The sequence below is a fragment of the Chiloscyllium punctatum genome, chromosome 18 (assembly GCF_047496795.1).
Source record: "Chiloscyllium punctatum isolate Juve2018m chromosome 18, sChiPun1.3, whole genome shotgun sequence".
In the NCBI taxonomy this organism is placed as follows: Eukaryota; Metazoa; Chordata; class Chondrichthyes; order Orectolobiformes; family Hemiscylliidae; genus Chiloscyllium; species Chiloscyllium punctatum.
Window position 1 is genome coordinate 95,302,494 of NC_092756.1, and position 127,627 is coordinate 95,430,120.

Here is a 127,627-nt window from a genome sequence, read left to right on the forward strand (position 1 = left end):
CCAACTTGGAAAACATATAGCAGTCAAGTATTACAAAAGTTATACCTTTGAGCACAATATTTAACATTTTTTCTTGCAAAGGGATAGCTTTAGAATCTGATTTTTTTTTAGTTGATAATCTAAGCATTAAAACAAATTGCTGGAAAATGCAGGTCTGACAACTTCCGTTACAGGAAAGTATTACAGGTCCAGTGACTGTTCTTAACTGACTACACAATCGCCAAACCAAGTTTTAGCGGTTGTGTTTCTTCCTGATTTCTAGTAGCCAGTAGTTTTTGCTTCAATTTTAAAAACCTAAGCATCATTTGGAGTGTGTTTTGGTTGTGTCAAGCATTTAGATTGAGAAAGTTTCAAGCTATCGACTAGAAGCTGTTGCTGCAAAACTGAGTATAGACGGAGTGAGTATTGCTTACAAGCCAAAACACTAAGCAGTTGTGGAATTTCCAATTAATGAGAGTTGCTCACTCACTCCAAGTCTCTCCACACAGCAGAATAAAACATTGAGCAAATTATTGGGACAAGCACTGAAACAAGGTTGAGTGAAAAGGATTTAGTAATCAGATGGTTAACAGCAGAAATCCAAGAAACAAATGAAGTTAGGAAGTGACAAAGTACTCTGTTCCACAATGAACACTATTTTAATTTTTTGTGTTGAGCACAACCAAAGTCACCATGTCCAACAAATGGAGTCCTTGAAACCCACTCAGCTCAGGGTGAGCCTGTCAAACAGGTACTCTCCCAGGCCATTCTCAGGGGCTCCCAGTCTCTTCAGGTTGGTGATGTGATCTCCCAGCTTCTTGATCATCTTCACTTGCTCATCCAAGTAGTGCCTCTCCAGGAAGTCACACAGCTGGAAGAGGAGACAAAGATTAGCCTCAAGGTACAAACCATGCACCTGAATGTGACATCCCATTACAGATGTGACCATGACCACCACATGGTGATGCCTGTTGAAATGTTAATGTTTTCAGGAGGCAGGAAGATAATTGATCCCCCAGGAGTACACAAACTGATCATTTCCTTCCAAGTTTTTGAAAAGAAAAAAAGGAAGAACTCACATGAGGGTCAGTGTGGCCAGAGGAGAGTTTGTGCAGATCCAGCAGACTCTGGTTCACATCCTTCTCCATCTGCAGAGCTCTCTGCATTGCCTCCAGACCATTGCCCCACTCATCCTGCTCTGGCTTCTGGAGGGAGGGAAGTCAGGAGAGAAAAAAACAGCTCATCTCAGACAGGTGGATCACAGTCCACATCTGATCAGTTCATTATTCCCAAAACATTGCCTGAAATCTAACTCCTGCAATTGTGTTACTGACACCTTTGGATTTCAGTGTTCTTAGAGCTTAAGAAATTTTAGAAACATATACTGAAAAGGGCATTTTAAAAGAGATACTATAATCCAAATGTATCTAAAAATATGCACCAATGGTGGTAATTCCTTGTTTCATTGTTCTATCCCTTTGGATCCTTTTGATCAGCCCATTAGAAACATCTTGGAGATGCTGCTACCTCACACCCCTGTGGATTCTCATTCTTGCCTCAGATTACTATGTCTGTTGGAATTGACATCTGGAGGTTATATAGTTGATCATTCTTACATGGGAATGTTGCTCTTCATCCAGTATTCTGGATCATCCCAATTGCCTATTGCTGTTTCACATGTGTAAACAAGTTGCTTTATTTCAATTCATTGAATTGGAGGTTGCTCACCAAGACAAACAGCATTTAATTGAGACTAAAACAGGTTGGGTGATACTAATCAGTTGACACTCAACTGAAATCTTCAAAGTTTACAGAAGCTAACCTTGACATCCTGCAGGAGGACTCGGCCTCCACGTTTATTCTGGAATTCCATCAGTTTCTCAGCGTGTTCCCGTTCCTCATGGGACTGCTCCTTGAAGAACTCAGCTAAGTGACGCAGGGCAACATCATCCCGGTCGAAGTAAGAGGACTGCAATCAAGGACAAAGAAATCATTGCTGACAACATGAAGTCTCCCAATTCAGAGGAGGAAACACCTCCCTTGTTTAAAAAAAAAACACTGACTCTAATCAGGTGAATTATTTGCAAAGTGACATTATAGCACAAACAGTGATCCAATTGTCCATGCCAGCCAGTTTTACCCAAGCTAAAACTAGTCCCACTTGCCTGGGTTTGGACCCTATCCCTCTAAACTTTTATTCATGTCCAAAGGTGTTAGATGTTGTAACTGTACCTGCAGCTACAATTTCCTCTGGTTGAGGAACCTGCACAAAAACTCCCACTGAAAGTTATCCTCCAGCCTTTTCAAATCTTTCCCAACTCACCTTAAGCATATGCCTCCTAGTTTTGGTAACACTGACAAAATATTTTGCATGTTCACCCTATCCATGCTGTTCGTGATGAGCCTCTACAAGGCCATCCTCCACCTTTTCTTTAGGAAGGCAAACCCTCCAATCCTGTGCATTCCCTTCAATTTAAAACTGCTCCAATTTAATATCATTCTTATAGATGTGTAGCCAGAACTGGAATTGCTCAAGGAGGGGCTTCAACATCCTATTGGAATCTCAACAGGACATTCTGACTCTATACTCAGTAAAGACAAACAATGCTAAATTGCTCCTTAACCACCTTTATAGACCTGTGACAAAACCTTCCAAAAGGAATTATGTACCTGAATCCTTAGGTCTCAATTCTACAATACTACCCAGCATCCTACCATTATTCATACAAGTCCCACCCTGGTTTAAAGGACAAGGTGTCACTTATCCAAATTAAACTCCATCTACCACTTCACCCCAACTGAGAAAACTGATCCAGATATTTGTAATCCAAGATATAGTCTTCAAAAATCCACCAAAATCACCAATTGTATGGCATCCACAAACTTAGTAAACATGCCTCAAATCATTTAGGAACAACAAGATTAGGCCCAGAACCATTCCCTCCACAACATCACTGGCCACAGGCCTGCAGTGCCAAAAGTAACTGAATACAAGATTGGCTTGATTGGAGCCAGTTAGCAAGCTTCCTGAATGCCACATGATCTACTTCACTAATTAGTCTACATTCAGAACCTCTGGGTTGAAATTCTTTCCTTGCAAATGAAGGAAGGAAAAGGGATACTTAAATTCAAACTTAAACATTCAGGAAACTTCTTGTCACTTATGGCCATTTGGAAACAAAACCCAACCTCAGTAAGGGAATCTTTCAACCCAAAAACAGGTTTCTCAGCTCAGTTCAATTTGCAACAAGTTAACTGGTTCAGCACAGTCAGGTATTAGGGCTCATAGTATTACTATGAGGGGCCCAGGTTAGTGTTCCATATGCTCTAGAGATAGATCAAGATATCTGGAGATATTGATTAGGTTATTTATTTAAGATAGCAAATCCAATTAAATTGAGCACAAACTATTTTCAGGTCATATCAATGATGAGACAGCAGCTGATTAGCAAGACCTTCTTTAAGATAAAAAAACACTCCCTTCTATCATCATAAATTGACTGCAGAGAAATACTATATCTTCAATATAATGTAGCCACAGCTTTAATTCCAAAATAAACACAACCCTCACCATGGAGAGGTAAACATAGGAGGAATAGAGCTCCAGGTTAATCTGCTTGTTAACAGCATCCTCGCAATCCTTGTGGTAGTTCTGACACACTTGGGAGGCCATCTTCACTATTACCTAGACAATTCTAGAACTAAGTCTCTCTCCCACAAGCTCTTATATTTATCCTCCTTGGACATCCTGCACTCAACCAGGGAGTGGCATCACCAATGATGATTGACAATCCCGAACAGCCAATCAGGAATCTCCATGAATCCAGGCACTAAAGAACAGAGAGCAGAGACTAAGACCAAGAGCCAATCAGAGATTTGGAACACAGACAGGTTTAGATGATGATTCTGTCATAAGGAGACCATGCAGCCTCTCAGGTCTGCCCCACCCCCCATTCCATTATATCAGCACAAGTCTGTCTCTTCATTTCACATCTTTGCCTTGGTTCTATATCGCATCATATTCTCAACTAATAAAACTCAACAAAACTGTTTTGAACTGTTCTATTAACTTTCAGAATGTTGTGGGAGATAATGTAATTTGTGTGACGAAATCATCATCATGATTAACAGAGCTCTGATTTGAAATTATTCTCCCTTTTCCAGGATTATTTTACCACAGGAAATATTTTTTCTCTAACAGTACAATTAGATCTATCCAAAGTGCCTGAATAATATTCATCCTTGAGTCTTCCACGCTCTTGCAAGGACAAGACTAGTCGATGGAAACTGCACTCATAATGTAACCCCCAGTTTGGAGCTGAGGTAATGCTGGTGAATCTCTGCTAATCTCCTTCAGAAACCCTATCAGAACTGAACACTGTCTTCCAAATGTAGTCTAATGAGAATTCTACACCATTGGAATATAACATGTCTGTGACAAAACCTAACATGCTCTGGTCTTTTTAATTAGGCTTTCATATCCAAGCACTGTCACAGAGTTATGACAGTACCGAGGGTGGCCATTCAGCCCATTGTATCAGTAGCAGCTCACTGAGCATTTCACCAATTGTCATTCTCCTGCATTGTCCCTGTAACCTCCATGTTCTTCTCTTTCAGATCTCAGTCTAATTCCCTTTTGAATGCTTTGATTGAACCTGCCTCCAACACACTCTCAGGCCATACATTTCAGACCCTCACCAATCGATGTGTTAAGGTTTTTTTTCTCACATCACTTCAGCTTCTTTTGCCAATTACTTTAAACCCGCACTGTCTTATTCCTGATCCTTTCCCAAACAGGAACATTGTCCTCTATTTGTTTTGTCTGGATCCCCTGTGAAATTGAAAAGCTCTTAGCCCTTTGTGCTCCAGGGAGAACAACGCCAGCTTCTCCTGTCTATCTTCACAACTGAAATTCCTCAAACCTGGAAGCATTCCAGTAAACCCCTTCCGCTCTCTCTCCAATACATTCACCTCTTTCCTCAAGTCTGATGTCCAGAACTGGACACAATACTCCTTTTGAGGTCAAACTTAAGCAAGTTCAGCACAACCCCCTTGCTCTGGTGCTCTATGCCCCTATTAATAAAGCTCAAGCACCGTGTCCTTCATTTACCACTCTCTCAACCGGTCTTTGCACCATTAATGACCTATGCACAGATGCACCATCCAAGTTCACCCAATCCTGTGCCCACTTTAGAGCTGCACCTTTTATTTTGTATTGGCTCTTCAGGTGCTTCCTGCCATTATTTTCTGCATTGAACTTCATCTGCTATTCCCTTACTCATTCCACCAACTTGTCGATGTCCTTTTGAAAGTCCACACTATGCTGCTCACACTAAGTGTCTTATCACGTACAAATTCTGAAATTGTGCCCTTTATATCAAGGTCTAACTCATTAATTTGGACTGGAAAAAACATGGCTCCCACCCTGGAAGCTGTGGAGCTCCATTACAAACCTTCCCCCCAAGTCCAAAGAACATCCATTAGCCATTACATTCCGTTTCCAGTGACTCAGCCAACTCCACATCCATGTCACTGTGCTGCCTTTTATTCCAAGAGCTTTAACATTGTTCACAAGAGTATCATGTGGCATGCTATCAAATGTCTTTTGGAGGTCCACGTAGACCACATTGACAGCAACCCTCTTGGTTAGCTCTTCAAAAAACTCCTGCAAATTAGTGAAATGTGCTGTTCCTTTATGAGATCCATGCTAGATCTCCTCAAATGATCTTCATTTGTCCATGTGACTATTATGCAATTTTCTACTCCCATCTACAGTACTTACTGTCACTCACCCCACAGCATCACTCTCAAAAGGGGATAGGGACTCTACTCCTTCATCGATCCCATTTAGTAATGGAATGAGAAACCTGATGCTGTAGGACAGTACAGCTAGAAGTTGTAGCCTGGTTTCAGAGTTCATAACTCACTGCCCCATTACTCCCCAAACTCAAAACTATTTCTCAAACAGATTTAAAAGCTCTTCCCCGCCCTCTCCAAATAAAACTTGTGGATTATGCTGATGTTGGGTTTCTAGTTGAGCAAAGCCAATGCTTTGCTTTCAGACCTTCACAATATTGGAGCTGAACAAGTTTGTAACTAGGACCTTGCCTTCGGAGCGTAATCCATTCCACATTCCCATGGTGTGGTCCCTGGCTGAGAGCACAGCTTTAAAACTAAATTGGAAAAGTCACCTGCATGGGAGCCAGAAGGAAGTAGGAAACAGAACAAGAGGGTGAAATGCTTTGAGCCTAACTTCACTTCCTTGGTTGTTCGCATGCTAAGTCTTATTCCCAAGAAATCCTCAGATTACAGATAGGACCTAGTTTGAGTTCCCTCTGCAAACTGAGTCTGAAAGCAAAACCTTTAGTCTGATGCCGTAAGTGTTTTCACTGCTATTTCACAGATGTTGCCCTAGAAGGTGTAATGGTGGATGGAAGGAGATCTGAACAATTGATGGCTTGTCATTGTCAACTAAAAGACAAGAGCACACGTCAGTATTTGGTTGTAAGGTCAGAAAAGGAAAACAAAATGTAGCTAAGTGTCTAAATTCTTCTGGAAAAGAAAGTGGATAACATGCCACAGAATACAAAAGGTAAAGAACTAGAGGACAAACATAACACAAAGCTTTTATTAATATAACCAACACTTCACTGAGAAATCCCTTTGCAGGAACAAATGATGCAACTCTTCCCGTGGAACTGTATCAATGCACACAGAAACCATTTCAACAACTCGCCTGGGCAGGTGTTGAAGTGAGTAGAATTTATACTGTAGATATTTTCCAGTTATGTTTCCCTGGTTGGCCAATACTCAAACCATACAAAAAAAGAGATTAAAGCCAGTTCCACACATTTTATTTCCATGTAGAATGACAGTATAAATCAAAGCATTCACCAGAATTGGGTCATTATATGAAACAGTTTGTTCAATAACCGTAGTCAGCTCAGGGTGAGCCTGTCAAACAGGTACTCTCCCAGGCCATTCTCAGGGGCTCCCAGTCTCTTCAGGTTGGTGATGTGATCTCCCAGCTTCTTGATCAGCTTCACTTGCTCATCCAAGTAGTGCCTCTTCAGGAAGTCACACAGCTGGAATATGAAAGTGAGGAGCTTGTTAATGTGAAGGAGAATCTGCATTCAGTAGAATTTAAAAGAGAGACTTCCCTCAACTGTGATTCTGGGAAGCAATGACAGGGATTGATATTTGAAGCCTCACAGCACTGGAATTTACTAAACGACAAGTCACTAATTTCCCAATTAAGATTTACAAAGCACAAGAAAACAAACTGTTCTGAGGCTGCCTATTGTATATTGAAAGCCACTTGCAGGTTTGTATTTGTTACAAGCCTGCAGTGGTGTCCACTGCCACCTCAACATCCCCCAATTGACCTCATCTACATCGTAGCATCAATCAATTGCCCTTGGGAAGAGAGGGCAAGACCTGATGGAGGCCAAATTAATGTGTCCTAAAGCCACAGGTTTGCCACCATTGATGCTGGCCTTGGTTTCAGAATGTGCAAGAGGAGCAGGTAGATTCTCAAATCAAAGTGTTGGCACAGCTGGAAAAATGGGGCTTCGAGTTGATTTTGTTCAGGATCAGCAGAAAGAACCGAGCTAAAAGCAACACAAACATTCACCTCACAGCTCAGCAAGTTGGCATTTCCTAATCAACAAGGGTCAAGCCCTGAAAAGTTGCTTTCAATAGGATCTAAAGTCTAGAGAGATTGTACATTCAGACAAGATAGAGAGCCCATGGTGTTGGGGTAGTACATTAACAGAGAGAAGATAGTCATCTATTATTTCGCCAGGATGCAGATAAGGGGAACATTCAGGGCATCGTCACTGGCATGTGACCCTGGGGATAGGTGAATAGTGTGAAGGGAAGAGGTCAAGCCTGTACTCGGCATACAAGAAAGGCGACCTCACTAAATGACCCAGGATTCTTTTGGGGATATCACAGGGTATATGTGATATTGGGATTTCTTCTTGAAAGTGAGTGAGTGAGCGTCCAGGACCTGAAGGCATGATCTCAGGTCAGAGGTGAGACAGGAAACCCTTGGGAGTGAATCTATGGAATTCTTGGCTTCAGAGGGTTGTTGTGGTTGGGTCATTAATATTAAAAAAACACAAAGGGAATCAAGATTTAGGAGGACAGAGGCTGGAAAATAAAGTTGAGGTTTCAGATTGGCCATGATTGGCAAAGTCAGACTAGATTTGATGGGTTGAGTGGCCTACTTCTTTCTTAGAGAAAGTATCGAGAAGGTGAAGCACTATTCTCAGGTAAAAGATATTGGCCTAAAGGTTGAAATGCTCAGTTGGAGATACAATTCTTGTTATAAAGATTCAAACTGAGTAATTTTCATACAACTTCAATCACATGGATAAAGCCAGCAGGAGGAACTCACATGAGGGTCCATGTGGTCAGAGGGGAGTTTGTGCAGATCCAGCAGACTCTGGTTCACATCCTTCTCCATCTGCAGAGCTCTCTGCATTGCCTCCAGACCATTGCCCCACTCATCCTGCTCTGGCTTCTGGAGGGAAAAACAGGGTGGGTTACTTTCTTACAAGTGGTGTCCAATCCAGTAAAATTGGTCACAAGAAAGAGGGGCTAACAAGTATAAATTTGCCATAAACCAACAGGGTTAAATTACTTCAAATCCATATGGATGGAAGTTGATTTTAAATGAATTAGATGAGACACTAAATTAATCCAACCTTGACATCCTGCAGGAGGACTCGGCCTCCACGTTTATTCTGGAATTCCATCAGTTTCTCAGCGTGTTCCCGTTCCTCATGGGACTGCTCCTTGAAGAACTCAGCGAAGTGACGCAGGGCAACATCATCCCGGTCAAAGTAAGAGGACTGTGGGAGGAGAGCATCAAAGAATTCACATCACATTTAAAATCATAATATGCAATTCTGTTTCAGAAGTTAAAAAAAAGTTAAAGACTCTTATTTTAAAGTTTGATGGGCAGGTCGCACTTAGACAAGCAAGAGTGTTTACTTTAAGAGGTAATTTTAAACTGAAATTATTGTCAGAGTATGCCACCCCTTGTCCTCAGGATGAGGAATTTCCTGCAGCTTCATTGCTGTTCACAGTGGAACTCACTCCAAGAGAACAGACATCGAGGAGACAGTTTACTGTCAGAAACTGACCAGTCTTTCCTTCAGTAGTGGCAGTTGTTACTGATTACTCACATTCTAGTATCATAACTAGAACACGAGAATTACATCAGTCCCTCACATTGCTAATCAATGTGATATCTTCCTGGAGCAAGGCTCTTCAGAAATCTCAAAACTACAGCTAAGGGTGAAGAATATTAATGAGTACATGTGCAACATTGCACCAGCTATAGCCACCCCATTAGGGACTATTACTTAGATCACGAGCCAGTCAACCTGGCTGTGTTGTTGATTACTTACATAGGAAGGAGCTGAGCTAGTCCAGCATTAAACCCCCACAGAAAACAGCTGCTACAAGGAGCAAGCATCGACTCAGTGTTAACTTCAACAAGAAATCCATCACTACTCAAGTGTTGCTCTCCCAGTAATAGAGTAGAGCTTAAATCCATTCTATTAAACTGGTGAAAATCCAATTTTTCCAAATAGTGATAAGAAATACAACCCTCACCATGGAGAGGTAAACATAGGAGGAATAGAGCTCCAGGTTGATCTGCTTATTAACAGCAGCCTCACAGTCCTTGTGGTAGTTCTGACGCACTTGGGAGGCCATCTTCACTATTCCTGCTTACTATCACCCAGACAACTCTAGAACTGAGCCTCTATCCCACAAGCTTTTGTATTTATCCTCCTGGAACACCCTGCATCCAACCAGGGAGAGGCATCACTGCTCATTGGCTATCGCCCATTGTCAATCAAGACTCACCCATGCATCCAGGCACCCAATGAACAACAGAGAAGGAGCTTAGGGAATGCCAATAACCCAGAGTCTTAGAATTAATCTTGAGGAGGTCATTGTTGTTAGACTAATAGATTCTGACCTAACCCTCAACTTACTGCTGGTTTATGGCTGGATAAGGATGAAGTGATTTAAAAATTAAATCATCTGACCTAAACTGGCCACACAAACAGAAATGTTTTTGGGTGTTGACACTGTTCTAGTCAATGAGGATTTGAGATAAAGGGAATGTCCAGTGGCCACAAGAAGCTTTGTTCAAACTGCTGGACATCACATGGCCACCCAGGTAGACAGTACAGAATGATTATAGGCTGTATCCAACGACAGCAAGTAATAGGCAAGGCAGATGGACTGTTGGCAAGTCTCCCACAGGGAATGGAGTATACAGATAGGTAGGCCTTGCTATAACTATTACAATAAGGCTGCTTCCAATTGTCTGCTTGAACTACTTGCAAGTAGTATGTTCACCCAAACTAAGAAACAGTGGGACAACACTACTATTATAGGACAAGCCAAACAGAGAACAGCCAGGGAATTCCTCGAGGCATGGCACTCATCCACAGATTCAATCAATAAGCACATCGACCTGGAATCAATATACCGACCACTGCAGCGGACAGCTGGAACTGACAACCGGAAGCGGCAGATTCAAACCACTATAAATGCTGGAGGAAAGATCACAGAAGCGCTTCACAGGAGGCTCCCAAGCACTGAGGATGTCACCTAGACAGGGGACGAAATGTCTGCAACACAAATTCCCAGCTCGGCAAACAGAACCACAACAACGAGCACCCGAGCTACAAATCTTCTCACAAACTTTGATATTGAGCAGTTTATTTACAGTTATTATATTTCATAGAAGAGATCAGGTATGGTCTGTTTTTACATGCAGAACATAGAGTCAGTACAGGTCTCCCATTAATACAAACATGATCAAGCTTGCTCCATCCAGTCAGTCACTCTCCCCCAGGGTGAGCCTGTCAAACAGGTACTCTCCCAGGCCATTCTCAGGGGCTCCCAGTCTCTTCAGGTTGGTGATGTGATCTCCCAGCTTCTTGATCATCTTCACTTGCTCATCCAAGTAGTGCCTCTCCAGGAAGTCACACAGCTGGGGAAAAAAGTATGAGGGAAACAGTAGTTCACTCAAAATTTCACGCATCTTTGTACTTCAATGGTATCAGTGCTGATATACTGACAGTTTCATTTAACCTCAGACAACACCATGATCACCTCCAGCTGAAAATTTATTCCTTGAGGAACTCACATGAGGGTCAGTGTGGCCAGAGGAGAGTTTGTGCAGATCCAGCAGACTCTGGTTCACATCCTTCTCCATCTGCAGAGCTCTCTGCATTGCCTCCAGACCATTGCCCCACTCATCCTGCTCTGGCTTCTGGAGGAGAGAAACAGGTGGTATTTCACTCAATATATTAAATAGTACACAAGGATGAATAGATAACTCTTTCCACAAGCTTAATACACATCTCAGTTCCAGTCTAGGAGGATTAAAATACTAAATAAAAACCTAACCTTGACATCCTGCAGGAGGACTCGGCCTCCACGTTTATTCTGGAATGCCATCAGTTTCTCAGCGTGTTCCCATTCCTCATGGGACTGCTCCTTGAAGAACTCAGCAAAGTGACGCAGGGCAACATCATCCCGGTCAAAGTAAGAGGACTGCAAGTGGAGATAAAGTGGGAAGCAAATCTCAATCAGGACCTAACCCACTCACCATCTTGATTTCACTTCCAAGAAATGGAAATTGACAGAGGGATGACAGCAGAAAGTTGTGGATTATGGCCCAAATAGCAGGCTGTTTTTAAAAGCAACTTACTGCAGGTGCTGGAATCTGCAAACAAAAAGAGAAAGTGCTGGAAAATTTGACAAAGGGTCAGTTAAACTCAAAACGTCAGCTCTTTTCTCTCCTTACAGATGCTGCCAGACCTGCTGAAATTTTCCAGCAGGCTGTTTTTGCTCTCCCAGAAATTAAGATAAAAAACTAACTGCAATCCCTGGCCTATATCTTAGGGAGACAGTGTGCTAGTGTGACATGGAGTAGTGAAGGTCCCAGTTGAGGACAGCCATTAGACATCCCTGCACTGCAGGTTAGAAACACTTGTTCAGTGCCGGAAGCTAGTCAGGTCATTGCTCAACTAAAATCGAGGACATGAACGTGTTGACTAACAGGAGGCAGAAATCTCAGTCAGCTACTTCATTACCAACCTCACCCACCTGAATAGCCACACTGTCCTACCATACTCTGCACACAATTGACTGGGCAGTTAAGATAATTCACACTTCAAGTGTGAAAATACAACACCTTTCCTCACATTCAGTAGCTAATACACTCACTCCTCAGGAAGGATCACTGAGTCCAGAATGTGAAATGGTTTCTCTGCATAGACACTGCCAGACCAGTGGAACTTTCACAGCTTCTCATTTCCAGCATCTAGGTCTTTTATCCCCCAATTTGTTTTCTAAATACTCACTTGTTCTGATCAGAGGACAACCTGGTTGATTGGGAAACTTATGTATTAAAAAAAAAGGGACACCTGGATTGGGGAATGTTTCATCATGCAACAGATTTAAAAACCTCAAGACTACCAGTAATAAAACAAAAAGGAGCTGAATTAAGCTCACTCCCTGCAGTCAGTTCAGTCACTCTCCCCCAGGGTGAGCCTGTCAAACAGGTACTCTCCCAGGCCATTCTCAGGGGCTCCCAGTCTCTTCAGGTTGGTGATGTGATCTCCCAGCTTCTTGATCATCTTCACTTGCTCATCCAAGTAGTGCTTCTCCAGGAAGTCACACAGCTGGAAAGCAAGGAGGGGAACTGATTATATCCAACATCAAATGCAGTTTCCTCAGGCACTTGAATTCCCATCAGTATGTGGAGTGGACAGTTAGGTGATGTCATTGACATTACTAAAAACCCTCCAGAAAGTGCTCAGACCTTGGGAACACCAGGATCTTGGCCCACCCCAATTTGACACTCTCCACAATTTAGAAACAGATCTTGAGGCTAAAGGGCCAGATGTCTTAACCTTTTCTTTTAAGCCAAAACCCAGATTTAAATACACCAAGAACTGACATGAGGGTTTGTGTGGTCAGAGGAGTTACAACCATGTTATTTCCTTTTGCACATTGAGTGAATTCAATGCCCCTGTCTACAGGAATTAGTGGGGCACAGTTCCACAGAGATGCCAATCCAGTCACTTTCTTAACTTCGTTCATCTTGGAATGTTGCTGAGAAATTTAGAACCTGCGTTGACTTGTTTCAAATAGTGAAAGCTATAATCAGAGTTTAAAATTGAACCCGTGGAACTTCCAATACTGGTCCTCACTGACTGTGTGCAAGGTTAGACATCCTAATGCAGTAGTTGTGGAATGGAGAGAGGACCTAGGTCTATCAGCTGTTACAGGGACTGTGACACATTATGTGGATTCTTCAAGCTCTCAGACTGGCACTTTCCTGTAGTTATTGAATTAAATCATGTGTAAGGCTATAAAATGGCACCAGAAATGTCCAACCTTTTAGGTTGGATCCTGATATGACAAGGTTGGATCCTGACATCCTCAACCCTTCAGGCACAGTTTAATGAGTGTGTGTAGATAAGCCTTGATCTTTGCATTCAAAAAGAAAAGCCAGTCAGAGTTTAATACTATCTCTAATCAAACTATGGTTCTCCAAATCCTGTCTCTCAGAATCCTCTCCAATAATTTGCCCACCACAGACGTAAGACTGACTGGTCTGTAATTCCCAGGATTATCCCTATCCCCTTTCTTGAACAAGGGAATAACATTTGCCACCCTCCAATCATATGGTAAAACTCCACTGGACAGTGGGGACCCAAAGCTAATCACCAAGGGTGCATTAATCTCTTTCCTCACTTCCTCTAGCAACCTTGGGTATATCCTGTTTTGTGCAGGGGACTTATCTATCCTTATGTTTTTCAAACTTTTCAGCACATCTGCCTTCGCAACATCAACCTGTTCTCGCATATCAGTCTGATTCCCACTCAGTTTTAAAGTATTCATTAAGGACATCCCCTACTTCCACTGACTCCAAGTGCAAGTTCCCTCTGCTATCTGATCAGCCTTACCCTCACACTGGCCATCCTCTTGTTCCTCAAGTGTAGAATGCCTTAGGGCTTTTCCTTAATCCTACCCACTAAAGCTTTCTCATTGCCCCTCCTAGCTCTTCCAAGTCTTCCTTCAGCTCTTTCCTGGCATCCTTGTAGCCCACTAAAACCCTGTCTGATCCTTGCCTCCTCAAACATAAGCTTCCTTCTTCCTCATGATAAGATGGGGTGGCCCAATGGCTGAGTGGTTAGCACTGCTACCGCACAGCACCAGGGTTTGATTCCTGCATGGAGTTTGCACATTCCCTCAGTGTCTGCGGTGGTTTCCTCCCACAGTCCAAAGATGTGCAGGTAGGTGAATTGGTTATGCTAAATTAGCCATGGAATTATGTGCATTAGTCAGGAGTAAATTGGGGGAATAGGCCTGGGTTACTCTTTAGAAGGTTGGTGTGGACTAATTGGGCCGAAGGGCCTGTTTCCACACTGTAGGGAATTTAGTCCAATCTATTGTCACCAGAGTTTCATTCAATCTACTAAGTATGAAGTGATTCACTCTGGAAGGTCAAAATTGAATGCAGAATACAGGGTTAAATGCAGAATTCTTGGCAATGGGGAGGGACACAGGGATCATCAGGTTCATGTCCAAAGATCCCTCAAATTTGCAACCCAAGTCAATAGGGTTATTAAGGCAGCATATGGTATATTGGCTTTCATGAACAGAGGATTGAGTTTAAGAACTGAGGTTATGCTGCAACTCCATAGAGCACTGGTTAGGTCACACTTGGAATATTGTGTTCAGTTCTAGTCACCTCATTAGCAGAAGGCTGTAGAAGCTTTAGAGAGCATACAGTGGGGATTTACCAAGATACTGCCTGTACTCCCTCCCTCAGAGCAGAAAATTCCTGTGAAGGCTTGCTCTCATTTAGTGATGCAGTGAGTTGAGAAGCTAGTGCTGAATTTGAAAAGCCACACCAGCTGATGTTTGATCAGTGAGAGCTGGACTTGGAGGAAAGCTATTAGAGAACAATGCCACTGTTATGTCCACCTAGGACTACATTTAATCTTTCCCTTGAAGGAAAAGCTTTCAGTAGCTAAGTGTTCAGGTTGTCCAAATGCCTGTCTTGCATTATACTGGAGAAAGTTTACTTCATAAGCCGAGGTCAGTGTACATAGCATGTGATGTAGGCATAAGACAAGTTGCTGCCAGGGGGAAGTAATGTGACCAGATTTAACTAGCGATGTAGACCAATGACAGGCATTTCACAGCCCAGACTAACTCAATCCAACAGTAGTTTATTTACAGTTGGTAAACTTTATGATCAACCCAGAACAATTAACTGATTCCACAGCAACAGTGTTTCACTCTAGATCATATACAAAAAAACAATTTCATCCCTGCAGTCAGTTCAGTCACTCTCCCCCAGGGTGAGCCTGTCAAACAGGTACTCTCCCAGGCCATTCTCAGGGGCTCCCAGTCTCTTCAGGTTGGTGATGTGATCTCCCAGCTTCTTGATCATCTTCACTTGCTCATCCAAGTAGTGCCTCTCCAGGAAGTCACACAGCTGGAAGAGAAAAGATAAAAACAGGGTATTGAGGAACATGTGCACTCCATTTGAAATAAAGTTGGTGCCATCATGTAAAGTTTCTACATGAATTGCAGCTTCATGTGCTTCCTAATACATGGATCCATAGTCTGACCTCCACCCTCTTTACACAGAAGTTAGTTGTCCACTTAATTAGATTTGAGCCAGTTTTCCAAAGTATTATTGAAATCAGAGAAACTCACATGAGGGTCAGTGTGGTCAGAGGAGAGTTTGTGCAGATCCAGCAGACTCTGGTTCACATCCTTCTCCATCTGCAGAGCTCTCTGCATTGCCTCCAGACCATTGCCCCACTCATCCTGCTCTGGCTTCTGGAGGAGTGGAAGAGACAGATACTTCTATGAACTAGCAGGTCAATAGTTACAGCATTGAACCCATGGAATCAATGGTTTCAAACATTTGTTGCCACAAGATCCAGTGAAGCTGGTTAGAGTATAATTAAACCCAACCTTGACATCCTGCAGGAGGACTCGGCCTCCACGTTTATTCTGGAATTCCATCAGTTTCTCAGCGTGTTCCCGTTCCTCATGGGTCTGCTCCTTGAAGAACTCAGCAAAGTGACGCAGGGCAACATCATCCCGGTCAAAGTAAGACGACTGGGGGAAGGGACAAAACAGGATTTGTTATTTCAAATCTCTAGATAGAGAAAAGATTCAACAGTGGAGACTTTTCCAGAACCCCAAATATATTTGCTTGAACAGGGATCAGCACCAATTGTTAGGTTCAGCCAGCAAGTTCATTAACGTGAAATTTCACATCAGAAATAAAATTTGTAAGCAAAGTCTAAGCATATCCTTAATCCACATGCTCCTATCCATTTCTCAGTATTATTTTCAAAAGGTAGGTTCCACTATTTTAGTTCCAGGTTCTCTACAGTACAGCCCTAAATATTGATATTGCAGTGAACAAGACCTCAAGCAACAGATCAAACCTTCACCTGCAGTGAGAAGTTACAAGTTAGAACCCTGACTTTTCTTCCTGGAATTTTAGAAAAGGGTTATGAACTAGAGGTTACTTTTTAGTCTGTCAGGCAACAACTGAAGGTAAACAGATCAGACAAGTTTATTCAGGAAGCCAGACTTGAATGTTTAGGGATAGGTGGCTCTGGTCAGAGTCCTGTAGATATGTACAAGGTGATCACATTGTTTACAACAGGTAGCAGGAGTGAACTAATGACACCAGTACCTAGAAATTGGTTCCAGCAAGTCTGGAAAGACCTGTGGTCAAATAAATGCTCATCTTGGCAACTAGAATCTCATGGAGAAGAGTCTGTCAAGGAGGGGCCAGAGTCAGAATTGGTTTGATAGAAAGTTTCCTTGAAAAAAGGTTGCAAAGATTTGAAAACTCCCTATCTAACCTCCCATGAGCAGTTTTCAGGACACTCAGTATAGAGCAACCAAAATTACAAGTATTATTGCTTTCAAGTGAATGGAAGGTGATCAAGAAACTATTTATGCCTGTAGGACAAAACAAGTAATCTGGTCAGTTTTGTTACTTTTGTTTTCCTTGTATTATAAAGTGGTAATTAGGTCTAGAATCAAAAAAAGTTTTTGGGTTTGTGATATAGGTTAATTTAAATACATTAGTTTTTACCCTACTAAAGTTACCTATACTGTTAGGTCAACTAAGTATTGAGACTAGACTGTCTGGGAATTGCTATTCAAAAAGTCTGGCTACAAACCACTAGTCAATTGAGGGTCTTGCTATGTTACAAATTCCAAGGCAGAAAAGCTGATAAATGAACTTAGTCTCCAAATCATTACAACACCAACATTGTCAGAAGCAAAGCTCAGACACAACCAGGTTGGGCTTCATCAGCTGAAGATACTTTTAGTTCAGAGGTACTTAAATCCAACCAGCCAGCCATTCAGAAATGTTATCACATCTCCAGAGCAGATAAGCTTTATACCCTTGAACCAGAAGGTTTGTGTATAGATATTAATACCCCTTAACAGCCCTTGTTATTTTAAGCAACCACACGTCCTGGCAGAGTGTGGTATTTCAATTAAGAAATTCTATTACAGAGGAACAAGCACAACCACTACATCACAAGACCTCCTGCCCAGCTGGTTTGAGATCTCCTAATCAGCTAGTTCATAGATGACAACAACAAATCCTCCAAAGGATATGGGACATGAACAATTTGAAGCCTCCAGTCAGCTGTTACAACATATGCCACTCACTCAACAGTTAAGTAGAACTAGAACTGACTAACACTCCATAGGAAAGCCACATATTCCCAGAATAGAAAACCAATCTAATTTCAGGCCACATCATTAAACTCACAAAGTCCTAACTTTTTCAAAATCAATTCTCAGGAACACTAAACTCACCATGGAGAGATAAACATAGGAGGAATAGAGCTCCAGGTTGATCTGCTTGTTAACAGCAGCCTCACAGTCCTTGTGGTAATTCTGACATACTTGGGAGGCCATCTTCACTATTCCTGCTTACTATCACCTAGACAACTCTAGAACTAAGCCCCTCTCCCACAAGCTCTTACATTTATCCTTCTAGGTCACCCTTCACCCAACCAGAGAATGACATCACCAATTATGATTGACATTCTCTGATAGCCAATTGGAAATCACTTTTCAATCTAGGCACCAATGACAAGGGAGATGAGGCTATGGAATCGGTGAAGAGACCCAGGGCCAATCAAAGATTGGAATACAGAGAGGTTTGGGAAATTAGACTTGATGATGCAATTGCTTTTGGAGTGATAAATCCTCAACACACTGCAAACTAAGTAGCTATTTGGAGTTGGATATGTGGTGTAGTGGCACTATTTATGCCTATAAGATTAGAAAATGTTGTGTTCGAGTCTTAATGTTCCTAGAACTGGCTGCTTAGTGATATCTATAGTGGGACAAGAATTGATTGATTTAAAAATGATAACTTTAGTGAAGCACTTTTTCAGCACCTGACACAATCTGGTTCTTTTTGCCTCTGCTGTTTCTCTAATATCCCAAGTGTTCACAACTAGTTTCATTATAGAAGATTTAAAAGGGACCTAAAGGACAGTTTTTTCACACAGAGGTGCTGCGCGCATGGAATGAGCTGCCAGAGGAAGTGGTAGAGGTGGGTATAATTACAGCATTTAAAAGACATTTGGAGAGGTACATGAATATGAAACGTTTACACGGTGTGACAATACTATGGCTTTAAAAGGTGTATTTTGGCCTTTTTTTTTAAGTGAAGAAAGGTTGAGAGAGAGGTGCCAAGCAGTCTACCAGAACCATTAAAATAAGCAGCTTTTTTTTGATGTTGGAACAATAGAAGCAGCCTGAACGAGTTGGGTCAAGCACTCACAGAATCAGAATTTTTAGATTTAATTTTCAGCGGCTGCTGTGGTCTTGAAGCTGAAGGTGGAAACCCGTTTCTTCTCTCTCTGTTACAGTTAAAAGCTACGGTTCTCTTTCTGCTGCTAAAATTGTGTATGAGGCAATCTATTTTACTGAACTTGCCTTTGCTTATTTTGTTTATATTTTAATTGTTGTGTAAAAATCAAGTGTGTTTTACTTAAATGCGGTCATTTGAACTGCATCTAAAATGCAATGCCTTACACTTACACTTAAAATTAACAAAAAATAGGGTCCAGATTACCTCATTAATATATAATATGGTCCATGACAAGGGTTATGGGCCAAATGCAGGCAAATGGGACTAGTTCAGTTTGAGATACCTTGTTGGCATGGATGAGTTGGACTGAAGCATCTGTTTCCGTGCTGTATGACTTTATGTGGTTCAGTCCTGGATTAGGTGATGAGATGTGTTCCCCTGGATTAAACTCTGGGTTAGTTGGGCCAGATTTGGGGGGGTGGGGGTAAGCCTATGATTGGCAGCAGGAACAATCAATCACCATCTAGGCACACCTCCTGGGACACGAATGGGCACAGCTGACCTGCACAAACAGAAAATGTATCAGAGATTGACATGTCCTTGTCAAAATGGATCTGAGATACAGGGAATATCGCAATGGACTTTATCCAAACTGATGGACATCACGCGGTCGCTGAATGCACACCAGAGACATTGATGAATGACTGTGGTGACTGGCTCTGTGGGAATAGGTGCTGTTCCTGGTTTACTCTGTAGCTGTCCATCTAACACAAACCATAGAGAGTCCTCTGTTATTCTTGAGTCAGATATCTGAAGTTTATTTACAACACTAAACATTTATAACAATACACTGCTATAATATCATGATACAACATTGAAGGCGAGGTTGAAATAATCTTTTTGCCATGTGTCTCTGCGGATAACTCTTGATTGGTGGCAAATATCAGAACATATGGGCAGAAAAAGGTAAAGAAACCGCGAAACCTTTGTTAGTCATTTCTATCTTGTGATTTAGGCATCTTTTGTACATCTTTTATTTTAGCAGGATGAGGTCTAATACCAGCTCAGTAGATTCAACCAACTAAATTGATTTGACAGTTTGTCAAGGCCATAATTCCTTGCTACTGTCGTGAGTTGAAGGTTTGTGTTTTGCTAAAGTCTAGTTCTTTCAAGAATAGTATCTACAAGACATATATCATGACAGGTTCTAAATGATGCGGTCCTTCTATTGGCTATCCTGGCTGACAAACTGTTCCAGACTTCATTAGCATGGTTTCTTGCTTTGCCCTTCACACACAGTTGGGTTACAACTTGGACTTCTGACAGATTTGAGCTCAATCTGCTCACGTAGAACACAACTTGCACATTTCTTTTAAAGGATGGGCACTGCTTTGGTAGGTGAGACAAGCCACATCTGATTCAATGTTTGGTGGAGTTGTTCTACTAGCAGATGTTACTGGCTTGTCAGAATAGCTTTGAACTTGCTACCTTCACTTAGCTGTGCATTAATGGTACATTCTTAATGTTCACCTAGAAGTGTTTGAAAAGGAGTTGATAGATGTATGGATAATGGCAAATTCCAAAACTCTTGCAATCAGCTTCACTGAAGTCATTTTTCATCTCTCCTTCAAGCTCTAACTACAAACTGGCCCATCATTGCCCCTGGCCAGTGGCAGTATATATCAGAAATGCCAGATGATGTTATCCTTCCCAACCCTGCAGTACCCAAAGCCAGAACAGGTTTTACTGCATACCATTGTCAGTTAACTACTGATCCAAAATGTAAGATTGATTCTTTCTTATTCCAACTGAAGCGCTGACAGAACATCAATGGTGTGCTAATCCTTAGTTTATAAAGGTTTCTTTCCATCCTTTTGATCTTTAAATGGCAGCGTATTTTGCTTTCCTGTATTTTTGTTGGGTAGATGTCCCAGCCCTTTCTAATAGCAGGTTTTGCTGCTGATGGCATCTATACCAAAAGTGTGATTATATGGTAACAGTTCCTGTTCACTGTCTCTTCCTTTGTTCTTAGACTTAAAGAGTGACTATTCTAAAGTGTTTAACTCCACCACAAGCTTGTTTGAATAAGTCTCCTGCTGCTCTGAGTTCCCTCTAAGGCAGAGGAGGGGTAGTATATAGCAGAGACAGACCCTCTGCTCTAACTCATCCATGCTGAGCAGATGTCCTAAATTAACCTAGTCCCATTTGCCATTTTTTTTTGGCCCATATTCCTTTGGACAATTCCTACTCATACCAACCCAGCTGCCTTTTAAATGTTTGATTAACCCAACCTCCACTACTTCCTCTGGCAGCTCATTCCATCCTCTGACAAAGCCCCTCTTTCCCCCTCAAACTGATGCTCTCTAGTTTTGGGCTCTACTACCCTGGGAATAAGTGACTTCTGTTCATCTTATCCATGCCCTTCATGATTTTAAAACCTTCCATAAGATGGTCACCCCACAGCCTCTGCTCTGGGACATAGCTTCAGCCTATTCAGGCTCTCCCTACCATTCAAAACCCTGACAACATTTGTAAAATCTTCTGAACTTTTAAAGTTTAAAAACACAGTATCTTTCCTACAGCAGGGAGACTAGAATTAAATTATACCACTTTTGGAATACTGCCGTGTCATGTACAACTGCACAGCCCAACTCCTCTGCCCAATGCACTGAGCAATGAAAGAAGGCAGGCAATCTTCACTGTCTGACTCTTTCAAGGAAGAGCAACTTGCACCCTCTAGGTCTGACTAGATTCTCCAGGGCCCTACCATTAGATGATACAACTATTGGATTTGTCCAATTTAAATCTCACCCAGATTTGAGATTTGCTCTTACCTAAAATGCACACCAATAGCTGGCCTACTTGAATAGGCTTTGTAACACACAGTCATAACAATCCTATCTCTGGGATGGGTTCAAGTTCCACCTGCTCCAAAGGTGTAATAATATCCACACAAGCTGGTTTGGAAATCAAAAAGTGAAAAGCAAAATTTCCAATCCAAAATTCATTCAATTCATACTCCAATTCCTGGAATTGGGGACCCAGTTGAATTTTTCCAGCTTTCCCAATACCCCTCAGGTTTCACTGACTTACGATTTCCACCCCCCCCCCAAACTCAGTTGGTCCTTTTGATGAGAACATTTGGTCCACAAGCCATTCCTAACCCTTCACTGAAAAATGTTCCTTCCTTCAGGGCATTGTGGGTCTATCCAAGATGGATGGTCGAATCCAGCAGCTCACCACCTTCCCAAGGGCAACCAGGGACCAGCAATTGTCAGGATGAACAGTGAAACCCACATCCCAGTGTGGCAATGTCTTAGAACAGAATGATCATAAGCTGCTGCACAGCTTCGAGCTAGTGCTAATCCAGAAAAGACAACAAAACCTAGTCCAATATAGAGCAGTTTATTCACACTTAGTTCAGGACAGTGAGTTGCTTCTACAGAGTCTCTACAGGTCTCCCATTTTATACATATCACAAGCAGCTCACTCCCTGCAGTCAGTTTAGTCACTCTTCCCCCAGGCTGAGCCTGTCAAACAGGTACTCTCCCAGGCCATTCTCAGGGGCTCCCAGTCTCTTCAGGTTGGTGATGTGATCTCCCAGCTTCTTGATCATCTTCACTTGCTCATCCAAGTAGTGCCTCTCCAGGAAGTCACACAGCTGGGGAAAAAGGGAAAGGAGGTTTTAGATAACAGTTTGAGTTATCACTCACTTTGAAGAGAACAGCTGATATGGATGCTGGTCTAGTGCAGGTGTTATACAATCAGACTGACAATCCCAACAGGAATAATTAATTGTGTTTAGTCAGCCACAACAGCCCTCAAGGGAATGGCTGTCAGATCAAAGCAAGACCTTTCAAAAGGCTATTGATGAGCCTCAAGCTGCCACACCAACTTCACCAAAAGCCCACTGTCAACTCACATGAGGGTCCATGTGGCCAGAAGAGAGTTTGTGCAGATCCAGCAGACTCTGGTTCACATCCTTCTCCATCTGCAGAGCTCTCTGCATTGCCTCCAGACAATTGCCCCACTCATCCTGCTCTGGCTTCTGGAGGGAAAGAGGCAGAAGCTTCAATGGATTGAAAAAACATTGAAAGAAACAGGCACAAGGCAACAAAGCCATGTCATCAGGAACCATACAGATTTTAGAAGCAAGAACAGACCAATCAGCCCATTGACCTGGCTGCAGTGGATAGCAGAGCAATCAAGTGGAGCTTAATTCAATTATAGAACATCCAATAAATAATGGTTCATTGCTTAGTTTCTGAAAAGTAGTAGTCTACACAATATTAAATCTGGTGCTGTTTGAGAGGACTGTCACAGGATCCTGGCCCTCATGTCTGCCTCAGTTCAGTCGGAGGAAAGGTTTTGGAAAAAGCATCTATTTTTAGTCCCTCCCATCAGGAGGGACACCCTTTCAAATTTTAATCCAGTTAGTGCACTCATGAACTGAGTAAATACAGTTAACTCTTAGGTGCTTAGAAAAGACTTGACTCAAGCCACACATTCCATCAAACCCTAACCTTGACATCCTGCAGGAGGACTCGGCCTCCACGTTTATTCTGGAATTCCATCAGTTTCTCAGCATGTTCCCATTCCTCATGGGACTGCTCCTTGAAGAACTCAGCAAAGTGACGCAGGGCAACATCATCCCGGTCAAAGTAACAGAACTACAGATGGGTGAAAAAGGAATAAAAGTGAGGTCAGTCATCATCTATTTAGAATTTGACAACAATACTAGTGGGTAACTTAACTATAAATATAGCTTGTTTCCAATTAAGAATGTGTTTTTGCCAAGTAACTGATTCTGTCTCATGTTGGCAATTGTAAAGTACTCAAACAACATACAGGATTCAGCTAGGTGGTGAAATGGTAGCCATACTTTAAGTTCAAATGTTTGAAGATTGAGAACATCACTTCAACAGGGAGGCTTTTGTTCTATGGTGAGGTTGGGGCCTCTCTCCAATTGGAGTGAAAGGAGGTGGGGTGACAGTGCTGGGTGACCTTAGAGGACAATCAACTCAGTTTCGATAATGGGAATAATGGCTGTCTTTTCTCATGCCAGTGGAGTCTAAAACACTGGGCACAAGTTCAAGGTGAGGGGAATGATTTACTAGGGACCTGAGAAGGTGGTGTGTATGTAGAATGAGCTGCCAGACGAAGTGATGGCTGCAGATACAGCTACATTTTAGGTAGTTAGATGACTAGGAAAGGTTTACAGGGAAATGGGCAAAATGCAGGCAAATGGGGCTAGTTCAGTTTGGGAAACTGTTGGCATAAACAATTTGGCTTAAGTCTGTTTGAGCTGCATGATCATGGTTTAGATAGAATCTTGTAAAAAAAAGCCAAGAACAATCTAATGCTCAACATTAACTGGTTAGCTCATAGCAAGAGCAACAAGACAGAACTTTAAGCATTATTCAGTTAGAAGTGATAAAACTGATCAGAACCAATATCAGTTACGACATTAAAATTGGATTCCTTTCCAGTTGGCTAAGTTTATGACTTCTACTACTTCAATTATTGGAAGTGCGCTTAGGTCAGTTCCTGGGAATTTCTATAAACACCAAGCAGGAATAATATTTAATAATTCCCTGAAAAGTTATAGCAATATCCTGAAACCAATTCCTTGACCTAGAGAAATCCTATTATTTCAACATGGTGTTGCCCAGTTATACATTGAAGTATTGGGACTGTTCTTCATGGAGAAGAGGTAGATTGTCAAAACAATCTAGTATGGGCTGGATAGATTAATGTAGGAGAAGCTGCTCCACTCAAGTGGGCATTAGTTTAAAGTAATATTCAAAAGAAATAAGGGTTAAGTACAGAAAGCCTTCGGTTGGTATGAAATGTACTACCTGCAAGGGTTGGGGGCACATTCAGGAGAGCATCAGATTATTATTTGGATTAAAAAAGATCTTGTGCAAGGGTGGGTAGGAGGAAGCAAGAGATTGAGCTAGGAAATGCTGCTCTGTACTGTTACAGTACAAAAAGGTTCATCAGCCCATGATATTGTGCTCTGAGAGATTCAACTTCAATGACCTTTGCAATTTCCTGTTTCTAGGTACATTTAGTGTCAGGAAGCAGGGATATGGTTCTATTCTTTCAGAAGAAGAATAGACAAGTGGAAGACTGATAGCCCTGCACAGATCCGGAGGGTGGGAAATTAAAAAAAAAGGGAAAGACATGGGACAAACTTTCTGCCAGGTAAGAGTGTACACATTCTTAGATAGGAAGCAAATCTTAATCTGGAGGAACCTCTGGTGTTGTTGGAATCAGATGATCCACTACATTATGAAAGCTTCATGATGGGCTAGGAGCTTACAAATGAAAGCAACAAGGGTCAGGTTTAAGTCTGTCACCCAATGATAAAAAGCCACACAGAGTTGAGAGATTGAAGTGGAAAGGTTTTACACCTTCACTGTAAGCAAACAGTAGAAAAACAGAACAGAATTCAAAATTGGCAGCTCGCTATACAATCCAACATCCTGGCTTTAAAAGATAATTGATTAGTCTAATGAAGGTTGAGTGCACCAAAAATCTCCTTCAACACTTTAGCAGGTGAGTGAGTGGCAGAAGGAGAAAACAATGATTCTTGTACTAACAACTCATTCAGCATTAAAATTTACAACTAACTATCTTTTCCTTAGAGCTAAAAAGTGGCAGATGAAGAGTCTCCCAAGTAGCTTGGAGTTATCACATCATATGAAGGCATTCTATCAGAAAATTTCAGTAGATTTACTACTAGAATAGGGAATGTGGGAAAGGAACATGACAGGAAGTGCATTAAGCTTAAGAAAAACAAAAGCAAAATGGGATCATTCACACTGAAGGCATTGAACTCAACAAGGCCAATGTTCAGTGCCTAGTCTGGAGGTGAGATCTTGTCCCTCCAAATTGGAGGGTGATTCACTGGAGCAATGCAGGACACTGGTGTTAAAGTGGTCAACTACAGGGAGGTCAAGGGGTTATGCTTGCACACAGACTAAAGAGTCATTGAGTTTCAAAATGAGAGTTTACTCCCCCTCCACAGATACTGCCTGACCCACTGATTTCCAGTACTGATTCTAACATTTGCAATAGTTTGCCCCCTCCTTCCAGGGAATGGTTGAACAGGTTTATACATTTAAAGATAACTAGGATGTTAAAAACCTCAACCTAGTTTGAAACTTAAACACTTGAAAACATAGCAATTACAGAGTAGGGCTCTGACTTATCATTTTCACTGTACAGGTTATTCTGCAACAACATGCATTTTATCAAGTTCACTAACAATTCAATTGAGGACACTTTCTAAAAAAGAAAGAGCATTTCAAACAAAAGTGGCATTTGCATAAGTTACATCATAAACACTAAGCACTGTTTCTCAAAAGCTAGTTTTTATAGAACAGGGTTACACAAGAATACAACCATCATAGGGGAATAACTTGCACCTAGTCACTACCAAAGGCCACAGAAGTGCACCCTCAATCAAACCATTGGTATAAAGACACTATCTACTCAGATTTAGGAGTAATCTTCATTTGAAAGTAAAATCCAAACATGCAAGCCTCACCATGGAGAGGTAACCATAGGAGGAATAGAGCTCCAGGTTGATCTGCTTGTTAACAGCATCCTCACAGTCCTTGTGGTAGTTCTGACACACTTGGGAGGCCATCTTCACTATTCCTGCTCACTATCACCTAGATAACTCTAGAACTGAGCCTCTCCCTCACAAGCTCTTGTGTTTATCCTCCTGGGACACCCTGCACCCAACCAGGGAGAGATATCACCAATGATTGATAATCCCTGATAGCCAATCAGGAATCTCCCATCAATCCAGGCACTAATTTAAGATAGGGAGTACGTGACAGCCTGAGCCAATCAAAGCAGTGAAAAACAAGTTGCCTCCCATAATTTGGACCACAGACACAGGAAGAGGGCATTCAACCCCTCAAGTCTATTTCACCATTCAATTCGATCTTGGTTGGTTTGTATTTTAATTCTGTGTAACCAATCTTTCTTCCAAATCCCGTTACTCCCTTACTTAACAAATGGTCACCAATGTCAGTTTGAAATGTTCAATCGACTCCATGTTCATTTAAGGTTTTGAGAGAGTGATGTCCAGATTCACGGTATTCTGTGTGTGAAGAAGGGAAGGAAACCCCTGTGCTCTATTCCTTCACTAACGTCATTTCTAAACATGACCGTCAGGTCCTTGGACAGATCCCAGGAAATATTGATATAGTTTTGCTATTTGAAGTAGACAGCCATTAGCTCTCCTCTATCTCCCACACCCTGACCAATTCCAAACCATTTCTGAAGGTTTCCTCCAATCCCACATGCTTCACTTTCTTAGAAAGAAGTTATGGACTCTTGTCTGCAATGGCATTTAATTGTTGTGACTTTCCCCAAGTGGAAACTGATAGAATTCTCTAAATCAGAGTTTCCCAATATATCTCAGGAAATTCAATCGTGGAGACAATGTGGAGTACAATTGCATTAGTGTTCTCCCATCTCTAGATGAGCTGATACATCTCTCATCAGATCCAGAAGAGGTCAGTGCAAATGTTGAGTTTATTTTGAAAGGTATTTGAAGACAAGATTTAACACTTGAAAGTTGGAGAGTCTCAGGATGTAACCTGACTCTTTCTGCATTTATTCATCCTGGCCCTTGGAGAGAACAGGTGCAGGTAATAGTGCTCCACATTTGGTAACTCTTGTGAGGGGCATCTTAACGTGATCAATGCTTGGCCACCTAAACAGATCAAAACAAAACCTCATTTTGTGAGCAACAGATGAAAGAACAGGAGACTGTCAGCCATTTGACCACTGCAACTGGCTTTACTGTGCAACAAGACCACATCTAATGTGGTCACAACTACGATAGTATTTGTAAATAACTGAGAGGGGGAAAGGTAGAGATCGCAAGTGGGGCCATGAGCTGAAATTGAGGGAATTGCAAGTTCCAAAGCAGCAGTGGCCACAGTGGAATTGGTGGTGTAACAACTGTACCCCTGCTCTGAGACAATTTAAACCTCAAAACAAAGATGACAGGGAAGAGCATGAGAAGCATTGGAGGAAGGAAATAACTGGATTTCCATCCAGCACCTATATTCAACTCCTGCACAGGAGTTGATCAGCCCACCAAGCAGATGGAGAACTGCATTTTCAATAATCCAGTAGAATTATGGAATGATTGTTAAGTTGAGCTCACAGGAACCAGAAAAATGCTGACCTCAGCCCACCTACTTCTGTTGACCTTTCACCTCTGCTCTGAAGAGTCTACCTCAAATCATTTGACACTTTCAATTCCTCAAGCTGCCAAAAAAGGTTTGATGAGGATACCATAGAGGGATCATTACATTTTATCGCCCCCTGTTGTGGGAGGCGCTGATAGGGATAGAACAAAGTGTTTTCTTAAAAAGAAAAAGGTAAAGCAGAGTACAAGTGACTTTCACTTCAATAAAGGCAACTCTACTTTTATCCAGCAGTATGCTGGACTTGTCCTGGGAATGTTTGGTAGAAAGTGTCCCAGAAGCTTTTTCTTAGAGGATGGAGCTCCCTCTACTCCTGCTATCTAACCCCATACTTAGCTCACTGATGTGTTTCATAACATTGTATGTTAACCTAGGTCAATTTAGACCATGGTCCTAAAAACATCCATTGCAATATATAAAAAAAAAACACACTTTGATGCTACAAAATTTGAGATCAACAAATGCAGAATTGGTAATTTTTCCTTAAACCCCCCCCAAACTTGAGTTTAGTTCAGAACAGCTACTAACACGATCACAGGAAACAAAAAATGTTAGGTTAGGAAGGCCAAAAGCTGTTAAAGATTCCATGAATGAAATTTATACAGCTAGCAATCCTGGATCTGGATACATTGCCAGGTACTGAACTACACAGCCATAAGTGTTTCAGATATTTATTTCCATATCCAGCAAGACAAAGCAGAACAGTTTACACTTCAACTTTATATTCAGTACTAGGTGTTCCAAATCCCACTCAGCTCAGGGTGAGCCTGTCAAACAGGTACTCTCCCAGGCCATTCTCAGGGGCTCCCAGTCTCTTCAGGTTGGTGATGTGATCTCCCAGCTTCTTGATCATCTTCACTTGCTCATCCAAGTAGTGCCTCTCCAGGAAGTCACACAGCTGGAAGGAGGGGGAAAGAGTTATTTATTTCAGACAGACTTGATTGAATTCTTTTTAATTTTAGTTTCTGCTGGCTATCTACAACAGGCTAAAACTGCCTCCCTAGCTATGCTAAAGGCAGAGCAAACTAAACTTGCATGCAAGTGTCAAACTAATTCTATTTAACTAGGAATAAATCCCATAGTTATTTACAACACAAACTCAAACACCAACATGAATCAGATGATTGTTAACAGTAACGAATTGCATTTACTCCAAAACAGTCTACACAACGCTAGACCAAGATGGAGTGCAGGGCAGATTCCAATATCACCTTCACCCCCACTGAAAAATTCAGCCATCAGGAACTCACATGAGGGTCAGTGTGGCCAGAGGAGAGTTTGTGCAGATCCAGCAGACTCTGGTTCACATCCTTCTCCATCTGCAGAGCTCTCTGCATTGCCTCCAGACCATTGCCCCACTCATCCTGCTCTGGCTTCTGGAGGGGGGAAAATAAACAGGCTAGTGTTTCACTCAATGTGAAAAGGGAACTGAAGTGCAATGGAAATAAGTGAAAGGTAATGAGTGTGCCATATAGCATTACGCCAAAGGAATTTATGCTACAAACATGTTAGTACTGTTTGTAGTGATGCAAGATGATAGACCAACCTTGACATCCTGCAGGAGGACTCGGCCTCCACGTTTATTCTGGAATTCCATCAGTTTCTCAGCGTGTTCCCGTTCCTCATGGGACTGCTCCTTGAAGAACTCAGCAAAGTGACGCAGGGCAACATCATCCCGGTCAAAGTAAAAGGACTGCAAGTGGAGATAAAGTGGGAAGAAAGCATTACTTTCATCCTTGGCACAATCAGAAAGTGACCCATCCACCATTTTAATTCCCTTCCAATTAATTGAAGTGAGTGACAAAAGCAGAATGTCATCTGTCAATTGTGATCTGAATAGCAGACATTTTGACCTCCCAGACAATCAGAAAAAAAAACACCACTAACTGCAACCCCTGGCCTGTATCTTAGGGAGGCAGTGTGCTAGTGTGGCAGAATACCGAGATGGTCCTTATTGGAGACAACCATTAGACATCCCTGCACTGCAGGTTAGAAACATTCCCGCTCAGTACTGGATGCTAGAGATCATTGACCAACTGAAACAGGACATGAATATGTCTAACAGGCAGAAATCTCAGTCAGCTACCCGATTACCAACCTCACCCACCTGAATAACCACACTGTCCTGCTATCTAGTTTGCAGAGAATCTGGACTGTGCTTTTTTCACATTTACATTTCAATTGAAAAAAGTGCCATTTAACCACCTTTCCTTACAATAAGTAAACTCACTTCATCTTCAACAAAAGACAACAGCTTCATTATTTGGGCAGCTTTTAAATTCAATAAATTTGGTTTAGAGAAATGTTTTTGAAAAAGAGATTAGTTATGGAGTCAGATGTACAGCACGTAAACAAACTTCGGTCCAACTCATTACACCATCCAGATATCCCAACCCAATCTAGTCCCACCTGCCCATATGCCTCCAAACCCTTCCTATTCATATCCCATCCATATGGCTGTTAAATGTTGCCATTGTACAAGCCTCCACCACTTGCTCTGGCAACTCATTCCATACACATACTACCCAGAGTGGAAAAATTGCCCCTTGGGTCTCACGTCATTCCCCTCTCACCCTAAACCTATGCCCTCTAGTTCTGGACTTCCATACCACAGTGAAATGGCTTTGTCAACCCTATCCATGCCCCACATGATTCTATCAAGTTCTGATGTCACCCCTCAGCCTCCAACACTCCAGGTAAGAAGAGTCCCAGCCTGTTCAGCCTCTCCCAATAGCTCAAATCCTCCATCCCAGACAGACAACATCTTTGTAAATCTTTTCTGAACCCTTTCAAATATTTTTCAACATCTTTCCAATAGGAGGGAGACCAGCATTGAACAAAATTCAAACAGTGGCCAAACCAACATCCCACACAGACTATAAACTAAAAGAGTATTAAGACAACACCAGCCTCTGCAGTCAGGAGGGTAATTGCCAGTGGTTACACTGTGCAGAGTTACAATAAAACTAGGGACCCTCACTCAAAAGGCAAGTTATAATTTAAGAGCATTCTAAAATTACAACAGGGCTTCAGGGTTAAGTGCATCCAGGGGGAAAAAAAACCAACAACAATCTCAATATATTGAATTTGCTCAAGCATGTGACCAAGAAAATTCCTAGATGCTCCAGACAGTTATATCACAGTCACAACTTTAAAATAGAACCTTCAAGACCACAAGCCTCACCATGGAGAGGTAAACATAGGAGGAATAGAGCTCCAGGTTGATCTGCTTGTTAACAGCATCCTCACAGTCCTTGTGGTAGTTCTGACACACTTGGGAGGCCATCTTCACTATTCCTACTCACTATCACCCAGACAACTACAGACCCATACCTCACTCCTGCAGGCATTTGAATTTATCCTCCAGGCAGAGGGATCACCAATGATGATTGACAATTCCTGACAGCCAATCAGGAATCACCCTTGAACATAGGCCCCCAATGAGAGAGAGGGGGTGGGTGTGTGAACCAGAGCTGATCAGAGGTGTAGATTAGAGTCAGGTCTGGATGATTTTCTGTGATTGGAACCACAGGAGGTCACTCAGCAGAATCTCAATCAGGTTACGGTGAGTTTGTGTCCTTTTGAAAGAAATAGATTTGGATGATGAAAGGTTTTCAAGTATTCTTTTAAAATAAAGTTTGTTGTGACCAATTACAATAGGGGCTCAAGGAAGAAGGGTCATTTGAGTGGGAGCAGCGGCCGAGTAAAAGCGAACCCAGGAGACTACAGCTAAGGTAAGATAGTTTGTTTTAAAATTACTTACCTGTAGCGGGCAGCGGTGTTTTTTTTTCTCTCTCTCTTCACGGAAAGAGCGGGAGCAGGAGAGGAAGTGACAGCAAGCAGAGGGGCAGCCGGGAAGGAGAACAGTGAGTATAAATACTCACCCTTTAACACCAACGGTCATTTGAGTGGGAGCAGCGGCCGAGTAAAAGCGAACCCGGGAGACCTTTCACCGCAGAGAGCGGCGCGAGCTGGGCGGAAGTGAGGTTGGAGCGCAGAGCTGGTCGGGAAGGTAAGTGATTAGTATTTGAGTGGGTGCGACCACCGATACTCCTGCCGACTTCATCTGCAGGAAATGCAGTCAGATCCTGATCCTCACCGAACGAGTTAGGGAACTGGAACTGGAGCTGGATGAGCTGAGGATTATTCGAGAGGCTGAGAGTGTGATTGATAGAAGCTACAGGGACATAGTTACACCAGAGAACAGAGGTAGCTGGGTAACAGCTAGAGGTGGGAAGGGGAAGAAGCAGGCAGTGCAGGGTTCCCCTGTGGTCGTTCCCCTAAATAATAAGGATACAGCTTTGGAAACTGTTGGGGGGGACAGCCTTGCAGGTGTAAGCTGCAGTGAAGGGGTCTGGGGCTCTGAGACTCAGAAGGGAAAGGGGGAGAGGAGGAGAGCGCTAGTTATAGGAGACTCTCTAGTTAGAGGGACGGACAGGCGGTTCTGTGGACATGGGCGAGACTCTCGGATGGTTTGTTGCCTCCCGGGTGCCAGGGTCCGAGACGTCTCGGACCGTGTCTTCAGAATCCTTAAGGGGGAGGGTGTGTAGCCAGAAGTCGTGGTACACATTGGCACCAACGACATAGGTAGGAAGAGGGGTGGGGAGGTCATTCAGGAGCTCAGGGAGTTAGGCTGGAAGCTAAAAGCTAGGACGGACAGAGTTGTCATCTCTGGGTTGTTGCCAGTGCCACGTGACAGTGAGGCAAGGAATAGGGAGAGAGTGCAGTTGAACACGTGGCTGCAAGGATGGTGTAGGAGGGAGGGCTTCTGGTATTTGGACAATTGGACTGCATTCTGGGGAAGGTAGGACCTGTACAAACAGGATGGGTTGCACCTGAACCAGAAGGGCACCAATATCCTGGGGGGTAGGTTTGCTAGCACTCTTCGGGGGGGTTTAAACTAATTTGGCAGGGGGATGGGATCCAGACTTGTAGTCCAGCAAGTAAGTTAGTTGTTTTTCAGGATGTCCAAGAATGTCGTGAGGCTGTGGAGAAGGTAGCACTGACAGGGAATACTTGCGGACACAGAGATGGGCTCAAGTGCGTATACTTCAACGCAAGGAGTATCAGAAATAAGGTGGGTGAACTTAAGGCGTGGATCGGTACCTGGTACTACGATGTTGTGGCCATCACGGAAACGTGGATAGATGAGGGACAGGAATGGCTGTTGGAGGTTCCTGGGTACAGATGTTTCAGTAAGATTAGGGAGGGTGGTAAAAAAGGAGGGGGGGTGGCATTGCTAATTAGAAATGGTATAACGGCTGCAGAAAGACAGATCGAGGGGGATCTGCCTCTGGAGGTAGTATGGGCTGAAGTCAGAAATAGGAAAGGTGCAGTCACCTTGTTGGGTGTTTACTATAGGCCCCCCAATAGCAGCAGAGATGTGGAGAAACAGATTGGGAAACTGATTTTGGAAAGGTGCAGAAGCCACAGGGTCGTAGTCATGGGCGATTTCAACTTCCCAAATATTGATTGGAAGCTCTTTAGATCAAGTAGATTGGATGGGGCGGTGTTTGTGCAGTGTGTCCGGGAAGCTTTTCTAACGCAGTATGTAGATTGTCCAACCAGAGGGGAGGCCATATTGGATTTGGTACTCGGTAATGAACCGGGACAAGTGATGGGCTTGTTAGTGGGTGAACATTTCGGTGATGGTGACCACAATTCTGTGACTTTCACCTTGGTTATGGAGAGAGATAGGTGTGCACAACAAGGTAGATTTTACAATTGGGGGAAGGGAAATTACGATTCTGTAAGACAGGATTTGAGGAGCATACGTTGGGAGCATAGGCTGTCAGGGAAGGATGTGGTGGAAATGTGGAACTTTTTCAAAGAGCAGATACGACGTGTCCTTGATATGTATGTACCTATCAGGCAGGGAAGAGATGGTCATGTGAGGGAGCTTTGGTTGACGAGGGAGGTTGAATGTCTAGTAAAGAGGAAGAAGGGGGCTTACATAAGGTTGAGGAAACAGGGTTCAGACAGAGCAGTGGAGGGATACAGGATAGCCAGAAGGGACCTGAAGAAAGGGATTAGGAGAGCTAAGAGAGGGCATGAAAAATCCTTGGCAGATAGGATCAAGGATAACCCCAAGGCATTTTATGCGTATGGGAGAAACCTGAGAATGACGAGAACGAGGGTAGGTCCGATCAAGGACAGTAGTGGGAGATTGTGTATTGATTCGGAAGAGATAGGAGAAGTCTTGAACAAGTGCTTCTCTTCAGTATTTACGAACGAGAGGGACCGTATTGTTGAAGAGGAGAGTGTGAAACGGACTGGTAAGCTAGAAGAGATACTTGTTAGGAAGGAAGATGTGTTGGACATTTTGAACAACTTGAGGATAGACAAGTCACCCAGGCCTGACGGGATATATCCTAGGATTATGTGGGAAGCAAGAGAGGAAATTGCAGTACCGTAGGCAATGATCTTCTCGTCTTCAGTGTCAACAGGGGTGGTCCCAGGGGACTGGAGAGTAGCGAATGTTGTGCCCCTGTTCAAAAAAGGGAATCGGGATTACCCCGGGAATTTCAGGCCAGTTAGTCTTACTTCTGTGGTAGGCAAAGTAATGGAAAGGGTACTGAGGGATAGGATTCATGAGTATCTGGAAAGACACTGCTTGATTAGGGACAGCCAGCACGGATTTGTGAAGTTCTTGCCTAACAAGTCTTATTGAATTCTTCGAGGAGGTGACCAAGCATGTGGATGAGGGTAGAGCAGTGGATGTAGTGTACATGGATTTTAGTAAGGCATTTGATAAGGTTCCCCATGGTAGGCTTATGCGGAAAGTCAGGAGGCATGGGATAGAGGGAAATTTGGTCAATTGGATAGAAAACTGGCTAACCGGTCGAAGTCAGAGAGTGGTGGTAGATGGTAAATATTCTGCCTGGAGCCCAGTTAAAAGTGGAGTTCCGCAGGGATCAGTTCTGGGTCCTCTGCTGTTTGTAATTTTTATGAATGACTTGGATGAGGGAGTCGAAGGGTGGGTCAGTAAATTTGCAGATGATACGAAGATAGGTGGAGTTGTGGACAGTGAGGAGGGCATTTGTCGTTTGCAAAGGGACTTAGATATGATGCAGAGCTGGGTTGAGGAGTGGCAGATGGAGTTCAACCCTGCCAAGTGTGAGGTTGTCCATTTTGGATGAACAAATAAGAATGCGGAATACAGGGTTAATGGTAGGGTTCTTACTCAGGTGGAGGAACAGAGGGATCTTGGGGTCTATGTACATAGATCTTTGAAAGTTGCCACTCAGGTGGATAGAGTTTGTAAGAAGGCCTATGGAGTATTATCGTTCATTAGCAGAGGGATTGAATTCAAGAGTCGTGAAGTGATGTTGCAGCTGTACAGGACCTTGGTTAGGCCACATTTGGAGTACTGTGTGCAGTTCTGGTCGCCTCACTTTAGGAAAGATGTGGAAGCTTTGGAGAGGGTGCAGAGAAGATTTACCAGGATGTTGCCTGGAATGGAGAATAGGTTGTACGAGGATAGGTTGAGAGTTCTCGGCCTTTTCTCGTTGGAACGGCGAAGGATGAGGGGTGACTTGATAGAGGTTTATAAGATGATCAGAGGAATAGATAGAGTAGACAGTCAGAAACTTTTTCCCCGGGTACAACAGAGTGTTACAAGGGGACATAAATTTAAGGTGAAGGGTGGAAGGTATAGGGGAAATGTCAGGGGTGGGTTCTTTACCCAGAGAGTGGTGGGGGCATGGAATGTGCTGCCCGTGGGAGTGGTAGAGTCAGAATCATTGGCGACCTTTAAGCGGCATTTGGATAGGTACATGGATGGGTGCCTAATCTAGGATAGAAGTTCGGCACAACATCGTGGGCCGAAGGGCCTGTTCTGCGCTGTATTGTTCTATGTTCTATCTTCTATCTTCTAAGGGGAGTCAGTTTCTCAGCTTGTTCTGTTGGAAATGGGTGAGAAAGATGTGCAGTTTTCAATGGCGGGGAGTTCAGAGTCGGTGGTGGTGGGTGTGGGGTGACATGGGATAAGCTGTTTAGACCTGAGATGAGGAGAAATGTCTTCACCCAGAGAGTGGGGAGGCTGTGGAATTCTCTGCCACAGAAAACATTGAGACGAAAAGATTGAATGTTTCCAAGAAGGAGTTAGGTACAGCTCTTAGGGCGAAAGGGAACAAAATGTTGGATGGAGAATGGGAAGATGATCTGCATCTGAACAGTGTTTCCGTGCCTCTATCTCCTGACTGACCTTTCTGTGGATTGTCACCTCGCTGTGATGGAGAGCCTCGTGTGTCCCGTTGAGTCTGAGAGCGATACGTCAAGAGTTTCCACCTCCTGGCAGGGCCACCCAGGATGGTAAGGTCAGAGGGGAGGATCAGATAAAGATGAATGCAAATCAAATCCTCAACGGCCATCCATCCAGGCAGAAGATATTTGTCTGCTAACCACGGGGGTGGGTAAAGGCTACAGCAGGAGGGAGATCACAAATCGACATTTCCTTGCCACTTGAGCTGGCTCTACATTCTGTGAAGTGTCAGTGTTGTGAGCTGTAATTTTGTGTGCTTGTGCATGTGTGTGTGCATTCACTATCCTTCGTGTGAAGAAGCCATTCTGAACATTATCCTGGACAGTTTAGTTCTAATGTGAAGATTCTAATCCCATTCCACATCCTCAGTTCTATTTGACCCATTGTGAAGAAACAGTTCCCCTCTGTCTACTCTGTCAAATCCATTTATCACCATAAACATTTCAATTACACACATCCCTTAACTTTCTACCCTGAGGAATGTGGACAAACTGTTGATGTCATTTAACCAGCTCTTTATCTCTGAGTTCATTCAGAAATTCAGGGCTGCACCATTAATAAAAGAACTGAGCACTCCAGATGTGGTTGAACCAGAATTTGACACTTTTACAAAGAACCTCCATCTATAGGGATTTCAACCTCTTTCAGATCAGGACTAATATTAAATTAGTTCCTTTGTTTTGTGTTTTTACGTCTGTTCACCACATTTCTATCCAATTGTCTGAATAATTTCATTTTGATCATTAGTTTTGATAACAAGCAGAAGATGTCACCTTTTGTAAAACAGTGTGAATTATCTTTCTTGGTCAGAAGTGAATCACTTTACACTTCCCCTCAGTGTCCTGGATCTGACAGTCTCGTCCACTCCATTAAACTTTGAACATTCTGCTCTCATGGTCATGTGTCACCTGATGTAGAGTCATCATTTTATTGATGGCCCTTCATTGATAACATTTACGAATCTCATGAAACGTTATGGCTCCCAGTGCCTCTCCTTGGGGAAAGTAATCAGATCTTGCTAGTTTTAATTCACTCCCTGGCTGAGGGTGCTGTTGGCTAGGCCAGTATTTATTGCCCATCCTTAATTACCCTTGTCAAGGTGGTGGTGATTTATCTTCTTGAATTGCTGCTGTTGGCCATTTGGTAGATGAAGACCCACAATCGTGTTCGGTAGGAATCCAGGATTTTGACTCAGTAACAGAGGAAGAACAACAATATATTTTCCGAGTCAAAATGGTGAGTGGCTCAGAGACAAACATGCAAGGATAGAGTTGCTATGTATCTTTGCCCTCTTCCTTCTAGATGGGAGTGGTCATGGGTTTGGAACATGTTGGCAAATTCCTACAGCATTTGGTAGATGGTACACCTTGCAGTAGTTAAGTGTCAGTGGGTGGAAGGAATGAATGTTGGTGGCTATTGTGCCAATGAAGTGAGTTGCTTTGAAGTGGAGGGTGTCAAGATTGTGGAGTGGTGTTTTTACACTCCCCATTATAAAGACTGACAGTCCCTCTCCCAAGCCAATTCCCCAGCAATGATCATGAAATTCCATGTCAATGAAATCATTAAAGGTGGCTGCTTTAAATTAAAAGATTCAAGCCCAAAATCAAAATGCACACAGGGAACCACCACCACCTGAGAACTGATGAACATAACCAAATCCATAGATAGCCTTATCACTTGGAGCATCATTTCTAATATCAACATTCAGAGCCTGCTCAAGCCTGCAAAATGGACTCTCAGTTTGCACACTGGGAGATTGGAAAAGAACATTTGACCGAGCGGTGTGTGCAAATTTAAAGCACATTATGCATTTTCAATCCCAATAGTATTGACATGTAAAGCATCAGAGCTTACATTTGTAGCGGACATTTATAGAATACCAATGTAAATGGGAAATACTGTCTCCCCAGTCCCCAAAGACAAGCACCTGCCCCATATATCTCAGTTCAATCTGAGAAAAATGAACAGTGTAGCCTTATGATGATTGAGCAGTCATAACCGAGTTATTTAGTGACCCCCTTATTCTATCATGGGCTGTGATTATGATACACCCGATCAGTACTAGTCACCTAGTCACCTGTTAGACTCCACACTCCATGCAGAGTACAATCGAAGGAGAGCTGATTTCATGTAAATTAAAGGAAAAATAATTGGAACAAAATCCTGCAAATACTACTCTGGTCCTCGAGCTGCCTTCAGTATTTGACACCCCTGCATTGCAAGAGCTGTAAAAATGGAATTGCTATATTTGTCCCATGTGGGACAATGTTGGCACTGCTGCATTTCCTCACGTAGAGGATAGTTATTAACCAAGTAGACTAGAGACACTGATGCCAATCAAAAGCAGAATCTTCATTCTCCACAATAGAACGTGGATAAAGGAGAAATCATTTCCCAGCTTGGGAAAGCCACCATATAAATAATCAAGTATAGCTTATCCAAGAACAGTCAAAAGGTAGTGTACCTCCAAGCAAGATATTCAACCTTATATTCTTGTAAAAAAGGAGTAATTTTAGATGATTGGTTAAATCAGAATCTAAAAATTAAACCAAATAGCTGGAATACAGAAGAAAAAAAAAATCAATATTTCAGGTCTAGCAACTGTTCTCAACTGATTTCACTCCATCCATACTGCCAAAGCCAAGATTTCCCAGCAGGTCTTCGTCCTGAGTTGTAGCAGCCAGTTTTTTGCTTCAGTCTCAAAAAAGTTGAAAGAATAGCTCAGAGTCTAGCAGTTGTATCAAACATTTAGACTGGGATTAGATTTCGAACTGTTGACTAGAGGCTGTTGCTGTAACCTTGTTCTAGTGAGTACAGGCAGATAGTGAGTATTCCTTACAAGTCAAAAAGCTTAAGCTGTTGTGGAATTTCCAATGATGAGAATTGCTCACTTTGTCCAAAAATCCCTCTACACAGAAATAAAACAGAACAAATTATTGGGACAATCATCGAAACAAGGTTGAGAGAAAAGGATTTAATAATCAGCTGTTAAACATCAAAACCCCAAGAACCCAATGAAACGAAGTAGTTACACACAGTACTCCGTTCCATGGTGAACACTATTTTAATTTTGTACAGAGCACAACCAAAGTCATCCACTAGAATGAAGTCACCATGTCCAACAAATGGGGTCCTTGAATCCCACTCAGCTCAGGGTGAGCCTGTCAAACAGGTACTCTCCCAGGCCATTCTCAGGGGCTCCCAGTCTCTTCAGGTTGGTGATGTGATCTCCCAGCTTCTTGATCATCTTCACTTGCTCATCCAAGTAGTGTCTCTCCAGGAAGTCACACAGCTGGAAGAGGAGACAAAGATTAGCCTCAAGGAATAAACCATGCACCTGAATGTGACATCCCATTACAGACGTGACCATCAGCACCACATTGTGGGGAGGGAGGGGGACAATCAGGGATGGCTTCTGAAAAACTTCTGGATTTCAGCCGCAGGAGGCAGGGAGATTCGAATTGGAATTGCCCCCCCAGGGAGTAAACAAACAGATTTCCTTCCAAACTTTTGGAGAGAAAAATATGAAACTCACATGAGGGTCAGTGTGGCCAGAGGAGAGTTTGTGCAGATCCAGCAGACTCTGGTTCACATCCTTCTCCATCTGCAGAGCTCTCTGCATTGCCTCCAGACCATTGCCCCACTCATCCTGCTCTGGCTTCTGGAACAAGGGAAGTCAGGAGAGAAAATAAACAGCTCATCTCAGACAGATGGATCACAGGCTACATCTGATCAGTTCAGTATTCCACCAAACATTGCAAGAGTTGGATTTCAGGCCAATTGTTTTACTGACCCCTTTAGTTTTCACTGTTCCTTGAGCTGAAGACATTTTAGAAGATCCTACTGTAAAACTGTTAAGATACTATAATCCAAATGTATCTAAAAATATGCACCAATGGTGGTAATTCCTTGCTGTACTGTTCTATCCCTTTCGATCCTTTTGACCAGCCCATTAGAAACATCTTGGAGATGCAGCTACCTTCCACCCCTATGGATTCTCCCATTCTTACCTTAGATTACTAGGGGTGTTGGAATTGACATCTGAGGTTATATAGTGGATCATTCTTACATGGGAATGTTGCTCTCCTTCCAGTATTCTGGATCATCCCAATTGTCTATTGCTGTTTCACAAGTGTTAACTAGTTGTTTTTTTTAATTCAATGCATGGTTTTGGTGAAGAATTTATTCAAATCTGGAGACAATAAACAGTTTGCATGATACCAATCAATTTGCATTCACACAAAATAAACCTTCAAAAGGTTTACAGAAGCCAACCTTGACATCCTGCAGGAGGACTCGGCCTCCACGTTTATTCTGGAATTCCATCAGTTTCTCAGCGTGTTCCTGTTCCTCATGGGACTGCTCCTTGAAGAACTCAGCAAAGTGACGCAGGGCAACATCATCCCGGTCAAAGTAAGAGGACTGCAAGTGGAGATAAAGTGGGAAACAAGTCTCAATCTCATCCACGGTTCAATCAGAAAGTGACCCATCCCACCATTTCAATTCCCTTCCAATTAATTGAAGTTAGTGACAAAAGCAGAAAGTCATCTCCTGTGACTTTTGGCCCAAATAACAGACATTGGGATCTCCCTGAACTGAAGATCAAAAAAACCCAACTGCAACCCCTAGCCTGTATCTTAAGGAGGCAGTGTGCTAGTGTGGCACAGGACTGTGAAGGTCCCAGTTGAGGACAGCCATTAGACATCCCTGCACTGCAGTTTAGAAACATTCATGCTCAATGCTGGAAGCTGGTGAGGTCATTCACCAACTGAAACTCAGGACATGAACATATTGATTAACATGTGAAGTCTCAGTCAGCTCTCTCATTACCAAGCTCACCCATCTGAATGAGTATCCACTCTGCACAGAATTTTGACTGTGCTATTTTGTAAATCATTCACATTTCAATGTGTGAAAGTGTGCCATTTAACCACCTTTCCTCATTCAAAGTTATGAAACTTCAACAGAAATAGCTTTATTAGGACAACTTTTAAAATTAATACATTTTGTTAAGAGAAAGTTTTTCAATAAAGTTGTCATAACCAGCTAAAGAGAATTAAGACATCACCAGCCTCTGCAGTCAGGAGGGTAATTGCCAGTGGTTACACTGTGCAGAGTTACAATAAACTGGGGACCCTCACCCAAAGGAGGGTTATATTTTTAGGGCCATCCTAAACAGGGTTTCAGGGTCAAGTATGTCCAGGGAAGGGGACAAGGACAACTGTCTCAACATACAATTTGCTCAGACATATGACCAAGGAAATTCTTAGATACTCCATATAGTTACATCACAGTCTTAACTTTAAAACAGAACCTTGAAGCCCACAAGCCTCACCATGGAGAGATAAACATAGGAGGAATAGAGCTCCAGGTTGATCTGCTTGTTAACAGCATCCTCACAGTCCTTGTGGTAGTTCTGACACACTTGGGCGGCCATCTTCACTATTCCTGCTCACTATCACTGAGATAACTACAGACCTGAATCTCACTCCCATAAACTCTTGTATTCATCCCCCAGGGAACATCCAGGGAGCAGTATCACCAATGATGATTGACAATTCCTGACACCCAATCAGGAATCCCCCATGAACATAGGCCCCAATGAGAGAGTAGGGATGTGTTAACCAGAGCTGATCAGAGGTGTAGATTAGAATCAGGTCTGGATGATTATTCTGTGATTGGAACAGCAGGAGGTCACTCAGCAGAATCTCAATCAGGTCACTGTGAGATTGTGTCCTTTTGAAAGAAATAAGTTTGGATTAGGAAAGGTTTTCAAGTTTTCTTTTAAAATAAGTTGTGACCAACTGAAAGAGGGGCTCAATGAAGAAGGGGAGTCAGTTTCTCAGCCTTTTGTGTTGGAAATGGGAGATTGGTGCTAGGACAAGGCAATTGTAGCAGGAGAAGTTGGGGCAGAGACTATGTTCTCAATGGTGGGGAGTCCAGAATCCCGGGGGTGGGCACAGTCTCGTGACATGGGGTAAACTGTTTAGGACTAAGATGAGGAGAAATGTCTTGACCCAGAGAGTGGGGAGGCTGTGGGATTCTTTGCCACAGAAAACATTGAGACTATGGATGGAGTTCGGTCCAGCTCTTAGGGCTAAAGGGATCAAGGTTTATGGGGATGGAGTGGGAGATGGTACTGAGTTAGATGATCAGCTTCAATCACATGGAATGGTGGAGCAGGCCTGAAGGGCTGAATGGCCGACTCCCATTCATTTTTTTCTCTCATTCTATGTTTCAATAACCTGTTTAGTGAGAGTCTTGTGGCACAGGGGTAGTGTCCCTTTGTCTGGGCCAGGAGGTCTCTGTACAAGACCCTACCTGCTCCAGAGGTGTCCGATAACATCTCTGGACAGGTTCATAAGGAAACAACCAAAGCTGTTGCAGGTCCAATGGACCAAATGGCCTCCTCCTGTGCCAAAACAGTTCTGTGATTCTGTGGATGATCTGCATCTGAACAGCGTTTCCCTGCCTCTGTCTCCTGACTGACCTTTCTGTGGATTGTCACCTCGCTGTGATGGTGAGCCTCGAGTGTCCCATTGAGTCTGAGAGCGATACATCAAAAGGTTTTCACCTCCCGGCAGGACCACCCAGGATGGTAAGGTCAGAGGGGAGGATCCCGATAAAGTGCGATGCAAACCAAGTCCTCAACGGCCATCCATCCAGGCTGAAGGTATTTGTCTGCTATCCACAGGGGTGGGTAAAGGCTGCAGCAGGAGGAAAATCCCCAGTCAACATTTCCTTGCCACTTGAGCTGTACCTACCTTCTGTCAAGTACCGTGTCTGTGCTGTGAACAGTATTTTTGTGTGTTTGTGCCTGTGTGTGCGCACATCCACTATCCTTCCTGTGAAGCATCCATTCCTAACGTTATCCCGGACAGTTCAGATCTAATTTGAAGACTATAATCCTATTCCACATCCTCAGTTTTAGTTGATCCATTGTGAAGAAACAGTTCCCCTGTATCTTCTCTGTCAAATCCATTCATCCTCATTAAAATTTCAATTGCACTCCTTCCTTAACCTTGTACCCTGAGGGATGTGGGCAAACTGTTGATGTCATTTAACCAGCTCTTTATCTTGGAGTTCATTCAGAAATTCAGGGCTGCACCATTAATACCTGAACTGAGCACTCCAGATGTGGTTGAACCAGAGTTTGACAATTTTACAAAGAACCTCCATCCAGAAGGATTCAAAAGAACAAAGAGAACAAAGAAAATTTGCAGCCCAGGAACAGGCCCTCCAAGCCTGAGCCGATCCAAATCTACTGTCTAAACCTGTCGCCTGGTTCCTAAGCATCTGTATCCCTCTGATCCCCACTTAATTGTGCAACTGTCCAGACGCATCTTAAATGAATCTACGGTGCCTGCCTCTACCCCCTCTGCTGGCAACGCGCTCCAGACACCCACCACCCTCTGTATAAAGTACTTGCCGCATTTATCCCCCTTAAACCTTTCACCCCTCACCTTGAAAGCGTGACCTCTCGTTATTGAATCCTTCACCCTCAGAAAAAAACTTAACTCTATCTACCCTGATATTACCCTTCATCGTTTCAAAAATTATGAGGGGCATGGATAGGATAAATAGACAAAGTCTTTTCCCTGTTGTCAGGGAATTCAGAACTAGAGAGCATAGGTTTAGGGTGAGAGGGGAAAGATATAAAAGCAACCTAAGGGGCAATGTTTTCACATAGAGGGTGGTACGTGTATGGAATGATCTGCCAGAGGATGTGGTGGAGGCTGGTACAATTGCAACATTTAAGAGGTATTTGGATGGGTATATGAATAGGAAGGGTTTGGAGGGATATGGGCCAGGTGCTGGCAGGTGGAACTAGATTGAGTTGGGATACCTGGTCTGCCTGCACGGGTTGGACAGAAGGGCCTGTTTCCATGCTGTACATCTCTATGACACTACTCAACCTCTCTTCGTAGCTCGCACCTTCCATACCAGGCAACCTCCTCGTAAACCTTCTCTGCACCCTCTCCGAAGCGTCCACATCCTTTTGGTAACGTGGCTACTAGTACTGTACACAGTATTCTAAATGTGGCTGAACCAATGTCGTGTACAATTTTAACATGACCTGCCAGCTCTTATAAAAGAACAAAGAACCTCTTTGAGATCAGGACTAAAATTAAATTAATTCCTTTGCTTTGTGTTTTTACATCTGTTACCACATTTCTATCCACTTGTCTGAATACTTTCATTTTGATCATTAGTTTTGATGACACAGCAGGGAGATGTCACCTTTTATAAAACACTGTGAATTATCTTTCTTGGTCAGAAGTGGATCACTTTACACTTCCCCTCAGTGTCCTGTATCTGACAGTCTCGTCCACTCCATTAAACTTTGAACATTCTGCTCTCATGGTCATGTGTCACCTGATGTCGAGTCATCATTTTATTGATGGCCCTTCATTCCTTCATCTATAACATTGATAAATCTCATGAAAAGCTGTTTCCAAGAGCCTCTCCTTGGGAAAAGTAATCAGATCTTGCTAATTTTTAATTCACTCACAGGATGAGGGTGCTGATGGTTAGGTCAGTATTTATTGCCCACAGCACAGCGACTAGCACTGCTGCCTCATAGTGCCGGGAACACCGGTTCGATTCCAGCCTTGGGTGACTGTCTGTGCGGGTTTCCTCCCACATTACAAAAACGTGCAGGCCAGCTGAATTGGCTATGCTAACTTGTCCATAGTTGTTAGGTGCATTAGTCAGAGGAGGGTGGGTTACTCTTCAGAGAGTTAGTGTGGATTTGTTGGGCTCAAGGGCCTGTTTCCATACTGTAGATAATCTAATCTTAACGCCCCTTGTCAAGGTGGTGGTGATGATTTGCCGCCTTGAATTGCTGCTGTTGTCTATGTGGTGGAGGTAGACCCACAATCCTGTTTGGGAGGGAATCCAGGATTTTGACTCAGCAACAGGGGAAGAACGGTGACATAGTTCCAAGTCAAAACAGCAAGTGGCTCAGAGGGGAACTTGTAAGGGGTGGAGTTACAATGTATTTCTGCCCTTGTCCTTCTAGATGGGAGTGGTCATAGGTTTGGAATATTTTGTCTGAGGAGCTTTGGTGAATTCCTACAGTATTTGATCGATGGTAGACCTTGCAGTTGCTAAGTATCAGTGAATGGAAGGAATGAATCAAGGGGGCTGCTTTGAACCGGAGGGTCTCAAGTTCCTTGAGTGCTGTTGGCACACTCCCCACTATCCTGACTTTGACACCCCCTCCCCAAGCCAATTCCCCACCTCTCCCCTGTGATCATGTGATTCCCTGTCAACACCATAATTCAGGTGGCAGCTTTAGCTTTTCACAAACTGACGCAACAGCTGCTCTCAGTATTTGACAGCACTGGATTGTTAGAGCAGTAAAAAAAAAATTGTTACAATTGTCCCACATGGGACATGGTAGGCACTGTTGCATTTCCTCACATAGAGGATAGTTATTAGCCAAGTAGACTAGAGACACTGATGACAATCAGAAGCAGAATCTTCATTCCTCCAGCATGGAACGTGGATAAGAGAGAAACCATTTCCCAGCTTGAGAAAATCACCATATAGCAATCAAGTATCCACAAACTGAAGCTGATAACATCCATCCTCCAAATGAAAAGATTCAAGCCCAAAATCAAAATGCACACAGGGAACCACCACCACCTGAGAACTGATGAACATAACCAAATCCATAGATAGCCTTATCACTTGGAGCATCATTTCTAATATCAACATTCAGAGCCTGCTCAAGCCTGTAAAATGGACTCTCTCAGTTTGCACACTGGGGGAATTGGAAAAGAACATTTGACCGAGTGGTGCGTGCAAACTTAAAGCACATTATGCATTTTCAATCCCAATAGTATTGACGTGGAAAGCACCAAAGCTTACATTTGTAGCAGACATTTATAGGCTACCACTGTAAATGGGAAATACTGTCTCCCCAGTCCCCAAAGACACACACCTGCCCCATTTATCTCAGTTCAATCTGAGAAAGATGAACAGTGTAGCCTTATGATGATTGAGCAGTCATTACCGAGTTGTTTAGTGACCTCCTTATTCGATCATAGGCTGTGAATATGCCATGCCCGATCAGTACTAGTCACCTGTTAGACTTCCCTAGAAACAGGTCAATGCCACAGTGACCTACATGTGACTCCACACTCCATGCAGAGTATACTTAAAGGAGAGCTGATTTCATGTAAGTTAAAAAGGAAAAATAATCGGAACAATAGCCTGCAAATGCTACCTCGGGTCCTATAGCTTTCTTTGCTCCAGCTGCCTTCAGTATTTGACACTCCTGGATTGCAAGAGCAGTAAAAAGGGAATTGCTATATTTGGCCCACCTTGGTTAAGGTAGGCAACTGTTGCCTTTCCTCATGTAGAGGATAGTTATTAGTCAAGTAGACAAGAGACACTGATGCCAATCAAAAGCAGAATCTTCATTCTCCAGCCTGGAGCGTGGAAAAGAGAGAAACCATTTCCCAGCTTGGGAAACCACCATATAAGTAATCAAGTATAGCTTATCCAAGAACAGTGAAAAGGTAGTGTACCTCCAAGCAAGATATTCAACCTGTAAAAGGAGTAATTTTAGATGATTACATTTTGATTTCGCCAAACATTAAACCAAAGTGCTGGAAAACAGTAGCTATTGCAAGAAAAAAAACCCAATATTTCAGGTCTAGCAACTGTTCTCAGCGGATTTCACATCACACATACTGCCAAACCCAAGTTTTCCCAGCAGGTCTTCGTCCTGAGTTGCAGCAGCCAGTTTTTTTGCTCCAGTTTTAAAAAAGTTGAAAGAATTGCTCAGAGTATAGCAGTTGTATCAAACATTTGGACTGGGATTAGATTTCAAACTATTGACTAGAGGCTGTTGCTGTAACCTTGTTCCAGTGAGCACAGGCAATTAGTGAGTATTCCTTACAAGTCAAAAAGCTAAAGCTGTTGTGGAATTTCAAATGATGAGAATTGCTCACTTAGTCCAAAAATCCCTCTACACAGCCGAATAAAACAGAACAAATTATTGGGACAAGCATCAAAACAAGGTTGAGAAAAAAGGATTTAATAATCAGCTGTTAAACATCAAAACCCCAAGAACCCAATGAAACGAAGTAGTTACACATAGTGCTCAGTTCCATGGTGAACACAATTTTAATTTTGTGCAAAGCACAACCAAAGTCATCCACTAGAATGAAGTCACCATGTCCAACAAATGGAGTCCTTGAATCCCACTCAGCTCAGGGTGAGCCTGTCAAACAGGTACTCTCCCAGGCCATTCTCAGGGGCTCCCAGTCTCTTCAGGTTGGTGATGTGATCTCCCAGCTTCTTGATCATCTTCACTTGCTCATCCAAGTAGTGCCTCTCCAGGAAGTCACACAGCTGGAAGAGGAGACAAAGATTAGCCTCAAGGAACAAACCATGCACCTGAAAAAAGTGATGTCCCAATACAGATGTGGGAAATTTCCACCACATTGTGAAGGGGGAGAGTTGCACTCTGGGATGCCTGTTGAAAAGCTTATGATTTCAGCCTGCTGGAGGTAGGCAGATTAGAATTGGAACCCACCCACCACCCAACCAATGAGTAAACAAAGATCATTTCCTGCCAAATGTTGAGAGAAAAAAAAAAGTGAAGAACTCACATGAGGGTCTGTGTGGCCAGAGGAGAGTTTGTGCAGATCCAGCAGACTCTGGTTCACATCCTTCTCCATCTGCAGAGCTCTCTGCATTGCCTCCAGACCATTGCCCCACTCAACCTGCTCTGGAACAAGGAAAGTCAGGAGAGAAAATAAACAGCTCATCTCAGACAGGTGGATCACAGGCTACATCAGATCAGTCCATTATTCCAAAGAGTTAGATTTTACTGACTCCTTGAGATGTCACTGTTCCCAGAGCTTAAAATTTAGAAACATACCATACTGTGAAAGCACATTTTGAAAAGGTATAATCCAAATGTAATTCCTTGCTTTACTGTTCTATCCCTTTTGGTCAGCCCATTAGAAACATCTTGGAGATGCAGAAAGGAGATGCTGCTACCTTCCACCCCTATGGATTCTCTCATTCTTACCTCAGTAGAGGGGCATTGGAATTGATAGCTGGAGGTTATATAGTTTATCATTCTTACATGAGAATGATTCTCTCCATCCAGTATTCTGGATCATCCCAATTGCCTATTGCTGTTTCACAAGTGCAAAATAGTCTCCAATTCAGTGCATTTCTCTCCAATACAATCTCCAATTCATATTGCATTTATTCAGTCTTGAGGCTCAACAGATTGGAGTGATACCAGTCAATTGGAGTTCACACAAAACACAAATCTCCAAAGTTTACAGAAGCTAACCTTGACATCCTGCAGGAGGACTCGGCCTCCACGTTTATTCTGGAATTCCATCAGTTTCTCAGCGTGTTCCCGTTCCTCATGGGACTGCTCCTTGAAGAACTCAGCAAAGTGACGCAGGGCAACATCATCCCGGTCAAAGTAAGAGGACTGCAAGTGGGAAGAAAGCATTACTTTCATCCTTGGCACAATCAGAAAGTGACCCATCCACCATTTTAATTCCCTTCCAATTAATTGAAGTGAGTGACAAAAGCAGAATGTCATCTGTCAATTGTGATCAGAATAGCAGACATTTTGACCTCCCAGAAATGAGGATCTAAAAAAAAAACTGACTGCAACCCCTGGCATGTATCTTAGGGAGGCAGTGTGCTGGTGTGCCAGATTACCGAGAAGATCCTTATTGGAGACAACCATTAGACATCCCTGCACTGCAGGTTAGAAACATTCCCGCTCAGTACTGGATGCTAGAGATCATTGACCAACAAACACAGGACATGAACATGACTAACAGGCAGAGATCTAAGTCAGCTACCCGATTACCAACCTCACCCACCTGAATAACCACACTGTCCTACTATCGACTCTGCATAGAATCTGGACTGTGCTATTTTTAGATCATTCACATTTCAAGTGAAAGAGTACCATTTAACCACCTTTCCTTACAATAAGTAAACTCACTTCATCTTCAACAAAAGACAACAGCTTCATTATTTGGACAGCTTTTAAATTCAATACATTTGGTTTAGAGAAAGGTTTTTGAAAAAGATTTGTTATGGAGTCAGATGTACAGCACGTAAAAAATTGGTCCAACTCATTATGCCGTCCAGATATCCCAACCCAATCTAGTCCCACCTGCCCGTATACCTCCAAACCCTTCCTATTTATATACCCACCAGATGGTTGTTAAATGTTGCCATTGTACAAGCCTCCACCACTTCCTCTGGCAACTCATTCCATACGCATACTACCCAGATTGGAAAAGTTGCCCCTTGGGTCTCATCTTTCCCCTCTCACCCTAAACCTATGTCCTCTAGTTCTGGACTTCCATACCACAGTGAAGTGGCTTTGTCAATCCTATCCATGCCCCACATGATTCTATCAACTTCTGATGTCACCCCTCAGCCTCCAACACTCCAGGTAAAAACAGCCCCAGCCTGTTCAGCCTCTCCCAATAGCTCAAATCCTCCATCCCAGACAGATAACATCTTTGTAAATCTTTTCTGAACCCTTTCAAATATTTTTCAACATCTTTCCAATAGGAGGGAGACCAGCATTGAACAAAATTCAAACAGTGGCCAAACCAACATCCCACACAGACTATAAACTAAAAGAGAATTAAGACAACACCAGCCTCTGCAGTCAGGAGGGTAATTGCCAGTGGTTACACTGTGCAGAGTTACAATAAAACTAGGGACCCTCACTCAAAAGGCCAGTTATAATTTAACAGAATTCTAAAATTACAACAGGGCTTCAGGGTTAAGTGCATCCAGGGGGAAAAAAAACCCAACAACAATCTCAATATATTGAATTTGCTCAAGCATATGACCAAGAAAATTCCTAGATGCTCCAGACAGTTATATCACAGTCACAACTTTAAAATAGAACCTTCAAGACCACAAGCCTCACCATGGAGAGGTAAACATAGGAGGAATAGAGCTCCAAGTTGATCTGCTTGTTAACAGCATCCTCACAGTCCTTGTGGTAGTTCTGACACACTTGGGAGGCCATCTTCACTATTCCTACACACTATCACCTAGACAACTACAGACCCATACCTCACTCCTGAGGCATTTGAATTTATCCGCCAGGGAGCGGTATCACCAATGATGATTGACAATTCCTGACAGCCAATCAGGAATCACCCATGAACATAGGCCCCCCAATGAGAGAGAGGGGGTGGGTGTGTGGACCAGAGCTGATCAGAGGTGTAGATTACAGTCAGGTCTGGATGATTTTCTGCCATTGGAACAGCAGGAGGTCACTCAGCAGCATCTCAATCAGGTCACTGTGAGTTTGTGTCCTTTTGAAAGAAATAGATTTGGATGAGGAAAGGTTTTCAAGTATTCTTTTAAAATAAAGTTTGTTGTGACCAACTGCAAGAGGGGCTCAAGGAAGAAGGGGAGTCAGTTTCTCAGCCTGTTGTGTTGGAAATGGGAGAGAAAGATGTGCAGTTTTCAATGGCGGGGAGTTCAGAGTCGGGGGTGGGGGGGGGATAGTGTAGTGACACGGGATAAGCTGTTTAGGACTGAGATGAGGAGAAATGTCTTCACCCTGAGAGTGGGGAGCCTGTAGAATTCTCAGCCACAGAAAACATTTGAGACTAAAAGATTGAATGTTTCCAAGAAGGAGTTAGGTACAGCTCTTAGGGCTAAAGGGATCAAAATGTTGGATGGAGAATGGGAATTTGGTACTGAGTTAGATGATCAGCCATAATCATATGGAATGGTGGAAGGATGAACAGCTGACTCCCATTCCTTTTTTCTCTAATTTTATGTTTCAATAACCTGGGTAGTACGGGTCTTGTAGCACTGGGGTAGTGTGCCTCTGTCTGGGCCAGGAGGTTTGAGTGCCAGACCCTACCTGCTCCAGAGGTTTTGATAACATCTCTGGACAGGTTCATGAGAAAACAACCAGGCTGAATGGCCTCCTCCTGTGCCATAACAATTCTGTAATTCTGTGGATGATCTGCATCTGAACAGTGTTTCCCTGCCTCTGTCTCCTGACTGACCTTTCTGTGGATTGTCACCTCGCTGTGATGGAGGGCCTCGAGTGTCCCATTGATTCTGAAAGAGATACCTCAAGAGGTTTCCACCTCCTGGCAGGGCCACCCAGGACGGTAAGGTCAGAGGGGAGGATCAGATAAAGTGCAATGGAAATCAAATCCTCAACGGCCATGCATCCAGGCAGAAGATATTTGTCTGCTAACCACGGGGGTGGGTAAAGGCTACAGCAGGAGGGAGATCACAAATCAACATTTCCTTGCCACTTGAGCTGGCTCTACCTTCTGTGAAGCACCGTGTCAGTGTTGTGAGCTGTAATTTTGTGTGCTTGTGCATGTGTGTGTGCATTCACTATCCTTCGTGTGAAGAAGCCATTCCGAACATTATCCTGGACAGTTTAGTTCTAATGTGAAGATTCTAATCCCATTCCACATCCTCAGTTCGATTTGACCCCATTGTGAAGAAACAGTTCCCCTCTGTCTACTCTGTCAAATCCATTTATCACCATAAACATTTCAATTATGCTCATCCCTTAACTTTCTACCCTGAGGAATGTGGGCAAACTGTTGATGTCATTTAACCAGCTCTTTATCTCTGAGTTCATTCAGAAATTCAGGGCAGCACCATTAATACCAGAACTGAGCACTCCAGATGTGGTTGAACCAGAATTTGACACTTTTACAAAGAACCTCCATCCATAGGGATTTGAACCTCTTTCAGATCAGGACTAATATTAAATTAGTTCCTTTGTTTTGTGTTTTTACATCTGTTCACCACATTTCTATCCAATTGTCTGAATAATTTCATTTTGATCATTAGTTTTGATAACAAGCAGAAGATGTCACCTTTTATAAAACACTGTGAATTGTCTTTCTTGGTCAGAGGTGGATCACTTTACACTTCCCCTCAGTGTCCTGTATCTGACAGTCTCGTCCACTCCATTAAACTTTGCAACATTCTGCTCTCATGGTCATGTGTCACCTGATGTAGAGTCATCATTTTATTGATGGCCCTTCATTGATAACATTTACAAATCTCATGAAACGTTTTGGCTCCCAGTGCCTCCCCTTGGGGAAAGTAATCAGATCTTGCTAGTTTTAATTCACTTCCTGGCTGAGGGTGCTGTTGGCTGGGCCAGTATTTATTGCCCATCCTTAATTACCCTTGTCAAGGTGGTGATGATTTATCTTCTTGAATTGCTGCTGTTGTCCATTTGGTAGAGGTAGACCCACAATCGTGTGAGGTAGGGAATCCAGGATTTTGACTCAGCAACAGGGGAAGCACAACAATATATTTTCCGAGTCAAAATGGTGAGTGGCTCAGAGACAAACATGCAAGGGTGGGGTTGCTATGTATCTTTGCCCTCTTCCTTCTAGATGGGAGTGGTCATGGGTTTTGAACACGTTGGCAAATTCCTACAGCATTTGGTAGATGGTACACCTTGCAGTAGTTAAGTGTCAGTGGGTGGAAGGAATGAATGTTGGTGGCTATTGTGCCAATGAAGTGGGTTGCTTTGAAGTGGAGGGTGTCACGATCGTGGAGTGTTGTTTGTACACTCCCCATTATAAAGACTGACAGCCCCTCTCCCAAGCCAATTCCCCAGCAATGATCATGAAATTCCCTGTCAATGAAATCATTAAAGATGGCTGCTTTGGCTTTCCCCAAACTGAAGCTGATAACATCCATCCTCCAAATTAAAAGATTCAAGCCCAAAATGAAAATGCACACAGGGAACCACCACCACCTGAGAACTGATGAACATAACCAAACCCATAGATAGCCTTATCACTTGGAGCATCATTCCTAATATCAACATTCAGAGCCTGCTCAAGCCTGTAAAATGGACTCTCTCAGTTTGCACACTGGGAGATTGGAAAAGAACATTTGACCGAGCCGTGCGTGCCAACCTAAAGCACATTATGCATTTTCAATCCCAATAGTATTGCCTTTTAAGTACTAAAGCTTACATTTGTAGCGGACATTTATAGAATTTCCAATGTAAATGGGAAACACTGTCTCCCCAGTCCCCAAAGACACCCACCCGCCCCATATATCTCAGTTCAGTCTGAGAAAAATGAACAGTGTAGCCTTATGATGATTGAGCAGTCATAACCGAGCTATTTAGTGACCCCCTTATTCTATCATGGGCTGTGATTATGATGCACCCGATCAGTACTAGTCACCTGTTAGATTTCCCTAGAAATAAGTCAATGTCACAGTGACTCCACACTCCATGCAGGGTAGAGTTGAAGGAGAGCTGATTTCATGCAAGTTAAAAGGAAAAATAATTGGAACAAAATCCTGCAAGTGCTACTCTGGTCCTAGAGCTGCCTTCAGCATTTGACACCCCTGCATTGCAAGAGCAGAAAAGAGGGAATTGCTATATTTGTCCCATGGGGGTTTAAGGTAGGCACTGTTGCATTTCCTCACAGAGTATAGTTATTAGCCAACTAGACTAGAGACACTGATGCCAATCAAAAACCAGAATCTTCATTCTCCACCATAGAACGTGGAAAAGAGAGAAACCATTTCCCAGCTTCGGAAAACCACCATAAATAAACAAGTATAGCTTATCCAAGAACAGTCAAAGTTAGTATACCTCCAAGCAAGATATTCAATCTTTATATTCTTGTAAGAGGAGTAATTTTAGATGATTTAACCAATCAGAATCTAAACATCAAACCAAATAGCTGGAAAACAGTAGCTATTGCAAGAGAAAAAAAAAATCAATATTTCAGGTCTAGCAACTGTTCTCAACTGATTTCACACCACACATACTGTCAAACCCAAGTTTTCCCAGCAGGTCTTCTTCCTGAGTTGCAGCAGCCAGTTTTTTGCTTCAGTTTTAAAAAAGTTGAAAGAATTGCTCAGAGTATAGCAGTTGTGTCAAACATTTGGACTGGGATTAGATTTCAAACTGTTGACTAGAGGCTGTTGCTGTAACCTTGTTCCAGTGAGCACAGGCAGATAGTGAGTATTCCTTACAAGCTAAAAAGCTTAAGCTGTTGTGGAATTTCCAATGATGAGAATTGCTCACTTAGTCCAAAAATCCCTCTACACAGAAATAAAACAGAACAAATTATTGGGACAAGCATCGAAACAAGGTTGAGAAAAAAGGATTTAATAATCAGCTGTTAAACATCAAAACCCCAAGAACCCAATGAAACGAAGTAGTTACACACAGTACTCAGTTCCATGGTGAACACTATTTTAATTTTGTACAGAGCACAACCAAAGTCATCCACTCGAATGAAGTCACCATGTCCAACAAATGGAGTCCTTGAATCCCACTCAGCTCAGGGTGAGCCTGTCAAACAGGTACTCTCCCAGGCCAGTCTCAGGGGCTCCCAGTCTCTTCAGGTTGGTGATGTGATCTCCCAGCTTCTTGATCATCTTCACTTGCTCATCCAAGTAGTGCCTCTCCAGGAAGTCACACAGCTGGAAGAGGAGACAAAGATTAGCCTCGAGGAACAAACCATGCACCTGCAAAAGTGATGTCCCAATACAGATGTGGGAAATCTCCACCACATTGTGAAGGGGGAGAGGTGCACTCTGGGATGCCTGTTGAAAAGCTTATGATTTCAGCCTGCAGGAGGTAGGCAGATTAGAATTGGAACCCACCCACCACCCAACCAAGGAGTAAACAAAGATCATTTCCAGCCAAATGTTGAGAGAAAAAAAAAAGTGAAGAACTCACATGAGGGTCTGTGTGGCCAGAGGAGAGTTTGTGCAGATCCAGCAGACTCTGGTTCACATCCTTCTCCATCTGCAGAGCTCTCTGCATTGCCTCCAGACCATTGCCCCACTCATCCTGCTCTGGCTTCTGGAACAAGGGAAGTCAGGAGAGAAAATAAACAGCTCATCTCAGACAGGTGAATCACAGTCGACATCTGATCAGTCCATTATTCCAAAGAGTTAGATTTTACCGACTCCTTTAGATGTCACTGTTCCCAGAGCTTAAAGTTTAGAAACATACCATACTGTGAAAGCACATTTTGAAAAGGTATAATCCAAATGTAATTCCTTGCTTTACTGTTCTATCCCTTTTGACCAGCCCATTAGAAACATCTTGGAGATGCTGCTACCTTCCACCCCTATGGATTCTCTCATTCTTACCTCAGGAGAGGGGCATTGGAATTTATAGCTGGAGGTTATATAGTTTATCATTCTTACATGAGAATGATTCTCTCCATCCAGTATTCTGGATCATCCCAATTGCCTATTGCTGTTTCACAAGTGCAAAATAGTCTCCAATTCAGTGCATTGCTCACCAATACAATCTCCAATTCATATAGCATTTATTCAGTCTTGAGGCTCAACAGATTGGAGTGATACCAGTCAATTGGAGTTCACACAAAACACTCGAATCTCCAACGTTTACAGAAGCTAACCTTGACATCCTGCAGGAGGACTCGGCCTCCACGTTTATTCTGGAATTCCATCAGTTTCTCAGCGTGTTCCCGTTTCTCATGGGACTGCTCCTTGAAGAACTCAGCAAAGTGACGCAGGGCAACATCATCCCGGTCAAAGTAAGAGGACTGCAAGTGGAGATAAAGTGGGAAGAAAGCATTACTTTCATCCTTGGCACAATCAGAAAGTGACCCATCCACCATTTTAATTCCCTTCCAATTAATTGAAGTGAGTGACAAAAGCAGAATGTCATCTGTTGATTGTGATCAGAATAGCAGACATTTTGACCTCCCAGAAATGAGGATCTGAAAAAACAAAAAACACCAACTGCAACCCCTGGCCTGTATGTTAGGGAGGCAGTGTGCTCGTGTGGCAGAGTACCGAGAAGGTCCTTATTGGAGACAACCATTAGGTATCCCTGCACTGCAGGTTAGAAACATTGTTGTTCAGTGCTGGATGCTAGAGAGATCATTGACCAGACACAGGACATGAACATGACTAACAGGCAGAAATCTCAGTCAGCTACCTGATTACCAACCTCACCCACCTGAATAACCACACTGTCCTGCTATCTACTCTGCACAGAATCTGGACTGTGCTATTTTTAGATCATTCACATTTCAAGTGAAATAAAAAAGAGACCCATTAAACCACCTTTCCTGACAATAACCAAACTCACTTCATCTTCAACAAAAGACAACAGCTTCATTTGGGCAGCTTTTAAATTCAATACATTTGGTTTAGAGAAAGTTTTTTGAAAAAGAGATTTGTTATGGAGTCAGATGTACAGCACGTAAACAAACACTTCGGTCCAACCTCATTACACCATCCAGATATCCCAACCCAATCTAGTCCCACCTGCCCATATGGCTCCAAACCCTTCCTATTCATATACCCATCCAGATGGCTGTTAAATGTTGCCATTGTACTAGCGTCCACCACTTCCTCTGGCAACTCATTCCATACGCATACTACCCAGAGTGGAAAAGTTGCCCCTTGGGTCTCATGTCATTCCCCTCTCACCCTAAACCTATGCCCTTAGTTCTGGGCTTCCATACCACAGTGAAATGGCTTTGTCAATCCTATCCATTCCCCACATGATTTTATCAACTTGAGGTCACCCCTCAGCCTCCAACACTCCAGGGAAAAACAGTCCCAGCCTGTTCAGCCTCTTCCAATAGCTCAAATCCTCCTACCCTGGCAACATCCTTGTAAATCTTTTCTGAACCCTTTCAAACATTTCACAATATCTTTCTAATAGGAGGGAGACCAGCATTGAACAAAATTCAAACAGTAGCCAAACCAATATCCTGAACAGACTATAAACTAAAAGAGAATTAAGACAACACCAGCCTCTGCAGTCAGGTCACGGTGAGTTTGTGTACTTTTGAAAGAAATAGATTTGGATGATGAAAGGTTTTCAAGTATTCTTTTAAAATAAAGTTTGTTGTGACCAATTACAATAGGGGCTCAAGGAAGAAGGGTCATTTGAGTGGGAGCAGCGGCTGAGTAAAAGTGAACCCAGGAGACTACAGCTAAGGTAAGATAGTTTGTTTTAAAATTACTTACCTGAAGCGGGCAGCGGTGTTTTTTTTTCTCTCTCTCTTCACGGAAAGAGCGGGAGCAGCAGAGGAAGTGACAGCAAGCAGAGGGGCAGCCGGGAAGGAGAACAGTGAGTATAAATACTCACCCTTTAACACCAACGGTCATTTGAGTGGGAGCAGCGGCCGAGTAAAAGCGAACCCGGGAGATCTTTCACCGCAGAGAGCGGCGCGAGCTGGGCGGAAGTGAGGTTGGAGCGCAGAGCTGGGCGGGAAGGTAAGTGATTAGTATTTGAGTGGGTGCGACCACCGATACTCCTGACGACTTCATCTGCAGGAAATGCAGTCAGATCCTGCTCCTCACCGAACGAGTTAGGGAACTGGAACTGGAGCTGGATGAACTGAGGATTATTCGAGAGGCTGAGAGGGTGATCGATAGAAGCTACAGGGACATAGTTACGCCGGAGAACAGAGGTAGCTGGGTAACAGCTAGAGGTGGGAAGGGGAAGAAGCAGGCAGCGCAGGGTTCCCCTGTGGTCGTTCCCCTAAATAATAAGGATACAGCTTTGGAAACTGTTGGGGGGGACAGCCTTGCAGGTGTAAGCTGCAGTGAAGGGGTCTGTGGCGTGAGGTCTGGCTCTGAGACTCAGAACGGAAAGGGGGAGAGGAGGAGAGCGCTAGTTATAGGAGAATCTCTAGTTAGAGGGACGGACAGGCGGTTCTGTGGACATGGGCGAGACTCTCGGATGGTTTGTTGCCTCCCGGGTGCCAGGGTCCGAGACGTCTCGGACCGTGTCTTCAGAATCCTTAAGGGGGAGGGTGTGTAGCCAGAAGTCGTGGTACACATTGGCACCAACGACATAGGTAGGAAGAGGGGTGGGGAGGTCATTCAGGAGCTCAGGGAGTTAGGCTGGAAGCTAAAAGCTAGGACAGACAGAGTTGTCATCTCTGGGTTGTTGCCAGTGCCACGTGACAGTGAGGCAAAGAATAGGGAGAGAGTGCAGTTGAACACGTGGCTGCAAGGATGGTGTAGGAGGGAGGGCTTCAGGTATTTGGACAATTGGACTGCATTCTGGGGAAGGTGGGACCTGTACAAACAGGACGGGTTGCACCTGAACCAGAAGGGCACCAATATCCTGGGGGGTAGGTTTGCTAGCACTCTTCGGGGGGGTTTAAACTAATTTGGCAGGGGGATGGGATCCAGACTTGTAGTCCAGCAAGTAGGTTAGTTGTTTTTCAGGATGTCCAAGAATGTCGCGAGGCTGTGGAGAAGGTAGCACTGACAGGGAATACTTGCGGACACAGAGATGGGCTCAAGTGCGTATACTTCAACGCAAGGAGTATCAGAAATAAGGTGGGTGAACTTAAGGCGTGGATCGGTACCTGGGACTACGATGTTGTGGCCATCACGGAAACGTGGATAGATGAGGGACAGGAATGGCTGTTGGAGGTTCCTGGTTACAGATGTTTCAGTAAGATTAGGGAGGGTGGTAAAAAAGGAGGGGGGGTGGCATTGCTAATTAGAAATGGTATAACGGCTGCAGAAAGACAGATCGAGGGGGATCTGCCTCTGGAGGTAGTATGGGCTGAAGTCAGAAATAGGAAAGGTGCAGTCACCTTGTTGGGTGTTTACTATAGGCCCCCCAATAGCAGCAGAGATGTGGAGAAACAGATTGGGAAACTGATTTTGGAAAGGTGCAGAAGCCACAGGGTCGTAGTCATGGGCGAGTTCAACTTCCCAAATATTGATTGGAAGCTCTTTAGATCAAGTAGATTGGATGGGGCGGTGTTTGTGCAGTGTGTCCGGGAAGCTTTTCTAATGCAGTATGTAGATTGTCCAACCAGAGGGGAGGCCATATTGGATTTGGTACTCGGTAATGAACCGGGACAAGTGATGGGCTTGTTAGTGGGTGAACATTTTGGTGATGGTGACCACAATTCTGTGACTTTCACCTTGGTTATGGAGAGAGATAGGTGCGCACAACAAGGTAGATTTTACAATTGGGGGAAGGGAAATTACGATTCTGTAAGACAGGATTTGAGGAGCATACGTTGGGAGCATAGGCTGTCAGGGAAGGATGTGGTGGAAATGTGGAACTTTTTCAAAGAGCAGATACGACGTGTCCTTGATATGTATGTACCTATCAGGCAGGGAAGAGATGGTCGTGTGAGGGAGCTTTGGTTGACGAGGGAGGTTGAATGTCTAGTAAAGAGGAAGAAGGGGGCTTACATAAGGTTGAGGAAACAGGGTTCAGACAGAGCAGTGGAGGGATACAGGATAGCCAGAAGGGACCTGAAGAAAGGGATTAGGAGAGCTAAGAGAGGGCATGAAAAATCCTTGGCAGATAGGATCAAGGATAACCCCAAGGCATTTTATGCGTATGTGAGAAACCTGGGAATGACGAGAACGAGGGTAGGTCCGATCAAGGACAGTAGTGGGAGATTGTGTATTGATTCGGAAGAGATAGGAGAAGTCTTGAACAAGTACTTCTCTTCAGTATTTACGAACGAGAGGGACCGTATTGTTGAAGAGGAGAGTGTGAAACGGACTGGTAAGCTAGAAGAGATACTTGTTAGGAAGGAAGATGTGTTGGACATTTTGAACAACTTGAGGATAGACAAGTCACCCAGGCCTGACGGGATATATCCTAGGATTATGTGGGAAGCAAGAGAGGAAATTGCAGTACCGTAGGCAATGATCTTCTCGTCTTCAGTGTCAACAGGGGTGGTCCCAGGGGACTGGAGAGTAGCGAATGTTGTGCCCCTGTTCAAAAAAGGGAATCGGGATTACCCCGGGAATTTCAGGCCAGTTAGTCTTACTTCTGTGGTAGGCAAAGTAATGGAAAGGGTACTGAGGGATAGGATTCATGAGTATCTGGAAAGACACTGCTTGATTAGGGACAGCCAGCACGGATTTGTGAAGTTCTTGCCTTACAAGTCTTATTGAATTCTTCGAGGAGGTGACCAAGCATGTGGATGAGGGTAGAGCAGTGGATGTAGTGTACATGGATTTTAGTAAGGCATTTGATAAGGTTCCCCATGGTAGGCTTATGCGGAAAGTCAGGAGGCATGGGATAGAGGGAAATTTGGTCAATTGGATAGAAAACTGGCTAACCGGTCGAAGTCAGAGAGTGGTGGTAGATGGTAAATATTCTGCCTGGAGCCCAGTTAAAAGTGGAGTTCCGCAGGGATCAGTTCTGGGTCCTCTGCTGTTTGTAATTTTTATGAATGACTTGGATGAGGGAGTCGAAGGGTGGGTCAGTAAATTTGCAGATGATACGAAGATAGGTGGAGTTGTGGACAGTGAGGAGGGCATTTGTCGTTTGCAAAGGGACTTAGATATGATGCAGAGCTGGGTTGAGGAGTGGCAGATGGAGTTCAACCCTGCCAAGTGTGAGGTTGTCCATTTTGGATGAACAAATAAGAATGCGGAATACAGGGTTAATGGTAGGGTTCTTACTCAGGTGGAGGAACAGAGGGATCTTGGGGTCTATGTACATAGATCTTTGAAAGTTGCCACTCAGGTGGATAGAGTTTGTAAGAAGGCCTATGGAGTATTATCGTTCATTAGCAGAGGGATTGAATTCAAGAGTCGTGAAGTGATGTTGCAGCTGTACAGGACCTTGGTTAGGCCACATTTGGAGTACTGTGTGCAGTTCTGGTCGCCTCACTTTAGGAAAGATGTGGAAGCTTTGGAGAGGGTGCAGAGAAGATTTACCAGGATGTTGCCTGGAATGGAGAATAGGTTGTACGAGGATAGGTTGAGAGTTCTCGGCCTTTTCTCGTTGGAACGGCGAAGGATGAGGGGTGACTTGATAGAGGTTTATAAGATGATCAGAGGAATAGATAGAGTAGACAGTCAGAAACTTTTTCCCCGGGTACAACAGAGTGTTACAAGGGGACATAAATTTAAGGTGAAGGGTGGAAGGTATAGGGGAAATGTCAGGGGTGGGTTCTTTACCCAGAGAGTGGTGGGGGCATGGAATGTGCTGCCCGTGGGAGTGGTAGAGTCAGAATCATTGGCGACCTTTAAGCGGCATTTGGATAGGTACATGGATGGGTGCCTAATCTAGGATAGAAGTTCGGCACAACATCGTGGGCCGAAGGGCCTGTTCTGCGCTGTATTGTTCTATGTTCTATCTTCTATCTTCTAAGGGGAGTCAGTTTCTCAGCTTGTTCTGTTGGAAATGGGTGAGAAAGATGTGCAGTTTTCAATGGCGGGGAGTTCAGAGTCGGTGGTGGTGGGTGTGGGGTGGCAGTGTAGTGACATGGGATAAGCTGTTTAGACCTGAGATGAGGAGAAATGTCTTCACCCAGAGAGTGGGGAGGCTGTGGAATTCTCTGCCACAGAAAACATTGAGACGAAAAGATTGAATGTTTCCAAGAAGGAGTTAGGTACAGCTCTTAGGGCGAAAGGGATCAAAATGTTGGATGGAGAATGGGAAGATGATCTGCATCTGAACAGTGTTTCCGTGCCTCTATCTCCTGACTGACCTTTCTGTGGATTGTCACCTCGCTGTGATGGAGAGCCTCGTGTGTCCCGTTGAGTCTGAGAGCGATACGTCAAGAGTTTCCACCTCCTGGCAGGGCCACCCAGGATGGTAAGGTCAGAGGGGAGGATCAGATAAAGATGAATGCAAATCAAATCCTCAACGGCCATGCATCCAGGCAGAAGATATTTGTCTGCTAACCACGGGGGTGGGTAAAGGCTACAGCAGGAGGGAGATCACAAATCGACATTTCCTTGCCACTTGAGCTGGCTCTACCTTCTGTGAAGCACCGTGTCAGTGCTGTGAGCTGTAATTTTGTGTGCTTGTGCATGTGTGTGTGCATTCACTATCCTTCGTGTGAAGAAGCCATTCCGAACATTATCCTGGACAGTTTAGTTCTAATGTGAAGATTCTAATCCCATTCCACATCCTCAGTTCTATTTGACCCATTGTGAAGAAACAGTTCCCCTCTGTCTACTCTGTCAAATCCATTTATCACCATAAACATTTCAATTATGCTCATCCCTTAACTTTCTACCCTGAGGAATGTGGACAAACTGTTGATGTCATTTAACCAGCTCTTTATCTCTGAGTTCATTCAGAAATTCAGGGCTGCACCATTAATACCAGAACTGAGCACTCCAGATGTGGTTGAACCAGAATTTGACACTTTTACAAAGAACCTCCATAGGGATTTGAACCTCTTTCAGATCAGGACTAATATTAAATTAGTTCCTTTGTTTTGTGTTTTTATGTCAGTTCACTACATTTCTATCCAATTGTCTGAATAATTTCATTTTGATCATTAGTTTTGTTAACAAACAGAAGATATCGCCATTTATAAAACACTGTGAATTATCTTTCTTGGTCAGAAGTGGATCACTTTACACTTCCCCTCAGTGTCCTGTATCTGACAGTCTTGCCCATTCCATTAAACTTTGAACATTCTGCTCTCATGGTCATGTGTCACCTGATGTAGAGTCATCATTGTATTGATGGCCCTTCATTGATAACATTTACAAATCTCATGAAACGTTATGGCTCCCAGTGCCTCTCCTTGGGGAAAGTAATCAGATCTTGCTAGTTTTAATTCACTCCCTGGCTGAGGGTGCTGTTGGCTAGGCCAACATTTATTGCCCATCCTTAATTACCCTTGTCAAGGTGGTGATGATTTATCTTCTTGAATTGCTGCTGTTGTCCATTTGGTAGATGTCGACCCACAATCGTGTTCGGTAGGAATCCAGGATTTTGACTCAGTAACAGAGGAAGAACAGCAATATATTTTCCGAGTCAAAATGGTGAGTGGTTCAGAGACAAACATGCAAGGGTGGGGTTGCTATGTATCTTTGCCCTCTTCCTTCTAGATGGGAGTGGTCATGGGTTTGGAACATGTTGGCAAATTCCTACAGCATTTGGTAGATGGTACACCTTGCAGTAGTTAAGTGTCAGTGGGTGGAAGGAATGAATGTTGGTGGCTATTGTGCCAATGAAGTGAGTTGCTTTGAAGTGGAGGGTGTCAAGATCCTGGAGTGTTGTTTGTACACTCCCCATTATAAAGACTGACAGTCCCTCTCCCAAGCCAATTCCCCAGCAATGATCATGAAATTCCCTGTCAATGAAATCATTAAAGGTGGCTGTTTTAAATTAAATGATTCAATCCTAAAATCAAAATGCACACAGGGAACCACCACCACCTGAGAACTGATGAACATAACCAAATCCATAGATAGCCTTATCACTTGGAGCATCATTTCTAATATCAACATTCAGAGCCTGCTCAAGCCTGCAAAATGGACTCTCTCAGTTTGCACACTGGGGGAATTGGAAAAGAACATTTGACCGAGCGGTGTGTGCAAATTTAAAGCACATTATGCATTTTCAATCCCAATAGTATTGACATGTAAAGCATCAGAGCTTACATTTGTAGCGGACATTTATAGAATACTAATGTAAATGGGAAACACTCTCTCCCCAGTCCCCAAAGACACCCACCTGCCCCATTTATCTCAGTTCAGTCTGAGAAAAATGAACAGTGTAGCCTTATGATGATTGAGCAGTCATAACCGAGTTATTTAGTGACCTCCTTATTCTATCATGGGCTGTGAATATGATACACCCGATCAGTACTAGTCACCTGTTAGATTTCCCTAGAAATAGGTCAATGTCACAGTGACTCCACACTCCATGCAGGGTAGAATCGAAGGAGAGCTGATTTCATGTAAATTAAAGGAAAAATAATTGGAACAAAAGCCTGCAAATACTACTCTGGTCCTCGAGCTGCCTTCAATATTTGACATCCCTGCATTGCAAGAGCCATAAAAATGGAATTGCTATATTTGTCCCATGCGGGACAATGTTGGCACTGCTGCATTTCCTCACGTAGAGGATAGTTATTAACCAAGTAGACTAGAGACACTGATGCCAATCAAAAGCAGAATCTTCATTCTCCCCAATAGAACGTGGATAAAAGAGAAATCATTTCCCAGCTTGGGAAAACCACCATATAAATAATCAAGTATAGCTTATCCAAGAACAGTCAAAGGTAGTGTACCTCCAAGCAAGATATTCAACCTTTATATTCTTGTGAAAAAGGAGTAATTTTAGATGATTGGTTAAATCAGAATCTAAAAATTAAACCAAATAGCTGGAATACAGTAGGCATTGCAAGAAGAAAAAAAAAAAATCAATATTTCAGGTCTAGCAACTGTTCTCAACTGATTTCACACCAGCCATACTGCCAAACCCAAGTATTCCCAGCAGGTCTTCTTCCTGAGTTGTAGCAGCCAGTTTTTTGCTTCAGTCTTAAAAAAGTTGAAAGAATAGCTCAGAGTATAGCAGTTGTATCAAACATTTAGACTGGGATTAGATTTCTAACTGTTGACTAGAGGCTGTTACTGTAACCTTGTTCCAGTGAGCACAGGCAGATAGTGAGTATTCCTTACAAGTCAAAAAGCTTAAGCTGTTGTGGAATTTCCAATGATGAGAATTGCTCACTTAGTCCAAAAATCCCTCTCCACAGCCGAATAAAACAGAACAAATTATTGGGACAAGCATCGAAACAAGGTTGAGAAAAAAGGATTTAATAATCAGCTGTTAAACATCAAAACCCCAAGAACCCAATGAAACGAAGTAGTTACACACAGTACTCAGTTCCATGGTGAACACTATTTTAATTTTGTGCAGAGCACAACCAAAGTCATCCACTAGAATGAAGTCACCATGTCCAACAAATGGAGTCCTTGAATCCCACTCAGCTCAGGGTGAGCCTGTCAAACAGGTACTCTCCCAGGCCATTCTCAGGGGCTCCCAGTCTCTTCAGGTTGGTGATGTGATCTCCCAGCTTCTTGATCATCTTCACTTGCTCATCCAAGTAGTGCCTCTCCAGGAAGTCACACAGCTGGAAGAGGAGACAAAGATTAGCCTCAAGGAACAAACCATGCACCTGAATGTGACATCCCATTACAGACATGACCATCTCCCCCACATTGTGGGGAGGGAGGGGGACAATCAGGGATGCCTTCTGAAAAGCTTCAGGATTTCAGCCGCAGGAGGCAGGTAGATTAGAATTGGAATTGCCCCCCCAGGGAGTAAACAAACAGATTTCCTTCCAAACTTTTGGAGAGAAAAATATGAAACTCACATGAGGGTCAGTGTGGCCAGAGGAGAGTTTGTGCAGATCCAGCAGACTCTGGTTCACATCCTTCTCCATCTGCAGAGCTCTCTGCATTGCCTCCAGACCATTGCCCCACTCATCCTGCTCTGGCTTCTGGAACAAGGGAAGTCAGGAGAGAAAAAACAGCTCATCTCAGACAGATGGATCACAGGCTACATCAGATCAGTTCAGTATTCCACCAAACATTGCAAGAGTTGGATTTCAGGCCAATTGTTTTACTGACCCCTTTAGTTTTCACTGTTCCTTGAGCTGAAGACATTTTAGAAGCTCTTACTATAAAACTGTTTTAAGATACTATAATCCAAATGTATCTAAAAATATGCACCAATGGTGGTAATTCCTTGGTGTACTGTTCTATCCCTTTCGATCCTTTTGACCAGCCCATTAGAAACATCTTGGAGATGCAGCTACCTTCCACCCCTATGGATTCTCCCATTCTTACCTCAGATTACTAGGGGTGTTGGAATTGACATCGGAGGTTATATAGTGGATCATTCTTACATGGGAATGTTGCTCTCCTTCCAGTATTCTGGATCATCCCAATTGTCTATTGCTGTTTCACAAGTGTTAACTAGTTGTTTTTTTTAAATTCAATGCATGGTTTTGGTGAACAATTTATTCAAATCTGGAGACAATAAACAGTTTGCGTGATACCAGTCAATTTGAGTTCACACAAAATAAACCTTCAAAAGGTTTACAGAAGCCAACCTTGACATCATGCAGGAGGACTCGGCCTCCACGTTTATTCTGGAATGCCATCAGTTTCTCAGCGTGTTCCCGTTCCTCATGGGACTGCTCCTTGAAGAACTCAGCAAAGTGACGCAGGGCAACATCATCCCGGTCAAAGTAAGAGGACTGCAAGTGGAGATAAAGTGGGAAGCAAATCTCAATCTCATCCATGGTTCAATCAGAAAGTGACCCATCCCACCATTTCAATTCACTTCCAATTAATTGAAGTTAGTGACAAAAGCAGAAAGTCATCTCCTGTGACTTTTGGCCCAAATAACAGACATTTGGATCTCCCTGAACTGAAGATCAAAAAAACCCAACTGCAACCCCTGGCCTGTATCTTAAGGAGGTAGTGTGCTAGTGTGGCACAGGACTGTGAAGGTCCCAGTTGAGGACAGCCATTAGACATCCCTGCACTGCAGTTTAGAAACATTCATGCTCAATGCTGGAAGCTGGTGAGGTCATTCACCAACTGAAACTCAGGACATGAACATATTGATTAACATGTGAAGTCTCAGTCAGCTATCTCATTACCAAGCTCACCCATCTGAATAAGTATCCACTCTGCACAGAATTTTGACTGTGCTATTTTGTAAATCATTCACATTTCAATGTGAGAAAGTGTGCCATTTAACCACCTTTCCTCATTCAAAGTTATGAAACTTACTTCAACAGAAATAGCTTTATTAGGACAACTTTTAAAATTAATACATTTGGTTTAGAGAAAGTTTTCCAAGAAAGTTGAGTCATAACCAGCTAAAGAGAATTAAGACATCACCAGCCTCCGCAGTCAGGAGGGTAATTGCCAGTGGTTACACTGTGCAGAGTTACAATAAACTGGGGACCCTCACCCAAAGGAGGGTTATATTTTAAGGGCCATCCTAAACAGGGTTTCAGGGTCAAGTATGTCCAGGGAAGGGGACACGGACAACTGTCTCAACATGCAATTTGCTCAGACATATGACCAAGGAAATTCTTAGATACTCCATATAGTTACATCACAGTCTTAACTTTAAAACAGAACCTTCAAGCCCACAAGCCTCACCATGGAGAGGTAAACATAGGAGGAATAGAGCTCCAGGTTGATCTGCTTGTTAACAGCATCCTCACAGTCCTTGTGGTAGTTCTGACACACTTGGGAGGCCATCTTCACTATTCCTGCTCAATATCACTGAGATAACTACCGACCTGAATCTCACTCCCATAAGCTCTTGTATTTATCCCCCACGGAACATCCAGGGAGCAGTATCACCAATGATGATTGACAATTCCTGACACCCAATCAGGAATTCCCCATGAACATAGGCCCCAATGAGAGAGTGGGGATGTGTTAACCAGAGCTGATCAGAGGTGTAGATTAGAATCAGGTCTGGATGATTAATCTGTGATTGGAACAGCAGGAGGTCACTCAACAGAATCTCAATCAGGTCACTGTGAGATTGTGTCCTTTTGAAAGAATTAAGTTTGGATTAGGAAAGGTTTTCAAGTTTTCTTTTAAAATAAGTTGTGACCAACTGAAAGAGGGGCTCAATGAAGAAGGGGAGTCAGTTTCTCAGCCTTTTGTGTTGGAAATGGGAGATTGGTGCTAGGACAAGGCAATTGTAACAGGAGCAGTTGGGGCAGAGACTATGTTCTCAATGGTGGGGAGTCCAGAATCCGGGGGGTGGGCACAGTCTCGTGACACGGGGTAAACTGTTTAGGACTAAGATGAGGAGAAATGTCTTGACCCAGAGAGTGGGGAGGCTGTGGGATTCTTTGCCACAGAAAACATTGAGACTGAAACATTGAATGTTTTCAAGATGGAGTTCGGTCCAGCTCTTAGGGCTAAAGGGATCAAAGTTTATGGGGATGGAGTGGGAGATGGTACTGAGTTAGATGATCAGCTTCACTCACATGGAATGGTGGAGCAGGCCTGTAGGGCTGAATGGCCGACTCCCATTCCTTTTTTCTCTAATTCTGCTTCAATAACCTGTTTAGTAAGAGTCTTGTGACACAGGGGTAGTGTCCCTTTGTCTGGGCCAGGAGGTCTCTGTACAAGACCCTACCTGCTCCAGAGGTGTCTGATAACATCTCTGGACAGGTTCATAAGGAAACAACCAGAGCTGTTGCAGGCCCAATGGACCAAAGGGCCTCCTCCTGTGCCATAACAATTCTGTGATTCTGTGGATGATCTGCATCTGAACAGTGTTTCCCTGCCTCTATCTCCTGACTGACCTTTCTGTGGATTGTCACCTCGCTGTGATGGGGAGCCTCGAGTGTCCCATTGACTCTGAGAGCGATACCTCAAAAGGTTTTCACCTCCTTGCAGGACCACCCAGGAATGTAAGGTCAGAGGGGAGGATCCCGATAAAGTGCGATGCAAAACAAGTCCTCAACGGCCATCCATCCAGGCAGAGGGTATTTGTCTGCTATCTGCAGGGGTGGGTAAAGGCTGCAGCAGGAGGAAGATCCCCAGTCAACATTTCCTTGCCACTTGAGCTGTACCTACCTTCTGTCAAGGACCGTGTCTGTGCTGTGAACAGTATTTTTGTGTGTTTGTGCCTGTGTGTGCGCGCATCCACTATCCTTCCTGTGAAGCATCCATTCCTAACGTTATCCCGGACAGTTCAGATCTAATTTGAAGACTATAATCCTATTCCACATCCTCAGTTTTAGTTGATCCATTGTAAAGAAACAGTTCCCCTGTATCTTCTCTGTCAAATCCATTCAACCTCATTAAAATTTCAATTGCACTCCTTCCTTAACCTTGTACCCTGAGGATTGTGGGCAAACTGTTGTCATCATTTAACCAGCTCTTTATCTTGGAGTTCATTCAGAAATTCAGGGCTGCACCATTAATACCAGAACTGAGCACTCCAGATGTGGTTGAACCAGAGTTTGACAATTTTACAAAGAACCTCCATCCAGAAGGATTCAAAAGAACAAAGAGAACAAAGAAAATTTGCAGCCCAGGAACAGGCCCTCCAAGCCTGAGGCGATCCAAATCTACTGTCTAAACCTGTCGCCTGATTCCTAAGCATCTGTATTCCTCTCATCCTCACCTAATTGTGCATCTGTGCAAACGCATCTTAAATGAACCTATGGTGCCTGCCTCTACCCCCTCTGCTGGCAACGCACTCCAGACACCCACCACCCTCTGAATAAAGTACTTGCCGCATTTATCCCCCTTAAACTTTTCACCTCTCACCTTGAAAGCGTGACCTCTCGTTATTGAATCCTTCACCCTCAGAAAAAATCTTAACTCTATGTACCCTGATATTACCCTTTGTTATTTTAAATATTATGAGGGGCATGGATAGGATAAATAGACAAAGTCTTTTCCCTGGGGTCAGGGAGTCCAGAACTAGATGGCATAGGTTTAGGGTGAGAGGGGAAAGATATAAAAGCAACCTAAGGGGCAACTTTTTCACGCAGAGGGTGGTACGTGTATGGAATGAGCTGCCAGAGGATGTGGTGGAGGCTGGTACAATTGCAACACTTTAGAGCTATTTGGATGGGTATATGAATAGGAAGGGTTTAGAGGGATATGGGCCAGGTGCTGGCAGGTGGAACTAGATTGAGTTGGGATATCTGGTCTGCCTGGACGGGTTGGACCAAAGGGTCTGTTTCCATGCTATACATCTCTATGACACTACTCAACCTCTCTTCATAGCTCACACTTTCCATACCAGGCAATCTCCTTGTAAACCTTCTCTGCACCCTCTCCCAATTGTCGACATCCTTTTGGTAATGTGGCGACCAGAACTGTACACAGTATTCTAAATGTGGCTGAACCAATGTCGTGTACAATTTTAACATGACGTGTCAGCTCTTATAAAAGAACAAAGAACTTCTTTGAGATCAGGACTAAAATTAAATTAGTTCCTTTGCTTTGTGTTTTTCCATCTGTTCACTTGTCTGAATAATTTCATTTTGATCATTAGTTTTGTTAACAAGCAGAAGATATCACCTTTTATAAAACACTGTGAATTGTCTTTCTTGGTCAGAAGTGGATCACTTTACACTTCCCCTCAGTGTCCTGTATCTGACAGTCTTGCCCATTCCATTAAACTTTGAACATTCTGCTCTCATGGTCATGTGTCACCTGATGTCAAGTCCATCATTTTATTGATGGCCCTTCATTCCTTCATCTATAACATTGATAAATCTCATGAAAAGCTGTTTCCCAGTACCTCTCCTTGGGGAGAGTAATCAGATCTAGCTAATTTTTAATTCACTCACACAATGAAGTGCTGATGGCTGGGCCAGCATTTATTGCCCACAGCACAGTGGCTAGCACTGTTGCCTCACAGTGCCGGGAACACCGGTTCGATTCCAGCCTTGGCTGACTTTCTGCGTGGGCTTCTTCCCACATTACAAAAACGTGCAGGCCAGCTGAATTGGCTATGCTAACTTGTCCAGAGTTGTTAGGTGCATTAGTCAGAGGAGGGTGGGTTTCTCTTCAGAGAGTCAGTGTGGATTTGTTGGGCTAAAGGGCCTGTTTCCATACTGTAGATAATCTAATCTTAACTACCCTTATCAGGCTGGTGGTGATGATTTGCCGCCTTGAATTGCTGCTGTTGTCTATGTGGTGGAGGTAGACCCACAATCCTGTTTGGGAGGGAATCCAGGATTTTGACTCAGCAACAGGGGAAGAACAGTGACATAGTTCCAAGTCAAAACGGTGAGTGGCTCAGAGGGGAACTTGTAAGGGGTGGAGTTACAATGTATTTCTGCCCTTGTCCTTCTAGATGGGAGTGGTCATGGGTTTGGAATATGTTGTCTGAGGAGCTTTGGTGAATTCCTACAGCATTTGATCGATGGTACACCTTGCAGTTGCTAAGTGTCAGTGAATGGAAGGGTTGAATCAAGAGGGCTGCTTTGAACCAGAGGGTGTCAAGATCCTTGAGTGGTGTTGGCACACTCCCCATTATCCTGACTTTGACACCCCCCTCCCCAAACCAATTCCCCACCTCTCTCCTGTGACCATGTGATTCCCTGTCAACAACATAATTCAGGTGGCAGCTTTGGCTTTTCACAAACTGACACTGATAATGTCCATCCACCAAGTTAAAGGAGTAGCACATATCAACATGCATGCTGGGAAACACTACCTCTGCACTAATGACTATAATCACATCAATAAATTCCCTTGTCACTTGGCGTATCAGTTCCAATCGCAACATTCAGAGCCTGGTCAAGCCTGTAAAATGGACCATCTCAATTTGCACACTGGGAAGATTGGAGAAGAACATTTGATCTCAGTGTGTGCAAACTCAAAGCCTGTGTGCATTTTCAAACCCAAAATTACGGTGGAGGTGGTAAGCATCAAAGTTGACATTTGTGTTAGACATCAGCACAAGAATAACATTTTAGATAGGGAAATGTTGTCTTTTCTTCCCCTCCAAAGACAAGCACCTGCCCCATTAATCTCAGTTGAAGCTGAGAAAGATGAACAGCACAGCCTTAAGATGGCTGAGCAGTCATTGACCAAGTTACTCTGTGCCCCACTTATTGTATTGTGGACTGTGTGCATCCCAACCAAGATCAGCATTCATCACCAATTAGATTCCCCTTGAAGTCAGACTCACCCCTCAGCACAGTATAGATAAATAAAAAGATGCTGATTTCATGTAAATGAACAGAAAAAAACATTTGGAACTAATTCCTGCAAATGCTCCTTGGGTCCTATAGCTTTCTTTGCACCAGCTGCTCTCAGTTGACAGCACTGGATTGTGAGAGCAGTAAGAAAAAAAAGAATTGCTACATTTGTCCCACATGGGACAATGTAGGCACTGTTGCATTTCCTCACGTAGAGGATAGTTATTAGCCAAGTAGACTAGAGACACTGATGGCAATCAGAAGCAGAATCTTCATTCCCCCAGCATGGAACGTGGATATGAGAGAAACCATTTCCCAGCTTGGGAAAACCACCATATAGCAATCAAGCATCACTTATCCAAGAACAAAAAGGTAGTGTAGTGTACCTTTGAGCAAGATATTCAACTGGGTTTTGCAAGGGGGTCATAGTGGATCATCTACAACGTCAGAATCTAAGCATTAGTATTTTCCAGCAATTAGTTTTAAAGTCTGACAAATCAGTTGCACAAGAGTAATTAATATTTCAGGTCCAGTGACTGTTAACTGACTTCACTCCACAGATGTTGTTAAACCCAAGCTTTCCCAGCTGTGTTTCTTCCTGATTTCCAGCAGCCAATGTTTTTTGCTTCAATTTTCAAAGACCACTAAGCATTGACACAACTGGTGTACTCTGAGCAATCATTCAGACTCCAGACTATTGACTAGAGTCTGTTGCTGTAAACTTGTTCCAGTGAGCACGGGCAGATAGTGAGCACTGCTTACAAGCCAAAAACAAAAAAGCATTTAATTCCACAACTGCTTTCCAATTGAGAGTTGCTCACTTAATCCAAAAGTCTCTCCACAGACCAGAATAAAACACTGAGCAAATTACTGGGATAATCATTGAAACAAGGTTGAGAGAAAAGGATTTAAGTGATCAAATGTTAAATATCAAAACCCCAAGAACCAAATGAAACGAAGAAATTGCACAAAGCAGTCAGTTCCATGGTGAACACTATTTTAATTTTGTGCAAAGAACAACCAAAGTCATCCACGAGAATGAAGTCACCATGTCCAACAAATGGAGTCCTTGAATCCCACTCAGCTCAGGGTGAGCCTGTCAAACAGGTACTCTCCCAGGCCATTCCCAGGGGCTCCCAGTCTCTTCAGGTTGGTGATGTGATCTCCCAGCTTCTTGATCATCTTCACTTGCTCATCCAAGTAGTGCCTCTCCAGGAAGTCACACAGCTGGAAGGGGAGACAAAGATTAGCCTCAAGGAACAAACCATGCACCTGAATGTGACATCCCATTACAGATGTGACCATCATCACCACGTTGTGGTGAGGGAGGGGGACAATCAGGGATGCCTTCTGAAAAGCTTCTGGATTTCAGCCGCAGGAGGCAGGTAGATTAGAATTGGAATTGTCCCCCCCAGGGAGTAAACAGATTTCCTTCCAAACTTGGAGAAAAAAAAAATGAGAAACTCACATGAGGGTCCATGTGGCCAGAGGAGAGTTTGTGCAGATCCAGCAGACTCTGGTTCACATCCTTCTCCATCTGCAGAGCTCTCTGCATTGCCTCCAGACCATTGCCCCACTCATCCTGCTCTGGCTTCTGGACCAAGGGAAGTCAGGAGAGAAAATAAACAGCTCATCTCAGACAGGTGGATCACAGGCTACATCAGATCAGTCCATTATTCCAAAGAGTTAGATTTTACTGACTCCTTTAGATGTCACTGTTCCCAGAGCTTAAAATTTAGAAGCATACCATACTGTGAAAGCACATTTTGAAAAGGTATAATCCAAATGTAATTCCTCGCTTTACTGTTCTATCCCTTTTGATCAGCCCATTAGAAACATCTTGGAGATGCTGCTACCTTCCACCCCTATGGATTCTCTCATTCTTACCACTGAAGAGGGGCCTTGGAATGGATAGCTGAGGTTATATAGTATATCATTCTTACAAGAGAATGATTCTCTCCATCCAGTATTCTGGATCATCCCAATTGCCTATTGCTGTTTCACAAGTGCAAAATAGTCTCCAATTCAGTGCATTGCTCACCAATACAATCTCCAATTCATATAGCATTTATTCAGTCTTGAGGCTCAACAGATTTGACTGATACCAGTCAATTGGAGTTCACACAAAACACTGGAATCTCCAAAGTTTACAGAAGCCAACCTTGACATCCTGCAGGAGGACTCGGCCTCCACGTTTATTCTGGAATGCCATCAGTTTCCCAGCGTGTTCCCGTTCCTCATGGGACTGCTCCTTGAAGAACTCAGCAAAGTGACGCAGGGCAACATCATCCCGGTCAAAGTAAGAGGACTGCAAGTGGAGATAAAGTGGGACGCAAGCATTACTTTCATCCTTGGCACAATCAGAAAGTGACCCATCCACCATTTTAATTCCCTTCCAATTAATTGAAGTGAGTGACAAAAGCAGAATGTCATCTGTCAATGGTGATCAGAATAGCAGACATTTTGACCTCCCAGACAATCAGAAAAAAAACAAAACACTAACTGCAACCTCTGGCCTGTATCTTAGGGAGGCAGTGTGCTAGTGTGGCAGAGTACCGAGAAGGTCCTTATTGGAGACAACCATTAGACATCCCTGCACTGCAGGTTAGAAACATTCCTGCTCACTACTGGATGCTAGAGATCATTGACCAACTGAAACAGGACATGAATATGTCTAACAGGCAGAGATCTCAGTCAGCTACCCGATTACCAACCTCACCCACCTGAATAACCACACTGTCCTACTATCTAGTTTGCACAGAATCTGGACTGTGCTTTTTTCACATTTACATTTCAATTGAAAAAGTGCCATTTAACCACCTTTCCTTACAATAAGTAAACTCACTTCATCTTCAACAAAAGACAACAGCTTCATTATTTGGGTAGATTTAAATTCAATAAATTTGGTTTAGAGAACGGTTTTTGAAAAAGAGATTTGTTATGGAGTCAGATGTACAGCATGTAAACAAACTTCGGTCCAACTCATTACACCATCCAGATATCCCAACCCAATCTAGTCCCACCTGCCCATATGCCTCCAAACCCTTCCTATTCATATCCCATCCAGATGGTTGTTAAATGTTGCCATTGTACTAGCCTCCACCACTTCCTCTGGCAACTCATTCCATACACATACTACCCAGAGTGGAAAAATTGCCCCTTGGGTCTCATGTCATTCCCCTCTCACCCTAAACCTATGCCCTCGAGTTCTGGGCTTCCATACCACAGTGAAATGGCTTTGTCAATCCTATCCATGCCCCACATGATTCTATCAACTTCTGATGTCACCCCTCATCCTCCAACACTCCAGGTAAAAACAGCCCCAGCCTGTTCAGCCTCTCCCAATAGCTCAAATCCTCCATCCCAGACAGACAACATCTTTGTAAATCTTTTCTGAACCCTTTCAAATATTTTTCAACATCTTTCCAATAGGAGGGAGACCAGCATTGAACAAAATTCAAACAGTGGACAAACCAACATCCCACACAGACTAAACTAAAAGAGTATTAAGACAACACCAGCCTCTGCAGTCAGGAGGGTAATTGCCAGTGGTTACACTGTGCAGAGTTACAATAAAACTAGGGACCCTCACTCAAAAGGCCAGTTATAATTTAAGAGCATTCTAAAATTACAACAGGGCTTCAGGGTTAAGTGCATCCAGGGGGAAAAAAACACCAACAACAATCTCAATATATTGAATTTGCTCAAGCATATAACCAAGGAAATTCCTAGATGCTCCAGACAGTTATAGCACAGTCACAACTTTAAAATAGAACCTTCAAGACCACAAGCCTCACCATGGAGAGATAAACATAGGAGGAATAGAGCTCCAGATTGATCTGCTTGTTAACAGCATCCTCACAGTCCTTGTGGTAGTTCTGACACACTTGGGAGGCCATCTTCACTATTCTTACTCACTATCACCCAGACAACTAGAGACCCATACCTCACTCCTGCAGGCATTTGAATTTATCCTCCAGGGAGAGGTATCACCAATGATGATTGACAATTCCTGACAGCCAATCAGGAATCACCCATGAACATAGGCCCCCCCAATGAGAGAGAGGGGGTGGGTGTGTGAACCAGAGATGATCAGAGGTGTAGATTAGAGTCAGGTCTGGATGATTTTCTGTGATTGGAACAGCAGGAGGTCACTCAGCAGCATCTCAATCAGGTCACTGTGAGTTTGTGTCCTTGTGAAAAAAATAGATTTGGATGAGGAAAGGTTTTCAAGTATTTTTTAAAATAAAGTTTGTTGTGACCAACTGCAAGAGGGGCTCAATGAAGAAGGGGAGTCAGTTTCTCAGCCTGTTGTGTTGGAAATGGGAGAGAAAGATGTGCAGTTTTCAATGGCGGGGAGTTCAGATTTGGGGGTAGGTGGGGGGAAAGTGCAGTGACACAGGATAAGCTGTTTAGGACTGAGATGAGGAGAAATGTTTTCACCCAGAGAGTGGGGAGCCTGTGGAATTCTCTGCCACAGAAAACATTGAGACTCAAAGATTGAATGTTTCCAAGGAGTTAGGTACAGCTCTTAGGGCGAAAGGGATCAAAATGTTGGATGGAGAATGGGAAGATGGTACTGAGTTAGATGATCAGCCATAATCATATGGAATGGTGGAAGGGTGAACAGCTGACTCCCATTCCTTTTTTCTCTAATTTTATCTTTCAATAACCTGGGTAGTAAGGGTCTTGTAGCACTGGGGTAGTGTGCCTCTGTCTGGGCCAGGAGGTTTGAGTGCCAGACCCTACCTGCTCCAGAGGTTTTGATAACATCTCTGGACAGGTTCATGAGAAAACAACCAGGCTGAATGGCCTCCTCCTGTGCCATAACAATTCTGTGATTCTGTGGATGATCTGCATCTGAACAGTGTTTCCCTGCCTCTATCTCCTGACTAACCTTTCTGTGGATTGTCACCTCGCTGTGATGGAGGGCCTCGAGTGTCCCATTGAGTCTGAGAGCGATACCTCAAGAGGTTTCCACCTCCTGGCAGGGCCAACCAGGATGGTAAGGTCAGAGGGGAGGATCCCAGTAAAGTGCAATGGAAATCAAATCCTCAAAGGCCATCCATCCAGGCAGAAGATATTTGTCTGCTAACCACGGGGGTGTGTAAAGGCTACAGCAGGAGGGAGATCACAAATCGACATTTCCTTGCCACTTGAGCTGGCTCTACCTTCTGTGAAGCACCGTGTCAGTGTTGTGAGCTGTAATTTTGTGTGCTTGTGCATGTGTGTGTGCATTCACTATCCTTCGTGTGAAGAAGCCATTCCGAACATTATCCTGGACAGTTTAGTTCTAATGTGAAGATTCTAATCCCATTCCACATCCTCAGTTCTATTTGACCCATTGTGAAGAAACAGTTCCCCTCTGTCTACTCTGTCAAATCCATTTATCACCATAAACATTTCAATTATGCTCATCCCTTAACTTTCTACCCTGAGGAATGTGGACAAACTGTTGATGTCATTTAACCAGCTCTTTATCTCTGAGTTCATTCAGAAATTCAGGGCTGCACCATTAATACCAGAACTGAGCACTCCAGATGTGGTTGAACCAGAATTTGACACTTTTACAAAGAACCTCCATCCATAGGGATTTGAACCTCTTTCAGGTCAGGACTAATATTAAATTAGTTCCTTTGTTTTGTGTTTTTACGTCAGTTCACTACATTTCTATCCAATTGTCTGAATAATTTCATTTTGATCATTAGTTTTGATAACAAGCAGAAGATGTCACCTTTTATAAAACACTGTGAATTGTCTTTCTTGGTCAGAAGTGGATCACTTTACACTTCCCCTCAGTGTCCTGTATCTGACAGTCTCATCCACTCCATTAAACTTTGAACATTCTGCTCTCATGGTCATGTGTCACCTGATGTAGAGTCATCATTTTATTGATGGCCCTTCATTGATAACATTTACGAATCTCATGAAACGTTATGGCTCCCAGTGCCCCTCCTTGGGGAAAGTAATCAGATCTTGCTATTTTTAATTCACTCCCTGTCTGAGGGTGCTGTTGGCTAGGCCAACATTTATTGCTGATCCTTAATTACCCTTGTCAAGGTGGTGGTGATTTATCTTCTTGAATTGCTGCTGTTGTCCATTTGGTAGATGTAGACCCACAATTGTGTTAGGTCAGAATCCAGGATTTTGATTCAGCAACAGAGGAAGAACAGCAATATATTTTCCAAGTCAAAATGGTGCGTGGGTAAGAGACAAACATGCAAGGGTAGTGTTGCTATGTATCTTTGCCCTCTTCCTTCTAGATGGGAGTGGTCATGGATTTGGAACTTGTTGGCAAATTCCTACAGCATTTGGTAGATGGTACACCTTGCAGTAGTTAAGTGTCAGTGGGTGGAAGGAATGAATGTTGGTGGCTATTGTGCCAATGAAGTGGGTTGCTTTGAAGTGGAGGGTGTCAAGATCGTGGAGTGTTGTTTGTACACTCCCCCGTATAAAGACTGACAGCCCCTCTCCCAAGCCAATTCCCCATCAGTGATCATGAACTTGCCTGTCAATGAAATCATTAAGGTGGCTGCTTTGGCTTTTCAATCCCACTAGTATTGACGGTAAAATACCAAAGCTTACATTTGTCGTAGACATTTATAGAATACCATGGTAAATGGGAAATACTGTCTCCCCAGTCTCAAAAGACACACACCTGCCCCATTTATCTCAGTTCAATCTGAGAAAGATGAACAGTGTAGCCTTATGATGATTGAGCAGTCCTAACCGAGTTATTTAGTGACCCCCTTATTCTATCATGGGCTGTGAATATGATACACCCGATCAGTACTAGTCACCTGTTAGACTTCCCTAGAAAACAGATCAATGCCACAGTGACCTACATGTGACTCCACCCTCCATGCAGAGTATAATCAAAAGAGAGCTGATTTCATGTAAATTAAAAGGAACAAAAATTAGAACAAAAGCCTGCAAATACTACTCAGGTCCTATAGCTTTCTTTGCACCAGCTGCCTTCAGTATTTGACACCCCTGGATTGCAAGAGCAGTAAAAAGGGAATTGCTATATTTGTCCCACCTCGGTTAAGGTAGGCACTGTTGCATTGCCTCACGGAGAGGATAGTTATTAGCCAAGTAGACTGGAGACACTGATGCCAATCAAAAGCAGAATCTTCATTCTCTAGCATGGAATGTAGAAACCAGCTTGGGAAACCACCATATAGCAATCAAGTATTGCTTATCCAAGAACAGTCAAAAGATATTCAACCTTGATATTCTGGTAAAAAAGGGGTAATTTTAGATGATTAGCTAAATCAGAGTCTAAACATCAAACCAAATTGCTGGAAAACCAGGTCTAAACAGTATCTATTGCAAGAACTAATTAATATTTCAGGTCTAGCAACTGTTATCAACCGATTTCATGCCACAGATACTGCCAAACCCACACTTTCCCAGCAGGTCTTCTTCCTAAATTTGCAGCAGCTAGTTTTTTTGCTTCAGTTTTAAAAGTTGAAAGAAGTGCTCAGTATACCAGTTGTGTCAAACATTTAGATTTCAAACTATTGACTAGAGGCAGTTGCTGTAACCTTGTTCCACTGAGTACAAGCAGTTAGTGAGTATTCTTTACCAGCCAAAAAGCTTAAGCTGTTGTGGAATTTCCAATGATGAGAATTGCTCACTTAGTCCAAAAATCCCTCTACACAGCCGAATAAAACAGAACAAATTATTGGGACAAGCATCGAAACAAGGTTGAGAGAAAAGGATTTAATAATCAGCTGTTAAACATCAAAACCCCAAGAACCCAATGAAACGAAGTAGTTACACACAGTACTCAGTTCCATGGTGAACACTATTTTAATTTTCTGCAGAGCACAACCAAAGTCATCCACTAGAATGAAGTCACCATGTCCAACAAATGGAGTCCTTGAATCCCACTCAGCTCAGGGTGAGCCTGTCAAACAGGTACTCTCCCAGGCCATTCTCAGGGGCTCCCAGTCTCTTCAGGTTGGTGATGTGATCTCCCAGCTTCTTGATCATCTTCACTTGCTCATCCAAGTAGTGCCTCTCCAGGAAGTCACACAGCTGGAAGAGGAGACAAAGATTAGCCTCAAGGAACAAACCATGCACCTGAATGTGACATCCCATTACAGACATGACCATCACCACCACATTGTGGGGAGGGAGGGGGACAATCAGGGATGCCTTCTGGATTTCAGCCTGTAGGAGGCAGGTAGATTAGAATTGGAATTGTCCCCCCAGGGAGTAAACAGATTCCTTCCAAACTTTTGGAGAGAGAGAAAAAAAAAGAGAAACTCACATGAGGGTCAGTGTGACCAGAGGAGAGTTTGTGCAGATCCAGCAGACTCTGGTTCACATCCTTCTCCATCTGCAGAGCTCTCTGCATTGCCTCCAGACCATTGCCCCACTCATCCTGCTCTGGCTTCTGGAACAAGGGAAGTCAGGAGGAAAAAAAAAACAGCTCATCTCAGACAGGTGGATCACAGGCTACATCAGATCAGTCCATTATTCCAAAGAGTTAGATTTTACTGACTCCTTGAGATGTCACTGTTCCCAGAGCTTAAAATTTAGAAGCATACCATACTGTGAAAGCACATTTTGAAAAGGTATAATCCAAATGTAATTCCTCGCTTTACTGTTCTATCCCTTTTGATCAGCCCATTGGAAACATCTTGGAGATGCTGCTACCTTCCACCCCTATGGATTCTCTCATTCTTACCACTGAAGAGGGGCCTTGGAATTGATAGCTGAGGTTATATAGTATATCATTCTGACAAGAGAATGATCCTCTCCATCCAGTATTCTGGATCATCCCAATTACCTATTGCTGTTTCACAAGTGCAAAATAGTCTCCAATTCAGTGCATTGCTCACCAATACAATCTCCAATTCATATAGTATTTATTCAGTCTTGAGGCTCAACAGATTTGACTGATACCAGTCAAATGGAATTCACACAAAACACTGGAATCTCCAAAGTTTACAGAAGCTAACCTTGACATCCTGCAGTAAGACTCTGCCTCCACGTTTATTCTGGAATTCCATCAGTTTCTCAGCGTGTTCCCATTCCTCATGGGACTGCTCCTTGAAGAACTCAGCAAAGTGACGCAGGGCAACATCATCCCGGTCAAAGTAAGAGGACTGCAAGTGGAGATAAAGTGGGAAGAAAGCATTACTTTCATCCTTGGCACAATCAGAAAGTGACCCATCCACCATTTTAATTCCCTTCCAATTAATTGAAGTGAGTGACAAAAGCAGAATGTTATCTGTCGATTGTGATCAGAATAGCAGACATTTTGACCTCCCAGAAATGAGGATCTGAAAAACAAAACACTAACTCCAACCCCTGGCCTGTATCTTAGGGAGGCAGTGTGCTAGTGTGGCAGAGTACTGAGAAGGTCCTTATTGGAGACAACCATTAGACATCCCTGCACTGCAGGTTAGAAACATTCCTGCTCAGTACTGGATGCGAGAAAGATCATTGATCAGACACAGGACATGAACATGACTAACAGGCAGAGATCTCAGTCAGTTACCTGATTACCAACCTCACCCACCTGAATAACCACACTGTCCTGCTATCTACTCTGCACAGAATCTGGACTGTGCTATTTTTAGATCATTCACATTTCAAGTGAAAAAAGTGCCATTTAACCACCTTTCCTTACAATAAGTAAACTCACTTCATCTTCAACAAAAGACAACAGCTTCATTATTTGGACAGTTTTTAAATTCAATACATTTGGTTTAGAGAAAGTTTTTTGAAAAACATAGATTCATTATGGAGTCAGATGTACAGCACATAAACTTCGGTCCAACCTCATTACACCATCCAGATATCCCAACCCAATCTAGTCCCACCTGCCTGTATGCCTCCAAACCCTTCCTATTCATATACCCATCCAGATGGCTGTTAAATGTTGCCATTGTACTACCATCCACCACTTCTTCTGGCAACTCATTCCATAAACCTACTACCCAGAGTGGAAAAGTTGCCCCTTGGGTCTCATGTCATTCCCATCTCACCCTAAACCTATGCCCTCTAATTCTGGACTTCCATACGACAGTGAAGTGGCTTTGTCAATCCTATCTATGCCCCACATGATTTTTTCAACTTGAGGTCACCCCTCAGCCTCCAACACTCCAGGGAAACAAAAAAAATAGCCCCAGCCTGTTCAGCCTTTCCCAATAGCTCAAATCCTCCATCCCAGGCAACATCTTTGTAAATCTTTTCTGAACCCTTTCAAACATTTTTCAACATCTTTCCAATAGGAGGGGGAACCAGCATTGAACACAAAATTCAAACAGTGGCCAAACCAATGTCGTGAACAGACTATAACTAAAGAGAATTAAGACAACACCAGCCACTGCAGTCAGGAGGGTAATTGCCAGTGGTTACATTGTGCAGAGTTACAATATAACTAGGGACCCTTACTCAAGAGGCAAGTTATAATTTAAGAGAATTCTAAAATTACAACAGAGCTTCAGGATTAAGTGCATCCAGGGGGAAAAAACCCAACAACAATTTCAATATATTGAATTTGCTCAAGCATATGACCAAGGAAATTCCTAGATGCTCCAGACAGTTATATCACAGTCACAACTTTAAAATAGAACCTTCAAGTCCACAAGCCTCACCATGGAGAGTTAAACATAGGAGGAATAGAGCTCCAGGTTGATCTGTTTGTTAACAGCATCCTCACAGTCCTTGTGGTAGTTCTGACACACTTGGAAGGCCATCTTCACTATTCCTACTCACTATCACCTAGACAACTGCAGACCCATACCTCACTCCTGCAGGCATTTGAATTTATCCTCCAGGGAGAGGTATCACCAATGAAGATTGACAATTCCTGACAGCCAATCAGGAATCACCCTTGAACATAGGCCCCCCAATGAGAGAGAGGGGGTGGGTGTGTGAACCAGAGCTGATCAGAGGTGTAGATTAGAGTCAGGTTCTGGATGATTTTCTGTGATTGCAACCACAGGAGGTCACTCAGCAGCATCTCAATCAGGTCACAGTGAGTTTGTGTTCTTTTGAAAGAAATAGATTTGGATGAGGAAAGGTTTTCAAGTATTCTTTTAAAATAAAGTTTGTTGTGACCAACTGCAAGAGCGGCTCAAGGAAGAAGGGGAGTCAGTTTCTCAGCCTGTTGGGTTGAAAATGGGAGAGAAAGATGTGCAGTTTTCAATGGTGGGGAGTTCAGAGTCGGGGGTCGGGGGTCGGGGGTAGGGGGTAGGGGGTAGGGGTAGGGGGTAGGGGGTAGGGGGAGGGGGAAAGTGCAGTGACATGGGATAAGCTGTTTAGGACTGAGATGAGGAGAAATGTCTTAACCCAGAGAGTGGGGAGCCTGTGGAATTCTCAGCCACAGAAAACATTGAGACTAAAAGATTGAATGTTTCCAAGAAGGAGTTAGGTACAGCTCTTAGGGCGAAAGGGATCAAAATGTTGGATGGAGAATGGGAAGATGGTACTGAATTAGATGATTAGCCATAATCATATGGAATGGTGGAAGGGTGAACAGCTGACTCCCATTCCTTTTTTCTCTAATTTTATCTTTCAATAACCTGGGTAGTAAGGGTCTTGTAGCACTGGGGTAGTGTGCCTCTGTCTGGGCCAGGAGGTTTGGGTGCCAGACCCTACCTGCTCCAGAGGTGTCTGATAACATCTCTGGACAGGTTCATGAGAAAACAACCAGGCTGAATGGCCTCCTCCTGTGCCATAACAATTCTGTGATTCTGTGATGATCTGCATCTGAACAGTGTTTCCCTGCCTCTGTCTCCTGACTGACCTTTCTGTGGATTGTCACCTCGCTGTGATGGAGGACCTCGAGTGTCCCGTTGATTCTGAGAGCGATACCTCAAGAGGTTTCCACCACCTGGCAGGGCCACTCAGGACGGTAAGGTCAGAGGGGAGGATCCCGGTAAAGTGCAATGGAAATCAAATCCTCAACGGCCATCCATCCAGGCAGAAGATATTTGTCTGCTAACCACGGGGGTGGGTAAAGGCTACAGCAGGAGGGAGATCACAAATCGACATTTCCTTGCCACTTGAGCTGGCTCTACCTTCTGTGAAGCACCGTGTCAGTGTTGTGAGCTGTAATTTTGTGTGCTTGTGCATGTGTGTGTGCATTCACTATCCTTCGTGTGAAGAAGCCATTCCGAACATTATCCTGGACAGTTTAGTTCTAATGTGAAGATTCTAATCCCATTCCACATCCTCAGTTCTATTTGACCCCATTGTGAAGAAACAGTTCCCCTCTGTCTACTCTGTCAAATCCATTTATCACCATAAACATTTCAATTACACACATCCCTTAACTTTCTACCCTGAGGAATGTGGACAAACTGTTGATGTCATTTAACCAGCTCTTTATCTCTGAGTTCATTCAGAAATTCAGGGCAGCACCATTAATACCAGAACTGAGCCCTCCAGATGTGGTTGAACCAGAATTTGACACTTTTACAAAGAACCTCCATCTATAGGGATTTGAACCTCTTTCAGATCAGGACTAATATTAAATTAGTTCCTTTGTTTTGTGTTTTTACGTCAGTTCACCACATTTCTATCCAATTGTCTGAATAATTTCATTTTGATCATTAGTTTTGATAACAAGCAGAAGATGTCACCTTTTATAAAACACTGTGAATTGTCTTTCTTGGTCAGAAGTGGATCACTTTACACTTCCCCTCAGTGTCCTGTATCTGACAGTCTCGTCCACTCCATTAAACTTTGAACATTCTGCTCTCATGGTCATGTGTCACCTGATGTAGAGTCATCATTGTATTGATGGCCCTTCATTGATACCATTTACGAATCTCATGAACTGTTATGGCTCCCAGTGCCTCTCTTTGGGGAAAGTAATCAGATCTTGCTAGTTTTAATTCTCTCCCTGGCTGAGGGTGCTGTTGGCTAGGCCAGTATTTATTGCCCATCCTTAATTACCCTTGTCAAGGTGGTGGTGATTTATCTTCTTGAATTGCTGCTGTTGTCCATTTGGTAGATGTAGACCCACAATTGTGTTCGGTAGAAATCCAGGATTTTGACTCAGTAACAGAGGAAGAACAGCAATATGTTTTCCGAGTCAAAATGGTGAGTGGTTCAGAGACAAACATGCAAGGGTGGTGTTGCTTTGTATCTTTGCCCTCTTCCTTCTAGATGGGAGTGGTCATGGGTTTTGAACATGTTGGCAAATTCCTACAGCATTTGGTAGATGGTACACCTTGCAGTAGTTAAGGTGTCAGTGGGTGGAAGGAATGAATGTTGGTGGCTATTGTGCCAATGAAGTGGGTTGCTTTGAAGTGGAGGGTGTCAAGATCGTGGAGTGTTGTTTGTACACTCCCCATTATAAAGACTGACAGCCCCTCTCCCAAGCCAATTCCCCAGCAATGATCATGAAATTCCTTGTCAATGAAATCATTAAAGGTGGCTGCTTTGGCTTTCCACAAACTGAAGCTGATAACATCCATCCTCCAAATTAAAAGATTCAAGCCCAAAATCAAAATGCACACAGGGAACCACCACCACACTGAGAACTGATGAACGTAACCAAATCCATAGATAGCCTTATCACTTGGAACATCATTTCTAATATCAACATTCAGAGCCTGCTCAAGTCTGCAAAATGGACTCTCTCAGTTTACACACTGGGGGAATTGGAAAAGAACATTTGACTGAGCGGTGTGTGCAAATTTAAAGCACATTATGCATTTTCAATCCCAATAGTATTGACATGTAAAGCATCAGAGCTTACATTTGTAGCAGACATTTATAGAATACTAATGTAAATGGGAAATACTGTCTCCCCAGTCCCCAAAGACACCCACCTGCCCCATTTATCTCAGTTCAATCTGAGAAAAATGAACAGCGTAGCCTTATGATGATTGAGCAGTCATATCAGAGTTATTTAGTGACCCCCTTATTCTATCATGGGCTGTGAATATGATACACCCGATCAGTACTAGTCACCTGTTAGATTGCCCTAGAAATAGGTCAATGTCACAGTGACTCCACACTCCATGCAGAGTATAATCGAAGGAGAGCTGATTTCATGTAAATTAAAGGAAAAATAATTGGAACAAAAGCCTGCAAATGCTACTCTGGTCCTTGAGCTGCCTTCAGTATTTGACACCCCTGGATTGCAAGAGCCGTCAAAACGGAATTGCATGGGACAATGTTGGCACTGCTGTATTTCCTCACGTAGAGGATAGTTATTAACCAAGTAGACTAGAGACACTGATGCCAATCAAAAGCAGAATCTTAATTCTCCACCATAGAACGTGGAGAAGAGAGAAATCATTTCCCAGCTTGGGAAAACCACCATATAAATAATCAAGTATAGCTTATCCAAGAACAGTCAAAAGGTAGTGTACGTCCAAGCAAGATATTCAACCTTTATATGCTTGTAAAAAAGGAGTAATTTTAGATGATTGGTTAAATCAGAATCTAAAAATTAAACCAGTTAGCTGGAAAACAGTAGGCAATGCAAGAAAAAAAAAATCAATATTTCAGGTCTAGCAACTGTTCTCAACTGATTTCACACCATCCATACTGCCAAACCCAAGTTTTCCCAGCAGGTCTTCTGGAGTTGAAGCAGCCAGTTTTTTGCTTCAGTTTTAAAAAAAAGTTGAAAGAATTGCTCATAGTATAGCAGTTGTGTCAAACATTTGGACTGGGATTAGATTTCAAACGATTGACTAGAGGCTGTTACTGTAACCTTGTTCCAGTGAGCACAGGCAGATAGTGAGTATTCCTTACAAGCTAAAAAGCTTAAGCTGTTGTGGAATTTCCAATGATGAGAATTGCTCACTTAGTCCAAAAATCCCTCTACACAGCCAAATAAAACAGAACAAAATATTGGGACAAGCATCGAAACAAGGTTGAGAGAAAATGATTTAATCATCAGATGTTAAACATCAAAACCCCAAGAACCCAATGAAACGAAGTAGTTACACACAGTACTCAGTTCCATGGTGAACACTATTTTAATTTTGTGCAGAGCACAACCAAAGTCATCCACTAGAATGAAGTCACCATGTCCAACAAATGGAGTCCTTGAATCCCACTCAGCTCAGGGTGAGCCTGTCAAACAGGTACTCTCCCAGGCCATTCTCAGGGGCTCCCAGTCTCTTCAGGTTGGTGATGTGATCTCCCAGCTTCTTGATCATCTTCACTTGCTCATCCAAGTAGTGCCTCTCCAGGAAGTCACACAGCTGGAAGAGGAGACAAAGATTAGCCTCAAGGAACAAACCATGCACCTGAATGTGACATCCCATTACAGACATGACCATCACCACCACATTGTGGTGAGGGAGGGGGACAATCAGGGATGGCTTCTGAAAAGCTTCTGGATTTCAGCCGCAGGAGGCAGGTAGATTAGAATTGGAATTGTCCCCCCCAGGGAGTAAACAAACAGATTTCCTTCCAAACTTGGAGAGAAAAATGTGAAACTCACATGAGGGTCAGTGTGGCCAGAGGAGAGTTTGTGCAGATCCAGCAGACTCTGGTTCACATCCTTCTCCATCTGCAGAGCTCTCTGCATTGCCTCCAGACCATTGCCCCACTCATCCTGCTCTGGCTTCTGGAGGGGAGAGAGAAAGGATAGTGGCTTCACATTCCACAGTTGCATTTGAGACACTAAATTTAGAGTTACTGTAACAAACCACAGATGCTGATAAGAAGCAATTTAATTCTCAGAATTACTGTCCATCTGCAATAAACACCAAACCCTAACCTTGACATCCTGCAGGAGGACTCGGCCTCCACGTTTATTCTGGAATGCCATCAGTTTCTCAGCGTGTTCCCGTTCCTCATGGGACTGCTCCTTGAAGAACTCAGCAAAGTGACGCAGGGCAACATCATCCCGGTCAAAGTAAGAGGACTAGGGGTAGGAGAGAAATCAAGTGTCACTTAAAGCTCCTAAAGCAATTAGAGATCTTCAATTAATAGACAATTGATAACAGCAGACAACTTAGTTCCCTGCTAAAGCAGTTAGCTAGATTCAGCTCTTGCTATTCAGTCCAATTTCATTGAAGCTAAACATCCCATACCAAGCTAAACCTGAAATCTTAAGCAGGATGTACTACATAACCTGACCTTCAATGAATTGAACCAAAGTGCCCTCCTCACAGTGGAGGAGATGTTCCATAACAGGGTAGATCTCTCCAGTATCTGGCCCATCATGGAGAGAGACTGTCTGACATGGTAGGGTTTACTGCCAGATACTCTTTCAAACATCACCACTGACTGTACTGCATCAGGGAAAAGAAACAAAGGTCCTCCAATTGATTCCAGAACAAGCAGTTGAGATACTGTCAAATACCATTGAGCAAGTTATTATACACATTTTCCATTCCACTAATGAAAACAGTGATCATTGCTGTGAATGAAGTCTCAACATCGGAAGGTTGAGAGCTTAACATTCCAAAGGGAGGGAACAATACTAAGGAGGATCTGCCAGACTACAGCAGTGACACTAGAGGGTGACCTTCTGGCAATAAGTAGGTCCATGGTTTGATACAAAAACCCAAGTATTATTCAGCAACATTCAGATACACTTCTGGAGTACGTAGTACTAGAACCTAGGCTTCTTGGCTCAGAGGTCAGGACACTACCACTGTACCACAAGCCCACACGACACCTTAAATAACCATTGAGAGCAGCTGCTGTAGGAGTTGTTCAGTCAAAGATTATTCCATGTTTAAAATCACCAAAACATTGCACAATCCATTTTACCAACACATTACAATACAATCAACAAAAGTCCAACTCTTCAGGTTTCACTCAAGACCACAAGCCTCACCATGGAGAGGTAAACATAGGAGGAATAGAGCTCCAGGTTGATCTGCTTGTTAACAGCATCCTCACAGTCCTTGTGGTAGTTCTGACACACTTGGGAGGCCATCTTCACTATTCCTACTCACTATCACAAAAACTAAATTTGTTCTCCCCCCTAGTTGTTGTATTTATCCTCCTGGGACACCCTGCACTCAATGAGGGCGTGGCAGCTCCAATGAAGATTGACAATCCCTGACAGCCGCTCAGGAATTTCCAATCAATCCAGGCACCAATGAACACAACAGGGAGGACTGTGAGGGAGGAGCAGAGACCCAGAGCCAATCAGAGATCTGGAAGATAGATTGGTTTGAGAGATGAAATTTCATGATATCATTGCTCTTGGAGTAATAGATTCTGAAAAAATAAGCACGACCGCACTTAGGCGGTAGTGTGGGGGTTAAAAAAAAACAAAGAGAAAAAAAAAATAGATTCTGTGCAAACCCCAAATGAGCTGGATGTGATTGAATGATAAATGAAGTCTCTTGTCGTTGGAAACACGATATTAACCTTCTCTCCACCTTTACTAAACATTTGAATGTGTCCCAGAATTTTACCTGACAAATTAAATGCTACGGTTTCATTTTTGCTGGCTTCAAAATGGACCAGATTTCAAATGTTCATTCATTAATGGGACACGGGCATTGCGAGCTTGTCCAACATTTATTGCCTGTCCCTGGTTGCCCTTCTGAAGGTGATGGTGAACTGCCTTCTTGAACCGAAGCAGTCAATTGACTTAGCTACACCCACAGGACTGTGAGGGAGGGGGATCCAGGATATTGACCCAGTGACACTGAAGAAACGTCAATGTATTTCCAAGTCAGGATGGTGAGTGACTTGGAGGGAACTTCCTTGTCCTAATATATGGTATCGGTCGTGTGTTTGGAAAGGGCAGACTCAGGACCCTGAGAGAACTACTCTAGTGCATCTTGTGGATAATACACACAGCTGCCACTGAGTGTCAGTGGAAGGGGGAGTGAATATTTGTGGATATGGTGCCAATCAAGGGGCTGCTTTGTCCTGGTTGGTGTTGAGCTTCTTGTATGTTGCTGGAGGTGTATTCATTCAGGTAAGTAGGGAGTATTCCATCTCACTCCTGAGTTGTGTTTTGAAGGTGGGAGACAGTCTATTGGGAGTCACGAGATTAGTTACTTGCTGCAGGATCCCTCGCCTCACTGTATTTATCTGAACAGTCCCGTTCATATTCTGGGCAATGGTAATCCCAGGATATTGAAAGTGGGGGATTGAGTCACAGTAATGTTATTGAATGTCATGGCGTAATGGTTAGATTCTCCTTTGGTGGAGGTGACCATTGCCTGGTACTTGTGTGGCTCAAATATAAATTGTCAATTGTCAGCCTGAACCTGAATATTGTCCAAGCCTTGCTGTATATGGACATGGACCACTTCACTTTATGAGAAATTATAAGCTACGATGTAAAAGCAGTTGAGAAATAAAACCAGAACATGCTGGAGAGTCTACATGGGTCTGGCAGAATCTGTGGGAGGAAGGATAGAGTTAATGTTGAGTCCAATGACTGAGTCAAAATGTGGTTCAAATTATTAATTCTGTTTCTCTCTCCAAAGAGTCTGGCAGCTCTGCTGAGATTCTTCAGCATTTTCTGCTGTGGTTCCAGATTTCCATTTTCTGTAGGATTTTGCTTTTTGTTTTATCGAAGTGGTTGAAGTCCAGGGTGAGGTGGAGATGTGTTCCCTTTGATTAACCTCAGTGTTAGATAGGCCTGACAGAGTGGCTTTGATTCACATCTGGAGACACCAATAACATCTCACTGAGAAGCCTCTTGTGTAAGATGCCTGTGGGGACAGTTGATGTGTCTGACCAGAAACTGTATTCATGTATTTACACTCGTTCTGGTCAAAAAGGATCGAAAACATATTGATATCCCGCGGTCACAAAGACCTTATCCAAATGGATGGACATCACATGGTCACTCAATGATCACCAGAGACTTTGAAAAATGCCTTTGGGTACTGGCTCTGGGGGTAACTATTGACTGATCCTTTATCTAAGATTACATTGAATTTAGTATCGCTAATTTCGTAGGGAGCAGGGATGGGGATAGATTCAAACAAAATCAAGGTGGTGAAAAACAAACTCCTATAGATGATTTTCTTCACAATGACAGAAATGAAATGGGACTGTAAATATCTTTGTGAGTTACAAGGACATTAATATCGCGTTTCATTGCCGTTCCCATCAAATTCCTAACATACTGTTCTGTGGGATGTGGGTAATGGCCAGGCCAGCATTTACCCCATCCCTAGAGCCAATCATATTGCTGTAGGTGAGTCTGGAGTCCCGTGTAGGCCAGCTCAGGTAAGGACAGCAGATTTCTTTCCCTGAAGAGCATTTGTGTACCAGGTCGGGATTCTCCCTGACAATGGACAACAGCTTCATGGTCACAGAAGGTGGTGCTAGAAAAGCACAGCAGGTCAGGCAGCATCTGAGGAGCCGGGGAATTGATGTTTGGGGTATGAGCTCTCAATCAGGATGAAAGGTTGATACCCGAAACGTCGACTCCAGGGCTGATGGGCCTATACTGCGCTGTAATGTTCTCCTGCTCCTCAGATGCTGCCTGACCTGCTGTGCTTTTCCAGCACCACACGTTTTGACTCTGATCCCCAGCATCTACATTCCTCACTTTTTCCTAACACCTTCATGGTCTTCTTCAGACGCGATTCTGGATTTTTTCTGAATACAAATTGCACCAGCTGCAATGGCTGGAAATGAACACAGCCTCCGCCCGGGTCTCATGCTGATGTCACTAGGTCATCACCTTCACTGCCTTAGACAGTGGCTAACTGCCGTCAGCATCTCCATCCACGTATACAGGATGGTGAAAGAAATGGGGATAAGTGTAAGGTGGAAGGTACATCTGGTGATGAAGTACTGCAAAGCACCTAAATACAAAAGTAACATCATGGGAAACACCTACTATTGGTTTGCCAAACTGACTGAAGAGAAAACTATTTGGATATGGAGGAGGGTGAAAGTGAAGCATTTACTTCAGTCCACGTTGAATTCACAATGCCCTGTCTAAACTGATTAATGGAGCACAGTTCCACAGACTCCACTCCTGCCAATATCTTAACCTGGCTGCTGTTGGGGAGTACCTGTCTAGGTTATAGAGAGGCTTAGAAAGAGCAGGAGTTTATTTCAAATAGTGAACATTCTGGCTGTGTTCAGCATTGTCCAAGCAGTCACTCTTGCAGGTTCTCACTGTGTAGGGTTAAACTTCCCCATTGAGTCTAATGCAGTAATTGTGGATTGGAGAGAGGGCTGAGGTCTATCACACGTTAAGACGACTGTGACATTCCACAGATTCACCAAGTTTTCAGATTACCGAAAGCGGGAAAGCTCGCAAGTAGACAAAAACTTCCAACATTGCAGCTTAGATCATAATATTAACAGGCCAATATCCTCAACACTTCAAGCGCAGCTTAATGAGCTACAAAGATAAGCCTCAAGGCTTTGCTTCCAAGAGACCAGCAAGTTTAAGACAGTTGTGATTTTAGAGAGAACTTACTGTGAACCTTGCTCTAATTGAGGATGTGAGGAATGGGGGTAGGTGGTTGTGGATTTGAAGAACCGAAACAGCTGAGGCTGTAATCTAACTATTGTTGGTTGGATAGTGTTATACCCACACCACATATTTAGTGTCAGATGAAGTAATTTGGACTGGATTTAATTACTGATCTGGATCAAGAGATCCTCTGATAGCAAGTCACCGCTTAGACCTGTATACACAGTTTGACTGACTAGTCAGCAAAAACCAATCCAACAATGAGCAGTTTATTTACAGTTGGTACATTCCATAATCAAGCCCAGGACAGTGAGCTACTTCTACAGCTTCAGATTCTATAGATCTCATACATAGAATAAAAATGAAGACTTGCTCCCTGCAGTCAGTTCAGTCACTCTTGTCCAGGCAACAGAGGTTAGGCTAATTGGCCTATAATTTTCCATCTTTTGTCTTGATCCTTTCTTGAACAAGGGGGTTCTAACAGCGATCTTCCAACCATCCGGGACTCTCCCTGACTTCAGTGACTTTTGAAAGGTCTCAACCAACGCCTCCGCTATTTCCTGAGCCACCTCCCACAGAACTCTTGGATGCATCCCATCGGGGACAGGAGATTTGTCAATTTTAAGACCTTTTAGCTTTTCTAGTACTTTTGTGATGGCAACCATACTCAACTCAGCCCCCTGAGTCCCTTTAATTGTTGGGATATTACTCATGTCTTCCACTGTGAAGACTGTCGCAAAGTACTTGTTAAGTTCTCCTGCTATTTCCTTATCTCTCATCACTAGGCTTCCAGCATCAGTTTGAAGTGGCCCAATGTCTAATTTTGCCTGTTGTTTGTTTCTTATGTATTGAAAGAAACTTTTACTATCATTTCTAATATTACTGGGTGGGGAAAACTCCCTCCATTTCACTCCTACCGAACACTGGAGGGGTTTCTGGTGTTCTGCCAAATGCAGAAACTGCTAACAGGGTCAACACTGGAAAAAGCAATTGGAGCATTGATGTGCAAAGTTCAAAAACACAGATTAGACATAAAGCAAGCAGTTCTATGGAGGGTATGCCCAGTGAAATGGGAACAGCACTGGGACTGGTCTAAGTGAGGACTTGCCAGGAAGCGAGTGTTGCCAAGCTCCCTCAAACCGACATGGAATAAATCTGATCACTTGTGCCATGACTAAATTTATGGCTAGTCCTCCTGTTTGGAGAGGAGGAGATTTATAAACCCAGTGTCAGTACTTCTCAACATGACTCAGCCAGTGGTTAATACGACACCCTCCCAAGAAGATTTACTCAAACTGGATTGAAGCCATCTGAATAGCAAGCTCTCAGGATAAACTGATCCTGTTTATTGTGGTAATGGGTTTTCCACAACAGGTTACATCTCATCATACCTCTTCACAACTGACAGACATTCATCCAAACAAGTCAACAAAAGAGTACAATATTGAGCAGTTTATTTACACTTGGCATATTTCACAATAGAGGGCAGGTCACTTCTTAAGAAAAGTAACCTTACTCTGCACAAATCTCCCATTAATACCAAACGTTACACAGCTTGCTCCCTGCAGTCAGTTCAGTCACTCTCCCCCAGGGTGAGCCGGTCAAACAGGTACTCTCCCAGGCCATTCTCAGGGGCTCCCAGTCTCTTCAGGTTGGTGATGTGATCTCCCAGCTTCTTGATCATCTTCACTTGCTCATCCAAGTAGTGCCTCTCCAGGAAGTCACACAGCTGGAAGGGAAGAGGGAATCTGATTATGTCAAGATCAACTTGACTTTTCTCCAAGAATGGTATTCCCCTCAATATGGAGAGTGGACAGTTAAGTGATGTGACAGATTGCTGAAGAGCCTTGAGAAAGTGCGCAGATCTGGGCTACACCAGAAGCGTGGTCCACTCCCATAATGCACTCACCACCATTTACATAGAAATCAGAGGCTAAAGGACCAAAGTGTCTTATCCATTTAAGACAAGAGCCCTGTCATAAATACATCAGGAACTCACATGAGGGTCCATGTGGCCAGAGGAGAGTTTGTGCAGATCCAGCAGACTCTGGTTCACATCCTTCTCCATCTGCAGAGCTCTCTGCATTGCCTCCAGACCATTGCCCCACTCATCCTGCTCTGGCTTCTGGAGGAAGCGAAAAACATAGTGGTCACTTTTGAATAAGTGGTGTCCAATCCAGTAAAAGGTGGTCACAAGAAAGAAGGAGGGCTTAACAAGGCACAGGTATAAACCAATTGGGTTAAGCCACTTCAAATCCATATTAAACAAAGTTGTTTCTAACCGAATAGAATAAAAAGCTAATAAACCGAACCTTGACATCCTGCAGGAGGACTCGGCCTCCACGTTTATTCTGGAATTCCATCAGTTTCTCAGCGTGTTCCCGTTCCTCATGGGACTGCTCCTTGAAGAACTCAGCAAAGTGACACAGGGCAACATCATCCCGGTCAAAGGAAGAGGACTGGAGGGAAAAAAAAAAAGTGTAAAACAAGCCTAATCACATTTAAAATCATATGCAATTCTGTTTCAGAAGTTAAAAAGCCAAAAAGGTTAAGATTGTTGTTATTTAAAAGCTTGATGGCCAGGTAGCTCTTAGACAAGCAAAATGTTTAAAGATTAATTTTTAGATTGAAATTGTTAGAATATACCACCCCTTGCCCTCAGGATAAGGGATTTCTTGCCACTCCATTTCTGTGGACAGTGGAACTGACTCCAAGAGAACAGGCATCAAGGAGACAGTTTACTGTCAGAAACTGACCAATGTTTCTTTGTCATGGAAATTGGTCCTGACTACACATTCTAGTATCCAAGAAAAAATACATTAGACCCACATTGCTATCTTCACCTCAAGACAATAACCATTAGTGAGGACACATACAACATTGCACCAGCTATGGTCACCTAATAATAACCACTGGATAAAGTTACTGGCCAGTTAACCTTGTTGTGTGGTTGTTTAGTTACATAGGAAGTAGCTGATCTAGTCCAGCATTAAACCCCCACAGAAGACAGCTGCTGCACAGAGCAGGCATTGCTCAATGTTAACTGCAACAAGAAATCCTTCACTACTCAAAATGGTATCCCTCCCAGTAATAGAGTATGGCATAAAGCAATTTCATTAAACTGCAGAAACTCCAACTTCGTCAAACACAGACCGGGAGAACCAGCCTCACCATGGAGAGATAAACATAGGAGGAATAGAGCTCCAGGTTGATCTGCTTGTTAACAGCATCCTCACAGTCCTTGTGGTAGTTCTGACACACTTGGAAGGCCATCATCACTATTCCCACACACTATCCCCTAAACAACTGTAGAACTAAATCTCTCCCAAAAGCTCTTCTATTTATTCTTCTGGGACAGCCTGCACCCAACAGGAAGCGGCAGCACCAATGATGATCGATGATCCCCAATAGCCTATCAGGAATCACCATGCATATCAGCATCAATGAACAAAGGAGGAGGGGTTTGGTGAGGGGCCATCACCCAGAGCCAATCAGAGATTTGGGAATCAATCTTGAGGTCATTGCTTATAGATTAATAGATCCTGAACAAGCTCCTAACTTTCTGTTTGTCTATGGATGGATAAGAATGAATTTGAACAATCTGACCTAAACTGGTTATTCAGCTTTATGGTACAGTTTCTCTGAGGTTTCACACAATGACATCTGGTTCCGTTACAGATGGGATCAGTTCTGGATGAAGTGATGAGATGTGTTCCCTTGGATTAACTTTTGTTTTCGGTGCACCAGACAGAGTGACTGATTCACATCGGGGACCGTTGGTTATGTGACAGGCTGGTGCCTCTGGGCAGAGATACCACCAACAGACACAATCGATGCACACGAACAGAAAATGTATCTGGGTGTTGACACCTGGTCTGGTCAAAAAGGATCTGAGATGCAATGAATATTCAGTGGGGGCTTTGTCCAACTGATGAACAACACATGGCCACTCAATGGACACCCAGGTAGCCACTGGAGACTCTGATGATAGGCTGCCTTCAAGTACAGCAGGTAAGAGGCAAGTCAGATGGACTGGTGGCAAGTATTTCAAAGGGAATGGAGTATAAAATGAGGAGCATCTTGCTATAACTGCACAAGGCTCTAGTCAGACCACAGGAGAAAGTGAGGACTGCAGATGCTGGAGATCAGAGTCGAGAGTGTGGTGCTAGAAAAACGTAGCAGGCCAGGCAGCATCTGAGGAGGAGATGAATAGATGTTTTGGGCAAAATCCCAAAAAGGCTTCTGAAGGGCTTGATGAAGCCTGATTGAAGGGCTTATGCTCGAAACGTCAATTCTCCTTCTTCTCGGATGCTGCCTGACCTGCTGTGCTTTTCCAGCACCAAACTGTTGACTCGAGCCAGACCACAGTTGGAGTACTGGGAACAGGTTGGACCCCTGATCTACAGAAGGGTTGGAGGCTGTCCAGAGAAGGTTCACTAGGCTGATCCTATGGTAAAAACAATGACTGCAGATGCTGAAAACCAAATACTGGATTAGTGGTGCTGGAAGATCACAGCAGTTCAGGCAGCATCCAACAAGCAGCGAAATCGACGTTTCGGGCAAAAGCCCCTCATCAGGAATAAAGGCAGTGAGCCTGAAGCGTGGAGAGATAAGCGAGAGGAGGGTGGGGGTGGGGAGAAAGTAGCATAGAGTACAATGGTTGAGTGGGGGAGGAGATGAAGGTGATAGGTCAAGGAGGAGAGGGTGGAGTGGATAGGTGGAAAAGGAGATAGGCAGGTCGGACAAGTCCGGACAAGTCAAGGAGACAGTTACTGAGCTGGAAGTTTGAAACTAGGATGAGGTGGGGGAAGGGGAAGTGAGGAAGCTGTTGAAGTCTACATTGATGCCCTGGGGTTGAAGTGTTCCGAGGCGGAAGATGAGGCGTTCTTCCTCCAGGCGTCTGGTGGTGAGGGAGCGGCGGTGAAGGAGGCCCAGGACCTCCATGTCCTCGGCAGAGTGGGAGGGGGAGTTGAAATGTTGGGCCACGGGACGGTTTGGTTGATTGGTGCTATGGAAGGACTCTCTCATGAAGAGCAGTTGAGTATGTCAGAATAATGAGAAAAGACATTACCTGTAACATGTGTTTCTTCGGGAGGTTGACAGGGTGGATGCAGAGAGGTTGGTTCCCCTTGTGAGAGTGACCAGGACCAGAGAGCGTCATCTCAGAGTAAGACATCACCCGTTGAAGACAGATAAGGAGAAATTTCTCCCAATCCCTTCTGAATCTATGGAATTCTTTCTTGCAGAGGGCTGTTAAGGATGGGTTGAGATAGGTTTTTAAGTTTGTAATGATCACAGTTTATGGAGACAACCAAGGATATAGAGATGAGGATTATCAGATCAGCGAGAATCTCATTGGGTGGCAGACAGACCCAATGCACTGAGTAAGCTCCCTCTGCTCCTATCCACTGGGACTCACTGATGGGACGGAGTGATTGTGAAAAGTGAGAATGGGGATGGGTGTGAAAACAAAGATGCTGCAACATTTTTGCATTTTTATTGTTTCACAAAGGCATTGAGCGGCACAGTGACTCATTGGTTAGCACTGCTGCCTCACAGCACCAGGGGACCCTCAAGCAACTGTCTGTGTGGAGTTTACACATTCTCCCTGTGTCTGCGTGGGTTTCCTCTGGGTGCTCCAGTTTCCTCCCACAGTCCAAGGATGTGCAGGTTATGTTGCATTGTCGATGGGAAATTGTCCCTAGTGTCCAGGGATGTGCAGGTAATGGGAAATGAGAGATTACAGAGATAAGGTAAGAAGGGGTGGATGGGTAAGATGCTCTTCTAGGGGTCAATGTGAATTCAATGGGCTGAATGGCTTACTTTCACAATGCAGGGATTCTAAGATGGATGAGTGAAAATTGAAATTGTATGAATCATGCGGCATTTTTCAAACACCTGAGACCAACATAAACAATGGGTAATTACAACTTCAAGATCAACCAGGTTGGCACCCATTCAGAGGGGTAATGATCCAACCAGATGGAGCAGAATGTATAAAGATTAAATCATTTGGCTACATTCAGTGAAGATTTACAAGTTGTTAGTTGTCAACTGATTGCTGCTAACAGAAATGGTTGGAGAATATTTTGGGGGCAAGAAGAGAATATTCAGCTCCATGATCTGGATTATTTCCTTAAATATACAAGGAACCTTCTTTTTGGAATTCCTGGAGCAGAATTCCTCTTCCTAGTATCTTTACTGGACAAGAACTGAAGGATGTTATTTGATGAGCACTGTGGTCATATATTAATTGGCTCCCTTACAAAAGGAGACAGTAATTATAGTCCGATTTGATTGAGTGGAGCATGTTTTGGTGCTTTGAATCCAGAGACCTTATACTGAGCTCTGAGTGACCAATGAGGTCACAAATTCTCAGGAAGTCTATTCCAGTCAAGTGAGTTCACACCCAGCCCAGTCTCGAACTGTTGTAAAGGGTTCCTTTCCTACAAGCCCTGACGAGTCAGCGATTATTACCAGTACAAAACAGCATTGTCTGCTATGAAGACAGCCTCTTACAGAAGTTGCAGATCAGTAACATTATGAGTATGTTGATGCACCTCCAAAGGTATAGCACCTTGTCTATACCACCCAGTTCTCAAGTGAACTACTCCCATTTGGGAGATATGTCACCATACTTATCCTACCCATGTAGTTAATGGAGTGTTCAAAATGACAGTTATATTCCCCTCCACTACTATCTCTCAGCAGTCCATTCCAGGGACTGCACCCACTGGCCTCTACATCTCTCCCTCTAACCTTATGCCCTGTCTTTTTCACCTCCCCAACTAAGGGGGAAAGAACACTCCCTCCATTTCACTCCTACAGAACACTGGAAGGGTTGCTTGTGTTCTGCCAAATGCAGAAACTGCTAACAGGGTCAACACTGGAAAAGCAATGAACACATTTGAACTTTGCACATTAATGCTCCAAAAGACAGATTGGACAGAAAGCAAGCAGTTCTATGGAGGGCATGCCCAGTGAAATGGGAACAGCAGTGGGACTGGTCTAAGTGAGGACTTGCCAGGAAGCCAGTGTTGCCAAGCTCCCTCAAAAAACCTACATGGAATAAATCTGATCACTTGTGCCATGACTAAGTTTATGGTTAATCCTCCTGTTTGGAGGAGGAGATTTATAAACCCAATGTCAGTGCTTCACAACATGTCTCAGCCAATGGCTAACATTACACCCTCCCAAGAGAATTAACCCAAACTGGATTGAAGCCATCTGAAGAGCAAGCTCTCAGGATAAACTGATCCTATTTATTGTGGTAATGGGTTTTCCACAACAGGTTACATCTCATCATACCTCTTCACAACTGACAGACATTCATCCAAACAAGTCAACAAAAGAATACAATATTGAGCAGTTTATTTACACTTGGCATATTTCACAATAGAGGGCAGGTCACTTCTTAAGACAAGTAACCTTACTCTGCACACATCTCCCATTAATACCAAAAGTTATACAGCTTGCTCCCTGCAATCAGTTCAGTCACTCTCCCCCAGGCTGAGCCTGTCAAACAGGTACTCTCCCAGGCCATTCTCAGGGGCTCCCAGTCTCTTCAGGTTGGTGATGTGATCTCCCAGCTTCTTGATCATCTTCACTTGCTCATCCAAGCAGTGCCTCTCCTGGAAGTCACACAGCTTCAAGGGAAAGAGGGGAACCGATTAGGTCAAGATCAAATGCACCTTCCCATCCCACCCCCAAGAAGAAAATTATTCCCATTAATACAGCAGTGTGGGCAGTTAAGTGATGTCCCAAACTGCTGAAGAGCCTCTAAAGAGTTCAGATCTTGGCAACACCAGATTCTTCAACAGAGGGGAGCTTGGTCCACTCCCATAAAACACCCTCCATGAGAAGGAGAGAGAGTGAGAGCAGAGTGGGATTGATTTTTGATTTGTCATTCCATTTATTCAGCTAGAAGCAAAAGTTTTAAAATATCAAGAACTCACATGAGGGTCAGTGTGGCCAGAGGAGAGTTTGTGCAGATCCAGCAGACTCTGGTTCACATCCTTCTCCATCTGCAGAGCTCTCTGCATTGCCTCCAGACCATTGCCCCACTCATCCTGCTCTGGTTCTGGAGGGGAGAGAAATGTAAGGGCTTCACATTCTACACTAAATTTAGAGAACTGTGGTATCTGAGTTACCATAAAAATTACAGATGCTGATATGGAGCAGTTTAAATCTCAGAATTACTGTCCATCTACAATAAACACCAAACCAAACCTTGACACCCTGCAGGAGGACTCGGCCTCGACGTTTATTCTGGAATTCCATCAGTTTCTCGGCGTGTTCCCATTCCTCATGGGACTGCTCCTTGAAGAACTCAGCAAAGTGATGCAGGGCAACATCATCCCGGTCAAAGTAAGAGGACTGGAGGAAGGAGAGAAAAATCAAGTGTCATCTCAAGCTCAGAAAGCAATTCAGGATTTTCAATTGAAATAGTTTTCAAATAGTCAGTCAATTTGTAACAGCCCTCTAGTTCTGGATTCCCCGACCCCAGGGAAAAGACTTGGCCTGTTTACCTTATCCATGCCCCTCAATCTTGTAAACCTCTATAAGGTCACCCCTCAGCCTCTGACACTCCAGGGAAAACAGCCCCAGCCTGCTCAGCCTCTCCCTATAGCTCAAATCCTCCAACCTTGGCAACATCCTTGTAAATCTTTTCTGAACCCTTTCAAGTTTCGCAACATCTCTCCGATAGGAAGGAGACCAGAATTGCACACAATATTCCAACAGTGGCCTAACCCATGTCCTGTAGAGCCACAACATGACCTTCTAACTCCTGAACTCAATACTCTGACCAATAAATGAAAGCATACCAAATCATTCTGCACTATCCCAGCTACCTGCAACTCCACTTTCAAGGAGCTATGAACCTGCACTCCAAGGTCTCTGTTCAGCAACACTCCCCAGGACCTTACCAATAAAGTGTATAAGTCCTGCTAAGATTTGCTTTCCCAAAATGCAGCACCACATTGATCTGAATTAAACTCCATCTGCCACTTCTCAGCCCATTTGGTCCAGGTCCTGTTGTAATCTGAGGTAACCCTCTTTGCTGTCCACTACACCTCCAATTTTGGAGTCATCTGCAAACTTACTAACCATACCTCTTATGCTCTCATCCAAATCATTTATACAAGTGAAAAATAGTGGACCCAGCACCAATCCTTGTGGCACTCCACTGGTCACAGGCCTCCAGTTTGAAAAACAACCCTTCACCACCCTCTGTCTTCTACCTGTGAGCCAGTTCTGTATCCAAATGGCTACTTGTCCCTGTACTCCATGAGATCTAAACGAGATTCAGCTCATTTTTCAGCTGAACTTCATTGAAGCTAAACATTAGGTTTCATGCCAAGAGTTTAGGTTTAGCTTGTGTCTGAGTATGTTGTACATCCTGCTTTCAATGGATTAAACCAAAGTGCCCTACGCTCCTTAGAAGAAGAGATTTTTCAGAACAGGGTAGATCTCTCCAGTATCTGGCCCATCATTGAGAGAGACTGTCTGACATGGTAGGGCTTACTGCCAGATACTCTTTCAAACATTACCAGTGACTGTACTGCATCAGGGAAAGAAACAAAGGTACTGCAATTGATTCCAGAACAAGCAGTTGAGATACTGTCAAATACCATTGAGCAAGTTATTATACACATTTTCCATTCCACTAATGAAAACAGTGATCATTGCTGTGAATGAAATCTCACCATCAGAAGGTTGAGAACTTGACATTCAAAAGGGAGGGGATCCAGGAATTTGACCCAGTGACACTGAAGAAATGGCGATGTATTTCCAAGTCAGGATGGTGAGTGACTTGGAGGGAACTTCCTTGTCCTTATATATGGTATCGGTCGTGTGTTTGGAAAGGGCAGACTCAGGACCCTGAGAGAACTACTCTAGTGCATCTTGTGGATAATACACACAGCTGCCACTGAGTGTCAGTGGAAGGGAGAGTGAATATTTGTGGATGTGGTGCCAATCAAGGGGCTGCTTTGTCCTGGATGGTGTTGAGCTTCTTGTATGTTGCTGGAGGTGTATTCATTCAGGTAAGTAGGGAGTATTCCATCTCACTCCTGAGTTGTGTTTTGAAGGTGGGAGACAGGCTGTTGGGAGTCAGAGATTGGTTACTTGCTGCAGGATCCCTCGCCTCACTGAATTTACATGACCAGTCCCGTTCATATTCTGTTCAATGGTAATCCCAGGATATTGATCGTGGTGGATTGAGTCACAGCAATGTTGTTGAATGTCATGGGGTAATGGTTAGATTCTCCCTCGGAGAGTCTACATGCGTCTGGCAGAATCTGTGGAAGGGAGCACAGAGTTAATGTTGAGTCCAAAGACTGAGTCAAAATGTGACTCAAATTATTAACTCTGTTTCTCTCTCCAAAGAGGCCAGCCGCTCAACTGAGATTCTTCAGCAATTTCTGCTGTGGTTCCAGATTTCCATGTTCTGCAGGATTTTGCTTTTTGTTTTATTGAAGTGGTTGAAGACCAAGGTGAGGTGGAGATATGTTCCCTTTGGTTAAACGCAGTGTTAGATAGGCCTGACAGAGTGGCTTTGATTCACATTTGGAGACACCAATAACATCTCACTGAGAAGCCTCTTGTGAAAGATGCCTGTGGGCACAGTTGATGTGTCTGACCAGAAACTGTATTCATGTATTTACGCTCGTTCTGGTCAAAAAGGATCCAAAACGTATTGATATCCAGCGGTCACAAAGACCTTATCCAAATGGATGGACATCACATGGTCACTCAAAGATCACCAGAGACTTTGAAAAATGCCTTTGGGTACTGGCTCTGGGAGTAACTATTGACTGTTCCTTTATCTAAGATAACATTGAATTTGGTATCCCTAATTTATTCGGGAGCAGGGATGGGGATAGATTCAAAACAAAATCAAGGTGGTTTAAAACAAACTCCTACAGATGATTTTCTTCACAATGACAGAGATGAAATAGGACTGTAAATATCTTTGTGAGTTACAAGGACATTGATTTCTTGTTTCATTGCCGTTCCCATCAAAATCCTAATATTCTATTCTATGGGATGTGAGTAATGGCCAGGCCAGCATTTACCCCATCCCTAGAGCCAATCATATTGCTGTCGGTGAGTCTGGAGTCCCGTGTCGGCCAGCTCAGGTAAGGACAGCAGATTTCTTTCCCTGAAGAGCATTTGTGTACCAGGTCGGGATTCTCCCTGACAATGGACAACAGCTTCATGGTCACAGAAGGTGGTGCTGGAAAAGCACAGCAGGTCAGGCAGCATCCTGGTCTGTACCAGTACTTACCGGTAGCGGGCAGCGGTGTTTTTTTTCACTCTCTCTTCACAGAAAGAGCGGGAGCAGCAGGGGGGAGTGACAACGACCAGAGAGGCAGCCAAGACCCGGAAGCAGGTAGAGCGTAAGCTTACCTGGGTAGGTTTGTTTCCCCTTTAAAAGCGCGCAGCTGAAGAACCCGAGGCACTACGGAGGTAGTGCCTCCCACCCGCCCTCCTCCTCTAACCTAATAATAAGATCCGTTGTGGTAAGTAGGTAAGTGCTGAATTTTGCTTGTTGTATTCTTTAGACCCAGTTTTGTTTTAAAATAAAGGTTAGCTTTAGAGGGATGGCAGTGAAGGCAGTGCAATGTTCCTCCTGCAACATGTATGAGGTGAGGGATGCCATGGACGTCCCTGCTGATTACACTTGCAGGAAGTGCACCCATCTCCAGCTCCTCCAAGACCGTGTTAGGGAACTGGAGCTGGAGTTGGATGAACTTCGGATCATTCGGGAGGCAGAGGGGGTCATAGATCAGAGCTATAGGGAAGTAGTAACTCCGAAGATGGCAGATAGATGGGTGACAGTGAGGGGGACAAGAAGGAAGCAGCCAGTGCAGGGACCCCCTGCGGCCGTTCCCCTCAAGAACAAGTATACCGTTTTGGATACTTGTGGGGGGGACGACTTACCAAGGGTAAGCGACGAGGTTCAGGCCTCTGGCACGGAGCCTGTCCCCGCTACTCAGAAGGGAAGGGTGGAGAAGAGCAGAGCAATAGTTATTGGGGACTCGATAGTTCGGGGCACAGATAGGCGGTTTTGTGGGAACGAGAGAGACTCACGTTTGGTATGTTGCCTCCCAGGTGCAAGGGTACGTGATGTCTCTGATCGTGTTTTCCGTGTCCTTAAGGGGGAGGGGGAGCAGCCTGAAGTCGTGGTCCATATTGGCACCAATGACATAGGTAGGAGGAGGGCTAAGGATGTTAGACAGGCTTTTAGGGAGCTAGGTTGGAAGCTCAGAGTTAGAACGAACAGAGTTGTTGTCTCTGGTTTGTTACCCGTGCCACGTGATAGAGAGTCGAGGAATAGGGAGAGAGAACAGTTAAATGCGTGGCTACAGGGATGGTGCAGGAGGGAGGGATTTTGGTACTTGGATAACTGGGGTTATTTCTGGGGAAGGTGGGATCTCTATAAACAGGATGGTCTGCACCTGAACCTGAGGGGCACCAGTATCCTTGGGGGGAGGTTTGCTAGTGCTCTTGGGGGGGGGTTTAAACTAACTCTGCACGGGCATGGGAACCCAGACTGTAGCTTTAGGTTGCAGGACCTGGAGTGTAGGGAGGTTAGGAATATGGCATCAATCTTAAAGGAGGGTGCCTGTAAACAGAAGAGTGGCTTGAAGTGTGTATACTTTAATGCCAGAAGTATACGAAATAAGGTAGGTGAACTTGCAGCGTGGGTTGGTACCTGGGACTTCGATGTTGTGGCTATTACGGAGACATGGCTAGATCAGGGTCAGGATTGGCTGTTGCAGGTTCCAGGGTTTAAATGTTTTAGTAGGGTCAGAGGTGAGGGTAAAAGAGGGGGGGTTGTGGCTTTGCTTGTCAAAGATAGTATTACAGCGGTGGAAAGGAAGATGGACGAAGATTTGCCATCTGAGGTAGTTTGGGTTGAGGTTAGGAATAGGAGAGGTGAGGTCACCCTGTTAGGAGTCTTTTACAGGCCTCCTAATAGTCCTAGAATCGTTGAAGAAAGGATTGCGAAGATGATTCAGGAGAAGAGTGACAGTAATAGGGTGGTTGTTATGGGGGACTTTAACTTTCCTGATATTGATTGGGAAAGCTATAGCTCAAGTTCGTTAGATGGGTCAGTGTTTGTCCAATGTGTGCAGGAGAGTTTCCTGACACAATATGTAGATAAACCAACAAGAGGTGAGGCCATCCTGGATTTGGTTCTGGGTAACGAACCAGGCCAGGTATTAGAACTAGAGGTAGGTGAGCACTTTGGGGACAGTGACCACAATTCGGTGATTTTTACTCTAGTGATGGAGAGGGATAAGTGTGTACTACAGGGCAAGAGTTATAGCTGGGGGCAGGGAAATTATGATGCGGTGAGGCATGACTTAGGATGTGTGGATTGGAAAAGTAGATTCCAAGGCAAGAGCGTAATTGATATGTGGAACTTGTTCAAGGAGCAACTATTGAGTGTCCTTGATAAGTACGTACCTATCAGGCAGGGAGGAAAGGGTCGTGTGATGGAGCCGTGGTTTAATAAGGAATTGGAATCCCTTGTTAAATGGAAGAGGGCGGCCTTTGTAAAGATGAGGCGTGAAGGTTCAATAGGGGCGATTGAGAGTTATAAGGTAGCCCGGAAGGACCTGAAGAGAGAGCTAAGAGCAGCAAGGAGGGGACATGAAAGGTCCTTAGTTGGTAGGATTAGGGAAAACCCTAAGGCTTTCTATAGGTATGTTAGGAATAAAAGAATGACTAGGGTAGGAATAGGTCCAATCAAGGATAGTAATGGGAAGTTGCGTGTGGAGGCTGGAGAGATTGGGGAGGCACTGAATGAATACTTTTTGTCAGTATTCACTCAGGAACAGGACATTGGTGTCGATATGAATACTGAGGCACGAATAAGTAGAATGGATGGCTTTGAGATATGTAGAGAAGAGGTATTGGAAATTCTGGCAAGGGTGAAAATAGATAAGTCCCCTGGGCCTGATGGCATTTATCCTAGGATTCTCTGGGAAGCAAGGGAGGAGATTGCAGAGCCATTGGCCTTGATTTTTGTGTCCTCTTTGTCTACAGGAGTAGTGCCAGAGGACTGGAGGCTAGCAAACGTGGTTCCCTTGTTCAAGAAGGGGAGTAGGGATAATCCGAGTAACTATAGGCCAGTGATTCTCACTTCTGTTGTGGGCAAAGTCTTAGAGAGAATTGTAAGGGATAGGATTTATGCACATCTGGATAAGAATAATGTGATCAAGGATAGTCAGCATGGTTTTTTGAAGGGCAGGTCGTGCCTCACAAACCTTATTGAATTCTTTGAGAAGGTGACTAAGGAGGTAGATGAGGAGAAAGCGGTAGATGTGGTATATATGGATTTTAGTAAGGCGTTTGATAAGGTCCCCCATGGTAGGCTACTGCAGAAAATACAGAGATATGGCATTGAGGGTGAGTTGGAGGTTTGGATTAGGAATTGGCTGGCTGGAAGAAGACAGAGGGTAGTAGTTGATGGCAAAGGTTCATCTTGGAGTGCCGTCACTAGCGGTGTTCCGCAAGGATCTGTTTTGGGACCATTGCTGTTTGTCATTTTTATAAATGACCTGGAGGAGGGGCTAGAAGGTTGGGTGAGCAAGTTTGCGGATGATACGAAAGTCGGAGGAGTTGTAGACAGTGAGGAAGGATGTGGCAGGTTACAGCGGGATATAGATAAGCTGCAGAGCTGGGCAGAAAGGTGGCAAATGGAGTTCAATGTAGCTAAGTGTGAGGTGATTCACTTTGGTAAGAGTAACAAAAAGATGGGGTACTGGGCTAATGGTCAGATACTTGGTAGTGTGGAAGAGCAGAGGGATCTTGGTGTCCATGTACACAGATCTCTGAAAGTTGCCACCCAGGTAAATAGTGCAGTGAAGAAGGCATATGGCGTACTGGCTTTTATTGGTAGAGGAATTGAGTTCCGGAGTCCTGAGGTCATGCTGCAATTGTATAAGACTCTGGTGCGGCCGCATCTGGAATATTGTGTGCAGTTTTGGTCGCCATACTATAGGAAGGATGTGGAGGCACTGGAACGGGTGCAGAGGAAGTTTACCAGGATGTTGCCTGGTATGGTAGGAAGATCCTATGAGGAAAGGCTGAGGCACTTGGGGTTGTTTTCATTGGAGAAAAGAAGGTTTAGGGGTGACTTGATAGAGGTGTACAAGATGATTAGGGGGTTAGATAGGGTTGACAGTGAGAACCTTTTTCCACGTATGGAGTCAGCTATTACAAGGGGGCATAGCTTTAAATTAAGGGGGGGTAGATATAGGACTGACGTTAGGGGTAGGTTCTTCACTCAGCGAGTCGTAAGTTCATGGAATGCCCTGCCAGTAGCAGTGGTGGACTCTCCCTCTTTATGGGTATTTAAGCGGGCATTGGATAGGTATATGGAGGATAGTGGGTTAGTGTAGGTTAGGTGGGCTTTGATCGGCGCAACATCGAGGGCCGAAGGGCCTGTACTGCGCTGTATTCTTCTATGTTCTATGTTCATCCGAGGAGCAGGGGAATTGATGTTTGGAGTTTGAGCCCTCCATCAGGATGAAGTGCTGATACCCGAAACGTTGACTTGAGGGCCGATGGGCATATACTGCGCTGTAATGTTCTCCTGCTCCTCAGATGCTGCCTGACCTGCTGTGCTTTTCCAGCACCACACTTACTGACTCCAATCCCTCACTTCTACATTCCTCACTTTCTCCTAACAGTTCCATGGTCCTCTTTCGACAGGATTCCAGACGTTTATTGAGTACAAATTGTACCAGCTGCAATGGCTGGATTTGAAACCCCCCACCCGACCAGATCTCATGCTAATGGCACTAGTTCATCGCCTTTCCTGCCTTCGACACTAGATAACTGCAGTCAGCATTTCAATCCACATATACAGGATGATGAAAGAAAGGGAGATAGGTGGAAGATTCATCGAGTGATCAAGTACTGCAAAGCACTTAAATACAAAGCTAACATGATGGGAAATACGTATTAGCTTGCCAAACTGACTGAAGAGAATATTTGGATGTGGAGGAGGGTGAAGTTGAAGCATTTACTGCTGTCCTCATTGCTTCCTTTTGTGCATTGAATTCACTCACTGCACCCCCCGCCCCCCCCCACCCCACCCCACCCCACCCCACCCCCACCCCCACCCACCCCCCCCGCCCCATCGCCCCCCCACCCCCCCCACCCCACCCCACCCCACCCCCCCCGCCCCGCCCCTGCCCCATTGCCCCCCCCCCCCACCAATGAAGATTGACAATCCCTGACAGCCGCTCAGGAATTTCCAATCAATCCTGGCACCAATGAACACAACAGGGAGGACTGTGAGGGAGGAGCTGAGACCTAGAACCAATCAGAGATCTGGAAGATAGACAAGTTTTATAGATGAAACTTAATAATATCATTGCTCTTGGAGTCATAGATTCTGTGCAAACCCCAAATGAGCTGGATGTAATTGAATGACAAATGAAGTCTCTAGGCGTTGGAAACACGATATTAATCTTCTCTCCACCTTTACTAAACATTTGAATGTGTCCCAGAATTGACTTAGCTACACCCACAGGACTGTTAGGGAGGGGGATCCAGGATTTTGACCCAGTGACACTGAAGAAACGCCAATGTATTTCCAAGTCAGGATGGTGAGTGACTTGGAGGGAACTTCCTTGTCCTTATATATGGTATCGGTCGTGTGATTGGAAGGTGCAGACTCAGGACCCTGAGAGAATTACTCTCATAAATCTCGTGGATAGTACACACAGCTGCCACTGAGTGTCAGTGGCAGGGGGAGTGAATATTTGTGGATATGGTGCCAATCAAGGGGCTGCTTTGTCCTGGTTGGTGTTGAGCTTCTTGTATGTTGTTGGAGGTGTATTCATTCAGGTAGGTAGGGAGTATTCCATCTCACTCCTGAGTTGTGTTTTGAAGGTGGGAGACAGGCTGTTGGGAGTCAGAGATTAGTTACTTGCTGCAGGATCCCTCGCCTCACTGAATTTAACTGAACAGTCCCGTTCATATTCTGGTCAATGGTAATCCCACGATATTGATAGTTGGGGATTCAGTCATGGTAATGTTATTGAATGTCATGGGGTAATGGTTAGATTCTCCTTTGGTGGAGGTGACCGTTGCCTCATACTTGTGTGGCTCAAATATAAATTGTCAATTGTCAGCCTGAACCTGGATATTGTCCAAGCCTTGCTGTATATGGACATGGACCACTTCACTTTATGAGAAATTATAAGCTACGATGTAAAAGCAGTTGAGAAATAAAACCAGAACATGCTGGAGAGTCAACATGGGGTCTGGCAGAATCTGTGGGAGGAAGGATAGAGTTAATGTTGAGTCCAAAGACTGAGTGAAAATGTGACTTAAAGTATTAACTCTGTTTCTCTCTCCAGTGAGGATGGCAGCTCTGCTGAGATTCTTCAACAATTTCTGCTGTGGTTCCAGATTTCGATTTTCTGTGGGATTTTGATTATTTTTTAATCGAATTGGTTGAATTCCAGGGTGAGGTGGAGATGTGTTCCCTTTGATTAACCTCAGTGTTAGATAGGCCTGACAGAGTGGCTTTGATTCACATCTGGAGACACCAATAACATCTCACTGAGAAGCTTCTCGTGAAAGATGCCTGTGGGGACAGTTGATGTGTCTGACCAGAAACTGTATTCATGTATTTACGCTCGTTCTGGTCAAAAAGGATCCAAAACGTATTGATATCCAGCGGTCACAAAGACCTTATCCAAATGGATGGACATCACATGGTCACTCAAAGATCACCAGAGACTTTGAAAAATGCCTTTGGGTACTGGCTCTGGGAATAACTATTGACTAATCCTTTATCAAAGTTTACATTGAATTTAGTATCCCTAATTTACTTGGGAGCAGGGAAGGGATAGATTCAAAACAAAATCAAGGTGGTGAAAAACAAACTCCTACAGATGATTTTCTTCACAATGGCTGAGATGAAATAGGACTGTAAATATCTTTGTGAGTTACAAGGACATTAATATCTCATTTCATTGCCATTCCCATCAAATTCCTAACATACTGTTCTATGTGATGTGGGTAATGGGCAGGCCAGCATTTACCCCATCCCTAGAGCCAATCATATTGCTGTAGGTGAGTCTGGAGTCACGTGTAGGCCAGCTGAGGTAAGGACAGTAGATTTCTTTCCCTGAAGAGCATTTGTGTACCAGGTCAGGATTCTCCCTGACAATGGACAGCAGCTTCATGGTCACAGAACGTGGTGCTGGAAAAGCACAGCAGGTCAGGCAGCCTCCGAGGAGCAGGAGAGTTGATGTTTGGGGTATGAGCCCTCCATCAGGATGAAAGGCTGATACCCGAAACGTCGACTCCAGGGCTGATGGGCCGATACTGCACTGTAATGTTCTCCTGCTCCTTAGATGCTGCCTGACCTGCTGTGCTTTTCCAGCACCACACTTTTTGACTCTGATCCCCAGCATCTACATTCCTCACTTTCTCCTAACAGCTTCATGGTCTTCTTCAGGCGGGATTCTAGATTTTTACCGAATACAAATTGCACCAACTGCAATGTCTGGAAATGAACACAGCCCCCGCCCGGGTCTCATGCTGATGTCACTAGGTCATCACCTTCACTGCCTTAGACAGCGACTAACTGCCGTCAGCATCTCCATCCACGTATACAGGATGGTGAAAGAAATGGGGATAAGTGTAAGGTGGAAGGTACATCTGGTGATGAAGTACTGCAAAGCACCTCAATACAAAGGTAACATCATGGGAAACACCTACTATTGGTTTGCCGAACTGACTGAAGAGAAATATATTTGGATATGGAGAAGGGTGAAGGTGAAGCATTTACTTCAGTCCACGTTGGATTCACAATGCCCCATCTAAACTGATTAATGGAGCACAGTTCCACAGACTCCACTCCTACCAATATCTTAACCTGGCTGCTGTTGAGGAGTACCTGTCTAGGTTATAGAGAGGCTTAGAAAGAGCAGGAGTTTATTTCAAATAGTGAACATTCTGGCTGTGTTCAGCATTGTCCAAGCAGCCACTCTTGCAGGTTCTCACTGTGTAGGGTTAATCTTCCCCAGTGAGTCTAATGCAGTAATTGTGGATTGGAGAGAGGCCTGAGGTCTATCAGACGTTAAGACTACTGTGACATTCCACAGATTCACCAAGTGTTCGGATTACCTAAAGTGGGAAAGCTCTAAAGTAGACAAAAAATTCCAACCTTGCAGCTTAGATCATAATATTAACAGGCCAATATCCTCAACACTTCAAGCACAGCTTAATGAGCTATCGAGATAAGCCTCAAGGCTTTGCTTCCAAGAAACCAGCAAGTTTAAGACAGTTGTGATTTCAGAGAGAACCTACCGTGAAACTTGCTCTAATTGAGGATGTGAGGAGTGGGGGTAGGTGGTTGTGGTTTTGAAAAACCGAAACAGCTGAGGCTGTAATCTAACTAGTGATGGTTGAATAGTGTGAGCAAATATATTGCTGGTGGCACTGGTCCTTGTACTTTTCTACTCAGGAAGTAGTTTGTAAAACATCTCTTGATGATCTGAATCTGGTAGTATGAGTCTCCCACTGTACTGGAGAAAACATGTACTCCATAAACTCAGCTCTGAACTTGGTCTTATACCCACACCACATATTTGGTGTCAGATGAAGTAATTTGGACTGGATTTAATTACTGATCTGGATCAAGAGATCCTCTGATAGCAAGTCACAGCTTAGACCTGTATACACAGTTTGACCGACTAGTCAGCAAAAACCAATCCAACAATGAGCAGTTTATTTACAGTTGGTACAGTCCATAATCAAGTCCAGGACAGTGAGCTACTTCTACAGCTTCAGATTCTATAGATCTCGTTCATAGGATAAAAATGAATACTTGCTCTCTGCAGCCCAGGGAACAGAGGTTAGGCTAATTGGCCTATAATTTTCCATCTTTTGTCTTCATCCTTTCTTGACCAAGGGGGTTACAACAGCGATCTTCCAATCATCCGGGACTTTCCCTGACTCCAGTGACTTTTGAAAGATCTCAACCAACGCCTCCGCTATTTCATCAGCCACCCCCCCTCAGAACTCTGGGATGCATCCCATCGGGGACAGGAGATTTGTCAATTTTAAGACCATTTAGCTTTTCTAGTACTTTTGTGATGGCAACCATACTCAACTCAGCCCCCTGACTCCCTTTAATTGTTGGGATATTACTCATGTCTTCCATTGTGAAGACTGTCGCAAAGTACTTGTTAAGTTCTCCTGCTATTTCCTTATCTCCCATCACTAGGCTTCCAACATCAGTTTGAAGTGGCCCAATGTCGACTTTGCCTGTCGTTTGTTTCTTATGTATTGAAAGAAACTTTTACTATCATTTCTAATATTACTGGCTAGCCTACCTTCATATTTGATCCTCTCCTTCCTCATTTCTCTCTTTGTTATCCTCTGTTTGTTTTTGTAGCCTTCCCAATCTTCTGATTTCCCAGTGCTCTTGGCCACTTTATAGGATCTCTCTTTTACTTTAACACATTTCCTGACTTCCTTTGTCAGCCATGGCTGTCTAATCCCTCCCCGGATAGTCTTTCTTTCCTTGGGATGAACCTCTTTACAGTGTCTTCAATTATACCCACAAACCCCTGCCATTTCTGCTCTACTGTCTTCCCCGCTAGGCTCTGCTTCCAGTCTATTTTCGTCAGCTCCTCTCTCATGCCCTCATTTATTTAACTGTAACACCATTACATCTGATTTTGCCTTCTCTCTTTCAAACTCCAGACTGAACTCTACCATATTATGATCGCTGTTCCTAAGTGTTCCCTTACTTTGAGATCTTTTATAAAGTCTGATTCATTACATAGCACAAGGTCTTGCTATAATTGCACAAGGCTCTAGTCAGACCACAGTAGCTAGAACAAGGAACATTCTTTTTGGAATTCCTGGATCAGAATTCCTCTTCCTAATATCTGTACTGGACAAGAACTGAAGGAAGTTATTGGATGATCACAGTTGCCCTATATTAATTGGCTCCCTCACAAAAGGAGACAGTAATTATAGTCAGGTTTGATTGAGTGGAGCATGTTTTGGTGCTTTGAATCCAGAGAACTTACACTGAGCTCTGAGTGACCAATGAGGTCACACAAGTTCTCAGGAAGTCTATTCCGGTCAAGTGAGTTCACACCCAGCCCAGTCTCAAACTGTTGTAAAGGGTCCCTTTCTGACAAGCCCCGACAAGTCAGCGATTATTACTAGTACAAAGCAGCATTGTCTGCTATGAAGACAGCCTCATACAGAAGTTGCAGATCAGTAACATTATGACTACGTTGATGCACCTCCAAAGATATAGCATCTTGTCTATGCCACCCAGTTCTCAATTAATCTACTCCCATTTGGGATATATGTCACCATACTTATCCTACCCATGTAGTTAATGGAGTGTTCAAAATGTCAGAAATATTCCCCTCCACTACTATCTCTCAGCAGTCCATTCCAGAGACTGCACCCTCTGGCCTCTACATCTCTCCCTCTAACCTTATGCCCTGTTATTTTCACTTTCCCTAGGGGGGGGGAAAAGAAAGGGGGAAAAGAAAACTCCCTCCATTTCACTCCTACCGAACACTGGAGGGGTTGCTCGTGTTCTGCCAAATGAAGAAACTGCTCACAGGGTCAACACTAGAAAAAGCAATGAACACATTGGAGCATTGATGTGCCAAGTTCAAAAACACAGATTGGACATAAAGCAAGCAGTTCTATGGAGGGCATGCCCAGTGAAATGGGAACAGCATTGGGACTGGCCTAAGTGAGGACATGCCAGGAAGCCAGTGTTGTCAAGCTCCCTCAAAAAGCCCACATGGAATAAATCTGATCATTTGTGCCATGACTAAGTTTATGGTTAATCCTCCTGTTTGGAGAGGAGAAGATTTATAAACCCAGTGTCAGTGCTTCTCAACATGTCTCAGCCAATGGCTAATATTACACCCTCCCAAGAGAATTAACTCAAACTGGATTGAAGCCATCTGAATAACAAGCTCTCAGGATAAACTGATCCTATTTATTGTGGTAATGGGTTTTCCACAACAGGTTACATCTCATCATACCTCTTCACAACTGACAGACATTCATCCAAACAAGTCAACAAAAGAGTACAATATTGAGCAGTTTATTTACACTTGGCATATTTCACAATAGAGGGCAGGTCACTTCTTAAGACAAGTAACCTTACTCTGCACACATCTCCCATTAATACCAAAGGTTACACAGCTTGTTCCCTGCAGTCAGTTCAGTCACTCTCCCCCAGGGTGAGCCTGTCAAACAGGTACTCTCCCAGGCCATTCTCAGGGGCTCCCAGTCTCTTCAGGTTGGTGATGTGATCTCCCAGCTTCTTGATCATCTTCACTTGCTCATCCAAGTAGTGCCTCTCCAGGAAGTCACACAGCTGGAAGGGAAAGAGGAAATCTGATTATGTCAAGATCAACTTGACTTTTCTCCAAGAATGATATTCCCCTCAATATGGAGAGAGTGGACAGCTAAGTGATGTGACAGATTGTTGAAGAGCCTTGAGAAAGTGCGCAGATCTGGGCTACACCAGAAGCGTGGTCACTCCCGTACTGCACTCACCATTTACATAGAAATCAGAGGCAAAAGGACCAAAAATGTCTTTTCCAGTTAAGACAAGAGCCCTGACATAAATACATCAGAACTCACATGAGGGTCAGTGTGGCCAGAGGAGAGTTTGTGCAGATCCAGCAGACTCTGGTTCACATCCTTCTCCATCTGCAGAGCTCTCTGCATTGCCTCCAGACCATTGCCCCACTCATCCTGCTCTGGCTTCTGGAGGAAGCAAAAAACATGGTGGTCACTTTCTTACAAGTGGTGTCCAATCCAGTAAAAGGTGGTCACAAGAAAGTAGAGGTCTTAACAAGGCACAAGTATAAACCACTTGGGTTAAACCACTTCAAATCCATATTAAGTGAAGTTATTTCTAACCAAGTAGACTAGAAACTAAATTAATCCAACCTTGACATCCTGCAGGAGGACTCGGCCTCCACGTTTATTCTGGAATTCCATCAGTTTCTCAGCGTGTTCCCGTTCCTCATGGGACTGCTCCTTGAAGAACTCAGCAAAGTGACGCAGGGCAACATCATCCCGGTCAAAGTAAGAGGACTGGAGGGAAAAAAAAAAAGTGTAAAACAAGCCATAAATCATATTTAAAAATCATAATATGCAATTCTGTTTCAGAAGTTAAAGCCAAATCTTTAAGATTGTTGTGATTTAAAGATTGATGGGCAGGTACCTCTTAGACAAGCAAAATGTTGAAAGATTAAATTTCAGTTTTAAAATTGTTAGAATATACCACTCCTCGCCCTCAGGAGGGATTTCTTGCCACTCCATTTCTGTGGAGTGTGGAACTGACTCCAAGAGAACAGGCATCAAGGAGACAGTTTACTGTCAGAAACTGACCAATGTTTCTTTCTCTAGTGGAAATTATTCCTGACTACACATTCTAGTATCCCAGAAAAAGAAAAGTTACATTAGACCCACATTGCTATCTTCAGCTCAAGACAATAACCATTAGTGAGGACACATACAACATTGCACCAGCTATGGTCACCTAATAATATTTATTATTATTGTATTTATCCTCCGGGGACACCCTGCACTCAATCAGGGCGTGGCAGCTCCAATGAAGATTGACAATCCCTGACAGCCGCTCAGGAATTTCCAATCAATCCAGGCACCAATGAACACAACAGGGAGGACTGTGAGGGAGGAGCAGAGACCCAGAACCAATCAGAGATCTGGAAGATAGACAAGTTTTATAGATGAAACTTAATGATATCATTGCTCTTGGAGTCATAGATTCTGTGCAAACTCCAAATGAGCTGGATGTAATTGAATGACAAATGAAGTCTCTAGGCGTTGGAAACACGATATTAACCTTCTCTCCACCTTTACTAAACATTTGAATGTGTCCCAGAATTTTACCTGACAAATTAAATGCTACGGTTTCATTTTTGCTGGCTTCAAAATGGACCAGATTTCAAATGTTCATTCATTAAAGTGACATGGGCATTGCGAGCTTGTCCAACATTTATTACCTGTCCCTGGTTGCCCTTCTGAAGGTGATGGTGAACTGCCTTCTTGAACGGAAGCAGTCAATTGACTTAGCTACACCCACAGGACTGTGAGGGAGGGGGATCCAGGATTTTGACCCAGTGACACTGAAGAAACGCCAATGTATTTCCAAGTCAGGATGGTGAGTGACTTGGAGGGAACTTCCTTGTCCTTATATATGGTATCGGTCGTGTGTTTGGAAGGTGCAGACTCAGGTCCGGGAGAGAATTACTCTCGTACATCTCGTGGATAGTACACACAGCTGCCACTGAGTGTCAGTGGAAGGGGGAGTGAATATTTGTGGATGTGGTGCCAATCAAGTGGGCTGCTTTGTCCTGGATGGTGTTGAGCTTCTTGTATGTTGCTGGAGGTGTACTCATTCAAGTAAGTAGGGAGTATACCATCTCACTCCTGAGTTGTGTTTTGAAGGTGGGAGACAGTCTATTGGAATCACGAGATTAGTTACTTGCTGCAGGATCCCTAGCCTCACTGAATTTATCTGAACAGTCCCGTTCATATTCTGGTCAATGGTAATCCCACGATATTGAAAGTGGGAGATTGAGTCACAGTAATGTTATTGAATGTCATGGGGTAATGGTTAGATTCTCCTTCGATGGAGGTGACCGTTGCCTGGTACTTGTGTGGCTCAAATATAAATTGTCAATTGTCAGCCTGAACCTGGATATTGTCCAAGCCTTGCTGTATATGGACATGGACCACTTCACTTTATGAGAAATTATAAGCTACTATGTAAAAGCAGTTGAGAAATAAAACCAGAACATGCTGGAGAGTCTACATGGGGTCTGGCAGAATCTGTGGGAGGAAGGATAGAGTTAATGTTGAGTCCAATGACTGAGTCAAAATGTGGTTCAAATTATTAATTCTGTTTCTCTCTCCAAAGAGGCTGGCAGCTCTGCTGAGATTCTTCAGCATTTTCTGCTGTGATTCCAGATTTCCATTTTCTGCAGGATTTTGCTTTTTGTTTCATCGAAGTGGTTGAAGTCCAAGGTGAGGTGGAGATATGTTCCCTTTGATTAACCTCAGTGTTAGATAGGCCTGACAGAGTGGCTTTGATTCACATCTGGAGCCACCAATAACATCTCACTGAGAAGCCTCTTGTGAAAGATGCCTGTGGGGACAGTTGATGAGTCTGACCAGAAACTGTATTCATGTTTTTACGCTCGTTCTGGTCAAAAACGATCCAAAACATATTGATATCCAGCGGTCACAAAGACCTTATCCAAATGGATGGACATCACATGGTCACTCAATGATCACCAGAGACTTTGAAAAATGCCTTTGGGTACTGGCTCTGGGGGTAACTATTGACTGATCCTTTATCTAAGATTACATTGAATTTAGTATCCCTAATTTATTCGGGAGCAGGGTTGGGGATAGATTCAAAACAAAATCAAGGTGGTGAAAAACAAACTCCTACAGATGATTTTCTTCACAATGACAGAGATGAAATAGGACTGTAAATATCTTTGTGAGTTGCAAGGACATTAATATCGCATTTCATTGCTGTTCCCATCAAATTCCTAACATACCGTTCTATGGGATGTGGATAATGACCAGGCCAGCATTTACCCCATCCCTAGAGCCAATCATATTGCTGTAGGTGAGTCTGGAGTCCCGTGTAGGCCAGCTCAGGTAAGGACAGTAGATTTCTTTCCCTGAAGAGCATTTGTGTACCAGGTTGGGCTTCTCTCTGACAATGGACAACAGCTTCATGGTCACAGAAGGTGGTGCTGGAAAAGCACAGCAGGTCAGGCAGCATCCGAGGAGCAGGGGAATTGATGTTTGGGGTATGAGCCCTCCATCAGGATGAAAGGCTGATACCCGAAATGTCGAATCCAGGGCTGATGGGCCGATACTGCACTGTAATGTTCTCCTGCTCCTCAGATGCTGCCTGACCTGCTGTGCTTTTCCAGCACCACACATTTTGACTCTGATCCCCAGCATCTGCATTCCTCACTTCCTCCTAACAGCTTCATGGTCTTCTTCAGTCGGGATTCTGGATTTTTACTGAATACAAATTGCACCAGCTGCAATGGCTGGAAATGAACACAGCCCCCGCCCGGGTCTCATGCTGATGTCACTAGGTCATCACCTTCACTGCCTTAGACAGTGGCTAACTGCCATCAGCATCTCCATCCACGTATACAGGATGGTGAAAGAAATGGGGATAAGTGTAAGGTGGAAGGTACATCTGGTGATGAAGTACTGCAAAGCACCTCAATACAAAGGTAACATCATGGGAAACACCTACTATTGGTTTGCCAAACTGACTGAAGAGAAATATATTTGGATATGGAGGAGGGTGAAGGTGAAGCATTTACTTCAGTCCACGTTGAATTCACAATGCCCCGTATAAACTGATTAATGGAGCACAGTTCCACAGACTCCACTCCTACCAATATCTTAACCTGGCTGCTGTTGGGGAGTACCTGTCTAGGTTATAGAGAGGCTTAGAAAGAGCAGGAGTTTATTTCAAATAGTGAACATTCTGGCTGTGTTCAGCATTGTCCAAGCAGCCCCTCTTGCAGGTCCTCACTGTGTAGGGTTAATCTTCCCCAGTGAGTCTAATGCAGTAATTGTGGATTGGAGAGAGGGCTGAGGTCTATCACACGTTAAGACTACTGTGACATTCCACAGATTCACCAAGTTTTCAGATTACCTAAAGCGGGAAAGCTCACAAGGAGACAAAAACTTCCAGCATTGCAGCTTAGATCATAATATTAACAGGCCAATATCCTCAACACTTCAAGCACAGCTTCATGAGCGACAGAGATAAGCCTCAAGGCTTTGCTTCCAAGAAACCAGCAAGTTTAAGACAGTTGTGATTTTAGAGAGAACTTACTGTGAAACTTGCTCTAATTGAGGATAATTGAAATGGCGGTAGGTGGTTGTGGATTTGAAGAACCGAAACAGCTGAGGCTTTAATCTAACAATTTTGGTTGGATAGTGTTAGCAAATATATTACTGGTGGCACTGGTCCTTGTACTTGTCTACTCAGGAAGAAGTTTGTAAAACATCTCTTGATGATCAGAATCTGGTAGTATGAGTCTCCTACTGTCCTTGAGAAAACATGTACTCCATAAACTCAGCTCTGTACTTGGCCTTATACCCACACCACATATTTGGTGTCAGATGAAGTAATTTGGACTGGATTTAATTACTGATCTGGATCAAGAGATCCTCTGATCGCAAGTCACAGCTTAGACCTGTATACACAGTTTGACCGACTAGTCAGCAAAAACCAATCCAACAATGAGCAGTTTATTTACAGTTCGTACATTCCATAATCAAGCCCAGGACAGTGAACTACTTCTACAGCTTCAGATTCTATAGATGTCGTTCATAGGACAAAAAATGAAGACTTGCTCCCTGCAGTCAGTTCAGTCACTCTTGTCCAGGCAACAGAGGTTAGGCTAATTGGCCTATAATTTTCCATCTTTTGTCTTGATCCTTTCTTGAACAAGGGGGTTCCAACAGCGATCTTCCAATCATCCGGGACTCTCCCTGACTCCAGTGACTTTTGAAAGATCTCAACCAACGCCTCCGCTATTTCCTCAGCCACCTCCCTCAGAACTCTGGGATGCATCCCATCGGGGACAGGAGATTTGTCAATTTTAAGACCTTTTAGCTTTTCTAGTACTTTTGTGATGGCAACCATACTCAACTCAGCCCCCTGAGTCCCTTTAATTGTTGGGATATTACTCATGTCTTCCACTGTGAAGACTGTCGCAAAGTACTTGTTAAGTTCTCCTGCTATTTCCTTATCACTAGGCTTCCAGCATCAGTTTGAAGTGGCCCAATGTCTACTTTTGCCTGTCGTTTGTTTCTTATGTATTGAAAGAAACTTTTACTATCATTTCTAATATTACTGGCTAGCCTACCTTCATATTTGATCCTCTCCTTCCTTATTTCTCTCTTTATTATCCTCTGTTTGTTTTTGTAGCCTTCCCAATCTTCTGTTTTCCCAGTGCTCTTGGCCACTTTATAGGATCTCTCTTTTACTTTAATACATTTCCTGACTTCCTTGGTCAGCCATGGCTGTCCAATCCCTCCCCGGATAGTCTTTCTTTTCTTGGGGATGAACCTCTGTACAGTGACCTCAATTATACCCACAAACCCCTGCCATTTTTGCTCTACTGTCTTCCCCGCTAGGCTCTGCTTCCAGTCTATTTTCGTCAGCTCCTCTCTCATGCCCTCATTTATTTAACTGTAACACTATTGCATCCGATTTTGCCTTCTCTCTTTCAAACTGCAGACTGAACTCTACCATATTATGATCGCTGCTTCCTAAGTGTTCCCTTACTTTAAGATCTTTTATAAAGTCTGGTTCATTACATAGCACTAGCTCTTGCTTAAATTGCACAAGGCTTTCGTCAGACGACAGTAGCTGGAACAAGGAACATTCTTTTTGGAATTCCTGGAGCAGAATTCCTCTTCCTAATATCTGTACTGGACAAGAACTGAAGGAAGTTATTGGATGAGCACAGTTGCTCTATATTAATTGGCTCCCTCACAAAAGGAAACAGTCATTCTAGTCCGATTTGATTGAGTGGAGCATGTTTTGGTGCTTTGAATCCAGAAACGTAACACTGAGCTCTGAGCGACCAACAAGGTCACACAAGTTCTCAGGAAGTCTATTCCAGTCAAGTGAGTTCACACCCAGCCCAGTCTGGAACTGTAGTAGAGTGGAGGGTCCCTTTCCTGCAAGCCCTGACGAGTCAGCGATTGTTACTAGTACAAAAACAGCATTGTCTGCTATGAAGACAGCCTCATACAGAAGTTGCAGATCAGTAACATTATGACTATGTTGATGTACCTCCAAAGGTATAGCATCTTGTCTATGCCACCCAGTTCTCAATTAATCTACTCCCATTTGGAATATATGTCACCATACTTATCCTATCCATGTAGTTATTGGAGTGTTCAAAATTATAGTTATATTCTCCTCCACTACTATCTCTCAGCAGTCCATTCCAGGGACTGCACCCGCTGGCCTCTATATCTCTCCCTCTAACCTTATGCCCTGTCATTTTCCCCTCCCCTAAGGGTGGGGGGGCGCAAAAAAAACTCCCTCCATTTCACTCCTACAGAACACTGTAGGGGTTGCTTGTGTTCTGCCAAATGCAGAAACTGCTAACAGGGTCAACACTGGAAAAGCAATGAACACATTGGAGCATTGATGTGCAAAGTTCAAAAACACATCTTGGACATAAAGCAAGCAGTTCTATGGAGGGCATGCCCAGTGAAATGGGAACAGCATTGGGACCGGTCTAAGTGAGAACATGCCAGGAAGCCAGTGTTGCCAAGCTCCTCCAAACCTACATGAAATAAATCTGATCACTTGTGCCATGACTAAATTTATGGTTAGTCCTCCTGTTTGGAGAGGAGGAGATTTATAAACCCAGTGTCAGTACTTCTCAACATGTCTCAGCCAGTGGCTAATAGGACAACCTCCCAAGAGGATTAACTCAAACTGGATGGAAGCCATCTGAAGAGCAAGCCCTCAGGATAAACTGATCCTATTTATTGTGGTAATGGGTTTTCCACAACAGGTTACATCTCATCATACCTCTTCACAACTGACAGACATTCATCCAAACAAGTCAACAAAAGAGTACAATATTGAGCAGTTTATTTACACTTGGCATATTTCACAATAGAGGGCTGGTCACTTCTTAAGAAAAGTAACCTTACTCTGCACACATCTCCCATTAATACCAAAAACGACACAGTTTGTTCCCTGCAGTCAGTTCAGTCACTCTCCCCCAGGGTGAGCCTGTCAAACAGGTACTCTCCCAGGCCATTCTCAGGGGCTCCCAGTCTCTTCAGGTTGGTGATGTGATCTCCCAGCTTCTTGATCATCTTCACTTGCTCATCCAAGTAGTGCCTCTCCAGGAAGTCACACAGCTGGAAGGGAAAGAGGGGAACTGATTAGGTCACGATCAACTTGACTTTTCTCCAAGAATGGTATTCCCCTCAATATGGAGAGGGGACAGTTAAAGTGATGTGACAGATTGCTGAAGAGCCTTGAGAAAGTGCTCAGATCTGGGCTACACCAGAAGTGTGGTCCACTCCCATAATGCACTCACCATCATTTACATAGAAATCAGAGGCTAAAGGACCAAAAAGTGTCTTATCCATTTAAGACAAGAATCCTGACATAAATACATCAGGAACTCACATGAGGGTCCATGTGGCCAGAGGAGAGTTTGTGCAGATCCAGCAGACTCTGGTTCACATCCTTCTCCATCTGCAGAGCTCTCTGCATTGCCTCCAGACCATTGCCCCACTCATCCTGCTCTGGCTTCTGGAGCAAGCAAAAAACAGTGGTCACTTTCTTACAAGTGGTGTCCAATCAAGTAAAAGGTGGTCACAAGAAGGAAGGAGGGCTTAACAAGGCACAAGTATAAACTAATTGGGTTAAGCCACTTCAAATCCACATTAAGTGAAGTTATTTCCAACCAAGTAGAATAGAAACTAAATTAATCCAACCTTGACATCCTGCAGGAGGATTCGGCCTCCACGTTTATTCTAGAATGCCATCAGTTTCTCAGCGTGTTCCCGTTCCTCATGGGACTGCTCCGTGAAGAACTCAGCAAAGTGACGCAGGGCAACATCATCCCGGTCAAAGTAAGAGGACTGGAGGAAAAAACAAAACAAGAGTGTAAAACAAGCCTAATCATGTTTAAAATCATAATATGCAATTCTGTTTCAGAAGTTAAAGAGCCAAAAAAAGGTTAAGATTGTTGTTATTTAAAAGCTTGATGGCCAGGTAGCTCTTAGACAAGCAAAATGTTAAAAGATTAAATTTAAAATTGAAATTGTTCGAATATACCACCCCTTGTCCTCAGGATAAGGGATTTCTTGCCACTCCATTTCTGAGGAGTGTGGAACTGACTCCAAGAGAACAGGCATCAAGGAGACAGTTTACTGTGAGAAACTGACCAATGTTTCTTTCTGTAGTGGACATTGGGTCTAATGTATTTTTTCTGGGATACTAGAATGTGTAGTCAGGACCATATTGCTATCTTCAGCTCAAGACAATAACCATTAGTGAGGACACATACAACATTGCACCAGCTATGGTCACCTAATGATAACCACTGTATTAAGTTACTGGCCAGTTAACCTTGTGTGGTTGTTTAGTTACATAGGAAGTAGCTGATCTAGTCCAGCATTAAACCCCCACAGAAGACAGCTGCTGCACAGAGCAGGCATTGCTCAATGTTAACTTCAACAAGAAATCCTTCACTACTCAAAATGGTATCCCTCCCAGTAATAGAGTATGGCATAAAGCAATTTCATTAAACTGGAGAAACTCCAACATCTTCAAACACAGAGACAGGGAGAACCAGCCTCACCATGGAGAGGTAAACATAGGAGGAAGAGAGCTCCAAGTTGATCTGCTTGTTAACAGCATCCTCACAGTCCTTGTGGTAGTTCTGACACACTTGGGAGGCCATCTTCACTATTCCCACACACTATCACCTAAACAACTGTAGAACTAAACCTCACTCCCACAAGCTCTTCTATTTATCCTTCTGGGACAGCCTGCACCCAACAGGAAGTGGCAGCACCAATGATGATTGATGATCCCCAATAGCCTATCAGGAATCACCATGCACATAAGCATCAATGAACAAAGGAGGAGGGGTTTGGTGAGGGGCCATTACTCAGAGCCAATCAGAGATTTGGAAATCAATCTTGAGGTCATTGCTTATAGATTAATAGATCCTGAACAAACTCCTAACTTTCTGTATGGATAGATAAGAATGAATTTGAACAATCTGACCTAAACTGCTTTATGGTACAGTTTTTCTGAGGTTTCACACAATGACATCTGGTTCCGTTACAGATGGGTTCAGTTCTGGATGAAGTGATGAGATGTGCTCCCTTGGGTTAACTTTTGTTTCAGGTGCACCAGACAGAGTGACTGATTCACACCTGGAACCGTTGGTTATTTGACAGGCTGGTGCCTCTGGGCAGAGATACCACCAACAGACACAATCGATGCACACAAACAGAAAATGTATCTGGGAGTTGACACCTGGTCTGGTCAAAAAGGATCTGAGATGAAATGAATATTCAGTGGGGGCTTTGTCCAACTGATGGACATCACATGGCCACTCAATGGACACCCAGGTAACCACTGGAGACTCTGATGATAGGCTGCCTTCAAGTGCAGCAGGTAAGAGGCAAGTCAGATGGACTGGTGGCAAGTATTTCAAAGGGAATGGAGTATAAAATGAGGAGCATCTTGCTATAACTGCACAAGGCTCTAGTCAGACCACAGGAGAAAGTGAGGACTGCAGATACTGGAGATCAGAGTCGAGAGTGTGATGCTAGAAAAACGTAGCAGGCCAGGCAGCATCTGAGGAGCAGGTCAATAGATGTTTTGGGCAAAATCCCAAAAAGGCTTCTGAAGGGCTTAAGGAAGCCTGATTGAAGGGCTTATGCTCGAAACGTCAATTCTCCTTCTTCTCGGATGCTGCCTGACCTGCTGTGCTTTTCCAGCACCAAACTGTTGACTCGAGCCAGACCACAGTTGGAGTACTGGGAACAGGTTTGACCCCTGATCTAAAGAAGGGTTGGAGGCAGTCCAGAGAAGGTTCACTAGGCTGATCCTATGGTAAAAACAATGACTGCAGATGCTGAAAACCAAATACTGGATTAGTGGTGCTGGAAGAGCACAACAGTTCAGGCAGCATCCAACGAGCAGCGAAATTGATGTTTCGGGCAAAAGCCCTTCATCAGGAATAAAGGCAGTGAGCTTGAAGCGTGGAGAGAAAAGCAAGAGGAGGGTGGGGGTGGGGAGAAAGTAGCATAGAGTACAATGGGTGAGTGGAGGAGGAGATGAAGGTGATAGGTCAAGGAGGAGAGGGTGGAGTGGATAGGCGGAAAAGAAGATAGGCAGGTCGGACAAGTCTGGACAAGTCAAGGAGACAGTTACTGAGCTGGAAGTTTGAAACTAGGATGAGGTGGGGGAAGGGGAAATGAGGAAGCTGTTGAAGTCTACATTGATGCCCTGGGGTTGAAGTGTTTTGAGGCGGAAGATGAGGTGTTCTTCCTCCAGGCGTCTGGTGGTGAGGGAGCGGCGGTGAAGGAGGCCCAGGACCTCCATGTCCTCGGCAGAGTGGGAGGGGGAGTTGAAATGTTGGGCCACGGGGTGGTTTGGTTGATTGGTGCTATGGAAGGACTCTCTCATGAAGAGCAGTTGAGTGGGTCAGAATAATGAGAAAAGACATTACCTGTAACATGTGTTTCTTCGGGAGGTTGACAGGGTGGATGCAGAGAGGTTGGTTCCCCTTGTGAGAGTGACCAGCACCAGAGAGCGTCATCTCAGAGTAAGACATCACCCGTTGAAGACAGATAAGGAGAAATTTCTCCCAATCCCTTCTGAATCTATGGAATTCTTTCTTGCAGAGGGCTGTTAAGGATGGGTTGGGATAGGTTTTTAAGTTTGTAATGATCACAGTTTATGGAGACAACCAAGAATATGGAGATGAGGATTATCAGATCAGCGAGAATCTCATTGGGTGGCAGACAGACCCAATGGACTGAATAAGCTCCCTCTGCTCCTATCCACTGGGACTGACTGAGGGGACGGAGTGATTGTGAAAAGTGAGAATGGGGATGGGTGTGAAAACAAATTGCCGCAACATTTTTGCATTTTTATTGTTTCACAAAGGCATTGAGCGGCACAGTGACTCATTGGTTACCACTGCTGCTTCACAGCACCAGGGGACCCTCAAGCAACAGTTTGTGTGGAGTTTACACATTCTCCCTGTGTCTGCATGTGTTTCCTCTGGGTGCTCCAGTTTCCTCCCACAGTCCAAGGATATGCAGGTTATGTTGCATTGTCGATGGGAAATTGTCCCTAGTGTCCAGGGATTTGCAGGTAGCTGGGTTAGCCATGGGAAATGAGGGATTACAGATTGAAGGTAAGAAGGGGTGTATGGGTAAGATGCTCTTCTAGGGGTCAGTGTGAATTCAATGGGCTGAATGGCTTACTTTCACAATGCAGGGATTCTAAGATGGATGAGTGAAAATTGAAATTTTATGAATCATGCGGCATTTTTCAAACACCTGATACCAACATAAACAATGGGTAATTACAACTTCAAGATCAACCAGGTTGGCACCCATTCAGAGGGGGAATGATACAACCAGATGGAGCAGAATGTATAAAGATTAAATCATTTGGCTACAATCAGTGAAGATTTACAAGTTGTTAGTTGTCAACTGATTGCTGCTAACAGAAATGGTTGGAGAATATTTTGGGGGCAAGAAGGGAATATTCAGCTCCATGATCTGGATTATTTCCTTAAATATACAAGGAAACTTCTTTTTGGAATTCCTGGATCAGAATTCCTCTTCCTAGTATCTTTACTGGACAAGAACTGAAGGATGTTATTTGATGAGCACTGTGGCCCCATATTAAACTGGCTCCCTTACAAAAGGAGACAGTAATTATAGTGAGATTTGATTGAGTGGAGCATGTTTTGGTGCTTTGAATCCAGAGACCTTACACTGAGCTCCGAGTGACCAATGAGGTCATAAGTTCTCAGGAAGTCTATTCCAGTCAAGTGAGTTCACACCCAGCCCAGTCTCGAACTGTAGTAGAGTAGAGGGTCCCTTTCCTACAAGTCCGCGATTGTTACTAGCGCAAAGCAGCATTGTCTGCTATGAAGACAGCCTCGTATAGAAGTTGCAGATCAGTAACATCATGACTATGTTGATGCACCTCCAAAGGTATAGCATCTTGTCTATACCACCCATTTCCTCAATTAATCTACTCCCATTTGGGATATATGTCACCATACTTATCCTATCCACGTAGTTAATGGAGTTTTCAAAATGACAGTTATATTCCCCTCCACTACTATCTCTAAGCAGTCCATTCCAGAGACTGCACCCTCAGGCCTCTACATCTCTCCCTCTAACCTTATGCCCTGTCATTTTCACCTCCCCTACTAAGAGGGAAAGAACACTCCCTCCATTTCACTCCTACAGAACACTGGAGGGGTTGCTGGTGTTCTGCCAAATGCAGAAACTGCTAACAGGGTCAACACTGGAAAAGCAATGAGCTCATTTGAACTTTGCACATCAGTGCTCCAAAAGACAGATTGGACATAAAGCAAGTAGTTCTATGGAGGGTATGCCCAGTGAAATGGGAACAGCAGTGGGACTGGTCGAAGTGAGGACTTGCCAGGAAGCCAGTGTTGCCAAGCTCCCTCAAAAAACCTACATGGAATGATCTGAGCATTTGTGCCATGACTG

General features: G+C 43.7%; 10 protein-coding genes and 2 pseudogenes across 10 annotated transcripts; all 12 read right to left on the minus strand.

Annotated features, from left to right (window-relative positions):
• Positions 1 to 703: 703 nt before the first annotated feature.
• On the minus strand, positions 704 to 3,652 carry LOC140489095 (ferritin heavy chain, oocyte isoform-like). Its single transcript, XM_072588333.1, has 4 exons — positions 3,551 to 3,652; positions 1,802 to 1,948; positions 1,059 to 1,184; positions 704 to 850 (listed from the first exon to the last, which is right to left on the minus strand). Exons 1-4 carry the CDS (start codon positions 3,650 to 3,652, stop codon positions 704 to 706), a joined length of 522 nt encoding a protein of 173 aa, XP_072444434.1.
• A 3,164-nt stretch (positions 3,653 to 6,816) lies between these two features.
• LOC140488989 (ferritin heavy chain, oocyte isoform-like) lies at positions 6,817 to 9,708 on the minus strand. Its single transcript, XM_072588218.1, has 4 exons — positions 9,607 to 9,708; positions 8,691 to 8,837; positions 8,381 to 8,506; positions 6,817 to 7,064 (listed from the first exon to the last, which is right to left on the minus strand). Exons 1-4 carry the CDS (start codon positions 9,706 to 9,708, stop codon positions 6,918 to 6,920), a joined length of 522 nt encoding a protein of 173 aa, XP_072444319.1. The 3' UTR covers positions 6,817 to 6,917.
• Positions 9,709 to 10,846: 1,138 nt separating this feature from the next.
• Positions 10,847 to 18,006, minus strand: LOC140489096 (ferritin heavy chain A-like). The gene is made up of 6 exons (XM_072588334.1): positions 17,905 to 18,006; positions 16,021 to 16,167; positions 15,757 to 15,882; positions 11,422 to 11,568; positions 11,159 to 11,284; positions 10,847 to 11,002 (listed from the first exon to the last, which is right to left on the minus strand). Exons 1-6 carry the CDS (start codon positions 18,004 to 18,006, stop codon positions 10,847 to 10,849), a joined length of 804 nt encoding a protein of 267 aa, XP_072444435.1.
• A 4,415-nt stretch (positions 18,007 to 22,421) lies between these two features.
• Positions 22,422 to 31,438, minus strand: LOC140489097 (ferritin heavy chain, oocyte isoform-like). The gene is made up of 4 exons (XM_072588335.1): positions 31,337 to 31,438; positions 29,699 to 29,845; positions 29,403 to 29,528; positions 22,422 to 22,574 (listed from the first exon to the last, which is right to left on the minus strand). Exons 1-4 carry the CDS (start codon positions 31,436 to 31,438, stop codon positions 22,422 to 22,424), a joined length of 528 nt encoding a protein of 175 aa, XP_072444436.1.
• An 8,122-nt stretch (positions 31,439 to 39,560) lies between these two features.
• On the minus strand, positions 39,561 to 41,852 carry LOC140489098 (ferritin heavy chain, oocyte isoform-like). The gene is made up of 4 exons (XM_072588336.1): positions 41,751 to 41,852; positions 40,691 to 40,837; positions 39,951 to 40,076; positions 39,561 to 39,707 (listed from the first exon to the last, which is right to left on the minus strand). Exons 1-4 carry the CDS (start codon positions 41,850 to 41,852, stop codon positions 39,561 to 39,563), a joined length of 522 nt encoding a protein of 173 aa, XP_072444437.1.
• Positions 41,853 to 47,635: 5,783 nt separating this feature from the next.
• Positions 47,636 to 50,465, minus strand: LOC140489099 (ferritin heavy chain, oocyte isoform-like). The gene is made up of 4 exons (XM_072588337.1): positions 50,364 to 50,465; positions 48,741 to 48,887; positions 48,043 to 48,168; positions 47,636 to 47,782 (listed from the first exon to the last, which is right to left on the minus strand). Exons 1-4 carry the CDS (start codon positions 50,463 to 50,465, stop codon positions 47,636 to 47,638), a joined length of 522 nt encoding a protein of 173 aa, XP_072444438.1.
• Positions 50,466 to 54,748: 4,283 nt separating this feature from the next.
• Positions 54,749 to 67,447, minus strand: LOC140488990 (ferritin heavy chain A-like). Its single transcript, XM_072588219.1, has 6 exons — positions 67,346 to 67,447; positions 66,280 to 66,426; positions 65,539 to 65,664; positions 55,849 to 55,995; positions 55,155 to 55,280; positions 54,749 to 54,895 (listed from the first exon to the last, which is right to left on the minus strand). The coding sequence occupies exons 1-6, from the start codon at positions 67,445 to 67,447 to the stop codon at positions 54,749 to 54,751; spliced, it is 795 nt and encodes a 264-aa protein (XP_072444320.1).
• A 5,513-nt stretch (positions 67,448 to 72,960) lies between these two features.
• Positions 72,961 to 82,598, minus strand: LOC140489101 (ferritin heavy chain A-like; annotated as a pseudogene).
• A 4,305-nt stretch (positions 82,599 to 86,903) lies between these two features.
• Positions 86,904 to 88,762, minus strand: LOC140488992 (ferritin heavy chain, oocyte isoform-like). Its single transcript, XM_072588220.1, has 4 exons — positions 88,661 to 88,762; positions 87,593 to 87,739; positions 87,314 to 87,439; positions 86,904 to 87,071 (listed from the first exon to the last, which is right to left on the minus strand). Exons 1-4 carry the CDS (start codon positions 88,760 to 88,762, stop codon positions 86,925 to 86,927), a joined length of 522 nt encoding a protein of 173 aa, XP_072444321.1. The 3' UTR covers positions 86,904 to 86,924.
• Positions 88,763 to 93,809: 5,047 nt separating this feature from the next.
• Positions 93,810 to 95,509, minus strand: LOC140489102 (ferritin heavy chain A-like). The gene is made up of 4 exons (XM_072588338.1): positions 95,408 to 95,509; positions 94,549 to 94,695; positions 94,236 to 94,361; positions 93,810 to 93,965 (listed from the first exon to the last, which is right to left on the minus strand). The coding sequence occupies exons 1-4, from the start codon at positions 95,507 to 95,509 to the stop codon at positions 93,810 to 93,812; spliced, it is 531 nt and encodes a 176-aa protein (XP_072444439.1).
• An 18,976-nt stretch (positions 95,510 to 114,485) lies between these two features.
• On the minus strand, positions 114,486 to 118,060 carry LOC140489103 (ferritin heavy chain B-like). The gene is made up of 4 exons (XM_072588339.1): positions 117,917 to 118,060; positions 115,229 to 115,375; positions 114,917 to 115,042; positions 114,486 to 114,647 (listed from the first exon to the last, which is right to left on the minus strand). Exons 1-4 carry the CDS (start codon positions 118,058 to 118,060, stop codon positions 114,492 to 114,494), a joined length of 573 nt encoding a protein of 190 aa, XP_072444440.1. The 3' UTR covers positions 114,486 to 114,491.
• Positions 118,061 to 122,092: 4,032 nt separating this feature from the next.
• LOC140488993 (ferritin heavy chain, oocyte isoform-like) lies at positions 122,093 to 123,810 on the minus strand (annotated as a pseudogene).
• Positions 123,811 to 127,627: the final 3,817 nt, after the last annotated feature.

Bases quoted from the DNA above. Each gene is read 5' to 3' on its own strand.
- LOC140489095 (XM_072588333.1), bottom strand. From the start codon at position 3,652: ATGGCCTCCCAAGTGTGTCAGAACTACCACAAGGATTGCGAGGATGCT. The intron at 1,949-3,550 runs GTGAGGGTTGTG...CCTTGATTGCAG, and splicing joins CCTATGTTTACCTCTCCATG to TCCTCTTACTTCGACCGGGA. The intron at 1,185-1,801 runs GTTAGCTTCTGT...CCCTCCCTCCAG, and splicing joins TCCTCCTGCAGGATGTCAAG to AAGCCAGAGCAGGATGAGTG.
- LOC140488989 (XM_072588218.1), bottom strand. From the start codon at position 9,708: ATGGCCTCCCAAGTGCGTCAGAACTACCACAAGGACTGTGAGGCTGCT. The intron at 8,838-9,606 runs GTGAGGGTTGTA...CTCCTCCCACAG, and splicing joins CCTATGTTTACCTCTCCATG to TCCTCTTACTTTGACCGGGA. The intron at 8,507-8,690 runs GTTGGATTAATT...TTTTCCCTCCAG, and splicing joins TCCTCCTGCAGGATGTCAAG to AAGCCAGAGCAGGATGAGTG.
- LOC140489096 (XM_072588334.1), bottom strand. From the start codon at position 18,006: ATGGCCTCCCAAGTATGTCAGAATTACCACAAGGACTGTGAGGCTGCT. The intron at 15,883-16,020 runs GTTGGGTTTAAT...CCACTCCTCCAG, and splicing joins TCCTCCTGCAGGATGTCAAG to AAGCCAGAGCAGGATGAGTG. The intron at 11,285-11,421 runs GTTAGGTTTTTA...TCTCTCCTCCAG, and splicing joins TCCTCCTGCAGGATGTCAAG to AAGCCAGAGCAGGATGAGTG.
- LOC140489097 (XM_072588335.1), bottom strand. From the start codon at position 31,438: ATGGCCTCCCAAGTGTGTCAGAACTACCACAAGGACTGTGAGGATGCT. The intron at 29,846-31,336 runs GTGAGGCTTGTG...CTCCACTTGCAG, and splicing joins CCTATGTTTACCTCTCCATG to TCCTTTTACTTTGACCGGGA. The intron at 22,575-29,402 runs GTGAGTTCCTGA...CTTTTTCCCCAG, and splicing joins CTGGCCACACTGACCCTCAT to CTGTGTGACTTCCTGGAGAG.
- LOC140489098 (XM_072588336.1), bottom strand. From the start codon at position 41,852: ATGGCCGCCCAAGTGTGTCAGAACTACCACAAGGACTGTGAGGATGCT. The intron at 40,077-40,690 runs GTTGGCTTCTGT...CCCTTGTTCCAG, and splicing joins TCCTCCTGCAGGATGTCAAG to AAGCCAGAGCAGGATGAGTG. The intron at 39,708-39,950 runs GTGAGTTTCATA...CTCCTCTTCCAG, and splicing joins CTGGCCACACTGACCCTCAT to CTGTGTGACTTCCTGGAGAG.
- LOC140489099 (XM_072588337.1), bottom strand. From the start codon at position 50,465: ATGGCCTCCCAAGTGTGTCAGAACTACCACAAGGACTGTGAGGATGCT. The intron at 48,888-50,363 runs GTGAGGCTTGTG...TCCCACTTGCAG, and splicing joins CCTATGTTTACCTCTCCATG to TCCTCTTACTTTGACCGGGA. The intron at 47,783-48,042 runs GTGAGTTCTTCA...CTCCTCTTCCAG, and splicing joins CTGGCCACACAGACCCTCAT to CTGTGTGACTTCCTGGAGAG.
- LOC140488990 (XM_072588219.1), bottom strand. From the start codon at position 67,447: ATGGCCTCCCAAGTGTGTCAGAACTACCACAAGGACTGTGAGGATGCT. The intron at 55,281-55,848 runs GTTAGCTTCTGT...CCCTTGTTCCAG, and splicing joins TCCTCCTGCAGGATGTCAAG to AAGCCAGAGCAGGATGAGTG. The intron at 54,896-55,154 runs GTGAGTTCTTCA...CTCCTCTTCCAG, and splicing joins CTGGCCACACAGACCCTCAT to CTGTGTGACTTCCTGGAGAG.
- LOC140488992 (XM_072588220.1), bottom strand. From the start codon at position 88,762: ATGGCCTCCCAAGTGTGTCAGAACTACCACAAGGACTGTGAGGATGCT. The intron at 87,740-88,660 runs GTGAGGCTTGTG...TCCTACCCCTAG, and splicing joins CCTATGTTTACCTCTCCATG to TCCTCTTACTTTGACCGGGA. The intron at 87,440-87,592 runs GTTAGGGTTTGG...TCTCCCCTCCAG, and splicing joins TCCTCCTGCAGGATGTCAAG to AAGCCAGAGCAGGATGAGTG.
- LOC140489102 (XM_072588338.1), bottom strand. From the start codon at position 95,509: ATGGCCTTCCAAGTGTGTCAGAACTACCACAAGGACTGTGAGGATGCT. The intron at 94,362-94,548 runs GTTCGGTTTATT...CGCTTCCTCCAG, and splicing joins TCCTCCTGCAGGATGTCAAG to AAGCCAGAGCAGGATGAGTG. The intron at 93,966-94,235 runs GTGAGTTCCTGA...CTTCCCTTCCAG, and splicing joins CTGGCCACATGGACCCTCAT to CTGTGTGACTTCCTGGAGAG.
- LOC140489103 (XM_072588339.1), bottom strand. From the start codon at position 118,060: ATGAAGCTGTTGTCCATTGTCAGAGAGAAGCCCAACCTGGTACACAAA. The intron at 115,043-115,228 runs GTTGGATTAATT...TGCTTCCTCCAG, and splicing joins TCCTCCTGCAGGATGTCAAG to AAGCCAGAGCAGGATGAGTG. The intron at 114,648-114,916 runs GTGAGTTCTGAT...TTTCCCTTCCAG, and splicing joins CTGGCCACACTGACCCTCAT to CTGTGTGACTTCCTGGAGAG.